Here is a 102,497-nt window from a genome sequence, read left to right on the forward strand (position 1 = left end):
AAAGAAAATAAAACTAAAGATGATTAACTAGGTGATTTAGTTTATAAGTAAATGGGTAATGCATGTTTTTGATAAACACTAGAAAATGTAAGAAGCAGAAAAGATCTGGAAATTGAAAACAAACTGCATAGATGCAAGAAAAAATGCAATTTAAAGAAAACTCTATATCTAAAGCTGTTTATATACCAATGTTATTTAGTGATTTCTTTGCAGCAGAGCACATATAAAAAAATGCAATTAAAAAAGGTAAACTTAATTACTTTGAATTTGTTACTTTGAGTTAAGTAATCCTAATTTTTTCAAAATAAACAAGTTAATTTGAAAACATTATATAGAGCCAATTTAAATTTATGCTGCCTAGATACCTATAATTTACAAATTCGCGATTGACATTGTCCAGATAAAATAAAAGATCACATTGCAAGAAAAACGCAACAAATAATGAGCAATGCTAAAACACCAAATGTGAAAAGTGAAAAATTGAAAACTTAAGTGAATATATTTTATAGCCCCTAAAACATACTATTTTAGTATTCGAAGAATTATTAAGACCGCATATACTGCTTTTGAAGATGAGTATTGATCAAAAGTTTGCCTCACCCAAGAACCCATAACGCACGACCAACGTACCGCACTCCTGAAAATTATTCGATCACGCAAGAAGGATTTTTTGGAAAGCCTTCAAACCGAGCAACGCCACGTAATAGAAATGGCTTCGGAATAAGGAGCCTCGAACTGGCTCACAGCTCTACCACATAAATCTCACAGTTTTACACTAACAAAGTCCGAATTTAGAGATGGGCTCCCCATTATATATAACATTGGGGCCAAAAAACGCCCATTAATTGTGCATGTGGTGAAAAGTTTACCCTATCCCATGCTCTCCACTGTGCGAAAGGGGGGGGGGTTATACACATATGAGACATAACGAGATCCGAGACACCTCTGCTAAAATCATGCATGACGTTTGCTATGATAACGAAGTCGAGCCGTCTCTTCAGTTGCTTCAAGGCGAACCCATTACACACAACACTACCAGCACTGATGATAACGCCGACTAGACTTTGAAGCGAAATGCCCTTTTTTTAGGTTCAGCCGTTATTTTTTCGACGTGAAGATCTTTAACCCACTTACCAAGACATGCCCGAAAAACTTCGTAGAAGCGTACAAGTATTATGAATCGTTGAAGTGCCTGAAGTATGAGCAACGAACACTTGAAGTCAAAAACAGTCAATTCGTTCCACTCGTTTTTTCCTGCGTGGGGGCAAGACAGTTTGCAACGCGCACTATAGAACAACTAGCTAGCCAAATTGCTGAAAAGAAAGACTAATCATACTCGGAAGCAATAACGTACATACGCACGTGTATAAATTTTACTCTTCTGCGCTGCGCTATCATATGTCTCAGAGTGTGCAGTGGTTCCAAACGGCCGACCGATATTGATAGTTCTTGTAGTGCCATAGTGCGGGAGGGGAGACTGGACTCATAACAAATTAGAATATATAGAAATTCAATTCTTTTGACGCAGCTCTAAAAGAGTTATAGTGCCTTGTCTTTAAATTTATATACGATACAGTGATGTTCATGTTTATATTTCTCATTACGCAGCTCTAAAAGAGCTTTAGTGCCTTGTTCCTAACATTATATGCAATGCAATGATGTCTCATAGTGGGGGATCACTACTGATCCATTGGATTCTCCTAGTCGGCTTAAGAGCAAAACCCCTTTTTTGTTTTTCAGTTTTAGTATTACTAAATGCGGCGAGTTCGAATTAAAACTAGTATATAAAGCGTCTTGAGATCATCACATAGTAAATACCTTTTTAATGCCTTATTTCTCCGCTAAAAAGTACATTGAACGGTTTTTATTGGGATAAGTCAAACATGAAAAAAATATTTCACGAAAACAGAGTTGCACTCTGAATTTTGATGATTAAATGATTGATGATGATATAAAAACCAGACCATACGGGACTAAATAGATACAACTTACTTTGCAGAAAATTGAAAATAAAACAAAAGATTGAATATTGAACACTAGACAATGAAGAAACCAGTGCAATCCGTAAACTATTGACACCAATGGAGTTAATCAATCTAGAAAACAAAAACAGATGCAAACCACGAGATAAATTAAAACACGCACACGACGCGATCATGGTGAATCAGAAAAATTAAATGAGCCATTGAAAAAACTTTGAATGATCAATCAATTTACTGAACTAGTATATAGAAAAGCATCACAATCTTAATAAGATAACGCTAATGTTCTAAAAATATAGCTTTTCACTGACCTTCAACAATAACGATTGATCCAGGAAATGACATCTTCGATTAAGATGAGATGTTTAAAATTAAAAATGAGATGGATAGTACCACTATTTATAGAAAATTCGTACTACTGATAATAGAAACAAGACAAGATATGATGATCAGATAACAAGACAACTAAGACACCAAAGGAACTATAATACATGCAAATGATTACTCAAGAACAAGTGAGAACCATTATTTTCAATTATAGCAAAACTATATCAGAGTTAGTAATTTGATAAACTAACAACAGACACTGCGCAGGGAAGTGTTTAGTCCACAAAAAATTAGTTTTCAAAGAAAAAAAGACACCATTCTAAAAATATGAAACATGGTCTGCAGCTTTCAATAAGAAATGCTGTTTAGGTAAATACAAAAAAGTCTATAGAAATATATTAAAATTCATAGATATAGTTACGAAATATGCTTGGTCGATAACTTCAATGAATTAATCTGATTTGTCTATACCTAATTATAATAGCCGTTACCTTTATGCTGATACGGTTTTAGTTGTGTGTCTCTAAGCACTTTACTTCTCGGTGTAAGCTAACTAAAAGTTCAAAGTCATAGATGTTCCTTAAAATATGAGTTTAAAAAAATGAACAAATGTTAAGGAATTAATTTAGGTTGTGGAGAATAAGTTTTTATAAGAGTTGTTACATAGGTGAAAGTGAAGAAACTTTAATGCTTGAGAAAGGCAGCTGAATTAATGATATGAAGTTTTTTTTATGGATGCTGGTTGTGATCATATCAATGGTTAATTTATCTAGGATTATTCTTACGCTTTTCTCTAATCGGTTTGGGATTTTTTCAATCGTTATTTTTTCGCGCATGAGTGTCTGTTATTTAAACTAACAGATAACAAGTTTACGTGCTTGACAAATCCCATCAGGAACGGACTTTCCTTGACGAATCCCGTCAAGGTCAAAATCTGGGATGATTAGCATCATAATTTTAGATTCTTTTGATTTCTCTGTTATAATCCGGTTTACTCTTGATTACAATCTGTTTTTGTTGCCTAATATTAATTGTGAAAACTTCGAATTGAATCTGCATTCTGTAATTTACAAGCATGTCATGTTTTCTGTTCTTAGAATTTGCTACACTGCCTTCCTCTAAAAAAATGGGTGTTCCACTCACTCAGAAGCTTTTTTATGGCTCCCTGTTTCATTTCAGATACTCTTCTACTTTTTCTATTCCGTATTTATCAAAATTACTCCGGGCTTTTTCGTCCTCCAAAAAAATCCGCGCCTGCAAAATAATCTTGAAGAGGTCTTCTCGACCACCCTTGTCCGGATGACACAGCAAAGATAACGTTTTGTAGTGTTTCAAAATTGTGGCGGTTTTTGCCCCCTGAGGCAGGAACAGCAACTCATATTGATTGGCTGGTCGACTGAAAGGGCTTCGTGCATTTATAGCTTCTAGCCTCCTCTGGATCACCTTTCATGGGGTATACTCCGTTTTCAACCTCCTTCGGAGCTTTCTGATATCGTCCTTGGTATTTGACAGCTCCTGACCTAACAACTCCTGCTCATTTACTAGAGCGACAAATTACCTTGTCTTGCTTTCTGCTTAGCTTTTAGCGTCCTCCAATCCTCTATTCAACATTTTAAACTGCCTCCTGCAGGACTCCCGCTGATTCCCATTGTTTACAAGTCATCGTTTTGTCTCCAGAAATTGCACGTGTAACATTTGACCTTAAAGTTTTAAATGACGAAGCTCCTCTTTGAGCCGAGCCACAGCAGTTCCGAGCATTTCACTGTTGTTTATCTTTTTCTGCTGCTCTTCAATTTGTTCTCGCAGCTCATTCAGTTTCATCACACTGATTGGAGCTCTGTCCACGACATTATGTGGCTGATGCTGCATCAACGATACTGCATATATTTTAGGCAACGTCACTCCAACAATCCGATAAACCTTGTGCCTTAAGATTGACTTCACTTCGTAATATTCGGGTAGATATTAGCAGTAATAACCAAATTTCGGTTTTGCCATTCCAAGGTATTACAAAATACTATTAATCCTTTGTATCGATTTCAATTTTGGCTATTTCGGGAATAGACTTAGCCGTTTTTGCCTTTACAACTACATGGTTTGTGTCACCGTCACACATCAAATGTGGTTCTTATTTCTTGTTAAATTATATTCCCCAGAACGCTGTTTGAGATGGTAAAAATAACTAAATTCCACCATTTGATTAATGGTTTGCAGTTCAAATAAAGAATTGGTGCCATTGCGTAGCACGTCGATTGACAGGAACACACGCATGACACAAATTATGATTTTTAGGCCAATAAAGATAGTCATCAATTTTATGATGACTTCCCAGTCCAGATTTGTTTCACTTCATTACCAGGGTAAATTAAAATTAAGAGTTCGTGCCACTGCTGCCCGTTTCTGAAGTCCATGTTGAACTACTTTAAGACCTCATGTCCATATAAGCCCCTTTGTCCCATCCCAGGATAATCTCTCTTCCTGTTATTGTTTTTCTCGAGTATCGTAACGTTTGGGTTGTCTTGCTAAGTTCAAGGTCATCATCAATGACCAACACTTCTACTGGTGCATTTTTTGACCAATTGACGTTAACTCAGTGATTGGGCATTTCATCGGGCAACCGTCGTCGCCCCAACGTCCCCGAGAACTACTCCGTACCCTCGAATGATTCTGACTGTTTTCACGCTGTTTTTCATGCACTGTAAATTGGTACACCAGCTTGGTGACGGCCTCCAATAGATCTCGTTTCATACCGTTCAATAAATTCAACTTTTGGTGTTTGGTTTTCCTCTTCTATTCTGGTACCAGCTTCCTGATGCAACGCTCGTTCCAAAACTGTTTCAATTTTCATATCCTTGTCGCCGATTTTCTTACTGAGATCTCACTTCACCTGACTATGGTTATTTTCTCCTAGGAATCTTCTCAAAACCAGATGATCTCTGATATCTTGCAACTTCGTTCGATAGGCCTTCAAAGCCAAGTGCTTTAAATCAGTTTTTCTCCTGGCTGCTGTACGCGGTGAGCTAGTCGTCCAAGAAAATGACCGCTTTCTTGCTATAGTGTTCTCAAAAAATTTTAACGCTCTCATCATAGTTTCTCTTGTAGCCTGCGGTAAAGTGCAATAGAACTCTATGGCAGATTTTTGTAGCCAAAGTGCAAAGTAATGAGGCCGTTAATAAATTTGGGTGGCTGGATCTCCTTGTTTCTTTCCAACTTTGTAACTCCCCTAGCAGCTCAAAAGCGTCATGTAGCTCTCCAATTCATTCGAAGCGGTGAATACTTCCTGTAATAGCAATCTTGAAGTCGAGCCCGTTGCCATTTTAACATTCTCCTACTTGAATTTTACACTTTTTAAGATTTTTTTGTTGTTTAAAAGATTAGTTTCTCCAAGATATATAGAAAGTTGATCGTCACTAAAATCTGTACGTAGTCTCCTTTTCTTTTTTAAAAATGTTTATTAATCGATTCAATTCGCTGTTTTTTAAAATTTTTATATAATAAGTTTTCTCAATTTTTATAGGTTTTTAATACACAGTCTTGTTATTGATGACTGTCCCACCTAACCTTTAATAAATTTTGAACTACTTTTATTTAAACTCCAATTTCTTTCTTTTACTTTTTTACTAATTTTTTGCTATAATTACTTTTTAAAAAAACACTAGGTGTATTATTTTCTATTGCTATTCTGTTTTGTGATGTCTGATCGACTTAAACAAATTCAATTTTCTAACAAAACTTTATAAAATTTCAATATCATCACAATTACAGCTAGGATAACAATGAAATTTTAAGAAATTTACCAGCCAAAACTAACAAAACGAGAAGCGGTGTTGCGCACTATAACTTATCAACAATAAAACGGCGTAAATGTGTTATTTCTTCTAACTTGATATGATGTAATTTTTTCCCCCCCACTGTAGTTCTCTTTTCCACAAACGAGTAATATATAGCTCCCACAAGAGTAAAATCTCACTAGGGTTCCAATGGGAATTTGAAAATCGTAGAAATATGGTACAAGTTACGTATGCGAGAACAATGAAGAGCTGAATTGAATTCTGATTTGTTATCCCAAATGATTTTGTTTTTACAATTCTATGTCGATTCCCGATTATTTTTTTGATTTAAAGTGTTTTTCTTGTTTGTCTTTCCAACGAAATATTGGTAAAGTTGTTGAAATTTTTAGTTGATTTTAAATCTCTGTAAAATACCCGGCGGGGTAAAAACAGAACTGTGGCAGAGAAGTGCTTAGTCCACAAAAAACAATTTTGAAAATGAACAAGACACTATTATAAAAAGATGAAACATGGTCTGCAGCTTTCACTAACGAATGCTCAATAGGTAGATACTGTAAAAACTGCAAAAACATACTAAAATTTATATATATAGTTAGGAAAAATGCCTAGTTGATAATTTCATTGAATTATTCTGATAAGTCTACGCCTAATTGTAATAGCCGCGCACATTATGCTGATACGGTTTTGGTTGGCAGTTTCTAACTCACTAACTTCTTGGTGTAAACTCGGTATATGTATAAAGTCAAAGACTTTATTTAAATTAAGAATTAGAAATAAAGAACAAATGTTACAGAAAGAAATTAGGTTTAGAAGGATAAATTTGTAAGAGAACTGTTACACAGGTGAAGGAGAAGAAATTTTATTGCCGAGATTGCCAAGTCTATTGAGAAAGGCAGCTGAGATTATGAGTTGAGGTTTTTATTATGGTAGTTGGTTGTGGCCATATCAATGGTTAATTTATCTTGATTTATTTTTTATCGTTTTCTGTAATTGGTTCGGTACTTTCTCACGGTTATTCTTACCCACATGGGTCCGTGTTAGTTAAACTAACAGATAACAGGTTTAGCTGCTTGAAAAATTCCTTCAGGAACGGACATTCCTTTACCTATCCCGTCAAAGTCGAAATACGTGATGATTCCCATCATAATTTATTATTGCTTTTCCTGTTAAAATCCGGTTTACTCTTGATTACAATCTATTTCTGTTGCTTAATATTCATTGTGAAATTTTCAATGTTGTCTGCATTTTGTATTTCACAATAATTTCATGCTTTAGTAATTGAGAAATCCTATTGATCGATTTGCCATAGAAGAATATGACAAACGTATTCAAAGTATTATTGAGATGACAGCTGTTGATGCCTCTAACAATCCAAAGTCTTAAATGTTCTCTTACTTTAAAGGTTTCTAAGCCCAATCTAAAAATTTGTGAATTGGTTTGAAATGCTAACAATAGGGAAATTTTTTGTTAGGGATATAATTCCAATTGGAATAGAGAGTTGATAATAATTGGTGCGATAATTAAAATACAACCTCTAAAAAATAGAATAGAAGATTTTAAAGGAGAATTAATAGGAGCTAAAATGTGAAGATTTGCTACCAATGTCTGAATATAATTTTTAATCCAACAATAAAGTTTTAGAATCAATTGATATCAAGTTCTTGCTACGTAACGGAGCTATTTCAAAATAAACATAAACACAGATGCAAAGAGATGGATTGAAACAACAGGTTCTGGTACCCGTTGGTACAAAACACAAAGCGTTGAAAGAACAAACAGCCTACTATTATGAAAAGCACATCAACGTTTTCTGGATAATAGTAAAGCATTGATATGAATAATAGAAGCATAGTTGTAGGGTACCTTTTACTAATAATAAATCAGATGCCGTTAGTAAAGAATATTGTGATAACAGCTTTTGTCATCGAAAAAAAGCTTGAAGTGTTAGGTAAGTGAACTACGAAAATTTGAACGGGATATAACTATTTTAATACTTTCCGCTAAAACAAAAATCAGTGATAAAAACTTTAATCAATTTAATAAAACGTCAATTGGTGTTACAGATACAGCTGATTGTTGTAATAAAGTTGCTAGTGACACTACCAATAAATTTAAAACAGTAAGACAAGTGTTTCAAAGAATATCCTAATCCAAATAACATTCAATTAGCTGATGATCGTATTGATAGATGGAGATGATTAGCACAAGGACATATAGCACTAGAAATAATTACAGTTCAAAACATAGTTGTAATTTTACTTAAAGGCAAAGTATTAGACATCAAAGAAAAACCATGACTAGAGATACTGTAAGGCTTTCATCAGCAATAAATAATTAAAAAATTAGAAACTGATTTTAATGAGTTGAAAATGAGTGATGAAAATGAGTGAACCTAGTGCATCTAATATTATATATCGAAATCTGTCAAATGTATCTGAAAATCTAATCATTTATAAAGTTATTACTAGTACTATATTTGATATTACCCTGATATTATAAAAAAAGTTAAAACTACTTTGAAGCGGAAGCAATGAATTATCAGAAGAAGTTTAAGACATATATGACAGAATAGTAATGTTGAAATTCCAAAAAAGGTACCTAAAGCGACTAATTTTTAATTTGTTCTAGGAGTTTAATTAGGATAGGGAAAACCTCAATATGTAATTGTTGCTTTTTTGATTAATTTTGTTTATGAGCAAGAAAATGAGGCAAGGACAGTCAAGATTATGAATTTAAATGAATATTGTGGCAAAACTAGATAGTATTTTTATCCTGAAGATAGAATGACACCTAATTATTATGCTAAAACTTATAACGAAGCATTTGAAGAGATTTTAAAAATCCCAATAAAGATTACCAAAATAAATTAAATACCACACATAATATATTCGAAAACATTATATATTGTTTATGAGACACTAGATATCAATACGATCAAATTAGATAAATGCGCAAATCTGTGCGTTAAAAAAAATTTTCCCACAGAAACTTTAGTAATAATTCTGGTAAACTCTTAGGATCTTGTGGTGATTTAAAAACAAAAGGACTGCACTTTAGAGACCATTAAACTCTCCACTTAACACTCATATATATATATATATATATATATATATATATATATATATATATATATATATTGTTACGTAGTAAATGAACGAAATTCATCCAATCAGAATCGAGTATTTCTATACTTTAAAATAAGATTTAAATACATTCTAATATACGTAGAAAGTTCCGAAAAAGTTCATTTAACCTAATTTTAAGTAAATATAACCACTATATGTATCGATTAAGCTGGTTTTCGGCTTAATATTTTTAGGTTATCTAGACAATTGTCGATTGAATACGAACTGATTTTGACGTCAATGACATCAGACGAAAAAACCTGTTAAATGAGCATCAAAAAATCTTGCCGTCTAAGTTCCACTTGTGGCTTTGTACGTGATAATGCTTATACGTTGCTTTATTCTAATAACACGTTGTTATATAACGAAGAAAGAGTTGAATTGAATCTTCCGAACTTCTGTTATTTTCCGACAGAGTTAACATTGGTGCCGCTCCTTACAGAACCACCTTTTATTTGAAAACAAAAAATAAATTCGCTTTTAGCCTAAATGTTGTGATAAACTGAATTAATAGATCATGAGTTGCCCATTTATTCAGTTCGCACGAAAAACTTTATGCAATACCCAATGTTTCAATCACAGGGTTACAACGTTTAGAGGTTTACTCTTTTACACGGATCATAGAATGAAGCGAGATCACAAACGTAGACAGATTGTCGCCACTCATGCAGAGGAAAAAAGAGTTTTGATGTCAATAGTAATCGAAGATGGAATATTACCCGAACAATTCAGGAAAGAATTTGAGACCAAATTGAATGACCTACCAAGGTGGTCAGAACGCAAGAGAGTCATTAATGGATGCAGGTTAACTGGAAGAAGATTTGGACCAGAGAAAACGTGTCCAAAACCGTGGTACTTCAGCAGGTACATGCAAATGGTGCCAAACTGGAAGACAAAACAAGGTTGTTAACTTTTTTTTGTTTTGCGGTAAATTGATGTTTTGAACTTAGACGGCAAGCAACCCAACTCGTTAACTATTTTATTTCAATATCACATGGGGTAGTAAAATTAAACTATTCTTTGTAGAAAAAAAGGTAGGGGCCCCCACATAATTTTTGAGACTAAAAAACATCGATTTTGAAAATTTTTGGTAGAGTTACCAAAAATTCGAAAAAATGATACAGTTGGTTCGTATATCAAAAATAATCTCTGAAATAGAAAAAATTGAGAGAATATAATGCTAAAATGACCAATTTTGAAAATTTTTGATCAATTTTGATGCAACTCGAAAAAACATAGAATATCAATATCGAATATTGATAAACCGTATTTCTGAGTTTAAAACCGTCCAGTTTACTGGATTATTGTTCCGTAAACAAGAATTTGCAAAAAATTGACCAAAAAATTGCAAAAATCGGACAAATGCATAAAATTTTGACAAATTTGTCAAAATATGATTTTCTCATTAAGAAGGTTCGTTAACTGAGTGAAACCCAATAAACACAAAAAGTTGTGAAAATTTTCACAACCTCCGGCCTACCAAAAAAAAATGATGGAATCACTATAATTGTGCCTCTTCGCTCGTTTATGTAACGTTTCGTCCGCGTCCTTTTCGTCCCTTAACATTTCATTTCTCCGTGTTCCGTTTTTTCAATAACGTCGCTCTCCCAACACTCCGCTTTTCGTTTTCTTCCGCTTTTTTTCCGGATTTCGATGTAGTATATCATATGTGATGAAGTATGTTGTTATTTTTTGCTGTAGTATGTTGAGTATGCTAGTATGCTGGTTTGTTGTTTAGGTCTTATAGTTTTCTAGGGTGTGACTTAAGTTTATTCTCGAGTTACGGCTAGATTTTCCTTTGACTTTTCAACTTTATTAATTTACTAGCCTTCCTGTTGTAGTATATTGATTTTGCTGCTGTATGTTTGTGTGTAACTGTATGATTGCTAATTTGTTTGGTCTTGTTGCCTTCTAGGGTGTGACTTAAGTTTATTCTCGAGTTACGGCTGGAGTGTTTCTTGACTTTTCCAACTATCTTAGTCTACAAACACACTATTGTAGTTTATTCAATTTTGCTGTAGTTTGTTAATACCGTTAGTATGTTGATCGGTTGTTTTGGTTTGGGTATTGCTGGGATGTGACTTAAGTTTATTCTGGAGTTACGGTTAGTAAATTTCTTGACCTTTACATCCTTTTACTGTACTACTGCAATGCCGTAAATTAGTTTCTCGTTAAATTTGTCGTTATAAACCCATTATGAACTATGTTAGATTATCTTGCAGTAGCTTCTCTCCTTCTTCCTAGGGTGTGACTTAAGTTTGTTCTGGAGTTACGGCTAGGTTGTTTGCTTGAGTTTTTGCTGTGGTCTGCTAACATAGTTCTTTCGGAACTCATTTCCCGCCCGTTCTTTCCCACTGTCCCGTTTCGTTTGTTTTCCCGCACGTCCCGTTTCCGTTCTGTCGCGCATTGCTCGCTCAACTTCTCGTCTGTCCCATTTCCGTCGCGTCGCGCGTTGCTCGCTTGACTTTCCGTCCGTAACGTCTCCGTTTCGTCGCGCGTTGCTCGCTCGACTTCCCGTGTGTCCTTTGCCTCCCTCCGCGTTGAGCGCATAGCGTTCAGCGCTCCACTTCTGTTTTTGTCGGGCACAGTGTGCTCGACGACCTTCTTTGCTCTTTGGGTGGTTTGTTTTACAGACTGTCTACAGTGTGCTGTGTTTGGTGTCTTTTGCGTTGAGTTTGTTTTGCGTGTATTCGATTTATTTGGAGTGTGCATATAATAGATAACCGTGTGCAGTGGTAGGATTGCTGGTCTTTGGAAATAATAACATCATGATGTCTAATAGTCTTGATCAAAAAGTCAAAAAATTGTACGCTGCCAGGTCAAAGCGTGAGGCTGAATTGCATGCTATACATGAAGATATCCTTCATTGTATAAATAGTCAAAGTAGGCGAGTGAAAGTTTAACGCCTAGTAACAAAGTGCAACGAAGCATTTATGACCGTTGTAGACAAAAATGAGGACCTGATTGCACTTGCTGGAAAAACGGAGGATCCAAGTGCACTTGTTCTTTCACTAGAGTCTTACTTAGAGGCAATGACAACCAAGAACGACAAGATCCTCAATTCAGCACGGAACTACATCAACTCTGCTGATGATAAAGTGAGTGAGTTTCAGGAACCGAGGGCTTCCATTCGTTCTAGACTTCCCTCATTGATGACCTCGTCAAAAACATCTAGTCAGCGTAAACATGATTACGTCATTGCTAAAATGAAACGCGAAGAAATTGAAAAACAGAATGAGGCAGCCATTCGCCTTGCTAAACAGAAAAAACAAATGGAATTGGATGAACTGGAGGAAAACAACAGGAAACGGTTGGCTGAGGCAACTCTGCAAGAATTTGAATTGTTGGACGCCGTTTCTAAAGGTAGCCAATCTGAAACCACCGCAAGTGCTAAGAGCTCAATGAGAAGTGAAAAGGCTGTCCAGGATTGGATCAACACCTCACTTGCCTTAAGTTTTAACAACGAGAAATTTAGTGAACCAGAGGTTACGAAAGACCCTCTAGAATGCCCTAGCCACAATAACGGCGAAGCAGTGGAAGATCACAACACTGACATTTTAAGGCATTCCATTCCAAAAAATTGTCGAGGCGATTACTTTTTAAGCATTGAGACCTTGCAGCAACTCGACCCCTACTATACTCCACATGAAAATTTTTTGGCTGCTGCTAACACACCATTTAAGAGCGCATTTAAGAGCGCAAATAGATCAAACCGGCCAGCAAGGCAGGGCGCTTCCAAGCATAACTAACCAAGGAACCGCGGATAGTCAGCCGCCTTCTGTACACGCCCCAGGGGCTTCTTCACCCCCTACTCAACAGACCGTTCCACCACAGCCGCTTGCACCGCAATTAAATCAAAATAATGCATCCGAGTTATTTCCGAACGCAAAACTTCAAATTTCACAATCCAGGGGACCTGAAACATCAAGTCTACCCAAGAATAATTCGGCCCAGCGAATATGCTCCCGACAACAATATAATTTTGTCCCCCGAGCACCAAACGCCACTATTCCTACTTTTCCGACAACAAATCATCCAGCCCCCGTAATAAACGTTCCCTTGCACCCCAGCGCCCCACCAAGTCCAAACACTCAACAGCACAACACCGAACCCGCTCATCCTAATGACCTTCCCATTCCGAACCCAGTCTTCGCACCTAACCTCACTGCTCCCATCCCACACGCCCCTTTGATTAACCAGCCTCTCGTCAACAACAATTTTCAGAATAATAATAACCGAGTACACAAAGTCGTACGTTCCGTTGCTCCTCCTTTCCCAAATATGCCTAATATCCCTCTTGGCCAAAATTTTGTCCCAAATATGAGTCATTGGCGGTTTCCACAGCACAGACCATCAATAGTCAACCAAAACGTTAATACCGTAAACAAAGTTGCTCCAAATGTACAGGCACACATCGCACCATCAGTTACGAATTTTCCACAACAAATATATTCCAATTCGCCCATTTTGATTGATATGCAATCACCATCCGGCGCACAACAGGAAAACCCGATCGCAACTACAAATAACATTGTACCTGGTCTAGCCACTCCGGTTTTCCAGCCAACAAATCCTTATGTTGGGCCCACACCGTTGAGTTGGAACGGTCCACAGGTGTCTGCGCCCACCTCTTCAATAGCAGACAATGTGTCATTGATCAGGGTGTTGGCTGATGCAATAACCAACAAGAAAAATGACCCCTTGCCAGAATGGAAACTTGCTCAGTATAATGGCGATCCATTACAATGACACGAGTTGTATGGTCAATTCAAAAGCGCGATTGACTCGCAGTCGCTCACTGATGACGTTAAATTGACGTACCTTAAAGCACTCGTCACCGGTAAAGCAAAGATTGCAATCGCCGAATTTGCTTACTGTGGTTTAATGTACAAGGATGCACTAAGGACTTTAGAACGTAAATTTGGCCAGCCACAGGCAGTCCTAAGTGCACACTTGGATAAACTAAGCAACTTTCCGCCTCTTAAAATGCACAATAGTGATAACATCATTAACTATTCTGCTGCCATATCCAGCCTCGTTGGGGTTTTCAAGTCACTATCATATGATGCTGACTTGAAGAGCGCTTCCCTACTTAACCAAGCGGTACAGAAGTTACCACCAAACATGAAAGAGTCATGGTCACTCTTTGCGGTTAAGAAGCACTGGGTTAAGCCTACCCTCCTTGACTTTAACGATTGGCTTAAAGAAAAGGCTGAGGCCCATGATCTTATGAAACAAAGCGCAACCAAGGCAAGGCCTGAAGATAACAGCACTTCAGTAACAAAGACCAAAACAGCCTCAAAAGTGTTTGCATCAAACTCACAACAAAGGGACACAAAGAAGCAAATTCCATCTTCTTCCACAAACACTTACTCTCGGTGCATTGTATGCAAAGGTAACCACCGGCTATGGGAGTGTCGAGTTTTCAAGGAAAAGACTCCAACACAGAGAGCTAAGTTGGTGGCGGATAACAAACTTTGCTTTTCGTGCTTACGAGACAAACACACGTTCCGCCAGTGCCCTCAACCAAGAAAGTGCCGAGCAGAGGGGTGCAATAGTTTGCATAACTCACTATTGCATGGAGCAGATAGGGTTTTCCCAACAAAACAGTCAACAAATCCCATTACTATCCAGTCTTCTGGCAACACAGGTCAAAGTAAAGAAACTACTAGTCAACAGCCGTCTAATAAGACCACCACAATGTCATCTGTTACCGATGTTAAGGGGCTCCTTCAGGTGACGGAATTGCAGTTGGTCAATTCGTCCGGTTTGGATACCAAGGCTTTAGTTTTATGTGATACCGCCTGCAGTAACTCTTGGGTGGCCGGTAGTCTCGCAGATAGACTCGGTTTGCACGGTAAAGCACTAAAGCTAACTGTCAAGGGTATTAATACCGAAGAGGTAGTTGACACTAGGATTGTTGAAGTTACTGTGAAACCAAGAGAACATCAGGATCTCGAACCATTTACCATCAACCCTTTCGTTAAAGAGAGTCTGAACGTCGGCTCAGATATAATTAATGTACAGGCCCTGCAAGAGACTTACCCACACTTACCAGTCCTTGATCCCGTGACATATTCCTATAAAGACATTGAGATGATACTCGGACAAGATGTCTACCATGCCATCCGCCCGTTAGAATACTTCTCTGCCGATGAGAAGCGTTCACCCGTTGCCGTACGCTTACCCATAGGTTGGGTCTTAAGCGGTCCGTTACCATCAAGTTCTTGTTTAACCTCAACGTGCTTTAAAGTGAATATCGAACATGACAATGAGTTAGCAAGTCAAGTAAAGTCATGGTACGACATTGAATCATTCGGGGCAAACAAGCAGGTCGACTCCAGATCTGCAGCAGACGCAAGGGCTCACGAGATCCTTGAGAGTACCACCATACACAATGGCCTGAAATACGATATCGGAATGCTGTGGGCAGCAGATAACACCAAGCTCCCAAATATTTACTTCTCCTCCCTTGTGCAACTAAAATCTCTCGAAAAACGATTGGCCAAGGATGAAGACTTTAGAGAAAAGTATACTAGCACCATTAAGTAAGACCTAAATAAGGGGTATGTAATTGAGGTTCCGGACGCTCACAAGGTGGAGAAGCGGTCTGATAAAGAGTGGTACCTACCCCACCATCCGGTTTTAAACCCGAACAAACCGGGTAAGGTGCGTAGGGTGCTCAATGGAGCAGCAAAATTTCATGGCGCCTCACTGAATAAATCGTTGCTCACTGGCCCTGATCTGCTCCAAAACCTTATTTATGTACTTCTTCGCTTCCGACAACATCGATATGCCGTCTCTGCCGACATCGAGGGAATGTTTCTACAGGTTGGTGTATTACCATCAGATCAACCATCTCTTCGCTTTCTGTGGCGGGAGGACCCCACAACTAACGTTGTAGTGTATCAATATACGCGCCATATATTCGGGGCTAAAGACTCGCCCACATGCGCCAACTATGCATTACAACGCACTGCGAGAGACAATGCCAAGTTTTACCCCGAAGCTGCAAAAGCCGTCCTTGAAAACTTCTACATGGACGATTACCTTGACTCAGTGGAGTCTCCCGAGAAAGCCATTAATAGATCGAAGGAATTGGTACATCTTCTCCATCTCGGTGGGTTCAAGCTTACAAAATTCGTAAGCAATGTACCAAATCTGGCTGACCGAATTGATGGTTACCCTCAATCTACTGAGCCCAAGGTTATTGTTTCATGTCAGGAGGATTCATCGCATGTGCTAGGGTTAAAGAGGGATCACACTAATGACACTTTAGTTGTGAGTCGGGGTACAAGCTGCGCTATCACCAAGTCCCTCACGCAACGCTTGGTCTTAAGTCTTGTCTCGAAAGTCTTTGACCCCATTGGTCTTGTCGCACCGTTTACCCTCGGTGCGCGACTGCTCTTAAAAGACATCTGGCGTGTCACAGGACAACAATGGGATGACGAGCTCCCACAAGACATCGTTCAAAGATTTTTGGTCTGGAGTGCGGACTTACCAAAGCTTGAAAACATCAAAATTCCTCGAAGTTACTTTAGTGGACCTTTTGATAATACAGAGTTTTATATGTTCGGTGACAGTTCGCAGGATATTTTCAGTGCGGTCGCATTCTTGCGAGCCCGAGTAAAAACATCTACGGGCCAAGAGAAAACAGAGTTTGCGTTTGTTTTGGGGAAAGCGCGCGTGGCGCCAATGAAATAATGACTGTCCCAAAACTCGAATTACAAGCAGCTCTACTTGCCGCTCGACTGAAAAGAGAAATTTTACAAGCACTAACCGTAACTGTTAACCAAGTATTCATGTGGACAGATAGCACGACCGTCCTCCAATGGATTAACTCTAATGAGAAGCAACCAATCTTTGTTGCAAACCGCGTTTGTGAAATTTTGGAGTATACCAGCGTTGACCAATGGAACCACGTCGCAACTAAGGATAATCCAGCTGACGCTGGCACGCGTGGGATGTCCGCTGAGGTTTTACAACTAAGCAGTTGGGTCAATGGTCCACATTTCTCAACTAACTCAAGTTTCCCTTTCGTGCCGAACAAAGACGTCATTAATAACATCAAACTTGGCGTCAACCAAGCAGTCATTATAAAAGATACAGTTTCTCTCGCCACATCTGTTAAAAAACAGACAACTCCCGTTCTGTCGTTATTCCCATTTGATAAGTTTAGTTCTTATCAAAAGTACTTGCGCATTGCGGCATACGTTCTCCGGCTTCTGCCGAAACATGCCGGCTACCGTAACCCCGATGGTAGCATTACTGACCCTACTGAGCTTGACGAAGCCGAGCGTCATCTACATTACTTGGTGCAAGGAGAGTCTTTTGAAGCCGAAAGAAAAGATCTTCTTGACAATAAATTCGTTAAACGGAGTAGCCGAATTGCTCCACGTTCACCGTTTATTAGTCCAAATGGGCTAATACGTTCCTCGGGCCGCATCAAGCGCTTAATTGAAGTTGGGTTGAATGTAAAGTACCCAATCATCCTAGATGCACGTTATCCGTTTCTAAAATTGTTCCTTGAACACACGCACATAAAGCATTATCATCAGGGCGTTGAACACCTAAGATCAATTGTGCAGGAACACTACACAGTACTGAAACTAAGATCATCCTTGCGTTCCATCAAAGCACACTGCCTGAGATGCCGAGAATTCCAAGCTGTAACCATGCAACCAATCATGTCTGACTTACCTAAGGAGAGACTTGCTTACCAGTCTCCTACCTTCACGAACACTGGCGTTGACTACTTTGGGCCATTCTATGTTACTGTCCGCCATACTACTGAGAAAAGGTGGGGCTTCCTCTTCACCTGTCTCACTACTCGCGCTGTCCATGTCGAGATAGTTACATCCATGGACACCAGTTCTTGTGTTATGGGAGTTGAGCGGTTTGTGTCACGTAGGGGTACGCGTCGCCTCATGGATGAGGTACTGCATACTACCTTCTGTCTCGTGGAGAATGCTCTCAATTCGCGTCCTTTAACACCCGTAAGCGCCGATCTGTGCGATTTGAACGCTTTAACGCCCAACCACTTTCCTTTAGGTATTCCGTCTGTCTTCGGCAACAATGAGCTCGACCATCGTAAACGTTACGCCCGTGCGCAGTCGTACGCTAATGCGATCTGGTCCCGTTGGAACAAAGAGTACGTACCGACGCTGAACCGACGCTCTAAGTGGCAGACGCCTGCCGAGCAACACCTTAAGACCGGTGACTTGGTTTGGATAGTTGAGGAAACCAACCCTAGGGGTTACTACCCAACCGCTCGGATTGTGGAACTCCGTTACGGCTCCGATAGCGTCGCGCGCTCCGCCGTTTTACGTACGTCGACCGGTTCACTCGTCCGCCCGCTTGTAAAACTTGTACCAATTTTCCCAACATCTTCTTCCGGGCCGGAGGATGTTACGTACTAAATGAACGAATTTCATCCAATCAGAATCGAGTATTTCTAAACTTTAAAATAAGATTTAAATACGTTCTAATATACGTAGAAAGTTCCGAAAAATTTCATTTAACCTAATTTTAAGTAAATATAACCACTATATGTATCGATTAAGCTGGTTTTCGGCTTAATATTTTTAGGTTATCTAGACAATTGTCGATTGAATACGAACTGATTTTGACGTCAATGACATCAGACGAAAAAACCTGTTAAATGAGCATCAAAAAATCTTGCCGTCTAAGTTCCACTTGTGGCTTTGTACGTGATAATGCTTATACGTTGCTTTATTCTAATAACACGTTGTTATATGACGAAAAAAGAGTTGAATTGAATCTTCCGAACTTCTGTTATTTTCCGACAGAGTTAATATATATATATATATATATATATATATATATATATATATATATATATATATATATATATATAAATTAGTCTATTACACAAGTTTAAAACTAATTCATATTTTGATGGTGTTAGACATTATTCTGTTGAAACTAAAATACTTGGTGTAATAAATCAAAACAAAATGTTAACGGGTGGTTTTACAAGGTGTAGAAGAAACAATTCAATGATTGTATCTCACGAAACATATGAAATTGAAGGACTAAAAATTACTTTTAGATTGTAGGAGAGGCAGCAGTTAATATTGTAAAACATAGCTCAAAATTCAGCTATTAAATAACAACTGATATTAGTACATCAATTAGTACAGCAATTAAAAATTTCGGACAGGTAGTACCTTCAACGCCTAAATTAAACGTCTAACGGGTTGTTCAAAATCATAATTTGTGCAGTCATATTCGTAATGAAAAAAGAAGAGCAATAAAAATCATTTCAAGACAAATATTTGTTTTTCTTCCTGTGTCAAATTCAGAATCATTTAATTTTTGATTTTGCTTCCTTTTCTCAACTGTTGAATTGGAGTATCCAATGTTGAAAATGACTTGATGCGCATGACGGATATGCTTAATTTACATTACAGACACCCCACCAGTGCTTAGTTTTTGAGTGAATTCTCTTTTTTGGATTCAGTTTCCAAATTTCCTTCTTAATACATCTTAAAAGCGGATCGCACTCAATTATATACAGGTCGAAGTGCAACTGGGTAAGATTTCGAGGTAAGCCTGAAAATACCAAGTTGGTTCATCCACTAACACTGACAATTGTTCTAATGTGTTTTTGCAGAAAATCCAAAATTATCATCTCTATATATGTTTTTATAACTCCTCGTCGAAAAAGATTATTTACTCACAAAATATGATGTCAACTTCAGCGGCACAAAAAATACTTTCTCCTTAATATAGATTTTACTTCTCATTAACTCAAATTGTTCGACTTTTTCCCATAAAATTGTCTCTTCAGGGGCTAATTAATACTTCTTTTTGGGGGCACTAACTGTTTTTCGCGGCTGGACCTCTTGGTTCCGGTCATATATTCAGACTTTGGCCACAACGTCTCTGGAAATGGAGTATTAGGTTCAGATTCTCCATACCTTGCCTCTAGACTGTCCAGATTCTAGACTGCTATGATGGACCGCGTTCATACATTGGCGTGGGACCTGATCAGACTTTCCATACTGCATGTAGTGCCCTGAGCAGAGTGAACAGAGTCTGGGTCCTGATCAGACTTAGAAGACTTGCCGTCAGAATATGTCACTGGGTTGCGTTTTACCCCTCTCAGCGTAACCCAAGACAGGTTGACGAGAACTGACTTGGCTCGAGCACTTCAGCCTGTGTACTTAACCATTCATCTATTCTGTCAGTCTATGCCACTTTATTTTTAATTATGTGCCTTTAAATTTTTACCCACCAGACACTCGTAATTTAGTTTTCAACTTCAATGATACAATCTGAGCCCAGGCCGAGATTTAAGTATGTCTGTGGGTTTGTTATGTTTAAACTAAACACCCGAGATTGTAGGGTTTTGGGTTATCGATCCGCTGTTAAAAAAAATAAAAGCACCATTGGCTGAATCTTTTGGGTTCCTTAATCAAAGAAGATGGTTAACCTTTTGAATAGATATACATACTATCCAAGATCGATTGAGGTTTTTGATAATTTGTCCAATTTTCTTTAAAATAATCCTTGAATATCAGATAGGAATGATTCTGATAACGGAAGATCCTAAACTGTGCAAACTGTGCAAAAAATTTTTGCAAACAGTGGTTTTCTGGTAACAACATCCCCATTTGAAAACAATTTCGGGAGTTATCAAATTAGTCTGGGCTGCTACAGATCACACAATACGGGATCTCTTTATGTATGCCAGTCTAACTTGACAAAAGATATAACAAATCGAAGGCAAAGATATATGCCTAAGACCTGTCTGTGCTATAAGTCTCAATTTAAAATTGTTGGGGGCTGAAAGTATTTAATTTATGAAAGACTAATTATAAAATTACAGGTTACTAATTACCAGTTGCGTTGTTGTGATATCGAGATGAGCTGCGTAGCGGTCGTTCAGTTCTTCCTGTTAGTCGGATAGTTGTTCAGTTTAGACGGAAAAAAACTTATAAGATTTAATATAGGAATTGTTGGTTAAGTTGTTTAAACCGCGTAGTTTGAGTATTTTTTAGTTGAAAAATATAAGCAATTTCTGTTTTGAACTTAGATCAATATATCAAAAAAGGAAAGCAGTTTTCTGCTGCTGATTTCTGATTCTTGTTTCTGTCTCTCTAATTTTTATCCGTCCCACCTCGCTGGGAGAAACAATAAATTCCTCTCAGCTCAGTTTGGGCCGATAGGGAGCGAATCACAAACTCAAGTTCATAGTGAGGTGCTTCTTAATTTTCCTATTGACCGAGAAGGCAAGAGAATTAACTCTTTTTTTTATCTCACGGAAAAATTATTGAAACTCCAAAAAATAATAAAAATCTAAAAAGCTGAGAGCATCAATTATTGATCACGTAGGCGCCTGTTTTCTGCTTTTCCCATCTTCTAAAACCGCGGCAATTATGGTTTTCTTGGGGGCTGTGTATGAGCATCTCTTGTCTTTTCCCCTGAAATAATCTGCTTCCTCTTTATTGAACTTGGGGGAAGAGATCTGCATTGCAACTGTCAAAAGCAGAAGTAATTTAAATCAAAAGAAAGTGTGGTTATACAGGCCGCCTACGCTTAACAACGTACATTTTCTATCCTGGATATAAGCGAGGGGATCCAGGCCTAAAATTGTCTTAATTTAAATAAGTCGAACTAAGTAGTTTAAATACTTGTGTACTGGTAGTCTTAACAAGCGTTAATTTGTTTAGTGCGCAGCAAAAGAATGGTTAATTAACGCCTAAAAACGTTTGCTCTAATGCGGGATTAATTATCCGTTCATTTGTAGCGACTCTCGTAATACTACAGAATATCTTTTTTACCAGATAGACAAAACAGCTCTTCTGTTAGATTCTCACCTTCTATTTTTTTTTCTGGAACATATTAACAAAAAACCGCTTGGTTAAAACTAAATGCTGTCGAATTCAAAACTAAATCAGTCAAAAATTATCGTGGCTCACTGTATAAAAAGTCATACCGTTCGAAACGCAAAATGGCTCTTGGCCGTTTTGTCCTAAAAAAATAACGGTAAAATACTTACTTCTTACACTTTTTTGACAAAATTTTGAGTGGGGCTGTCATACTTTTGCAAATGTCGCTAATCTGCTAAAAGAGGCGAGAGTATGATGGCTGGGGCTGCTAGGAGTGCTACAGGAATCCAGCGCGATAACAGTCCTAAGTATATGATAAAAAAATTATTTGATTGAGAAAAATGTTAATTAAAATTGGATTTCAACACATCTCGACTCCCGAATGCACCAAAAAAGCTCTTTAGAAAAATGCATAATCATTATAGAAATTGTAAAACGTCTTGCTAAAGTTTTGTCAGATCACCGTCCCAATTCGACCAGTAGACTTCTTCACAATTGTTTTTTTTTCAAAAAGTATCACTTGGTGCTCTGCTTTTCTTCTATAGGGGTTTATTTAAATTGTGAACAGATATCCTCAAAATAAAACCTAATTTTTAAAGATTCTTGATATAGGATATATCTTTTGGTGTCAGCACAAAATACCCATTGCCAAAATGCCCAATAGGCCAAAGTAACCGCTTAACTTTGATAAAACCCGCTAGTAAGCCGAATTGCTTTGTTACCCACCAGACACTAGTAAGCCGAATTACCCATCAGACACTCGTAATTTAGTTTTCAACTTCAATGAAACAATCTGAGCCCAGGCCGAGATTTAAGTATGTCTGTGGGTTTGTTATGTTTAAACTAAACGCCCGAGATTGTAGGGTTTTCTCACGGAAAAATTATTGAAACTCCAAAAAATAATAAAAATCTAAAAAGCTGAGAGCATCAATTATTGATTACGTAGGCGCCTGTTTTCTGCTTTTCCCATCTTCTAAAACCGCGGCAATTATGGTTTTCTTGGGGGCTGTGTATGAGCATCTCTTGTCTTTTCCCGTGAAATAATCTGCTTCCTCTTTATTGAACTTGGGGGAAGAGATCTGCATTGCAACTGTCAAAAGCAGAAGTAATTTAAATCAAAAGAAAGTGTGGTTATACAGGCCGCCTACGCTTAACAACGTACATTTTCTATCCTGGTTTTAAGCGAGGGGATCCAGGCCTAAAGTTGTCTTAATTTAAATAAGTCGAACTAAGTAGTTTAAATACTTGTGTACTGGTAGTCTTAACAAGCGTTAATTTGTTTAGTGCGCAGCGAAAGAATGGTTAATTAACGCCTAAAAACGTTTGCTCTAATGCGGGATTAATTATCCGTTCATTTGTAGCGACTCTCGTAATACTACAGAATATCTTTTTTTACCAGATAGACAAAACAGCTCTTCTGTTAGATTCTCACCTTCTATTTTTTTTCTGGAACACATTAACAAAAAACCGCTTGGTTAAAACTGAATGCTGTCGAATTCAAAACTAAATCAGTCAAAAATTATCGTGGCTCACTGTATAAAAAGTCATACCGTTCGAAACGCAAAATGGCTCTTGGCCGTTTTGTCCTAAAAAAATAACGGTAAAATACTTACTTCTTACACTTTTTTGACAAAATTTTGAGTGGGGCTGTCATACTTTTGCAAATGTAGCTAATCTGCTAAAAGAGGCGAGAGTATGATGGCTGGGGCTGCTAGGAGTGCTACAAGAATCCAGCGCGATAACAGTCCTAAGTATATGAGAAAAAAATTATTTGATTGAGAAAAATGTTAATTAAAATTGGATTTCAACACATCTCGACTCCCGAATGCACCAAAAAAGCTCTTTAGAAAAATGCATAATCATTATAGAAATTGTAAAACGTCTTGCTAAAGTTTTGTCAGATCACCGTCCCAATTCGACCAGTAGACTTCTTCACAATTGTTTTTTTTCAAAAAGTATCACTTGGTGCTCTGCTTTTCTTCTATAGGGGTTTATTTAAATTGTGAACAGATATCCTCAAAATAAAACCTAATTTTTAAAGATTCTTGATATAGGATATATCTTTTGGTGTCAGCACAAAATACCCATTGCCAAAATGCCCAATAGGCCAAAGTAACCGCTTAACTTTGATAAAACCCGCTAGTAAGCCGAATTGCTTTGTTACCCACCAGACACTAGTAAGCCGAATTACCCACCAGACACTCGTAATTTAGTTTTCAACTTCAATGATACAATCTGAGCCCAGGCCGAGATTTAAGTATGTCTGTGGGTTTGTTATGTTCAACGTTTACTCAATCTGATTTAAATTCACGAGAAATGCCAAGGTAGAAAGTGACAGTTGGGGCAGTGGAGTAAGCAGCTGAAGGCATGCACGAGGTCAGAGGATCGAACCCGTGTGGGAACGATTCTTTTTTGTAAGAATACTCAGAACGCGGTGAAAAAAAATAATTCACCGCGATTCACCGCATTCACCGCAAAAAGATGTAAGAAATACGCGGTGAAAATTATTTTTTTTTCACCGCATTTCACCGCATTTCTTACAAAAATTCACCACCAAACCTCGACCCGGGTTTGTAATTTGAATATTTAAGGTAAAGATCAAAATGGGAGTTAGGTGTGTATTATGAAATTAATTATCTTGGCACCTACCATTGGGTATTTTGGCGTTGGGTAAAGGCCATGTGAACAAATGATTCCTCATTTAAATAGGAGCTAGTATTATCTGGGAAAACTTTGGCTAAAAGATCAATCAAAACGCGGCGTGAACGGGTAGTGGAAAAAGAGTTATTCATTATTAGATCTCCTAAAACAGTCTCTCCCGTTTTGTAAACAAATTAAGAAGGGTGTGAAATGTGAAGAGTAAACAGAGAAAATAAAGAAGAGAAGCAGACTATATTTTTCTTTGGCAAGAAGTAGCGGTTATTGTGAGTTGAAGCCTGGGGCTAATTCGTCGCAGTTTGAAGAGAAGTAAATCTTGATTGTTTTGAGCACACCTTTAAGTGGCATTTGTTATTATAACAACGAACATGCCGCACCCAAGTTATTAAACTAACAAACAACTTATATCTAAGGTAGTTAGTTCAGTTATAATTAACTCTGAACAGTCGATAACTTCACTTCAAAGTGTTTAAAGACGTCGCAAAGATTGATTTCCGATCTTTGTCCTGGCATTTGTCTTTTGACAACCGAATTGCCTTCTTCAAAAAGACCATTAAAGGCGCAGTCATATACATATCCAAATAAACATTCGTTTTGTAAACAATCAAAACAAAGATTCTTATTTGTTCACGCACCCGCGCGCCACAACTAACCAATTACCTTTCACTGTCATTAACGTTCATTAGCGCGTACCTTCAAAAATGTTAAGTGGATTCAAAGAAGACAGAAAAATGTCGTCATTGAAATTCGTCAAAAATGTCGTCATTTGTAGCAAAATCATTAACTTCTATCAATTCTGAGAAAAAAGATTTTGTTAATTCGTATTCCTACCTCATTAAAAGTTGTGATTTGTAAAAATGAAATATCAAGCTGAAAAATAATTTGCATGACATTAAACGACGTTTATTTACGTCGCATTTCCTAATTAGAGAGGGCGAATTTTGAAGTATTAGAGTAATACTTTTAATCTTCTTTGAATTATCAGTATTTGTTTTATGTTTCGAACAGAGGATGACTTTATCACTCAAGGAAACTTGTGTCTGTTTTTCTTCCTTATTTCTTGTAAGTACAAAAATATCTTTTTCAAATTCAGTTAATAAAGGAAAACAAGGGCAACAGTGTAATAGGTTAAAAATTCATCATTAAGATTTATAAACTCCGCTGTTTATAAAAATCTAGATTGACTGCGAACCCAAGGTTTCCGTCAGACCTCGTTTAAGACCTTAAGGAACGAATGATTCTTCAATAATTATCAAAAAAGATTAACAATATATGAAAACAATATAATATTCAAATGTTGAAGTTTTCTTCAACACATTGAGTAAATGTTTTTTTTAATATTGTCCTGGATGCGTTATGATTGTTTTTTTTTGTGACAGCTTTTGTATATTTTTCATTCCCATACTGATGACTGATTTCAATAATTTAGACTGCTCAATATCCAAAAATAAAAACACGCGTACTCAGTCAAAGAGAGGTTCTCGTTTCTGATGAGAAGACTATCTATTACATGGGGGGGGGGGGGTCATCACGAAGTGGGCTTTTGTCAACGGTCAAAGTGTGCCAAGCGGCTGATCGTGAATGGTTTTGGTTCTGATCACGGTTGTTTTTTGTTTGGATTCCCCCAGTTTCTAACGTGGCTTTGCCTAATTCTTATCTAAGTTTTGGCAAACGGAGTTGAAATTAAAATCGAAATGAAATCTGATCTTAATTCATTGAGAGGTGTTGTCAAAAGTACAACTCGAAGCCAGGACTCAAAGTAAAAAGCCTAAAGTTTATGAAAACTTGAAGAAGTTACATTATGATAGAGAGCATCCACATTTTTTAATTGTCTTCTTGCTAATGACTCCAGTTAACTTGCGAGTGGCCTTTTTAACACTGAAGGGCGTTTCTATTGTACTGGCTATGCAGATTACTTGCCTGCTATAATTAGTCCTTATTGACTAACTCTTTGATAAATTTTTTTGTCCATCCCCTTAGACTTGGTCCTCTTATAATTATCATTTGCAACACTTTATTACCGGATCTAGTTTTAGGTTGGGATACATTTCTTAAATACGAAAAACTATTTTAAATACTGCAGATCATTTGGATAATGACGACCACCATCCAATGTTCTCCAGTGTTCAAAACAGTTTTTCAAAATGAAAAAAATCTACAACATAGTCAAGTCAAATTAAATTGAGTTCCAACCAACTGATTGCGAGTGGCGTAGATATGTGCTTTAAGCATTTTCTGACAAGTCTACACTTTTTAGGCCAGACACATTCTGCTTCTTTAAACAATTAAATTGTGTATATTTTATTTTAAAAGCTAATAGCACAAAACACGATGGACAATGAACAGGTATTCGTTTACCACAATTTAACAAATTTGCAAGCAATTGTAATTCAGAGAGTTTTTTGTTTCTTTAACCTTCTGGATTCCTTTCATCCTAACGACTCATATTCGGTAGAACACAACTCAACATCTTTCAATCAAATTTCTGTTAAAATACATATTCCTACGAATTTTAAAATCTATTGAAAGCTCTGATTTTAATTTCCGAAATGAAAATGATAACCATGAAACCTATGAAAATTAAGATTGAACAAATTTTCAGTGGTCAAGAATTGGGACAACATTTATAAAAGGTACTATTTTTTCCCTTTATTTTAGTCAACGATGCCAAAAGCAAAAATGCAATTGTTCAAGCGTTACAAGTGATACTTTTACTAGGTAATAATGAACTGATAATATCAAGGTTATTGTGACCTTCGAAGAAACCTTTGCTGAAACTCCATTTGATTTTGAGGCTTAAGGAAGAAAACCCGCAAAAACTAGATTGGTAAGAGATAGCAGACGAGTTTCTAATTGGTAGTTTTTCCTGAAAACAGAAATATAACCAACTAGCGTCGGTCAAGATGTTATCATACATTGGAGGTTAAGAACCGGCCTTCACATTATTCAATTGTCTCCACAAAGAAGTTGAAGTGAATCGCATACTTAGAGATTAGTAAAAAAGCAGAGCCATCAGAGATTTGGTCAGCCGCTTAATGCCCTTCGGGCTTCACCAGTTTATTCCGTTTCTGAGTACGAAAATTTAAAAGGGTCAGAGAAAAACTTGGTCACGCGAAAAACCACATACAAAAGACCAAATGACTAATAAATTTGATACAAATTTTGCTTGAGAGCAATTAATGACCTGTCAAAAAGAAGCTATAGCTCAATTCAAATGGCAACCGTCAGGCAGATTTTTTCCCTTCTAAATATAAGCTCAAAAAATTTTTATTTCAGATTGATATTGGACCTAATAATATCAGAGTTGTCATCAACAATTACTGATAAAAAGTGTGCTTTGTATCTGTCGACAACTTCTTGTCACGTTGTTTATGAGTTTGTTACCTTTTTTCTGTAAATTCTGAATTCAATTTTGTAACAATAAAGTTCTAAGAATATTTGCCAGATATTTTGTGATAATTTGTGAATCTTTTTCTGCACGAATTTTTTGAGATGGTCTTGTAAATCAAACACCAAAAATAATTTACTTTAGTTCCTCAGCCTTCAACTTTGTTCTTCAAATGAATACCTTCGGAGAAATGTTATAACGCAACTGACATCTTTAACATTATTTTCTGCATCATAGCTGTCTTTCTAAAAAATTCAAGCATTCAAAGAACTATCTAAAATTTCAGTTTGGCATATATCAGTCATCCAAGGTGTTTCAAATTAACAGATGATCAACTTATTTACGTACATTAGAGATATTTTACTTCTCATAGAAAGATATTTTACTTCGTTTTTGCGACATTGGGAAGAAACCTTGTTGAGCAAAGACTTGATAAAAATCGGGAATACTGTAAAAGAGATGTTAAGACTTCTGTTTCAAGCTAAAGACGATTTCAGTTCTTGCCAGCAAGTAGCATCTTTACGGCAAACTTCTCTTGAAGCCTCTCTTTTATGCTTTCAAACTAAGCTTTACTAAGTTAAACTAAGTTTTACAAAATTTAAACAGAGATTTACTAAATACATCAGTGCTGACCTTTTACTTTATGATTATAAAAATGCAGGTTCCCTCCCCCCATTCTGGGCAGTAAACATTAACAGATAACGTTTCGGTGCCAAAACTTTATATTTTCTGGTCACATTTGCTAAAAGCCCAACAACACAATATGGTTTTTCTTCTTAGAAAACGTCCATAACGTAAATCCGTAAATTGTAATTCTATGTGAAAGTCTTTCCTGTGACGTCGGCAACAAAATAGATTGACAGAGATTACAAAATGTAGAAATGTAGAGAAAAAAGAGTTTCATGGTTGTCATCATATAGTCTTGTAGTTTTGATTTTGATGTAATTAAAATAACTAACTCCTTTTTCTCCTTGAAAGCAGCTCAGATAAAGCAAAAATTTTTCTTTTATTGAACCAACACTGTTTAAACGATTTTGGTTAATTTTTTGCAAAATTTTTCGAAAACTTTGTTGAGAACAGTTTTGTGAGAAGCTTTTTTCTTGATGAAAAGCAAAAATTTCATGAAACATACTACTATACTTCTTACAAGAAAAAGTAACTGATGTCCTAGAAATCAGTGAAATGAGAAAAAAAGTTGAGCGGATGAGCTGACAAAGTTGAATATTGATCAAGTAAACAAATTAATTTCCACACATAATTCAGGTTTCGAAAATCTTTGATGAGTAAAATGTACAATTGTTTTTCTTTCCATTTAATTCTCATATTTTTTGAGATCGGTCTCTCATACTGAACTTTTCAAACCAGATGTGCAAAAACTTGTGGCGTCCTATTATAAAAATGTGGCTTCCTGAACAATGGAGTAAACTGTAAGTGAACTTCAAAACAGCAGAAGTTTCATAAAAATTTTTTTCCCGAAAAGCCATAAAGACTTTTGGTCATTCCACAAAAAAGAATTTGAGTTGAATTTTGTCAGAATAAAAGGGAAGAAAGTTGTGCTCAATTTCAGTGCTCATTATTTAGTTTTTTAAACAGCTAAGTGAGCACCGAACAGTCGATTCATTCCCAGTTCTTTCATGCACGCTACAGATAAAAAACACGCTAAAGATTGCGTCATATCCGTTGAAGCTCTAAAAAACATTGCAAAATCAGAAAACAAACAGTGCTGGATTGTTTAGTATTCCGAGGAAGTGAGCTTCAATGAAGGACAATTTATATCCATCCTACTGTAAATCCTGCTGATGTTTTAAATAAAAACCGTTGGACACATTGAATGCATAATTTTAATGAATTGAAGTTTGAGTAAATTAGTTTTTTCTCGAGCACTTACCTTTTGATTTACAATTTAAGAGCATATATCATTTATTGAGGACGAAAAGCAACAGCATGGATGATGAAGCGATAATCTTCCCGCGAATTTTTGAGTACTGCTGCAGGTTTGAGTGGTAATACTGTTTTGACTAAAAAGTTGATGAAGTATCGGAAGTATTATCTGGAATAGTTGACACGAACGAAAAAAAAGAACCAGAAAACTCTTGAATCTTACAAAAATAGGTTGAAAAAACAAGACATGGTGAGAGCTAATGATTGATTCTGAAGCAAGGACTGTGCTACGGATGCTAAGCTGACAGAAATCAAGAGCCCACTAGATAACCATAATATATACATCAAGTAACGACTGAACTTTCAGCAGAAATCAACAACAGAAAAAAAGAATGATCACTTCAAAAAAAGTGCAGTGTCAGTAATTGTTAAGAATCTGCAAAACCAAACACTATTTAGAGCATTCAACCACGTCAACCACCTTAAAACATCAGAAATTCTGTACACGGGACAGCGATCTTGATCGAGAAGTTGAAATAATACATAACTCCTGGTGTTATTTTGTACGCTGTAGGAACTGACACTTTTTGTTCTGATTACTATATAATATTTCGCAGTAAAGTTCAAATTAACCGCACTTAGTTGCGGAACCAAAAACAAACGACTCTCACTTTCTTTGAAGGTTCCATTAGTTTCTTTTGTTGGCAATATTTGCTGCAAGAAAGGTTGCAAGAAAACGTAGGCATATATTTTCTCTAATTTTTTTTAATTTTTAGAAAAGTTTTATTGTCCAATTTTGCTCCCGATTTTTGCAGCAAAGTAGGAACACGAGAAAAATAAATAACATATGTTAATATTTTTTCTTTACCTACAAAGTATAATAGAAATTTTTGGTTGCAATAGGAATAGAAAGAGGAAAAGTATTGAGTTATAAAGATTCTAAATAAAAAAAATAACAATGGCATCAATTGAGTCGCGATATCTGCAGATGGTGCTGAATAGATGATTGTATTGTTTTACTATGTGAGTCAAGGAGTCAAGGATTTTCAATAAATGCCCTTGAAATTATGCTGAAAACGAAAAATGGGTTTTGCATGCAAGAATAAAATTTCCAAAGAAGTACAAAAATCCATCAAGCAAAACCTCAGATCGATTTGCAAAAAATGAAGTGATTTTGATGTGCTGATGAAACTTGTCGTCAATCATTGCCTATGTGTTCGATAACTCAAAGAGCATTCTCCCTGATGGCTACCAAATAGTAGCTTTACCGATATTCAGCTTTTAAGTTTGAAAAACAACACCATAATGGGCAATTATGTTTTCTAACAGTGGTCTTTATCAGACCAAATACAAATAAGAGTGAAACACTAGAAATTTTTTCAAAATTTCGTTGACGAACTAATTCCGGAACACAACCAATTGTACTACGTTTCCGGCGGTTATTATTGACCATAGTAACAACAACATCCAGCTAACGAAATCCAAAAAAGAGATCTGCAGCTCTTACAACTCAACCAATCTGTCAATTGTTGGTTATACAATAGAAACAGCAGAGTCGAAAATTTTTATTAGCGTAGTTGCTGCCAGAATTTAGTACAAACAGAAATAATCAATTCGACAGTAAGTTATCACTATACTGTCCTAACTAAGACCTCTGATTACGTCGAAGAAACAAAGCCTCTGAATAACAAATTTATAAGAGAGATTGCTCCGTTCTTGAAATCCACTTAGTTTAGAAAAAAATTGATTTTCAAAACAAAAAAAATAGGGCAATATTATGTCATAATTTTACGCCATAAACTGTGGTCCTTTATTCAAAAAATTGAAAAATATCAATCATTGGATCATTTAACAAGTTTTATTCCAATGAAAAAGATCGAAGCAGTCAAACTCGGTTGAACACATTATAAAGAATTTAGAAGCGAAAAACAGTGGTTGCATTACATTTATTTTAGAAGAAAAATTTCTACAAAAATAGGAATAAGCTGCAAAACAAAATCAGAGTAAACAAAACAAAACGAAACAATATATTGCACAAAAACGCGAAAAACATTTCTAGCAGCTTTTTCGGTACAAAAGATTTCTGCGGAAATATAGGAAAAAAAGCTTTAAAATTTATCAAAAAAACAGACTGAAAGCGAAAGCAGCTTCTTCACAACTATCGGAAAGGTTTTTTTCACAACTAACAAATACAAAAATTGACCTTTGATAAAAATGAACACATAAAATCTAAAAATGCTGGTTTTTTTCTCAAGCAAAGGAACCACAAAAAAGTCACTAGTCATTAAAATTTTGAACAATATTTATTGCACTTATATTGACGGACTGAATAACATATTTCTTAACCAAATAGTGTATGTTAAAATTGCTAAAACTGCTAAAAATTTTGGGTTTGTTTCATAAATTGAGATTAATTCTAGCAACTTCATAGTTTCTTTTAGGCTATAGATTTTATGTATAAACAAAAGTTTTGGTTTTTTAGTCTATTGAGGCAATAGCAAGCCAACACTTCACCCACCGGAAGCAAACATAAAAAATTGCTCTAATCATCTTTGACAAAAGAAAAACGGAGTCAACAATGCAAAAAGAAATTTATACAGTCCATTCGATGATTTTTGAATTTTATTTAAATTAACAGAGATACTTAGATCGGAATTCAAAATAAGTAATCTAAAACATCTGGTTTGAGAAAACAAATTTGAGCCAATTAGGTCAAAAGGAGATTAAACCGGCAGTTAGAAAGCACAAACATGGTTAATGGATGTATCCCTAAACAACTAGGAGTAAGAATAAGAAACATATTGGACTTTATCTTGAAATTAAGGGCTATTTGTTCAGAATTGCAAATTTCTAGTTAAAACGAATTGAAACGTTGTCAGTATAGTTTTAGAGACAATACAATAGCAGTAACGGACAAATAACTTCATCAATGTATTAAGCTGACCATTGTTTTAGTCACTTACACGTTGAGCCAATCTGTTTTTTTTTTAAAAGATTCTTAGTACTGCTACCGGAATCAAGTGAATAGGACCATCAAACCTTTTGATGATCTATTAAGTAAATGGCGGTTCTGTGCTGTCTGGTTTGTACAGCAGTGCTAACTTACTTTAAAACAATTTATTATTATTATTATTAACAAGTCTTCTCTTCAGTGCATTATACTGTTATTTCCACCATAATAAACATTTGATCCTACATTTGATGAATTTAAAGCTTTATAATAAATTTATGATTAAAAAACTTGTTCGTCGGGTTTGCCTGTGGGTAGTCTTGGCTGAAGGTTACCAGATAAGCTAGATGTGTAGCATGTGTATATTGAGCTCGAGTAGGTTTTTAAAAGTCTAAATCATACTCGGGCTCAGGTTTAGACCTCTACTTACACGGTTCGAACAGGTGTCTTTAATCCACCTCTTATTGAGAAAGTAATAGGGGATGAAAAATTTCGACTGTGTAATCAAGTTTAAAAATACGATTTTGCTCTTATCTTTTCATTCATAAAATGAAAGCATTTCCACAGCTAATAAGCTGAGAACTGAGGATGTAAAAAAATTTTTTATTATTTTTTACTCCATTTTGGGGTTTGTATGTCCTACCACTCGGCTAGATAATTGCATCTTCATAGTCACCTTAAAACTTTAGAAACTGGTCCAAATTTTAGAGCTTTTTCAGGCGTGCTTCGGAATGTTCCCCCAGCAAGACTACGACCCAGAGAGAGAAGTGATTGAACAGGACTACTTTGACCCTCTAAACTGGACTGTCATCGGATACCACGACCCAAGTAGGAACATGATTTATACTTTCCCAGGTCTTGCTCCCAATGTAGCACCCCCAATACTTTGACTACTTAGAAATACCTCCTCACCAGATTACTAGGACTGGAGCCAAGAGCCCCCACCCCACATTTTCATTAGTAGCTATTGAGGGAAATAGACATCCTGTAGGCTGATTCCGATCAGATGAACTATGATAAAATTGTCCAATTGAATTCGGATTACGTTTTTGGATAATTTGTCACGCGGTAAGAAAGCGTCATTGGCTTTCATCTATTTTATTTGAATTCATTTGAAGACATTTTGAAGTTCAAATTATCTATAGGTTCTACGGTAAATTCAAAACGTTTCCGCTTAAGAACCTCAAAGCTGAAAAAGTCACATTTTTTGCATTATGAACTTCTTTTCTTTTTTCGCGCTTAAATTCATCTTATTATTTACCAAAAACTGTCTTTAAGTTCATTTTGGAGATGTCTTTTTCAATTTTTGGGGAACAAATATATTGCGATGATTCAAATTTGCAGAAATAAAATGACTTTATCAAATAAGAAACGACATTTTCTTCCAATACAAAATCATTTTTAAAACTTTGATTACATAAAAATAGGTTATTTTAAGCATTTTTTGGTGTTATTAACACAAAATTATACCAAAGTTTTGGAAGGGTTGTTTTAATTTGACAGTTTTCTTAAAAATTTTTCTTGATGAAGTCTTTTTTTCAATGTAAAAATGAAAAGTTTCAAATTCTGTCTAGCCAATGATTTTTACATTTTTTGCATCAATTTAATTTCTAATATCATCATCAGTTTATTTGAAATAAAAATTATTGCATTCTCACTTGAAACAAAAAACAAGATTTTTATTCTGAGGACATTATTGTTGCAGTGTTGCAGGTTTGACTCATAAATTGTTATCTGTGTTTATAGGAGTGTCTGATATTTGGGTTATTAAATTATAGTTTGATCAGGTGATGATTTACTTGCTGACTCAAAGGTTTTCAAAGTTTCCTAAATATTTAAAAGTCCAGATTTTTGCACTGATTTGGGGGAATACTTTTCACTTGGGTACTTGTTGAAACATTGCGGTTTGCGTATGTGTTAGAAAAAAGTATGTATTAAACAAACAGTGTTGTCACATTTTCGATACTAAACATTTTTAATCTTTATTTGAGCTAATTATTCCGCGCCTCCAACTGTTTAGGGGAACTTTTTACGTAAATGTATAATTTTGTTCTACCTTGTGTTGCTGCTAGTCTTCCGAGAACTTTGCAGAAAATGTTCAATTTTTTTGAAGAAATCTGACGCAAAATTTGTAATAAGAATAATTCCGTGCCACCCAGCAATTTTGTTAAAAGAGTTGATTGTAACACTTTTCTGGGTGTTTTGTCGCCAAAGATAGTAAGCTTTTTATATTGGACTGTTAATTGCAGATTCTTAAGAGAAGTAATGGAAGACAGCGTTGGTAACCTAGCTGCTAGACGATTTTGAGTTTTAATTGATCAATTTCTGTTGCGTGTTTTGAGGAGCGTTTTTTGGGTGCGGTCTCGAAAAGTCATAAACAAAGAACTATGTTAGCTTGCAGGGTTGTTGATTGTTTTTTTTTTATTGAAGAGGACTGGCTTCAGATTTGAAGAAATTGTCGTGAAAATTTTAAAATATAGAGTAAAATATAGATATTGATTAAGTCGTCGTTCTTTCAACAATGTTAGCTCTCGTTATTTAGTTCAGTGATGGAAGTGTTTCTGAAACCGGTAAATCTACATAATTGGACCTTTCCACCAAAAAACTTTTTCTTTGACCACTGAAAACGAAACGAAAGTTCCTATTTTTTTGCCGAATAGTTTTATTGTTAATGTCTACTACCCGATCAAAATACGAGCAAACGCTACAGTAAAACTTATCTCAGTTAGTTTTGCCTTGCCTGACTTAACCCTAAGTCATTTAACGCACGCTAAATACACCTAAAATTCAATAATTTTTACTTGAAATTTACCTGAAAAAATAAGGGGGCACCAACCGATCTTTCACCTGAACAAAAATTAACTTACCTTAAAAACACCATATAAAATCATCTTCATTTTTATAGAAAACTTACCTAAACAATTATTATTTACATAAGTGTTCAGGGCAAAATTAAGGTATTTTAAGTTGATTTTCAACTATCGTTTCAGGTTTTTTTTAGGTAAATTTGCAACTTTTTCAGGTAATTTTAGGTAATTTTACCGTAACTGTTCAGTTGTGTTTTGCAGGTATTTTTTAGGTATGTTTAATAAAAGTTCAGATTGTGTCTCCTTAATTATTCGGGTATTATTCCGGTAAAGTTGAAGTAAATTAAGGCAAGTTTAGGTAAGGCAAAAACTACCTGAACGTTTGAGTGAAGTTAAGGTGTTTTTTTCAGTTAAAATTATCTGAAATTTATTTAGTATGAAATGATCAATCGTGGTTTTACATAATCTTTCAATTGGTTTCCATTGAAGAGATGTGCAAACACATTTTTAGTTTGGTTGTTTTCAAAGTTCAAGTGAAGATGAGTTAAGTTTTTTTTTGTTTCCTTACCATTTGATCGTAGACATTTGTTTGGTCATTTGTCCTCTGAACAAGAATGCAATTGATTATTGACAAAAATAATAGTTTTTTTTAAAAAAAAATACCTATGTGAAACTAAGCTCCTAATTAAAAAGCAATTACCGTAGAGCTCAATTTAAATATAAACATTTCAACGGGTTAAGTAAAAAACGAGACTTCAATTTCTCGAAATATTTTTTTCTCCCTAGAAGCCAAAAAAGGTTTGCTTGACGCAAAAGCTGTTCTGGCAACTCTATTTATAGGTTGCCAATTTTTATAGCAGTTTTTGAGCAGATTAATCGCAGAGTAATCCGGCTAATAATAAACATTATCTCATGACAAGCAAGCACTTTGGGACCGCCTTTTTAACTTTATCTTTTGATCGGAGCTCTGATTGAAGTCCCCTTTGAGAATTACGTAATTAGCTCTCATACAAGGCAATAAAGCGATCCAATCTATTCGAAAGCCGGCGGACACATAAAAATGTGAGATAAAAAACGATAAGCGAGCTAAGTTTCTCCTCCAATGACAAAAACCAAAATGACGTCAACGTTTTAACCTGTCAGATTGTTATCTGATGCGTGGTTTTATTCACCAAATTCCTTCCCCTGGTTTTTACAAAGCAGAGCTCTTTATCTTTCTTTTTGGAGACCGACAGAAAATTAGGGCGCCGATAACGTACAATTAAATGATTTGATACAAAGCCGCCCGCCCGGCATCTTTACCTGTGTGTATATATTACGTTGGAGGAACAACATTGAGGGCTGTAAGGCCAAAGACAAGAGGATTATTTAGCCGGGCACAGCCGTCCTAAAATAGATTATCCCATTGATTTAACAGTATATATACACACAGTCCCCCTTTTAAACATCCAAACATTAAATCTCCAAAACTCCCCGCGGCTTTGATCGCTAAATCTTTTCCATAGTATTTTCAAATCGCGACCAGGAAATTTCGAGACATCCATTAATATAAAAACATTTGCACCAAAAAATCAAGTCACAACAAATCATTAATCGGGTTGAAGACTAATTGGATAATTCAATTTGTTCCTGTCAAGAAGCATAATTTCAAGCTCAATTCACGTTCTCCACAATTTGAAAAATCTAAACATATTTTACAGATTTCTGCATTATTTCCTTATTTGGATCCGTTCAATATTCGCGTCAATTAGGCTATCCTTCAAAACAAAAACAAAACTGTATTTATTGTAAGACAAACTACAATAATCAATTTAACGAACAAATTATCAAATTTTTGCGCAATTTAATCGAACATTGTAAATTGCTTAAACATCTTAATTTATTAAGAGGTTGCTATCATAGTGGTCTAAGTTATATTTTACACCTACGCGGACGGATTTACGCCCAAGATTCGGTTCCTGAGGAGAGAATTCGAACTTCCTTTAACGCCACAGGGATTCCTTAGACTTGATAATGATACTTCATTTAAAACCCTGGTATTGTGTCATTTTAAACGGATCTCTTCATACTGTTTTCACACCTTGTTTGACCTCTGTTCTCTTACTGAAGTTTCTCTGACGTCATTTGACATTTATTGCTAATTCGTTCAGTGACATTTCAAATTATTACTGAGAGTTAATTAGAGACAAGCTAGTTGGTATTTTTCAAAAGCAGGTTGTACGAAATCGGCATTTAGAATATTAGCATTATTTTTGAGTTGCATTTTTTCCAAATTCACATTTCGTTAGCAAAATCTAAATGGACAAACTTTGTTTATTATTCTTTCGCCTTAGGTCTGCCATGGGCATCTAACAAAATTGTTCATAGAAAAAATTTTTGAATAGTTTTTCTCTAATTTAGTTTTATAAATGAGCAAAACTAAAAGCAACATACATAACATTATTAGAAAAAATTTTGAATTCTTTAAGATCCATTTTCTTGAAATTTTATAGAAGGCCTTGTTTTAGAATTTTTAAATTTATTTCATTTCAATTGACATAAATTTCTCAAATTTCTCCCTAGAAGCTATCTGGTTTTTAACATGACTCATAAATCAGATATTAGGGTGTAAGAGATGCATTTAAACGAGTAAATTTATTCATTGATATCAGTATTTTTTACGACTCATGATTTAGGATATAAATTACAAGCGTGTATGTGGTTTACCGTGAAAGTAAAAAAAAGTTTCGTTCCGAAATTGCAGACACTCGTCATTATTATTATCCATGCCTAGTTTTGTACAATTGACAAATTTACTGACAACAGTCCATCACTTTCATCCACGCTCGCTTTCGCTGTTGGCCACTTTAATTATGTTTTGGTAGTGAAGGTATCTAGTTTTTAATATTGGTTAACAATGAGTAAATTGCACAGAAACTAAAGAAAACTTAATTGATGATTAATTGTATAAAAGTACCTGGCAACACTATTTAAGCATTAGGAAGACCACCTCCAACCCAGATCATGGCCTTTAAAAAATCAAATCTCTGATTCGATTTACAAGTACATACTAGATCAAATTGATCACTAACGTTTTAAACTATTTGAAAAATATATTGAAGAATCATATTGAAGAAAAATATATTGAAAAATATATTGAAAAATTAATGACTTATCGTGAAAGTAAATGAAAAATTTCTTGCCTTTCTCATCACCATTGTCCCCGGTTAACTTATCAATTCTTCACGGTCCTAAGTACTGACGTAATATAAGAAAATATGACAAGGTATTGTCACTTTTGTCCGCAAAAGCGCTCACAAAAGCCGGAAATGAGAAAAATTTATGCTTTTTGGAAGAATACGTTCAGGCGGTTATGCTGCAGACATCATAACAGTATCTAAACATTTGTTTGTAGTTTTGCCACCAATATAATTGTTCCGACCCCACTTGTGAGGGGGGGGGGAGGAACTATATACTCAAATGGGTTTTTTTTGTTCCGTGAATTTTGGCCGACCGATATATTCATCGTAGAGAAATGTGCGTGGTATCATTAAAAAGGTCGTCCAGCGTAGAATTCGAAATTAAAAAGATTTTTTTGAATTTCGTTTTTTTTTTCGAGGAGTTATCGAGGTTTAAAGTTTCATGTGAACACTGGATATTTGGTTCACTTTTGTTCACTTTTACCGTAATTTTCGTTCGAATTAACGTTTTTTCTACGAAAAATTTAATTCAAAACTAGATTTCACGCCAAAAAGTAAATCAACTTTAGGTTTTTAATAGACGAAAGGAGATATTAAACACTAGTTCTAGTCTTAGAGAGAAGTTTAATATATATAAAAAATTCGAATTAGGTTTGGGAGCTCTTTTTTTAAAAAAAAATTTTGCAATTTTTTTGTTTTTTCAAGTCACCTAGAGACTACTAGACACTTTTAATATCAAAGTTCCGTTAATTACAAACCTCTTTTACGATCAAATGAAGCCCAATGAACAAAAAATTTGTTTCGAAGGGATTGCTCATGTTTTTGATTTATTCTTTGATTCATTTTTTGAGGTTTTACTATAGTTTTATAATCCTATGGCATAAACTTGCTGACTAAAGGTTCAATTGATTTGCTAATGAGCATTAAGTGAACCTATCTAGTGCTGTGAGTGGACAGCTAATGGCTGTTAAGACTTTGAAAATAAATTTTCGAAAGTTTTTTAAAATTACTAAATCACAAACTTATTTTTGTGAACCGTAAGTTCGTCTCAGTAAAACAGGATTGAACTCCTTCATACCACTGCAACATAAGTTAATCTCATTGGCGGCTTTATCAAATAACTATTGGTTATACGTCTTCAAAGCCACAAGATTTCAAATTTTTTTAAAAATTTTTTTGGACATTTTGTTTTATTGGTTCATTTTGAAATCTTATCACGTCATCCTAATATTGATGGCTACATCTTCCTTTAGTGAAGACGTCTAAAGGGTCATAGATAAAACTTTCTGACAAAAATATGGTTTAAATGGCTTCAACACTTTCTTCTCCCATTTTTCTAAAGAAATTTTGGTTTTTGCCTGTATTGGTTGTTTTTTTTTCATAGTCATAAGACATATTGTGATGTCTTATTGATTACCTAGGCATCATTAATATCCCTGTATCCACATCGTGGCGTAGCTGAGCGTATTCATTGAATTCCTATGAAAGCTTTTGAGTTTATGGCTGTTTAAGCTTTTAGAGTTTGGCTGTTAAGACTTTAAAAATATTTTTTTATTTTTTTTGAACATAAATCAATCTTAAGCTTATTTTCCTGGATTGTAAGTCAATCTCGGTAATGACAGAACCGCTTTTTTCTACATCAGCAACAATTTATCTATTTAGCGGTTTTGTCTTCTAACTATTGGTTTTTTTGACTTCGGTGCACGAGTTTTCATGATTTTTAAAATTTTTGGATTTTTTTTAGTAATTTTGGTTCCTTTGAAATCGTATTACATTATCCTAATATTGTTAGCTCCCATTGGCTTAGTGAAGACGTTCAATGGATCGTTGAAAAAGTTTTCGGAGAAAAAAGCTTATGGTTTAAATAGCTTCGACACTTTTTTCTCTCAATTTTCTACCGAACTTTTGGATTTTGCTTGTTTTTGTTGATGTTTTCATAGTCAATGACTTGTTGTAATGTCTTATTGATAAATTTTGAATGACAAGCATCCTAATTGTCACATCATCTGGGCATAATTTAGCGTATTAAATGCCTTCCGTTGAAAGCTGTAGAATTTTTTGACTTTGATACTATGGGTTTTCTCAAAAATTTCGCGGTTTTGATGTATTTTTCTTTGCCATAAGACTTATTGTGATGAGTTATTGATGTCACATGAATGAAACCTATGATTGCTATTTCATCGAGGCAGAATTTAGTTTGTTTAATTAAGTTAAAATGTAGCATTTTTTTTTAAATTCAAACATCTATTTTTGTTATCTCTTCATTTGGTTGACAATTAAGTCAAAAATGTAGATGAGCTCGGGTCGGAACATCATGTGCGAACGCACATTAACGAGCCGCCTTGTTCAGTTTTATCATTTTTTTTCACTCATTGTAATTTAAATTTTTATTTTAAAAAGTCTATCTTAAATGCAAAGAAGGAGACGCTAAATACTTATGACTAATTCAATTTTGACACACGTTGCAGAATCGATTCATCAGTTTCTTCAAAACTTTAATTTTTTAAGAACTTTTGTAGACAGGTCTTTTTTGGAACTGTTGAAAACTAAAATTAAGCGCTTAAGATGACTTGTTACAAAACTTTTCTTAAATTTTCTTCCCTTTCACAGAAAATTTTGACTTAAAACATTTGTCATACCATACTCTAAAACTTTAAGTCACAAAGTTTAAATCAGCAAATTTTAAATCGGAAAATTGATTACAATATTGTCCTCAATGATTTTTAGTTAAACATATAAAAGTTTTTACAATTGTTCAGAAAACTAGGTGCCAATTTGCTTCAACGGGCTACTACTGAAATGTTTGTCTGAGAAGATTTTTAAATACTCTGACATCTAAGACATTTAATGCGTTTTGCTTAAAACAATTAATTTTATTTTTTAAATCGTATTTCTTTATGGAGCATAGAGTTGTGTGTGGTGCCAGAGTCTTAACATGATATTGGAATTTGTACTACATTGCAGTTCTCCAGTTTCAATCGGTTAAGCAAATGCATCAAGTTATTCAATATTTGGAAAAAGTCATAATAATAGCTCTGATTGTGTACTTTTTCAACTTAATTTCTGGAAATTTAGAAGCGTTAAGTCGATCAAAGACTATCAGCGTTGAAGATAAGAGACAGCTTAAAGAAAGCTCAGGTTTCGGCAAATCAAAGCTTAATTCATGCGACATGTACCTTTACGTCATTCATTTTTAAAAACATAAAATGTAATTTATCTATAAAATATAAATCAATCTCAGTGTTGAAACTTTCTTATACTGTACTTCAAATGTATCCTCAATAGTTCTGGAGAGTAAATATGTGCGCATTGAATACATGCTATGATCTATTTTTAGATATAAAAACATATTTTTTATTTCCTGATAAGGTAACAAATACTAAATACTCGGACATCCTGCTAGTTTTCAGTTGATTGCGGTAATTGAATTAACCATACCAGACGGATAATGTGATAAAAAACACCGTCAACAACAACAAACAAGGACAACAGCAAATAACAACCAACTAACAAAGAATATCTCAGATAGCTGGAAGTCACAACAAGCAGACATAAACAAATTGTTTATTGTTGTTTGTTTACTTTGCTTATTTGGGAGCAATAATGCTCCGTACCTTGTGGGCTTACCATCAACAACATCATGTTCTTTTCTTTACCAAATTGTTGTTGGGCTGGAAGTGGTTATGGTGGTGGCTCTTCTTCATTTGTTCACGCGAGGGGATGTTTGTTCACGCCAGTTTCTTCCCCGCAGCCCCAATCCCCTACTGGCCCAGACAGTTCTTCCAAAGCACACGATTCCGTAAATTTTTACATCGAAATAAAGATTTGTGTGAATCGAAGTACCGCGGTTATCTTTGTGAAATACTGGGTTTGTGATTCGAAGAACCGGATTATAATTTGGTTCTTGAATAAAAAAATCAGGACAAAATTTTTACGCGAGATCGTCTACTTAACGACCAGGAATAGCACCCCTCCCACTTATCCCACCGACGATGTTTTGTGGAATCATATTTCAACGACCTCATCCAGGGTCTTGACGTTGACTTAGTTCTTATGTCGATCCCAAATTATATAGAGCAAGATCTATTGGTGATCAATTCTTAAAACTTGATTTCAGACATTGTTAAGTATTTTTCCAATTTTCTCAGCAATAATATTATTGAATCCAAATTCAAGCAATCGATCACCATACTAAAATAAGTCATTTGTGACAAGGTCAACTGTTAGTTTGCAATAAGTAGTACGAAAAAAGACTGGAAGGATTCTTAGAATCCAACTGCTTTTTCGGAAAAAAGTAAAGTTTCGCACAATTTTGATTTTTGTGACTTAACAAGTTAAATTATTAACGAAAACAAGGAGGCTCGTTAATGTGTGTTTGCACATTGTGTTCCGACCCGAGCTCATCTGCATTTTTGATTTAATTGGCAACCAAATGAAGAGATAATTAAAAATAGAAGAGAAGTTTGAGTTATGAAAAATATTTACAGTTACTAATTGATTTAAATAATGCTATGTCTCATTACAGCGCTCTCAAGATCTGCCATTTAAATGACTGCGAGAAAAAAAATAAACAACAAGATCAGCAAAAACTAAAATTTCACAGCAAAAACTCAATATCTAAATATAAAAGCACCTAGTAACAACGTCAAAATGCAATCAGATAAAACCTTAGCTACACAAATATACTTTTAGTTAATCACACTGCAGATGGGAATTTTCCTTACAGGGACTAGGTAAAAAGTCGAAAAACAGATATAAGGATGCAAAAAGAAAAAAAATTCAATCAATATTATTAAAAACGTTTCAAAACTTCAAATGTCTTAAAAAGTCTTAGCCTTCAACGAAAGATTTGTTGATAAATTTACTAAAAAGTCATTACGAAAAGACCATATTCTCTCACACTAAGCCAAAGAAACAAAGTAAAGTTGTAGAAAAACTTAAAAACTCAAAAAAAAACCACAAATGAATTGCAAAAACACAAATTATTAGCTTTTATCTGAGTTTTTTTCTCTTGTTTCAATTGTAATTGTTACTAAAACAGCTAAAATGTACTGAACGAATATATCAGTTCACTCTGTACTTATCTTAAAATCTTAAGGATCTGTTATTACGCGAATATGCTGAAAAACAGAACAGAAATATTGGACACTCAAAGTTTTTATGAAAACGGATATCGGAAAGCAAACAAAACGTCAGTTACGATAGAAAAAAATTGAAAGACATGTTAATTTTCGCACTACATGGAATTGAATGGGACCTCTCAGTGATGAGAATATGTTACAGTTTGACTAGAACAACAAAACCCGAAAAATTTGAAAAATTCCTAAAAACGAATAATAACAAAAACTTAGGACTATTCGCTATATACAGAATGCATTGGGAAACATCATTCATTCAATTCTCAATTCAAAGTTCATGAGGCCTCCAAGCATTTTATGTTTACAAACAAATAAATAAAAACAGCCAGAAACAGCAAAGTAAAAAAACAGAGAGAAAAGTGTCGGAGCCATTAAAAAGTGAATTTTTCAGCATAAGTTTTCTCTTTTTGATTTTTTTTAACAGCAAGCTGATACTGTTTTTTTCCAAAAATTAAAAAAAATGTATGAAAACTCGTGGCATCGAAGCCATAAACCAATATTTAGAAGTCAAAATTGCTATCGAAACAAAATTTGGTTGCAGTAGAAAAGTCGGATGCCCTGTGAATACTAAAAAGGACGTACAGTTCAAAAAAAAAATAAGTTTGAGATTGGTTAGTTTTCAAAAAAACCAAAAAAAAATTGTTTTTTTTTGTTTTAACAGCCATTAGCTGTCAACTCAAAACAAAAGATAGGTTCATTAGTGCCCATTAGCAAGCTTTTTCCACTTTTAGTTATCCTGTCTATTCCATATGACTCCAAAAACTTAGTAAAGCCTCAAAAAGAGGACCAGAATTTAATTAAAAATCACAAAAAATTAGGGTAGAAGCCAAAAGAAAACAAGAACGATTCCTAGAAAACGGAACTCTTGTTCATTGGGCTTCATTTGACTGTAAGTGAGGTTCGGAATATTGATATGAAGTGACTGGTCTCTAAGTGACTTTAAGAAAACAAAAGAAAATGCAAAAAATTTTCTAAAAAACAGCTCTCAAATATTACTCGAGTTTTTTTATAGTAAACTTACCCATGAGACCAAAACTAGCATTTTTGTGGCCTTTCGGTAATTAGGAATGCAAAATTGTTTCATTTAGTAGCATGAAGTGTAATCTTGAATTAATAGTTTTACAGAAAAAATCATAAATTGAACGAAACTTATTGCAAAAGTGAACAAAATCATGCCAAATGTCTGTGTTCACACAAAGCTTTAAAACTCGATAACTTCTCGAAGAAAACGAAATTCAAAAAAATCTTTTTAATTTCGAATTCTACGCTGGACAAGCTTTTTAACGATACCATTCACATTTCTCTACAAAATATATCTATCGGCCAAAATCATCTGAAGAAAATAAAACCCATTTGAGTATATAGTTCCTCCCCCCCCCCCAATTGGGTTCGGAACAAATAATACGCTAAGTAGACAATGAATGCGTATTGACAATTCGAGAAGCTTAATTTGTTGCGATTTCGTTTGGTTTTTGAGTTCCAAAAAACTTGCACTGTTTTCAAAGTAAAGAGGAACTACCATAACAACGCACCGCAAATCTCATGCTCTCAATTTGTAAAATTTATACCTCTTAAAAAACTTCAAATTAAATTTTTTTTTTGAAATTTTAATTGCTAAATTCAACAGCTTCATTGCACAGAGTAAACACTTTTACTAAAACATATTTCATGAAAAGATATGCATAAAACTCTAAATCATTGTGATTTAATTACCATACCGCGACATAAAATCAACTTTATCAGAACAGAAAATGCTGTTATTTTTAGTTTTGATAGCATTTTTGCTTTTTTGGTTTCAGAAAGTCTATTTGAGAATTGAACATGATGGAGGTTCCCGAAGAGTGCAACTGCTGCAAAAAAAGACTAGTACTAGATTGTAACCATCATCTCTCAATTGCAAGCGTAGTGTGCTAACCAGTACACGACTGCTCTCGAGCTTGAGCATCTCGTACAAACAAGTCTTGTGTTCTTTCATGCTTCTCGAGGCTTCCTTTCCCTAGCCATGTATACGTTGAATAATTAGGGCTTCATGTCAAACTATGCCAAACTTATCTAATGCACAGTTTACGTAGAATTTAAAATTGCTCCAAATGGATATTTCCAAATAAATTTTAAAAACAGAACGTTCGAGAAAACGCCTGGAAGTTTGATGCTCTACCACTTTCCAAAGTTAGGTTACGCTTTTATTTTGTTTAAAAGTTTTTTGGGTTGCCAGTTTGGGTTGTCAGGGTGTCTTTTTGTTTATATTTAATTAATATTTTAATAAATTTCTTTTTTGTTGAAGCAGCTGCTTCATAAACTTGCTTTAAAAAAATTAAGAAACTCGAAAAATTGGTTTGCATTTAAAATTAAAGTCTACATTTTGATTTTCAAAAAATGGTCCAATGCAGTGCAAAAGTGTTGACAAACTGGGACTGACTTTAATCTCACCACTATAAATCTAAGCAATAGTAGTAGTCAATCTGTAAATAAACTGCGAACAAATTGAAATGATTTTTTTTCAAGCAGGGTTGTGAACGGATTTGAATTTGGTAAAAAATATTTATGTGACAGTCTTAAATTTAGCTAACTGAACGCACTGCAATTTTTCTCAACGCGCTTTACAGCTTTGAGACCCAAGAATAGCAGATATGTCTTCTTGGAATTCAAATTTTCCCCAGAAAATTTTTAGTACTGCTAAGAGTTAAAGATGTCTTTTGTAGAATTTTTCAGGGAACTTTTACAAAACACGTAGAGTTCTACTGATAATGTTCATTTTTGTTAAAGACAGAATTGAGAGGAAAATGAAAAGTTAACCAACCCCCAGTCGTCTTTAAGGAAAAGTCCCTTAATCGTTGAATAATTGTTCAAATGGTTCAATTTAGTCGTCTGAACAACTTTGAAAACAGAAACAAATAACTTAACATTGTTACAGTATCATGTAAAATTATTGTAAGACAAATGTTTATCTAGTAAGATTCTGTACAAAAAGTTTGTAGCACGATTTATTCTCCTGTAAGATTATGTCGGATTCTTATAAGATCTTACAAGATAACCTGTGAATGGTCACGGTTTATGAACAAAAATTTTGTTCATAAACCGTGGCCACTCAAAGGTTATCTTGTAGGATCGTGCAATAATTTTTTTTCTGATTAATGTCTGTATAGCTTAGAAGCCTTTTAATTCATTTAATACTCTGCTATTATAGAGGTTGAAAAAATAACTATAAAGGGTCATAATGAACGGGGGAGAGAAATTGAGAATCTACCACAGACTATTTTTGGGTTTTAATTTGTCTGTAGTTCCTCTGATCCAGACGCAATTTGGTCCAATCCAGGGCAGACAAGACTATGACCCGAACAACAGACTAGATTCGGAGTTCTACGGTGGAATACCTTACGCACAAGCACCCACAGGATTAGACAGGTCAGTAATCATAGTAACGTTACCAGGGTCAAGTTCGCACATATAGAGGCATCAGAATTTAGTTACCACACCCGTGTCGAGGACAACAACGAAAAAACGACAATCTTTTTGTAAGAATTCGTCGTTTTCGTCGTTTTGTCGTCGTTTTCGTCGTTGTCATTAGTTTCCGTCGTTTAAGTAGTCTTTTACGTGTAAAAAAATGATCGTGTTTTTCGTTTTTTTGTCGTTTCTTACGTCTTTCTTTTTCAAATTGAAATAGTCGTTTTTTGATCGTTTTTGCGTCGTTTTTTTGTCGTTTCTTACGTCGTTTTTTTTCGAATGAAACTGTCGTTTTTTGATCGTTTTTCGTCGTTTAATTGCTATTGCGTGATAGCGCAGTGCGCAGGTAATGTATCGGGAGGTGAATAGTTCGAATCCCAGCCAGATCCATTTTTCGTCAAAAATAACGATGAAAAAACGATCATTTCTTTCATACAAGTAACGATGAAATAACGAACAAAACAACGATTACCACGTAAGGGCTTTTTGTCTAAGGAAAAAGATTAAAAAGCGACGATTTCGTGCATGTGAAAAACAAAATTCCTCAACACGGGCAATGATGTTGAATTACCTTTGAATTATTGTTCCAACCCTAAAATTCATTTTAGGACTAGGAACTTGATGCTAAACTGGCTTTTTGTCAGGTAAATTTTGGCTGGTCAATATCTGCCAAAGTGGTACCATTCAGAAGTTCTTGAACAATCTCGAAGAACGATTGGGGCTCATAGTTTGCAAAAATTTTTCACATTTTTGATCTTTTTCACACTTCGTATGCACAGTTTATTGTTCCGACCCCTCTTGAGGGGGGAGGAACTATATACTCAACTGGGTTTTTTTTGTTCAGTCAATTTTGGCCGATCGATATATTCATCGTAGAGAGTTGAGACTGGTATCATTAGAAAGCTTGTCCAGCGTAGAATATGGAATTAAAAAGATTTTTTTTCGATTTTCGTTTTGGACAGGGAGATATCGAGGTTTAAACTTTCGAGAAAATAGAGTGAATTCCGTTGATTTCATTCACTTTTTTCGGAATTTTTGACTAAAATTTCGCCAATTTTGATAGAATTTAATAACAGTTTTCATGAAAATGTTGTTGATTTTACGTTTAAAGACAGAATACATTGTCGGCTTTTTTCACTGAATTTTTGTGTCACAAATTCCGGCTAAAAATTTTACAAAATTCAGACTTTTTCATCAAAAATAACACGAAATAAGTTTCTTTAGTCCACTCTGATTAAATTTGCAGGAAGTGCACACCCAAACACCACTAACACAATCTTTGTAGACTGAAAAGGGGGCTAATTTCACTTCAATTTCCGTTGAGAGTGCTCTGTAAACAAAAGTTTGCCGTTTTTTGCTAACTTTATTCTTTGATTATCAAAAACGCAGCATTTACTTTTGATTTTTTAACAAACAAGATATCTACATCAATGACATTCCAAATTCAAAAATTAAATATTCCTAATGGACAATCATCACTATCAGGACCAGTTCTGTACCAATCTTGGACCGTTACAATCCAAAAAAATTCGGATTGTCATCAGTCGGTTTTTTATTTAAAAAAATTCGATTTATATTTTTTATATTAAATAAATAACAGAACATTTCAAATCAAAGCTCACTAGTGATTGGTCCTATTAGCTTCCTAATTAGCTTAAAATTAATTTATCTAGTTGATTGCTTGAAAACTTATGGTCGTTTTGACATTTAAAATATTTGATTTTTAACTAAAAAAATGGCTTATTGAACTTTTCCTCCAATTTTCTCTTACTTTGGTCAGTTTGTGGCTTAGTGTCAGCAATCAAAGAGTGCTCCTTCTTTCTGCTGAATTCAAATTTAGTCTTTATTGCGGTTTTACGCCTTAATTATGGTGTTCTGGCTTCGATATTACTAGGTTTCACAACCTTTTTTTAAATTTTTAGGTATTTGCCCATTTTTCATGTTTTCTAATTTTGTCAAATTATCACGTTATTATCAGTTCATATATCACATTTTTCGCGTTCAAAAAACCGCACAATTGATAATATTTAAATCCTTAAAGATATAGATTGTGGTTGTTTACTGCTTCGTCAATTCTTTCTCGAAGATTTTAATTGACATTTTTAATTTTGTCTTTAAGTGTAGTTTTTACTTTGTCTTTTTAGTCGTATTTAATTTCCTGACAATGACCCGGTTTGATTTGCTTTTCCTGGAGGAGTAGATGAGCCGACGTTCTGATATTAGAAGATAGATAATGGCTTTCATGACTTTGAGAACAATTGTTTTCCGAAATGAAAAAACAAAAACTTATCAACTTCGCAGTTTTGTTCCTTTTATTGTCTGTTTGTTACCAGGTCTCGTTAATTAAAGGTTTAAGATGACATTTTTTGTCAGGGGACGGTGTCAAAAAGGATTGGTGTCACAAAATCTAATGTTTTCAAAGAATTCGTTAGGAATTTGTTGGCTTCGATACTGGTTTTTGACCAAAAAAAGTAAATTAATTTTTGATTTTTGTCATATTTGACGTTCTTTTTGTAGACGTAAGACATATTCTGGATAACTACAGGTCTGGAGGGCTTCCTTTTGAAGGATAAACGAACCTATTCAATTTTTTCATTTTGTAATTCATGGCTTTTATGTCTTTGGAAATAAATTTTTTTTCGAAAGAAAACAAGTATTAAATAATTTTTGCATTTTTGTTGTCTAATTGTTGCTTATTTTCATTAACAAGGGGCCTGAGAATACAGTATAGGTGTTTGCAGAAATTCCAATCGAACATACTTTGGGGGCCAAAAAATGGCTTTACGGCTTCCAAAGCATTTTCTGGCAAGTTTTTATTGATTTTTAGCTTGTTGTCTATTTGTTGTTCTTTTTGTAACTGCATAAAAAATTGAATACCAAGAGTTCTTAATTCCTTTCTATAGAAGCATCGGTAATTGTAAACCTGTGGGATATTTTAGTTGATTCCTAATGGTTTTCATTACTTTGAAATAAATTGTTTTTTTTAAATTCAGCGAATTTTCTAACTTTAAAGTTTCTGTCCTCTTTTGCCTAACTGTTACCAAGTTTTATTATGAACTGGTGAATAAACATTTTTTTTTGTGAAATACAAGTTATTTTGTTTATGTTCAGTTTTATCTGACGCTATTTTGACTTTGTTATTAGGTTCTGTTTTTTAAAAGGGACATAATTTTTTTCATGTAATTAATGTTTTTTGTTGTTGTTTCTTTTTGCCGTTTGTCTTCGCTCGCTTTCTTAGTATCGGCATATCTCATCAATCTAATGCATCATTTTTTATTCCACTGAGTTATTTGCTTTGGAGGCTATCTTTTCGTTCATACACCAGTTTTTTTTGAAAAATACTTGAATTTTTTGTGTTTTTCTATCTTTTCCTCATTTGGTAGACAATTATGCCAAAATTGAGGATGAGCGGGGTCGGAAACTTATGTGCAATCGCACATTACCGAGCAGCCTTGTTTGATATATTACTCAATGTCATGAAGGCAAGTGTAATGCAGCGCCACTCAGAAAACTTTTGATTTCTGGAGGAAAAAATGGGGATAAAATTTTCAGAGTCTCACATTTTGGTTCTTCACTTTTCGTTGTGTTTGTTTAAGCAAACTTTAGATAAAAGATGTTAATACTTAAAGGATTTCATGGCGCTGTTGATGGAACTCAATTGATATTTAGACAGGTTAAAAAAATATCAACATTAACAAGCAAAAACATAACAAACTTCAAGTTTTAAAAAAATTAAAATAAATAGGTGTAAAATAAACAGGAAAACCTTTTATCATCACCATTTCTCAGTACATTTCAAATTGCAAGAATTGGACAAAATGGATTAACGGTTTGCACTTTTCTTGGGGGAAGTTGGGAGCAATTTTTTTTTTAATAAAACCTTCTCAGTTATTCTAGTTATTTTCGCTTTCCCTTTTTTCAAATATCAATAGGAGAAAAATTTGATTCGCTTTATTTACTTTTGACGCTTTTTCAACATTGTCGAGACATTTTTCTGACTTCTCTAGGCTAGTAGTATGCTTTAACAGACCATTCAATTGTTTTTTATAAAGAATAAACAACCAACAAAGTATCATGGAAACAATGAACTCAGCATCAATCAAATGAAATGGGATATAAACATTGAGCACATTTAAAAATGCCGGTTACTTAAACTTCGTTTTCGTTAAGGTTTTCGTTACCAATTAAGGTCAAGAGATTCAATCAAATCTTTTTCCAGTCAATTTGTGGGTGCGATTTGTCTCACGAATGAAGCAATTTGTGCTCAATGACAACAAGGGTCGTTGTGAGCATATACGTACCCTACTCCGTGCTAGACAAATCTAAATAAAAATCTTGTATATTTTCTCAGTATTAGTAAAGTCTCAATACAATTCCTACAAGTCTGGCATGACTCTGGCAAAGACTTGATTAACGATTGCAAGTTGAATCCGGAGTCATAACTAAAGTTTCATAAAAACTTTGATTGAAAATTTCAATTCTCGAAAAATTTTGTAACGTTCCACGTCTTCGGTGTTAATTTTTAGCCAGTTTCCCCGGGATGCTTGTGAGACACCCGTCAGTCAATCAAAAAGATCCACAAAAGTTTAGGATAGAAGTGTAGACAAAGCTTACGGCGTCGGTTGTGGCAATTCCTGTTGGATCTTTTGGACGGTTTCCCTGCTATTTTAGGCGTTTTTTGGCTACTTTGACGCTTTCCTGCCATTTACCTGCTATTTTTGATATTTTTTCAGCTATTTCGACGTTTTAGAGGACTTTTTTTAAAACCAAGACTTGAATTAAGACTTGCCAAGTCTTGGCCAAGACCTGGATTTAGACTTGTCAAGTCTTGGCCAAGAATTGGATTAATACATGCCAAGACTTAGGTTAAGACTTGCCAAGTTATAGCCAAGACTTGTATTAAGCTTTGCCAAGTATAGGCCAAGACTTGGATTTAGACTTGTCAAGTCTTGGCCAAGAATTGGATTAATACATGCCAAGGCTTGGATTAAGACTTGACAAGTTATGGCCAAGACTTGCACAAGACTGACAGGTGTGAAATGCGTTATGATTATAGCTCTGAATCAGTACTGATACCTAGACTGTTCATTGGACTTACCCAAAACTGATATTGACTTGGCGTTAAGTACGGGTAGTAGGGTACAATTTTTTTTCAAATCTACCCTCTGCTTTATCAATATAATACTAATTGTTCCTGTCTCTTCTCCTCTCGTACGTTTCGCCACATACCTCTTTAATAAAAATAGTTATTTGATAGGCTGGAACACTTCCAGTGCGAAGCACAGTTGATGCCAATCTCCCTTGATACTGTTCTATTTTCTGTTAAGGTGCAAATATTTTCCATTTGTGCTCGCAACCCTCATCTTTTGGGTGCATATTAATTAAAGATAAACTATGTAACGGTACTTAGACAATAACGGAAGAAGAGACCCAAAAATTCAGTGAAATTCGTTAGTTGAGTGTTCAGATTTCTTAAACCAAAGAAATGGACCCACAAATACAAAGGAGTTCTAGATGCAACCAACTTCAAGCCACCCTGTCCACAGTTGCCATACTACCCGATCACTCCCTCCTTCGAGGGCAGAGACCAGTACAACCAGAGCAGAATCCCAACATCATCAGACTGTCTCTATCTCAACATATGGAGACCAGCCTTCCCAGCCAGAGGAACCAACCAGAACATTCACTATTACAGCACACTGGTGAGCACATACAGTTTTTGAACGCGTGGTTAACAAATGTTGTTTGATTAAAAGCAAAGTTCATTTTAAACTTCAATTGAAACAGAATTCCTCGTTTGGTGTTTTCAACTTGGTTACATTTTTATCTTGACCAGGTGTCTCACTCTTTTTGTGTCACGTTCTATTTTAAAGCCATCAAGGAGGCAAGAATGCATTCTTTTCGATAGCATCCTCTGATCTACCTTCTTAATGAGCAAGTTAATAGACTTCGTCATTTTATTACACAGTCCACTCTCATTTGGGCGACAAACGATCATTTGTTCAACAGAACAGAATCTGTAATGTTCGAATGAAGTTGTGACCCCAATCAGCGCTATTCTTGGTTTAACTGTGTACCAGATAAAGCAGAGATATGAAAGCTTCAGAGTAAGGTGTGAGGATGAGCTCTTACTTAACCATAGCTTCAGGTTGACCATAGCCTGACTAATCTTGGCTGCAATAATGGTACCACGTGAAAGTCTCAGACGCAAAAAACTGGCCATAGTCACTAAAAAAGACCAATGCTGCTCATTAAAAGAACAGTCTGAAATGTGGGGAACAATAAGAAAAGGGCAGCTGAGAACAGGCTACTGTGGCCTAATGCTGTTCCGCTGTGATTACGTAGGAACCAAAATTAAAAATAGTGGTAATATAAAAAATAAAAAAATAATATTTTATAATATAAAAAATGATGCGTTCGCAAATAAAGACAGATGTGTAAGCAACTGAAGTTAATACCACTGAATTTATTTTTTTGTTTCACTAGAATGGACGAAAATTGAGCAGAGCAAAATATTTTGTTACAAGAGTGAAATCAGAGCTTATACAAAATCTCATAGTTTCTGATCAATTAAATATCCAACTTTTCCCAGCGACAAGAAAAGATATTCTGCTTTCAATTTTTTCTATGTTACAAACAGAAACATCTAACACTAATGTCCCTAAAGTAACATAGCCTTAAAATTATCTAGCTTGAGTGAATTCTTCTTAATTTCGATTAGATTTTGTATTGTGTTCTGAATTTGCATTTAATAAATGAGTGAAACGCCAATTTAAATTAAGTAGGTCATTTAGGCTCAAAAATATCAAAAGATTGACCTAAAATGCTCATACAGAATGAAATAACGGACAACCTCCAGCACATAAATCCAGCTGTTGAGCGTAGGAAATCAGCAAAAAGGTACTCTATGACCTAGCGCGTGATCAGATAGATGGTCGTCTGACAAATTGAGCGATGAAAAACGGAACTTCATGAACATTTCGAGACACCATCCAAAACATTAATGGATTTATGATTTGGTTTTAAGACGGTAGAAACAACTTTTGATAGGCATCAAAGCAAATGACTCTACATAACAAAAAAGTCTGACATGAAGAAAACTCCATTTTTCGTTGAAAACCAGAGGCGTTAAAATTATCAAACATAACCGACTAACGTCGGGCGAATTGCTCTCAAACGACCGGCGAGCGGTTGGCTTCGTCAACAGCTAGCCACGGTTTAGTGACCTCAGGGAGCTACCTCTTTATCCCGTTTCTGAATACGAAAGTCAAATGAGTCAGACGAAAAATCGGCCAAGCGAAAAATTGCGTAAAACACAAACAGGATTAATATATTTGCTACAAATTGCTTTTGAGAGCATATAACAACGGTTTCCTAAAAGTGCCTGTTAGATCATTTATGATGAAAAACATTTCAACTATAACTCATTGATAATTAGGATCAGAAATGGTGACATTACGCCACATAACAGCAGCTGGAGTGCGGAATCAACAAAAAGAGAGAGTTAAGAACCATTTCCTTGTCTCAAGAGGCTATCCAGTATCCCTCTTTTAACCCTGAAATTTTTTCACTGGCTCAAAGATCCATACGCTTGGAACATAAAAATTTTCCAAAAAATTGAAAAGTTTAATTTTTATCCAGATATTAATAAAATATGGTGATCACAATCCCATTAACTCTCGAAACATTTCAGCAGCTTATTATCAAATCTTGGAGGAGACCCCAGGGCCTCTTTTGCCGGAAAAAAATCAAAAACACGAAAAACTGCAAATATTTTTAAAAATTGTTTAAAGTCGTGATATTAAAATCTTGAAAAACAGCCCATTACATCTATAAACTAAGCAGTAACATATTATCAAACCATAGAGGAGATTATGCGGTTCTTGAGGCTAGAGAAACCTAAAAAATGACAAAAAATTTCAAAAACTTAAAAAAAAAATTGCAAGTTTTATAAAAAAAAATTGCTAAAACTTGTGATATTAAAAAGTTGAAAAATATTCCATGACCAACAGAAATTTTCCAGTAACTTACTAGCAAACCCCAACGATGCTTTTTTGACTCTTGAGGCTCAAAAAATCTGAATAATGACTAAATGTTACAAGATTTGAAAAAAATGGCAAAGAAATATCAAAAATATGCTAAAATTTGTGATGTTAAAGTCTTGCAAGACATTCCGTTTAATCTAGAAACCATTCAGTAACCTATCTTCAAACCCTAAAGGAGGTTTCTTGGCTCGTAAGGCTGAAAAAATCTAAAAACTGACAAAAAATTTCAAAAAAACTTAAAAAAAGCACGTTTTATCAAAAATTTGCTAAAATTCATGATGTTAAAATGTTGAAACTATTCCATTACCACTAGAAACAATTCAGTAACCTATTATCAAACCCTAGAGGAGGTTCCTTGGCACCCGGGGTTGATAAAAAGCAAAAAAATGTCAAAAATTTTCAAAAAGCTTGAAAAAATTGCAAAATAGTATAAATTTGCGTTTTTAGCAAGCGGTTGTTCGTCAGTAGCTAGCCGTGGGAGGGAAGGGGGGGTCACTGGGGGCTGATTGGGGGGCAACACTGGAGAGGGGGGCAACAGCGCGGTGGGTGGGGTTGGGGGCAATAGGGGGGTCAACAGTGGGGGTGTCTTCAACCTCTAAGAACCGCCCTTCACACCATAAGTATAAGTATAAGTCTCCAAAACAGTTTGAGCTGAAACAGAGCTGAAGAGCTCTAAGAGCACTTAATGCCCGCTGGGCGCTACAAGTTTTGAGGACGAAAAGTGAAAAGCCTCAGAGGAAAAATCGGTCACGCAAAAAATCGCATAAAAAAAGACCGACATAACTAATAGAATTACTACAAAATTCGTTTGAGAGCAATTAAAAACAACTATAACGTCTTTAATAAAAACATAATAGGCGTCCTTAGAATGCATACTCTCTTTCGTTATTTTCACCTTATGAGCGTGACTAAAATCACTACTTTATTTTGTTTTTTTTTAAATAGACAGTGCTGAAATGCAATCTAAGTCCATTTGAATTGCGCGAAATCATAATTGGAGTGACTATGTTTTTCGCTAACTTTTTACGGCAAAAACAGGTATTTTTTAAATTATAAACAAATAATAGTACAAATGGATAAAACTTGAACCATGTAAACTTCGCCTAATATGACGCTTAAATTGACCAAAAATACGGTAAAACTTCAATTGCTTAAAAAAGTTTTAAACCTCGATACATCCACGAACAGAAAAACGAAACTGGAAAAGCTCTCTTTTTAAGATTTTCTACGCTTGATGAGATTTTTGATGATACCGCTCAAAACTCTCTACAATGAATTGACCGAACAAAAAACAGTTGAGCATGTAGTCCCCCACTAAGTGGGGTTGGAACAACGAAGCACATAAATGATGCGTTGAAATCTTTTTAGTTTAAACTATTTTCAACAAAAGTTTTTCTAATCTGATTCCGCTCTATCCTCCGTTCTTCAACTCTTCAATTTATATTATCGTCTGTTGAGTTTAGGTGATCCTGTATGAGGATGACTTCTACATGAACAGGCCTGAAGACCCTCTAATGAGTGGGAGTGGACAGTCGTGGAGCAATGACCTCTTGGTGATCACCATCGCATTCAGATCTGGAGTTCTCGGATACTTCAACGGAAGTTAGTTAAACTTAATCGTTTCCTCGTTCATAAACACGTCGACCCAAAATGCCCATAGAAAGACTTTTGCTCTATCCATGAAAAGATCTTGTCCCGACTTTTAGTGGGAAGTTCAAGGTCTAGTTTCTATGAAAATGTACAATGAACATGAAAATATACATTAACATAAAGAAATTTCTCAAGAATAGGTAATGTATTTTTATTTTTGAGACGGATTGGCTTGGAAGCTTGGGGATTTTTCATATCAGATAAGAATAATTCGACCGGCTTTGTACGTTTAATGGAAACATTAATTTGCCATAAATGTGTTTTTGCGGTATCAGTTAGTGAAATAATATGTTACCTTTCATGAAAAAGTATTGGTCCGGCAATTTTCACCTTTATTCCTCAGGTAACGTGGCTCTGTACGACATCAAGATGGGTCTGGAGTGGGTATACGACAACATTCACTCGTGGAGGGGTAACAATTCCAAGATAACAGTCCTCGGGTCCAACTCAGCTGCCACACTAGTCACTCTTCTCGCTATGAACCAGAAACACTGGACAGACAAGGTTAGATGACGTTGACAGATAGATCAGCAGACCTCGGTTTCAGTAGACCTCGGTCCCGAAATTGAGTATTCCGCTCAAATTCATCTCACATATATGTTTTCTTTCAAACAGCTCCTGGATTCCGTTTACGACCCTCCTGTGGCAGCTAGGCATAGATTCTGTGAATTGAGCGTCTGTATTTATTATCAGATAACAATCTTTTCAAATCTAATTTGAAAATTGGGACATTTTCCGTTTTTGCCCCCCCCAGCTTAGTGGGTACATATTATTTGCATCCCACAAACGCAGGTGCCATATATTTACATAGTCGCTTACTGTGTAACGACACGTGCTCTGTAACTGGGGGGTTGCATAACGTACTGGGGGGGGGGGGGCACAAACGGAAAAGATCCGAAAATTGTAGCAGCAGAATTTTGTTTCTCACCAGTACACAGCGAACTACCAGAGTAAACCAAGAGAAGAAAAAGATACCAAAAATAATCTTCCATATTGCATCATGACCTGATTAGTTTAGCTGTGAAACAGTAAATCTGCTATCTATCAACAATGAAAAGCATGAAAGCAAGGAAGCAATAAGAGAATAATTAATAATTTACAACCAATAAATTGCAATCAGAATTGAAATATAATCAAGAAAGTTAAGACTTCATGAAAACTGATCTTCTTCTGTCCAGGCTTTTTCGTGGAGTGGGCTAGTAATTTTGATTATTATTAGCTGGTTGAATTCAGATTTTGGTGACCTGTGGTTAAATCAACAAAATTTCACCAAAAAATTTGATTGATTAGGATAACCAAATTTTTAACGACCGAAAGTTTTACTACTGTATTACAAGAGTACAGTTAAAAGAGAAATTATAGTCAAAAATTGCCCAACGTTTGGCAGAAATAATTAAAACTGAACGCAGATCGTGATAATGTGCACTGCACAATATGTTGCGATCATACTCCCTTTTCGATCGCCCTCCACATCGCATCGCCGTGAAGCAGGCGGCATTATCAACGTGTGTGTGTGTGTGTGTGTGTGTGTGTGTGTGTGTGTGTGTGTGTGTTTCAGTATGTGTGTGAGGGTAGGGGAAGGGGCGGTGTCTCGCGGATATGTGGATTTTTATTAACACCATCTTTTCAACAAAATCACTTCTCTTGTCTTCAAAAGAACAAGCTGAAACGACAATCTTTAGCTCTACATTTTTTTTTGATTTGGCTAGAAAGCCCTGTGCTGCAAAACAACTCTTGCCGAAATTACAATTTTCAAAAATGGTAATTTGAACCAACGCTCAATTTGGCAAACCCAAGCGGAGATTTTACTCCCATTATAAAAATTACCATCAGAATGAGGTCAAAGCTATCATTGAAAGCACCAAGTTACTATCTTCTCTATTCCCCCAGCATCGTGAGCAAGTAACTTTTACCTCGTCTTTCGTATTGTAATTGTTAGTTATGAAAAACTCTCTGCGGGCAAAACAGAACAGACCCCGTAATTCTTTTCTCCACCTCCAAAAAAATTTGATTAACCCGATCTTGATCATATTTTAATTAGTGATCAATAAAGTGCTTGACCCCATAACAGGCTAACAAAATATTTTGTATAATAAACATTGGCAGCCGTCAAAAACTAAAATTTGAGTCTCTTTGAGTCTTGTTCCAGCCGGAAAAAAACAAAAAAGTTTTGGGTTCTATTCTGTTTCCGCTCCCCCCAGACTAGTGGGCGTAAAGTTTTTTTACGAATATTTTTTAGATAGTAAGTTGCCATATGTCAACACATAAAAAATTGTAATGGTGGGCATTGAAAACACGGGGAGGGAGAGCGAAACAAAATAGATCTATTTTTTAACCTATTTGGTTTCTCTCCGCCGTAGAGGCCACTCAAATATTGTAACCCAAGGGCACGTGGAATTTTTGAATGTAACAAGTTATCTAACAACCCAAAAACAAAAATGGGGAGATCAACAATGCATTGGTATGTGCGAATCAGGACAGACCCAAAAAACTTCGTGAACAAATATTCTCGAAAAACGGACAAACTTGACTCGAAATTGCTAGACTCAAAAATGCTCAGCTAATAAAAGCTCCACTAAAAATGGCGAATCAAAAACGCTCGACTCAAAAATGCTGGATTCAAAACAGTTCAAGTGAAAAACAACCGACTCAAAATAACTGCACTCAAAACTGATCGGTTTATACTCAACTCCAGAACGCGCGACTCAAAAAGTATAGATACGCAGACTCTCAACTCAACAAAAAATGGAACTTTTCTATTATAACCCCCACCTTAGGGATCAAATAACCTAAAGCCCCCTCAAATTTGGTAGTTATACCGTAAAGGGGGCTATCATTTCGTGGGATGGCTATAGTCGATACGACGCAAAAGAAATTCATAAGACTTTAATAGGATATTGTAGGACAAAAACAATGCGATCAACATCTATTTGCAATGAAAGATGCTGCATAAAAGCTATCAGGGAAGTTTTACATTTGACAATTGAGCTCTATATTGTTTGCTTTTTTAGAAAAACTTTTATCAAGAACTCCACTCCATTGATTTTTTTTCCACATCGATTTTCTGAAAAAATGATCTATAGCGTTATATGTTGTTCTGATGTTCAATAGTCTTTGTCTGCTTTAATTTTTCCATCCGATTATGTTCTGGTACTTAAAGTAAATAAGGTTCACAGGTACCTATCTTAAATTCAATTCCGTAACACTTTTTGTTATCCTGAAAAAATGTTCCATTTGATAATATTACGTTTCGTTGTTTTTTTTTATTACATCAACCTGCTTTTTTTTCATGCCGATACTTCACCAAGTACATTGGCTCTTTATAGGAAAACACAAGATCTCACTGATATAATTGAAGGCGATTGACTAAATGCGCCATTTTGTGGTATGTTTGCTCGACAAAACACAAAGTTTGTATTGCTTTATTTTAGCAAAAGGAAACAAAAACCAAAATTTGCCCCTTTATTTGGGTAATCTTGACAAACTTTAATGATGTCAATGAATGCACATGATTAGTTGCGCCAGATGTGTTTCTTAGCAAAAAACAACATAAAGTAAACAGCTCTATGCTAGCCCAAAAAGGAAAACAAAAACAACAATTTTTACATTGGTTGGTTAAATTTCAGTTCGCAATGACAGGAGACGTTTGCAAATACATAAAACCTACTCACCCTGTAATAAAAGGAGAGCTGAAATATGAAAAGCCTCAAATTAATGAAAAGTTTTGGAGTTTTGGGGTTTCATAAGACAATGGAAGCACAATTGGGTCTCTTTCTTCCTTAACACATTGCATCCCCTTTTTCAAATGTGAGACTAACCTCCTAAAAAGCTCACATTCAAATGAGAGACTAACCTCCTAAAAGCGTTACAAACGTTTTTCAAGGAAAAGACCCGTAAAAAGATGTAACGGAAATTTTTCGAGTACTAGAAAAAAGTATTACAAATTATTTTTGCTGAAGGCCCTCTGAATAAATTCCCGGACATCGGATTCTTATCGTCTGTCTGCATATCATGCTTTTGACCTCAGAGCACTTCCATCACATCAATGTAGACCCTCTGTCTCGTTTTCCTCGAAATAGTAGAGGAAGTCTTCTGCGACTTCCCTTGAGAGGTGTACAAGTTTGTTTCGCTTTGAAACTCTTTGGATTCAATTTGAAGTGAAAATGAAACTAAAGGTAAACATTTTGAGTTCAATGCTTTCTGTAATCATGTGTAGTGCTATTTTGTTTATATCACCCAAGGGCACGTGGAATTTTTTAATGTAACAAGTTATCTAACAACCCAAAAACAAAAATGGGGAGATCAACAATGCATTGGTATGTGCGAATCAGGACAGACCCAAAAAACTTCGTGAACAAATATTCTCGAAAAACGGACAAACTTGACTCGAAATTGTTAGACTCAAAAATGCTCAGCTAATAAAACTCCACTAAAAATGGCGAATCAAAAACAGTGGACTCAAAAATGCTGGATTCACACCAGTTCAACAGTTCAAGTGAAAAACAACCGACTCAAAATAACTGCACTCAAAACTGATCGGTTTATACTCAACTCCAGAACGCGCGACTCAAAAAGTATAGATACGCACACTCTCAACTCAACAAAAAATGGAACTTTTCTATTATAACCCCCACCTTAGGGATCAAATAACCTAAAGCCCCTCAAATTTGGTAGTTATACCGTAAAGGGGGCTATCATTTCGTGGGATGGCTATAGTCGATACGACGCAAAAGAAATTCATAAGACTTTAATAGGATATTGTAGGACAAAAACAATGCGATCAACATCTATTTGCAATGAAGGATGCTGCATAAAAGCTATCAGGGAAGTTTTACATTTGACAATTGAGCTCTATATTGTTTGCTTTTTTAGAAAAACTTTTATCAAGAACTCCACTCCATTGATTTTTTTTCCACATCGATTTTCTGAAAAAATGATCTATAGCGTTATATGTTGTTCTGATGTTTAATAGTCTTTGTCTGCTTTAATTTTTCCATCCGATTATGTTCTGGTACTTATAGTAAATAAGGTTCACAGGTACCTATCTTAAATTCAATTCCGTAACACTTTTTGTTATCCTGAAAAAATGTTCCATTTGATAATATTACGTTTCGTTGTTTTTTTTATTACATCAACCTGCTTTTTTTTTCATGCCGATACTTCACCAAGTACATTGGCTCTTTATAGGAAAACACAAGATCTCACTGATATAATTGATGGCGATTGACTAAATGCGCCATTTTGTGGTATGTTTGCTCGACAAAAAACAAAGTTTGTATTGCTTTATTTTAGCAAAAGGAAACAAAAACCAAAATTTGCCCCTTTATTTGGGTAATCTTGACAAACTTTAATGATGTCAATGAATGCACATGATTAGTTGCGCCAGATGTGTTTCTTAGCATGAAACAACATAAAGTAAACAGCTCTATGCTAGCCCAAAAAGGAAAACAAAAACAACAATTTTTATATTGGTTGGTTTAATTTTAGTTGGCAATGACAGGAGACGTTTGCAAATACATAAAACCTACTGACCCTGAAATAAAAGGAGAGCTGAAATATTAAAAGCCTCAAATTGATGAAAAGTTTTGGAGTTTTGGGGTTTCATAAGACAATGGAAGCACAATTGGGTCTCTTTCTTCCTTAACACATTGCATCCTCTTTTTCAAATGTGAGACTAACCTCCTAAAAAGCTCACATTCAAAAGAGAGACTGACCTCCTAAAAGCGTTACAAACGTTTTTCAAGGAAAAGACCCGTAAAAAGAAGTAACGGAAAATTTTCGAGTACTAGAAAAAAGTATTACAATTTATTTTTTGCCGAGGGCCCTCGCTGAATAAATTCCCGGACATCGGATTCCTATCGTTTGTCTGCATGTCATGGTTTTGATCTCAGAGCACTTCCATCACATCAATGTAGACCCTCTGTCTCTTTTTCCTCGAAACAGTAGAAAAAGTCTTCTGCGACTTCCCTTGAGAGGTGTCCAAGGTTTGTTTCGCTTTAAAACTCTTTGGATTTAATTTGAATTGAAAGTGAAACAAGGCGGCTCGTTAATATGTGGTCGCACATGATGTCCCGATCCGACCTCATCTACATTTTTGACTTAATTGTCAACCGAATGAAGAAATAACAAAAATAGATGTTTGAGTTTGAAACATTAATTACACAACCCATCTACTAATTGATTTACATAATGCCATGCCTTATTACAACGGCGATGAGATCTGACCTTAAAGAGACCACGAGACAAAATAACAACCAAACAAACAAAGCAAAAACAAGAATTTTACGGCAAAAACTGAATATCTAACTTTAAAAGCACATAGAAACAACGTCAAAATGCAGTCATATAAAAACTTAACTACTCAAGCTTAATTTCTCCTATTTATACAGCCGATTGAAAATTTATTAATGGGACTAAGTTACAAGAGAACGAGGAGAACGATCAATAAGGCGAAATTCAAAAATTAATCAACATTTTTTAAACAAAGAAATTTCAAAAGTCTTAAAAATCATTAGTTTTTAACTTAAAAATCCATGATAAATTAATAAGAAGTTACTACGAAACCAAATGGCCTTGTCTTTGGGTAATTAGAGACTTAGAAACGAACCAAAGAAAAACTTACAAAATTAGAAACGATTTGCGAAAACACAAAATTTTGCTACCATTAAAATCATTAGCTATTATCTGAATATTATGTATTTTTAGTTCACTTCTTATTTCTACAAATTCAGCTGCAGGAATTATATTGAGAGATTAAATAAATATATTTGGGCCACATTTATAAACCATTGGGATCTGTTACTACGCGATTGTTCTGAAAGAAGAGAAAAAGAAGCGCAAAAAATGAACACTCAAAAAACGTTTATAAAAACGCATATTGTCCAAAAAACAAAGCATCGCTGACAAATAATATAAGTAGATATGTTATTTTTGTGGAATACAAGAAATTGGATGTGACCTCTCTAAGGTATAAACTGACTAACTGATTTGGTTAACCTCATTTAATCAATCCTCAATTACAAGCTTAAGAGACTTGTTAGTAATTTACAGCTACCTAAAGAACAAAAACAGGCAATAACAGCAAATTCAAGAAAACAATTGAGCGAGAAAATTGTAGAAGGCTTTAGAAAATGAACTTTTCTTTAAAAATTTTTACATGTTTACTTAATTTTTTAACAGCAATGGCATTCCTCTTTTTTATCAGTACAGATTCAAAAAATCAAATATGAACAAATACATTAGAACAATGAAATTTTTTAGAATAATTGTAATATCAACACCATTAATTCACAAGCTTTCAACAGAATCCATTAATTACGCTAAATTATGCCTCAATGGTACAACAAGTTTGTTTGCCAATCATATTTGGTCAATAGGATCGTTCATCAAGTTATTGAAGATGAATACAACAACAAAGACAGCAACAACCAAAACTTCAATAGAAAAGTGCCAGAAGAAAGTGTCGAAACAATTTAAATCATAAGTTCTTCTCTGAAACCTTTATATCTGATCCATTGAAAGTCTTCCTTAAACCAATGAGAACCATCAGTATTAGGATGATGTGAAAAGATTTCAAAAGGATCCAAAAATAAAAAAATGTAACGGAAAGTTTAAAAAAATATGAAAAACAGTGGCATTGAAGTTTTAAAACTAATAGGCAGAAGATGAAAACGCTAACCAGATAAAATTTGGCTGCACTAGAAACAAAAACGTACCGTGCAAGTACTAAGACTGACTAACAGTCCACGAAAAAAAGTTTAGGATCGGTTAATGTTAAAAAAATATTCGAAAAACTTCTTTTCCAAACTTAGCAGCCATTAAACACAAAAGCTTTTAACGGAGGCCAATAACTAGGCTCAGAAATAAACGATGGTAGAAAAAAGATGTTTGTCATGCATAGGTAATCAATGCGCCATTTTGTGGTATGTTTGCTCGACAAAAAACAAAGTTTGTATTGCTTTATTTTAGCAAAAGGAAACAAAAACCAAAATTTGCCCCTTTATTTGGGTAATCTTGACAAACTTTAATGATGTCAATGAATGCACATGATTAGTTGTGCCAGATGTGTTTCTTAGCATGAAACAACATAAAGTAAACAGCTCTATGCTAGCCCAAAAAGGAAAACAAAAACAACAATTTTTACATTGGTTGGTTAAATTTTAGTTGGCAATGACAGGAGAGGTTTGCAAATGCATAAAACCTACTCACCCTGAAATAAAAGGAGAGCTGAAATATTAAAAGCCTCAAATTGATGAAAAGTTTTGGAGTTTTGGGGTTTCATAAGACAATGGAAGCACAATTGGGTCTCTTTCTTCCTTAACACATTGCAACCCCTTTTTTTCAAATGTGAGACTAACCTCCTAAAAAGCTCACATTCAAAAGAGAGATTAACCTCCTAAAAGCGTTACAAACGTTTTTCAAGGAAAAGACCCGTAAAAAGAAGTAACGGAAAATTTTCGAGTACTAGAAAAAAGTATTACAATTTATTTTTTGCCGATGGCCCTCGCTGAATAAATTCCCGGACATCGGATTCTTATCGTTTGTCTGCATATCATGGTTTTGACCTCAGAGCACTTCCATCACATCATTGTAGACCCTCTGTCTCTTTTTCCTCGAAACAGTAGAAAAAGTCTTCTGCGACTTCCCTTGAGAGGTGTCCAAGGTTTGTTTCGCTTTAAAACTCTTTGGACTTAATTTGAATTGAAAATGAAACAAGGCGGCTCGTTAATGTGTGGTCGCACATGATGTCCCAACCCGACCTCATCTACATTTTTGACTTAATTGTCAACCGAATGAAGAAATAACAAAAATAGATGTTTGAGTTTGAAACATTAATTACACAACCCATCTACTAATTGATTTACATAATGCCATGCCTTATTACAACGGCGATGAGATCTGACCTTAAAGAGACTACGAGACAAAATAACAACCAAACAAACAAAGCAAAAAACAAGAATTTCACGGCAAAAACTGAATATCTAACTTTAAAAGCACATAGTAACAACGTCAAAATGCAGTCATATAAAAACTTAACTACTCAAGCTTAATTTCTCCTATTTATACAGCCGATGGAAAATTTATTAATGGGACTAAGTTACAAGAGAACGAGGAGAACGATCAATAAGGCGAAATTCAAAAATTAATCAACATTTTTTAAACAAAGAAATTTCAAAAGTCTTAAAAATCATTAGTTTTTAACTTAAAAATCCATGATAAATTAATAAGAAGTTACTACGAAACCAAATGGCCTTGTCTTTGGGTAATTAGAGACTTAGAAACGAACCAAAGAAAAACTTACAAAATTAGAAACGATTTGCGAAAACACAAAATATTGCTACCATTAAAATCATTAGCTATTATCTGAATATTATGTATTTTTAGTTCACTTCTTATTTCTACAAATTCAGCTGCAGGAATTATATTGAGAGATTAAATAAATATATTTGGGCCACATTTATAAACCATTGGGATCTGTTACTACGCGATCGTTCTGAAAGAAGAGAAAAAGAAGCGCAAAAAATGAACACTCAAAAAACGTTTATAAAAACGCATATTGTCCAAAGCAAAGCATCGCTGACAAATAATATAAGTAGATATGTTATTTTTGTGGAATACAAGAAATTGGATGTGACCTCTCTAAGGTATAAACTGACTAACTGATTTGGGTAACCTCATTTAATCAATCCTCAATTACAAGCTTAAGAGACTTGTTAGTAATTTACAGCTACCTAAAGAACAAAAACAGGCAATAACAGCAAATTCAAGAAAACGATTGAGCGAGAAAAGTGTAGAAGGCTTTAGAAAATGAACTTTTCTTTAAAATTTTTTACATGTTTACTTAATTTTTTAACAGCAATGGCATTCCTCTTTTTTATCAGTACAGATTCAAAAAATCAAATATGAACAAATACATTAGAACAATGAAATTTTTTAGAATAATTGTAATATCAACACCATTAATTCACAAGCTTTCAACAGAATCCATTAATTACGCTAAACTATGCCTCAATGGTACAAAAAGTTTGTTTGCCAATCATATTTGGTCAATAGGATCGTTCATCAAGTTATTGAAGATGAATACAACAACAAAGACAGCAACAACCAAAATTTCAATAGAAAAGTGCCAGAAGAAAGTGTCGAAGCAATTTAAATCATAAGTTCTTCTCTGAAACCTTTATATATGATCCATTGAAAGTCTTCCTTAAACCAATGAGAACCATCAGTATTAGGATGATGTGAAAAGATTTCAAAAGGATCCAAAAATAAAAAAATGTAACGGAAAGTTTAAAAAAATTTGAAAAACAGTGGCATTGAAGTTTTAAAACTAATAGGCAGAAGATGAAAACGCTAACCAGATAAAATTTGGCTGCACTAGAAACAAAAACGTACCGTGCAAGTACTAAGACTGACTAACAGTCCACGAAAAAAAGTTTAGGATCGGTTAATGTTAAAAAAATATTCGAAAAACTTCTTTTCCAAACTTAGCAGCCATTAAACACAAAAGCTTTTAACGGAGGCCAAAAACTAGGCTCAGAAATAAACGATGGTAGAAAAAAGATGTTTGTCATGCATAGGTAATCAAAAAGAGATCACAATAAGTCTTAAGACTATGAAAACAACAACAAAAACAGGCGAAAACCAATATTCAGTGGAAAAGTGGGAGAAGAAAATTTCGAAGCCACTTAAACCATTAGTTTTTCTCTGAAATTTTTATCTGTGATCCTCTGAATGTCTTTTCCAAGCCAATGGAATTAGAATAAAATTTGGACAATGTGTATAATTTTTGGATAATGTGATAAGACTTCAAAGGTAACCAATAATTCGAAAATATCCAATTTTTTTTTAAATTTTGAATTCTTGTGTTATTGAAGTCATATAATCAAAAGTTAGAAGATAAAACTGCCAACAAAATTTATTTTCGTTTCAGTAGAAAGCAACTGGGTTGCGTCAATATTGAGATTGACTAAAAGTTCACAAAAATTTAGAGATTGGTTAATGTTCAAAAAAATTTTGGAAAAATTGTTTTTAAATTCTTAACTGCATTAAACTCAATAAATTTCATTGGAAGTCAACAAATACGCTCAAATATGCTTCAATAAAAATATGGGAATGTTTTCTATGCATAGGTGACGAATATGACATCACAACAAGTCTTATGACTATGAAAACATTAACAAAATCAGGCAAAAACCAAAAATTCACTAGAGAAATGCGAGAAGAAAAGGTCGAAGCCATTTGAAACCATAGGTTTTTCTCTGAAAATCTTATCAGTGATCCACTGAACGTTTTTTTAAGGCAATAGCAGCTGTCAATTTTAGGATAATGTGATAAGATCTAAAAAGTAGCCAATAATACGGAAATATTCAACAAATTTTTTAAAACTTTCGAAATCTTGTATCATTGAAGTCATATTACTAAAAGTTAGAAGATAAAACTGCCTACTAGATCAAATTTGGTTACAGTAGGACGGAGAAGGGTAATCCCATCACAGAGAATGACATACAGTTCACGATAATAAATTTATGATTGGTTAATGTTCGAAAAAATTTTCGAAAGTTTATTTTTAAATTCTTACAGTCTTAACAGCCATTAGCTGTCCACTCAAAGCACTAGATATGCTCACTTAAATCTAATTACGGAATATATTACACTGTTAGTCAATGAGTTCTTGCCATAAGACTCCAAAAAATTTGTAAAACCTCAAAAAAAAATTCAAAATTTCATTTAAAATTACGAAAACTCAGAGTCGAATTTAAAAAAAACATGAGCACTTCCTTGAAAACGATTTTTTTGTTCATTGCGCTTCATTTGACTGTAAAGGAAGTTTGTCATTAACGGAACCTCGGTATGAAAGGTGACTTGTCTCTAGGTGACTTAAAAAAACAAAAAATTAGAAAAGTTTTATAAAAAAGAGCTTTCAGATTGATTTCGAATTTTTTTTTTGATTTTGAAGCCCCTATGGGACCAGAACTATTTTTCTTTATCGCCTTTAGCCTATTAGGAACACGATATTGGTTCATTTTTTGGCAAGAAATTTAAGTTTGAAATACTATTTTTATAGAAAATATCTTATTTTGAAGAAAAATCACAATAAAAGTGATCAAATGTCCCGTGTTCACACAAAATTTCAATCCTCGATAACTCCTCGAAAAAAACTAAAATTAAAAAAATCTTTTTAATTTTGAATTCTACGCTGGACCAGCTTTTTAATGATACCACTCACATTTCTCTGCGATGAATATATCGATCGGCCAAAATTGACTGAACAAAAAAAAACCCATTTGAGTATATAGTTCCTCCCCCCCCACAAGTGGGATCGGAACAACTAAAGGTAAATATTTTGAGTTTATTGCTGCTTTCTTTAATCATGTGTAGTGCTATTTTTGTTTATATCATATCAAATTTCAGACAGTAATGAACCAGATGTTTTTACTTACAGATTAAACCAGATCAATCATGTGGTAAAATACAGTGTATTTTTTGGAGAAAAAAATGACTGTTGATTGCTTTTATAGCTTCATACTTCAGATCCAGCTGGCTCTGTTGGCATCCCCCCCCCCCCCAAAAAAAAATTCATCATCTCAGGTTTGAGCTGAATCCAAACTTAAACTAAATTGCATATACGCAAATGCTTTTCATACGGTTTTCAATAACAATTATTTCTTGAATCCTATTTTTGAGTTTTTCTCTTCTTCTAAGACCTGTCCACCAATTTTTAAAACTAAATAACTATGGTGCTCAAATTTGAAATTTTTGAACGCTTTCTTCCAAATCTTGCCGCTTGCAACCTAAACAAAAAATAATTTCTATAAGAAATAGCTCTAGCAACACAAGTTTAAAAAATAATTGCAGTTTAGCGCCAAGAGTTCGGTGTAATTCAAGAAGACATCCCCAACTCTTGTGTCTCCAAGTATCAGATATCATTTCCATTTTTTGCTGGTTGAAATTAGTTTTCTCCATATTTGTTTTCCAAGTGAAGTAAAAATTTCCTCAAAAACGAATGCAACTGTTTCATGGGAAAGAAATGGATCTTTCCTTAACAATAAGTTATTCTTTTCCGACAAAGAAAAAAAGAGAGAACCAATACAAAAACAATTTGTAATGCAATGATAACCCAGATATATTGAATTTCTATACAATTTTTGTAGATCGATGAAAAATGACATCTAATCCAAAAAACTATGACTGAGATAGTGTGCCACTCCTGTTCATCTCTCTAGTCGTTTTGATCTTAAATGGAGGCAGCTTTATGAAATAGTTTGTCGGTTCCATGTTACTCCAATTATTTCAAAACCAAATTGAGTGTTTGATGATGTGTCCGTTGTGAACAATTGATGTCGAAAAATGGCAATTGACAAAATAACAACACTGATGTATATTTGAAGCGCATTCGAAAATTGATTATATAAATTGTACTGGATAACGGCCACATAATTATACTCATTCAAGAGATTCTTTTCTTGATTAGCAATAGCTACTAGCGTCTGATGCAATTCCCCGCCAACTAAAACTTTTGATTGGAAACTTGCAATGCGGCATGTAATTTCTCGAAATGTAATGCGGCATGTAATTACTGATTAAATTTTTTGATGTTCGGTAGAATATTTTGTAAACATAATTTGGAAATATAAATGTATAATTTTAATATGAAAACCTGATGCATGAAAATGTAGCAATGTTTGGAGACTGTAATTTTTCTGTAAAGAAAACAATTTTAACAATCGACTTATGGAAGTCTTTCTAACCGTGGAAAAAAAGCTTTCCTTCTTTACTTATCAGTTTGTCACGTTTCACATCACAATAAGGTCAATTTTAAAACTCAATTTTCAAAAACAATTCCTCAAAGATATAATTTACGTTTGTGTCCGACGAATATATCAATGAGGAAACTAGACTGAACAAAAAAAACGGTTTGACTATATGATTCAGAGCAACTATTATTGTATTTGTGGGATGCGGTAACTTGAGCAGCGCCGTGGGTGGAGGTAGTGATTTCATTGTTCATTTTTGGAAAAGATTTTATGCTAAAACTAGCTTTTAAAGGTTTTATTGTGGCTTCCTTCCCACAGTCCTGACTCTTTTTTGAAGGCAAAATAAATTTGAAAAGTCAGTCAAGCATATCTTTTTCGTTATTGTTGAAAAAATTGAATTTGTAAAGTAACTAAATATAAAAAACTGATACGTTATTTTTTAATTGCAAAGAATAAGTTCAGCAGAGGCAATTGTTACATATTTTTGATGCCTTCAGAACTCAAACATTAATTAACTCAAAACAATAAATTTTATTCGGTGAAATAATGAAGAAGGAAAAATGAATGACTTAAAAAAACACCGTTTCTCAAATATATATATATATATATATATATATTATATATATATATATATATATATTATATATATATATATATATATATATATATATATATATATATATAGCAATTTTTACGGGTGTTAAGTCACTGACTGGGGACTGCACAGAAAACCCACTATTCATAAAAGGTCATTTTGGTTTAGGATGAGTTCTTTCTAGTCATAAAAGGACCTCAGAAGTTTTGTACAGCTGGTTAAACCTCGCAAATAACCATGATCGCCACATCTTATTGGCCATACAAGGATCATATATGATGTCATAAAAATCAAAAATCTGAATATTTGTTTGGGGAGAGATTGAAAAAAAAGATCATGAATATCATAAAAGAAAACCACCTCTTCTCAAATATATTTCTATATTTCGCTTATGAAGGCTTCAGTTTTGGACAACCAATCTTTACGGTTATTAACTCACTGGTCGCGGTATGCACAGAAAACCCACTATTCATACTAGGTCATATGAAATTTGTATGAAATTTTGCTAGTCATATAAAGATCTCAGAAATTTTGTAAAGCTGGTTGAACAAATAACCCGGGTCGATACTTCTTAGTAGTCACACAAGGATCATAAATGATGTCTTAAAAATCATAATTTTTTCCTAGTACGATCCTTGTGAGATTACTTGTATGAATAAATGCTCTTTTAAAAGAAACATGAAACAAAATTTTGCATGTAACCTCAAATGCATTCTGTGAATATGTTCAAATTGCAAAATTATTCTTTTAGCCCACACAAAGAAACAAATGTGAATTGAAATGCGATACAAAAGTTTAACATGTCAACGGACTACATTATACGAGAATTTGTGGCAGCTGTCAATGTTTTATGTGTCATATTTGACCTTGTATGATTTCCAAGAAATTGTTTCAACTTCGATAGAAAATGAAATCTATACAGTTTTCAGTCTTTGAAATTTTTTGTATGATCCCTGTATGATTTCTAGAAAATCATATATGATCCTTGTATCAATACCAAGAATTCATACAAATCATATATGACCTAGTATAACTACTAAGAAATTTGTATGATGAGCAACCCGTGAAGACGATAATTTGAGCTAAAGTAAGTTAGGCACCAGTTTGACGTTCAATTGTCACTCACATGATATCGTAATTTTCCTGGTATTTGTACACCGTGATCATATATTAGGATAAGATCAGTTATTTTACAATTATTCCAATACAAAAACAAAGGTTATTATAATCTAAAAAAGTGTTCACAGGTAATCAACAATATAGTTTTGATGAGTGGGAAGGGTCTGTTCTCTCCCGGCAGTTTCCAGAGTCCAAAAGAGATCGCCTTCTACTCAAATGTGACTGCAAAGGAACTGGGTTGTCTAATTCAGTCGCCAGACAAAAATCCGGAAAAATCTACAATCAATATGACTTGCATGGGCATGGTAAGAAAACCAGGCGCTAAATATGTGATCTATATCAGCGATTGTTTCAGTTGTTAATTAGCTTACCTCATTATTATGTCGTTATAGAGCAAATAAATCATCGGGATTTTTAAACCTATCATCAGAGCATAGTTTGATTTTAACGAAAACATGAAAATTTAAATCAGCCCAGTTTTAGAAAAATATACATAGACTCATTTTATCTACGTTGAATCACTTGACTTTATTGAAATCGGGAATGAAATGTCACCGGCTGAAGTCCTAGACAAAAGGGATCTCTGACTAGACCTACCTGCCTTACACGCGCTCTTGCGTTTGTCCAGACCCTGTAAGTTTTGAGCGATTGAAGTTGAAGTTTTGAGTGATTGAAGTGGTACTAGTCTGATCAGAGGTCATATCGGTCTGGGACTTCTGCGTAAGGTTAAAAGAAGCTATATCGTTTGAACAGCTCTCAGATGAAGTGATGCTGTCAAATGCGCAAGCACAGCTGCCGGTGGTATCAGAGTGGGTTCGCTACTACTCCAGGTACCCCTGGACACCAGTGATAGACAATGACATTGTGAGGCAGGAGGTCACATACCTGAGAGACTTCAACTACTACAACGAAGTCCAACTCAAAGAGATGTTTAAGCGATTCGAGTTAGAAGGTTGGTCTGGTATTTTTTTGTGCACATGGTAATTCATATTGTATTTTCTTCACTCGGAGGATTTGTCTTTATTACAAAACATCACTCTTAGAAAAACTTTGCTTTGATTTAGGCTTAATAATTGATGAAAAAAAAAAACACTTCAATTCCAGAAATTATATAAAAAAATACATCATGCAGGTAGTGTATATTACAAAAAAAACAATAAACAGAAAAGTCATTTTGGATTTAGGAACAGCATTAATTGAATAAATAGATAGGAACAGCACATATCATGAACTAACTTTAAATTCGCGCCACATTAATTGGCCGAATTGAGATTGGTCTGTGTCCTTCTTGGCATTTTCTAACAAATGAGCTTTGTATATGTCTTTGGCAGTACTAGAAGGTTATGATAATGTTTCATTCGCCGTTGAAATTTATTATGATTTCGTACACCACTATTGATCTCGTCGTGTTCAAAGAATTTAGATCTAGAAACAATAGGAGCCCTTTTTGTGACAGCACTCTTTCAAAAACCTACTTTTGGTTTCACTTTAGTTCAGTCAGTTATTTTCGATAATTATTGCTGTCACTTTTCTTCCCCTAGGTTACGCATTACCATTGCTGTGTTGCAGAGCGTTGTTCTCAAAGAAATTTTGTAAACAATTACTGCTAGAATTTAAACTTAGCTAGAATTTAATTTCTGCTTCTTGTAAACACAAACGCAGAGTGCAAAACCTGAAATACGAAAAAATTTGAGAAATTAGTTATTAAATTCTTTTAATTATTTATAAAATCAAAACTGTTTTAAAAATTATCTGGTTAAGATTTTGCGAGAATATCAAAAATGACAAAAGGTATTGAAAAAAAAACTCAAAATTTTCATTTCAAATTATAATATCAATTTTTGCTATTACCGAAAGAAATGCCTGCAAAAGTCCCACTATGTTCCACGAAAGTCCATCATGAACTAAATGAGCTTCAACAAACCTCAATTAAACAATGGACATCAAAAAAATGGTCAAAACGATTTTTTTGGTAGCGAGGTTTGTGTTTGTTTGCTTGTGCGTTTATGTGTGCGTTAGCTCGCGCTTTTGTGGAAGTACGGAATATTGAGCGCGTATGAAATTTGTGTATAAGAGGGAGGAAAAGGAGTTAGTGAGAGAGTAAGTTCCTTTAAATTTAGTCAAAATTAAGCAGAATGCGAAACTTGACGGAAACCATGAAATAATGCTTCAAAGCTCCAAAAAAATTATTTCATTTGTTAGTGTCAAAAGTGAGTTTACCGATACAATTGATTAGACAGGGCCTCACCATAATTTTACCTAAAACCTTCAGAGTTAAAAATAACAGTGACGAACCTTGAGTAAGGATCAGATTTCAAAAAGTAAATTTTAATCTTTTTTGTCTTTGTTTGCATTTTTGTAAGTGTGCGTTGTACGTATGTTTCGCTTGTGTGGTTGTATGTATGTGTAAACGGTGTGTGTATTTAAAAGGGAGAGAGAACGAGGTGGCCGGGGAGAGTTTATTTTTTTAAATGATAGGCACATGTAGAGACAGAGTGCAAAACTGTCAGCCATCATGAAAAATTAGGAAATCTGTTTTTTTTTTGCTACAGGTTGGGTATTTAAATAAATGAAAACATAAAACTGTTTGTTTTGATTTCTCTTTGATGACACAACTGAGAGATTTTTAAATGATCGTCTTATTATGCTCAAAAAATATCAAAAGTGACAAAGGTTTTCACGATTAATGTATAAACAAATTTACATTTCAAAGTCTGTTGTCAAATTTTTATATACCGATAGTTGCCTCAAAAAGTCCATGAGACAAGTGTTTTTCTTTTTAAAAATAACGAAAGAGCTAAATAAGCAGTGATGAACCTGAAGTATTGATCAATCGCAAAAGGAATATTTTGAAACGTTTTTTGGTTTGGCAGTTTTTGTGTAGTATGTGTGGTGTGTTGTGTGTTTCATTTTGTACTACCTTTCATTTTCTAGAATATGATGAAGAGTCTTTTTTGTTTGTCGGGTAAAGGGGCGTATTTTTTGGTTCAAACAGTACAAGTAGTTTTCTCCAATGGATTTAAATTGCTTTCGGATACTCCCAACAGTTTCTCTGACAAAAGTTAAAAGTTGTTTTTGCAACTTTCAGAGGTATGTTGAAACATACTGTGCTACGCAGACTCGCACTAGCCGTCTTGTTTTATATATTCGTAGTAGTTTTAAGTAAGAAACATTCCCCAATCCAATTGAACTGGCTAAAATGGCCTGGAGTCAGGACAATTTCAGCTAATTTTCGCTGGCTTCAGTGATGCGAAATGAATCAAGAAGTTTATTAGTTGTCACCGACATTAATAGAAAGCCGACATGTAGAACCAATCACATTTGATTCAATTTCTGGAGAAAATTTTGGAAGGTACCTTAGCTATGTATTATCCGATTTTTATAACCAAATTTAACCCACATTGTCGTTGATATATTCTGATAATAAATTCATCTAATTTATTTTCGCGTAATTTTGTATTGCTCACAAAGCTACGCTTCATGAGCAATAATTCACTCAAAAGGTTTCAAATGTTAGTTCGCAGCAAGTGAGTGCTTTTCTTTTAACAAGTTAATGCTATTCAATTGCAGCAGTTCCTTCTAACGAATATAAAGAAACGTGGGATCTATTCTGTTTCCCCCCCCCCAGCTTAGTGGGCTTATATTTTTTACGCCCCCAGGCGCACGTGCTATTTTCTTACATAGTAACGTGCTATATAACAACATATAATTTGTAACGGGGGGGGGGGCGTAAAACACACTGGGGGGATAGATCCGAAACGTGTTATCCATACTTATATCCATATTTTTGCACAAACGTAGTATTTGCGTAAAAGTAAGGGTAAAAAACTAAGCTGCGCAATAATTGTAGGATTTGCGCAATTTAGCGGGTGCATATTAAACCATAAGCGCACGTGATATAATAACACATAATGATCTAGAATGTAATGACACGTACGTGTTCTATAACTGGGGGCGGGTGCATAAGGTACAGGGCCGGGGGGGGGGGGGGGTTGGAGAGGGGGCAGAACCGGAAATGATCCAAATTTTGTTACAGGCATGAACGTGCTAATGGGCGTGAACAACAATGCGGGCGTGAATGGACTTGCATTCGTAGGAATTGTAGACATCGAGGATGCGAGTTACAGAACAGCATACGACTTCAAAAGACACACAGCTCTATTGAACAGTGATCTTGGCCAGTGTGGACTAAGTGCTATTCTCTTCCAGTACCACGACTGGACTGACCCCCCTCACCCGGACAGGTCACGCAGGGATAGTCTAATCAGGATGTGCACTGACAGGTGAATGTCTGATTAGGGTTCTACTCAAATTGATACAGGATCGAGACGTTTTCCGAAAATAATATAAGAAATGCGTTGACAGTCGCTGAAAAACATTTCTTAGCGGAAAAATATTACATAATTATCTATTCAATGTGCTGAGTTTTCAAAGAAATTCTTACATCAACACTTTTCCGTAAAGTTTCCGTCGAAATTTAGATTCAAACGGTGTCCGATGGTGAACTTGGCGAATTTCCTAATGAAGCAGGCTCAGTTTGGGACTCCTCCCACTGACACAGAGGGCAGAGTGTGGGTGTACCAATTCGAGCACCCTTATGGAAAAGTGTTCCCTGAGTGGATGGGGGCGATTGAGACTTCTGATTTTGTGGTGAGCAAAAAATTATTGGAGGGGGGGGGGGGACGCTTGTAATTGAGACGCTTTGGTACTTTCTCGAGTTTGATTATTGCAAAACTTTAAAAAAAATCTTTAACGATTCAAGAAGTTTGAATCTAGGAGGCTTGATAATGTGCGTCTGTCGGCCTGCCCTCTCATCATCGATCTTTTAAAGCAAAGCAGAATTTATTAGAAATCCCAAAATTTATTGCCAATCTCAAAATTTTTTATGAGAGTTTGTCCTAAGTAAAGGGCGGAGAAATTTAATAAAGATTCTGGAAATAATCAACAAACCTTAAAAAAGTCTTCATATTTTTGCAGTGATTTTCCTCAATCGAAAATATAGCGGTGTTTTTGGATAGAGATACACATAATCCCGAAAACTAAGTTTTCATGAAAAAATGAATACAAAGGGCACATAATATTTGGTCCTGTTTCTTAACAACTGTATAAAAAGGTATGACAATCTATCCAAATAAAAAAAGCTAACAAAATTTGAAATCTAAATTTTCAGTTTTGCAATAAGTTAACTGAGAAACAATTGAAAAAATAGAGAACGAGAGAAAAAAGGAGTATCGAATCAACAAGGAGGCTCGGTAATGTGCTTAGGCACATAAGGTTCCGACCCCGCTCATCCACATTCTTGACTTAATTCGCTACCAAATGATGAAGAGATAGAAAACTTTCGAAAATAACCATATCGTTCCATAAGTAGCCAGTGGAATACAATGATGCCACCATAGAGGGCCGAAGAACGTTGTTGATAATATGACTACTAGAAAGGCAATAATAAATATCAAACAACAAACATTATTTACGATCAAAACTCGATTTCTATAATAAATAAAATCATAACAAATCAAACTCGCATCAGATGAAACCTAAACAAAACAAATTAATCTATACATCAATAGAATTAATATTGAACCTGTCCTCAATGCGACTGGTTAATAAGTCGACAAAAAACAAAGAGCTGCGAAGTTCAAACATACGTCTCTATTTTTGAAAAGAACTAATATCACTGAAATCCCTAAAATGGTCTTTTATATCTCCATAGGAAGCAATTGAGACAGGTCATTATCCATTGTTTAAATGCACAAAATCTCAAAACGAATGGGACATACGATTATTTCTACAAATCATAAACAAAAATCCTATAAAACAAACGTACAAATAAAAAAAATCAAACATTTTTTATGAAATCTCGTAGTAACAGCAGTAGCAAAGCCGAGAAACCAAAATTCGAAGGTAAAACCATTATAGAAATTAAATTATAATTCACTAGTATTGCGACCTTTGTTTTTGGAGAGTGAGCCACAAATCGACCGAAAAATTAATTAAAAGTGACGGAGCTCAAAAACACAATTTTTTGTTTTTTAAAAACAAATATTTTCAAAAGTCAAACAGGTTTCAAAAAGATTTCAAAAAACAGCAATGGATTAAATTGCAATACCTCAAAAACCATTTACACCTGTTAATAATGAGACTAAGTAACGACCCTTACAAATATCATCAAGTATTCATAAAAAAGCCAAAACTTCAAACAATTTTACGAGATCACACTGTTCAAGGCACTATAATTATAGGATGTTACCTACCAAAACTCTATATCGTCTTTTTCTCCTCATTTTAACATCAAAAAGTCTTCCTTCTAAAAAGATTACGTAGACATGACACCAAAAAATATACCCAGAAATTGAACAGTATAAAAGTCTCGAAAATTTTCATGAAATTAATGGTCGAAGCAGTCAGTCACAACGTATAACCAAGCGCCAAACGTATAAAAAATGCTTGTATTGAGAAAAAAAATTGAGACTTCTAATTAGTGAAATTGAGTCTCATGGTTACGAAATTGAAAGCAAGAAGGATACAGTTGAAAAATTGAAGGTCATTAAAACAAACAGCTGTGAACTGAGTTCTTTAACTAGTTTCCGTTATACCTCCTGGGGAACCAATTGGGACCTACCGTTGTTAGTTATATGGCGTATAACGACAAAAAGAAGGAAAAACATGCGCAAAAACAAAAAATTCTTAAAATTTTGCGAGATAACTCTGTCTCAGCCCAAAAAGCATAAAGTATATAACAAAAATAATTTAATATTCAGATACGCGTTTTTCTATCGTTTTGTATGTTTCCTACTATGCTTCCCTTCAATTGCATTTGTCGATAATGCGATAATACGACAAGGAAACAAACTGAACTAATAAAGTATGCAGTTATGCTCAAAAAATTGATAAGGCGTAGTATCAAATTAAAGAGAGCTTTAGTTGAAAATAAAACCGTTACGGATATTAATTTATAGCCTACAAGAAATTGGTTTCTGCCTCTTTTTACAGAGACTGCGACCAAACATGAGAAAAATAAGATAGAATAGCGATATAAGATAATAATATGATAAAAAGACCAAAATCAAAAATTAACAGATGTTTTCTTAAAACAAATATACTCAAAGTCATAACAGACATTAGATAACAACTGAAAGAAGTGTCAAGGTTCCTTTATACCTCCTGAAAAGTAACTGGACCTTTGATTGCGGAAAATAAGTTATTGGGCTTAAAGATTGGGCAAAACGGATAACAAATGAAAGCAAAATTCAAGAAGTACATAAGTATTTTTTAACAATAACATTTGGTCAGAGCCATAGAAACCACGCGCTTAACTCTTAAACTGTAAAATAATTTCGTTTGTAAAAAGTATCTGTCATGAATTGAGACTTGATTTGAAATTCTTGTAAGTTAAAAAAAGTACACATAAAAATCTTTTACATAGCGGAATTATTTTGAAAAAAAAATTTGCGGCCTATTAAAATCTGAAACATTTTTTTATCGTAGGGATCCATGGCGAGATCAAGATCAGTCCAGATATTGCTGCTCGTCTAGCCAAATAACTTTTTGATCAAATGGTTTCAAAATAAACCCATTTAAAAAAATTCAGTCTGTCAAAAATAAAAAAGTATATTCAATGAAATTAAATTTGCAAAAAAACTGGCAAAATTACAAAATTATAACTCCAAAAGACTCTTAATGCCAATTGATATACAACTAGCTCACTTGTCAGCTTAAAAAGAATATGGCCGCAGTTTTAAGGAAATTACTTCCATCAAAATTAAAGCAAGTCGGCTGAAATAGCAAATTTCATCCCGGAAAAAAAAATCGAATTTTGAAAAATTTTGCATAAATTCTAGACAAAAAACACAAATCAAATATTTCAGCAACCCTCTTCTATCTTCTGAGATAAAATTTATGACACTGCAGTTAACAATTTGTTGAAATTTTCACCAAAATTGAGGAAAATTATGTCAAAAATACCGAAAAAGTGAATAAAAGCGGCTAAAATACGTCTAATCTTAAATTTTAAATCTCGATAACTCCTAATTAAAGAAAATCTTTTTAATTCCAAATTCTACGCTGGACGGGCTTTTTAATGATACCACTAACATTCCTCTGCGATGAATATACCGATCGGCGAATATTGTCTGAACAAAAAACCTATTTGAGTGTACAGTTCTTCACCCACTAAATTGGGTCGGAACAATAGAAACAGATGATTGTAGAATTACTGTTCTACAACTAAACGATACAGGTCACGATGCACTATAGAAGATTATTTTTGGTATCATTTTCTTCTCTTGCTTTACTCTGGTATTTGGCTATGGCGAGAAATAAAATTCTGCTGTCCCAATTTTCAAATTAAATTTGTTACGATTGTTATCGGATAAAATTATAGCTCAATTCAGAATCGATGCCTAGCTGCCACGAGGGCCATAAACGGAACTCTTGCAAAGAAAACCTATATATGCGCTTAGTTTGAGCCTAAAACTCGATTTTGGTGCCGAGATCTAATGATACAGCTGCTGATCTATCTGTCAACGTCATCTAACCCTGTCTGTCCAGTGTTTCTGGTTCATGGCGAGAATAGTGACTAATGTGGCAGTTGAGTTTGATCCGAGGACTGTTATCTTGGAATTGTTACCCCTCCACGAGTGAATGCTGTCGTACACCCACTCCAGACCCATCTTGATGTCGTACAGGGCCACGTTTCGATAACTCCTCGAAAAATACGAAATTCAAAAAAATCTTTTAGTTCAAAATTCTACGCTGGTTAAGCTTTTTAGTGATACCACTCACAACTCCTTACGGTGATTATATCGATCGGCCAAAATTGTGTGAACAAAAAACCCATTTGAGTATATAGTTCTTCCCCCACTAAAGTGGGTCGGACCAATTAATTTGAAGAACAAAGAGCAAGTGGATATTGAGTAGCTAAAAAGTGATCGCTTTCTGGAAACTTAAACAAAAAATGTGAATTTGTTAAAGAAGGTTATTAATATAAGTAGAGCTATCATTTTACCGGTTATTTGATTTGACGAAAATCAAGGAAATTTTTGTCACTTGACAGTTTATTTCGTCCAAAAATTTTTTGAAAGGTTAGTCAGGAATGCACTGCATATCTTTTTTTGAAGTAATGAAATGTTGGTGCATTCGCAATTCTTAAGATAAACTCAGCTGCTTTTTCTAATTCTGCTGATAGGTTTTTTGCAGAAAAAAAAACAAATAAAATAAGCTCAGAGTAAACAATGTTTAATCGTAAGAACTAACAAAAAACTAAAGTGTGAGCTACTCACCGAATACCTCGCAAACTACGAAGCTGCAAAAACAATGTTTGATAGATGTTTGATAGACTAAAGTTTTCAGATAAAATTGTGTCAGGCTAGATTTTAAAACTTAGAGACTTTTTTTGCCTTTGAATTTTTCTGGAATAAAAAACACAACAATGTGAGACCCGAGTTTTACATTTTTATATTATATAATTGAACTTCTATATTTTGGAACATTGAATTCTTAGATAAAAAGAGTTTTATAGGTAAAACTACTACTTTGTCATAAATGAATGTTCTGTGACTAATTTTTTATAGATGGAGGTTCTATGCGTGTAACTTTTCTACAAATGGGAATTCAATGATTACAACATTATCTTAATTATGGCACTCACAGTATTTATAAAAAGCAGTACTTTCTTAGCAGGTCTTTTTGTTCTTTTTTCTTTCTTTGACGGATATAAAAAGACTGTTTCAGAAATTGTGTTAAAAAAATTCAAAACAAACATTTTAGCCTTCTATTATGGATATATTTAACAGAATTGAAACTTTAAACAATAATATAATTATTCCAAAATCTAATGAAACATTTCAAAAAAGTTTCAAAAGAATTATCACTAGCTAAGAAACAATAAAATTAGCCTAAATGGAAAATGACAGTTTATAAAAGTGAACAAAATTAGTTTCCAAAAGTCTGTAAATCTATGGGTGGCACCAAAACACCGTTAAAGCGTAGAATATTTTAATTTGCAGATTTTTGAAAATTTCAAGTACTTTTGCAAGGGTCTATCAAGTTTTCAAGTTGCTCCAACATCCTAATTTCCACGTGTTCGGAAAACTTGAAAAATCTGAAAAATCAAATATATAATAATTCAACATTAGTTTAATAGATCAATATTCGACAGTTTTTACTGATTGCGAGTGTTGGATGTCAATTGATTATTGTTGTTTGTTGTTTGTAGTACATGATGACGCACCCTATGAACACAGTGAAGAACCCTTCGTTCACACAGGAGGAGGCGGCCCTCTCACTCTCATTCAGCTCTTACATTGGAAACTTCGTCTGGTATGGGTAAGTTCATCTAGCACTCTCTGTATCTTTACGAACAAATTAATTTTATATAACAAAGGTTTCTTGAATTCGTGAAGAAGTTTTTGTTTCATTGGATCGAGCAATAATTTTCTTTTTTGGCGGGGGGGGGGTAGCGTTTTATCGATAATAGATTTATCGATAGCGATAAATCGATAGCGATAAATCGTAGCGATTATCGATAGCGATAAATCGTAGCGTTTTATCTTTCAATTGCCGATTCATAGATTTCATAGGCATCAAGGAAAAACTCAAAAATTAAACACTATTAAACCGATCGCCGATTAATCTTTCAAATTTGTTTTCTCGAAGGATTTTTAAAAAATGGTTTCCAAGTAGTCAACTTTTTTCCCAGTTTTTTTGCCTTATTAATAATCTTGTTTCAGTCATAGTTTTACGGAAATTTTTAAGTCACATCGTATTCGAAATTTTGTTGAAGCGACGTTGATTCTACATTGAAGTGCGTATTGATAAGTAAAAAAAATATACAGAATTTATAATAAAACTTTTAGTTCCCTTTGATGGTTTTCTTGTTTGCTTTTCAGATTTATTTTCTGCATTGTTGTTGCATCTTTCCAACGCATATAAATGGTTACTACAAGTGTTAGCTTTGACATATAATTGTTCTGATCCATTTTAAGGGGGAGGATGAGGCGAACTATATGCTCATAGTAGCCTTTTTTTCAAGCAACTTTAGCCTATCTTTTCATTTACTGTCTGAAATGCTCTCTTAGCGCAATATAGTAAATAGATTTTTTTCGTGTCTGCTTTTCGACTCTTTGTTAATAACGTATTTTTTCCACATGAACAAATTTGTAATACTGTTGTTTGTGGTATTTACAACGGACAGGTACGAAGGAATTAAGTGGACAGAATCCCAAATATTTTTGATCCAAATTTGTTGATATGATATACAGAGCCCTAGTCTAGGGCTGGACTTATGAAAAGACCCAAATAGTCGAGTGGGGGGTTGGGGGTTAATATTGACCAAAATCAAACAGTCGAATTTCTTAGTTAAGTTCCAGCAAACGTCTTTTCATGGGTCGAGCAAAAGTTAGTGGTGATGTTTGTAGTGATCCGAACTACGTGGCCACACCCTACTGGGAGGGAAGAGATGAAAAGTACACGCCAGAGTGGACAGAGGCGACGAGGGAGAATGGAAAGAAGTACCTCAGTCTGAAGGTGGGAGACATCTCAGACAGGGAGAACTTGGCAGCCACCGACTGTGCATTCTGGCACAAACTGATGCCTACACTACACGAGGAGTTCCAATATGTCATAGGTTGGATACAAACCAGACGCAAAAAAGTCATTTTTCTCAACTGATTTTTTTCCATCTTGCTAGATTCAAGAAGATTCTGGTAGAATCTTTCAAGATAGTAATTTAATCTCCACTAGGGTGCTTTGATAACAAGTTCTAGCCTTTTGGCTGCAGCACAAACTCTTCCAAGATAGCCCAAGTAAATATCAGATAAAGTAATCAGAATTAGAAGAAAAAGTCCATAAGGGTTTGAGTATCGCTTTAATATTGTGGATACAAGCCTGATCACAACAAAATTTTCTGAGAGTCAACTAAACTTAGAACTGATTTCAACCATGAGTTCCACAACCAAGCATTTTGTCAAAATCAGGTTTTACAATAACTTAAAAAAATTAAATTTGAAATTGATCTTTAATATACCTTACTTAAAATTTGAACGTAATTATGACAAAACGTCGACATACTTGCAACGTTCTAACCAAAATGGATTCCATTGATTCTGTTCGGCAACGATTCAATTGTATTTCATTATCTAATCGGAGGCTTAGGTCTCAGGCTAAAATCAAGTATGCCCAGACGGTCCCAGGGGTAAAGTGCTTATGGCCAGACCTTCGTGCGTTCTCAAGACCTGCATGGGTTCATCTTCGGTATAAACATACTTGATATCGGCTGGGGACCTCAGCCTGGGTAATTTGTTCCAGCATTTAAGAAATTGACTTTATTTTCAGATGAGAGCGGAATTCTGAATCTGCCGACTAAAGGAATGTTCAATTTCGGGCGAGATCACGCAGGACCCCAGAACACGAGCTACGTCCGATGTCGCCAAGAGTTCGAGTTCCAATGACCTTTAGTGAACACAACAAAATAATTCAAGGTCACAACTAGGTCACACTTATCTTTATCAGAGGACAAAAGTGTGGATTCTGAGATATCGTTTCGACTCTTGGGTCCCAATTGAGGATTCTTAACATTCCAGCACATACCACCTCATATTTCAGATGATATAAACGAACTGCACCGCAATTACTAACAGTTAATGGTATTATAAATAATATTAATGAATAGCGAATAGCAGATGAAATAATGTCAAATGATGCTTCAGAATGATTCAATAATTTAACACCAAATATAATTTTTCAGAACGTGCATTTTGAAAGTGACTATAGATGCCACTCTTGAGACTCCAATGTAGAGCGTTAAAAAATACTTCAGTTAAGCAGACTTAAACTGACAGCTATAAAATATTCATCCATTGCTTGTCTAAAAAATATGGCATAACAGAGATGATCGTGAACTGTCACTTTCACATTAATTTATAGATGTTTTAGTAGCGACAAACAAAATTATGAACAACGTGTTCTAATATTGCTTGTACCAATTTTTCTGAAAGACAAATTTCGAAACAATTTCAGCACTTACGGTTCGATTTTGATTGATTGTGGCCAGTACTACTATTTAAAAAATTGGGGTCATTGTGGCGATTGATACTTGCTATAATCTAAGCAGAGCATAGCTTATTTCTGAATTTTTGTTCTGAATTAATTGTTGAGAAATTAATGAAAGAGTATTTCCATTGTTGATTTTAAAAGCGAATATCTAGACAAAATCAACAAAAAATAACTGAAAGAGAAATTTAGTCGTTTTCTTTTGTGTTGTCTGAATATAACTGAAACTACGTGTTACTGACAACCTATATAAGAAACCCGAGTTCCCAACTGTAAAATGTAGTGTAACTAAGCAAACTAATTATTCTATTTCGATGGTTATCGAGTATCTATCTGATATGTTATGTGATATTTTATTAGTTTCTACGGCCATCAAACTAAATTAAATCATTCACTGAAATCACTTCAACGCTTTGAGCAGAGTATTAATTCTAAAAATCATTTTAAAATACTAAGATAAATACTAAAAACGTCAGGCATCAAATTATTCTACAAAATAAGAAATGTTCAATCCACTTGAATTAAGTGTTCAATCCAGTCTCTCAAAATGGTGACTCTCGTGAACACACTGCCGCTCGTACAAATTTCACCGGGTCTATGCTTGCGATCCTCCACATGGTAGCTTGCAATTCCGTGAAGACATTTGGGAACTTTAAAAGGTAAGACCTGTTTGTCTTTTTAGCCCACATTAGTTGACGTGGGGTCTTCGGGATGATTAAATCACTTTTGCATTCGTTCGATTGATACTTTTCCAGAACCGTTATGACTGAATGGGTCTTGTCATGAAGACTTTTGAACGAACACATGAACGCACCAAAAATTTGAACTAGCGAAATTTAGGATCATAGGTGGTTTCGGCCTGCCTGGGTATTTTCTGTTAAAAAATGGTCTGAATGGGTATATTCATATTTTATTTTGACCGAGACCCCTAATTTGGGTAAACAAAAGATGGGGTAAGAAAAGTAGAACCAAACCAAACGATCTCCCTTACCCCTCCCATAGACTAACATAACAAAAGATTAACAAATGCACAATTATTCACACTGTCTTGAAAAGTTGCAATGTTATGTTTCTTATACTGAAATAGCCGACGTTTAATATTCAATCCATCAATGATAAAATTTCATTAATTCCATTGAAAAATTATTCACGATTGAGGAAGCGAAATAAAGCAGAAAAGTTGCGAAACAATTGGTTTCAGCCGAAGAAGTAAAATATTTCGAAGCAAAACATTTTGAAAAATTTTGAAGTGAAATATTTGTAGCATCCCCAGTTTTTGACGTACATTATTTTTCCCTTCGTTGGGCCATAAAAAATGATTGTCAGCGTGTGAGGACAAAAGTGATAGCAGGAAAAATTGTAATTTGATCAAAATTATTACTAACTGTCCCCATTGTCCACGATAATCAGTTTTGACTGCAGTAAAAATTAGCAACCTAATTTTTTCCACGGCTTCACCCAATATTATCATTGCTATATTGCAACCATTTAACAGCTTATTGTCACATTTATCCACAATTAGTGATTCTATTGTCCATAATGACAAAACAAATCAAATTTCTGTTATCTTTTAAAAGCACTTCCATTGAATAAAAATATAAGAAAACATAATTGAAGACCTTACTACTGAGTTATGAAAACAACAAGGCGGCTCGGTAATGTGCGGTTGCACATAAGGTTCCGACCCCACTCATCCACAATTTTGGCATAATTGTCTACCAAATGAGGAACAGATAGAAAAACAAAAAAAATTCAAGTATTTTTCAAAAAAAACCAGTGTATGAACGAAAAGATAGCCTCCAAAGCAAATAACTCAGTGGAGTAAAAACCGATGCATTAGGTTGATTAGATATGCCGATATTAAGAAAGCGAGCGAAGACGAACGGCAAAATCAAACAACAATAACAAACATTAATTACATCAAAAAAATTATGTCCGTTTTAAAAAACAAAACTTAATGACAAAGTCAAAATAGCGTAAAAAAACTGAAAATAAACAATCAACTGGTAATTCACCAGAAAAAAATGGGTATTCACCAGTTCATAATAAGGCTGGGTAACAATTAGACAAAAAAGAACAGAAACTTTAAAGAAAGAAAGTTCGCTGAATTTAAAAAAAAAACATTTAATTTCAATGTAATGAAAACCATAAGGAATCAACTAAAGAATTCCATAGGTTTACAATTATCAACACTTCTCTAAAAGGGAATCAAGAACTCTTGGTAGTCAATTTTTTATGCAGTTACAAAAAGAACAACAAGCAGACAACAAACAAAAAAACAATGAAAACTTGCCATAAAATGGTTTGGAAGCCGTAAAGCCATACTTTGACCACCAAAAAAGGTTCGCTTGCACCTACGTCGAACACCAATAATGTATTATGTGGCCTCTCATTATTGAAAATAAGCAACAATAAGACAAAAAAGAAAAAATGCAAAATTATGTAATACTTGTTTTTTTCGAGCCATTAATTTCAAAATGAAAAGGTTGAATAGGTTCGTTCATTCTTCCAAAAGAAATTCTTGAGATTTGCAATTATCCAGAATATGTCTTACGTTTACAAAAAGAACGTCAAATATGAAAAAACTCAAAAATTAATTTACTTTTTTTGTGAAAAATCCGTGAGGAAGCCAGTAAAGTCATAACGAATTCTCTTAAAACATTAGATTTTGTGACACACTTCCCTTTTGACACCTTCCCTTCAAATCTATTATATGACCTCTCATTATTGAAACTAGGTAACAATTAGACCAAAAAGATAAAAGCAAGATTATGTAAAACTTGTTTTTACGAAAAAAACTTATTTCCAAAGACATGAAAAACATTAATTACAAAATGAAAAAATTGAATAGGTTCGTTTGTTCTTTCAGAAGAAGCCCTCGAGACCTGCAATTATCTAGAACATGTCTTACGTCTACAAAAAAACGTCAAATATGACAAAAATCAAAAATTAATTTACATTTTTCGTGGAAAACCCGTCTCGAAGCCAGTAAATTCATAACGAATTCTTTAAAAACATTAGATTTTGTTATACCAATCTCTTTTGACTTCTTCTTTTGACAAAATTAATGTCACCTTTAATCTTTAATTAACGAGACCAGGTAACAAACAGACAATAAAAGGAACAAAAATTGCGAAGTTGAAATGTTTTTTTTTTTCATTTTGCAAAACAATTGTTTTCAAAGTCATGAAAGGCAATATCTATCTTCTAATATAAGAACATCGGCTCATCTACTCTTCCATGGAAAGCCAATCAAACCGGGTCATTGTACAGGAAATTAGATACGACTAAAAAGACAAAGTAAAAACGACAGGTAAAGACAAAATTAAAAAATTCAATTAAATTCTTCGAGAAAATATTCTCGAAGCGGTGAACAACCACAATCTGTATCTTTAAAGATTTAAATATTATCAATTGTGCATTATTTTGAACGCAGAAAATGTGATATATAAAATGACAATAACGTGATAATTTGACAAAACTAGAAAATATGAAAAATGGGCAAATACCTAAAAATTAAAAAAAATTGTGAAATCTCGTAGTATCAAAGCCAGAACACCATAACTTAAAACCTGAAACCACAATAAGGACTGAATTTGAATTCAGCAGAAAATAGAAGCACTCTTTGATTGCTGACACTAAGCTATCAGTTGACCAAAGTAAGAGAAAAATGGAGGCAAAGTTCAATAAGCCATTTTTTATTTAAAAATCAAATATACTAAAAGTCATGACGACCATAAGCTTTCAAGCAATCAACTAGAAGAATTAATTCCGAGCTAATAAAAAAGCCAATAGGACCTGTCACTAGTGACCTTTGATTTGAAATATTCTGTTATTTAATTAATATAAAAAAGGTCGAATATTTTTTAACAAAGCGACTGATGACAATCCCAATTATTTTTGGATTGTAACGGTCCATGATTGGTACAGAACTAGTCCCGCTAATGTTGCTCGTCCATAGGGAAAATTTAATTTTTGGATTGTCATTGATTTAGATATTTTGTTTGTTAAAAAATCAAAAGTAAATGCAGCATTTTTGATAATCAACGAATAAAGTTAGCGAAAAACGGCAAAGTTTTATTTACAGAGCACTCTCAACGGAAGTTGAAGTGGAATTAGCCATTTTTCAGTCTACAGAGATTGCGTTATTGGTGTTTGGACGGACACTACCTGCAAATTTAATCAGAGTGGTCTAAAAAACTTATTTCGTGCTGTTTTTGATGAAAAAGTCTGAATTTTGTTAAATTTTTACCCGGAATTTGTGACAAAAAGTTCAATGAAAATGGCCGACAAAGTTTTTTGTCGTTAAACACAAAATCAACAATATTTTCATGAAAAATTAAATTAATGTATATCAAAATTAGCGAAATTTTACTCAAAAATTTCCAAAAAATTTGAATGAAATCAACGGAATTCACTCTATTTTCTCGAAAAATTAAACCTCGATATCTCCCTGTCAAAAACGAAAATCAAAAAATCTTTTTAATTCCATTTTCTACGCTGGACAAGCTTTCTAATGATACCAGTCTCAACTCTCTACGATGAATATATCGATCGGCCAATATTGACTGAACAAAAAAAAACCAGTTGATTATATAAATCCTCTCCCCCTCAAGAGGGGTCGGAACAAATACTCAATTAGAACATGCCCAGAGTGTTTCTTTTTGACCGAAAATTGGGAAATCAAGTTTCAGTGTATTTGAATTATTTTGCATGCCTTTTTTGACATGAAAACATATCATCATTTATTAAGGAAAATGGCTATAAGATTCTCCAAAAACGAAAATCAAAAAAAACTTTTTAATTCCATTTTCTACGCTGAACAAGCTTTCTATTGATACCAGTTTTAACTCTCTACGATGAATATATCGATCGGCCAAAATTGATTGAACAAAAAAAAACCCAGTTGATTTTATAGTTCCTCCCCCCCTCAAGAGGGGTCGGAACAAATACTCAATTAGAACATGCCCAGAGTTTCTCTTTTTGACCGAAAATTGGGAAGTCAAGTTTCAGTGTATTTGCATTATTTTGTATGCCTTTTTTGACATGAAAACATATCATCATTTATTAAGGAAAATGTCTATAAGATTCTCCAAAGGAAGTTAAAAAATCATTCATTATCAGTCATCGGCCTAAAGTTACAAAATAGGGGGAAGTTTTGCCACAGTTGTTTACAAAAACGACCAAAAACCAAAAAAGTTTGCCTTTGGTGTACTCTAAAATAGTTTTTTCTATAGAGGACAACATTTAAACCACTGCTCACCTGCGCCTAGAAGATTTCCAATTTCATTAAATCATGAATATCATGAAAAATTAAAATAACAAAAATTTTAATGTTTACGCTTTCAAAATTGACTCCCCCTTAATTGGTAGTGTGATATGTGGCAGAGATAAAATTGCAATATTTTTAATAGAAAAATTTAACAAAATGTGCTACAAAGTTTTTTTCTATATAGCAAAATGCAAGTGGTCTAAATCAAAACTTCTCTACACGAGGTAAAAAGCAGGATTACTTCATGAATTTCAAGATATATTGAATATCGGGTGCAGGTATCATCAATACAGACAAAAAAATAGTCGCAAAACACATTCAAAAAATTGAGGGTTAACTGTTTTTGAAGTTCCTTAATTTGAAACTGTCTGATTACATTGCACACCCGAACTTACGAGTGTGCACCTGGCTCATATTTTTGGAGTTAAATAAGCCATACTAAGTTTTACTTGTAGATAGTATAGCCATTTAGTATCAAAAATTCAAAACTATTGAAAACTGGCGAAAGGTTAAAAAGAGTCGAAATTGGCGAGAATTTTTTTAAACCGTTGCTTCATTAGTTTTTACAGGCGGACCTCTGAAAAAGTTGTCCGCTTTTTCAACTCTATTTGATTTAACCGCAATCAGTTCACCCCTATTTATTCGCTCCTCTATCATTTAACCCCGACTTTAATCTCTTTTATAAAATTAGGACTTAAATTAGCAAAATAATCACTTGGCAGGGCCTCGCGTGCCATAGCCATGCCTCAGCGGCACGTGGGAATTGATATGAAACTATCAAAAGCGAACATGGGCTTAAGTTATCCGCTTAGTTATGATCAAACATGTTTTAATGTTGATTGCCAATTGGCGGGATGAAATGATACAAAGGTGAAATGATGGAGGGGTTGAATGATAGAGGGGTTGAAGGATAGAGGGGTTAAATGATGGTGGGGTTAAATGGAGTTAAGATATGCGGGTTAAATGAATCAGAAAGAAGTAAAACCCCAAAAAAAACTAGAATAAAAACCAAATAAGGGTGACTGATCTTAAAGTGGCATATGCGAGGTGTCCAATCTTCTACTCTGGTCCTTAGTATTCAACGTCAGAAGAGACCAAAACGGTGGCCAATATTGTTAAAAAAAATTGCGCCAATTAATTTAAAATGTTTCGCTGAGGTCTTGTGAACAAGCTCACTTTGGTATAAGTAATTCTAACAAGATTTTGCTTAAATCCAAAAGCGGATTTTTCATTACAAGATGAGACGTAATATTACTATTTACATAGGCTTCAAAAATAAACAGATCCCTTTTTCGTCGCATTCCATTTCATAAAGAGGGTTCCTGTAATCAGACACGCAAATATTTGAACCCTGGAAGACTGTATCTGTGCATATATTGCTAACAGGGCACATTCTGGCATCCATTTTTATTGCGTTTTCAAATACAGTTTCATAGAAAAAAGCCTCTTGCAAAATTGTCACCGTTGAGAGGGTGCGAGTTGACGTAGATCCGAGACCACAGGAGCCAACAAGAGTTCCCAACTCCAATGGGAGCTCGCAGATGGGCAAAATTTGGTTATTTTCGAATTCCCCGTCAATTTTGAGGAGGGCTAAGTTGTTCAGAGGACGCTGTTTAAGACGAAGGCTGAAAGCATACCATAAATTTCATTTTCAGCGGCATTTTGTTCTATTGATACATATATAAGTGAAGCTGCGGAATTGTTAGTTGGCTATGTATCAAACAAGGAGGAGCAATATCAAAAATTTTAGAAAAGTAAAAAATGCACAGTTAGAAGGCCGACGAATATTGTCATTGTTAAGACTTTGAGACAAGACAAACAGACAAAATCAAATAACAACAAAAAAAATTATTTACATAGAAATCTCAAAACTCAAAAAATTTAATACCATTGTCAAAATAGCGTCAAATAAAAGCTAAACCTAAACAGATTAACCTGCAGTTCACTAAAAACACAAAAGACCAGTTCTCAATCAGACTCGGTAACAAGCAGACAAAAAAGAAAAAAGATCTCAAAGTTTAAAAATACGTTTATAGTTTTTGATGACAAATATTAAGATAACGAAGAAATTAAGATATCAAATGAATTCTTTAAAAAGCTTTATATTTATTCAATCTTCCCTACGAAAGACTTTCGAATCGTCATTTATAAGAATATAACGTAGAACTACAAAAACAAACTAGAAAATAGATACAAAGAATCAAATAAACTCTGAGAGAAAAAAATCGAAGCGCTTAAAACAATAATTTATTGTGTAAAAACAGGATATAATCAATTGAGCCTGCTGTTAAAATCAAAAAAAGGGTCTGTGAACTTTAACTTGAATATTGGAATAATGTAGCAGTGGACAAAAATGAACAAAAACAGTAACGTTAAAAAGTATATTTCTCTATTCAAAATCAGCTAAAATCAATGTCATAAAAAATTTAACTGTCAACAGGAACCTTAAAAGGGCTGATTTCTTCTTCAGAGAAAACTGTCTAGATTTATCATTATTAGCATTGTTTAACAGTACTTATACGTCTACAGAAGAAAGTCAAATACGGACGGAAAGCAAATATATATTAAATTAACGTTTGTAAACAACTGGTGACAAAACCGTTAAAACGATAGGCAATGCACTAAAACTTTGGAAATGTTCAATTGTGTTTTTCTTCGTCAGCAATAATATGATATGAGACATGTAATTAATGAGACAAGGAAAGAAAATACGTCAAAATATTTTTCAAACATTTGATTTTAAAGTCATTCAAACATTGGCTATTAACTGAAGCTCCTCTGATGATCCATGGAAAGCCGCTAAAACCTGCAAGTATCCAGAATGTTTTAATAGGACTACTTAAAGAACGACGAAAAAACAAAGATAAATAATTCACTTGAATTCTGTTGGAAGACCATGACGAAGCCGTTAACACCAGAATCTAATCACCAAAGAAAGATATTTTCAATTGTAATTTCTATTAAAACGCCATTAGTTAGTTGTTTGATTGCAAATAACCTAATAGGACAAAAATCCAGAAGGATGGGAAAAAGTCCACATATTAAAACTTTTTGTGTAAAATTGTTTTATTAAAGCAAAAAAAAACATTAACTTGAAACGTAGAACTACCAAAAATATTAAAATTTAACCCTTTAGAAAAACTAAGTGATCTGTGTTTGCGGACGTTAAGCTACAAGTTGACCATAAAAATGAAAAACATTGTCCAAGCTCAATAGTCAATTTTTTTCTTTGGAAACAAATTTTTTTTTAAATTCAAAACAACCGTGATCTTTCAACTAGAAAAACTGGATAGGATAACCTGAAATTTTCTAGGAAGCATATTGGGGCTCTCGTTACTAACAATTTATTTGAATTATTTTGTTCTGCAATCAATATTAGGAAAACAACAAAACTTTTTGAAAAAGTGACAGCGATTGATTACAAATCTAACTATTTTTTGATTTTAACCATTTGACTATAATTAGCATTGTTATTGCTGTTCGTCCATTAGGAACACATAATTGTTTCAAATTTCAAACATATGATTAATTTGACAAAAAGCCAATATATCAGAAATGAAAGATGCATTGTGGTTAATTGTCGAGGTAAATTAAAACAATATAGGCAAAATTTTAATTTAAAAGTTTTTCCATGGGAACCGCATGTACAACCAGACATGTTTGGAGTTAACGAATATCGTGTCAAATTTTTTTAATCCTGTTAATCCGGCAATTTAAAACAAAGTTCTACAACGTTGAGAATAGCGCCAATGGCAACAGAGCTGGTTTTATAGATCACAAAGCGAGGCTCAGAAAGAACATCATTCGAATTGCTCAATTTTTGACCACAACTTTGAAAATCAAAAGCAAATACAACAAGACACAAGCTGCAGCCAAAATGATCAAAAACAAGCAACAATCAGGCAGTTAACCGAGTGTAAACCCTCCTAAACCAATCAGTACTCATCGAAACTACAACTGCCTTAACTAATAAAAGCCATCTTGGATTAAAACAGTGACTACTCTACAACAAGAATCATAGCATTAAGGCATACGCCCTTCTGAATACTGGAATTGACAACACACAAATCATCCAAAGAAAAGCTAATGTACTGCTCAAAGAGAACCCGTATAACTCTACCACTTGCTCATCCTTATGGCCAAAAAACAGTGAGGAAAGCAGACTTCAAAATCGACAAAAGATGTTTAACTGGAAAAGATAACTCTGAATTGCCGGAAAAGTACTTTCCAACAGAATTAAAAGAAATGGAATCACAATTGGCGCTGACGCATTCACTGCAACAGTTTCGAGAAAGATCACTACAGGTCCAATTGGGACTCCCTGTAGGGTGTTGACACTACTTGGATGGAAACTGGCAGGTCGAATAGCAGCGACGTAAGTGCATAAAACAGACCTTATATATAATACAAACAGAAAATTTGCTCTCTTCAAACACATCAAACGAGATGCACTGGATCAGGGTGAGCAACTATTGAAACTCTTTCGGACATTTGAAGGTATTAGTTTCAGTCAATGTACCTCCAGAGTTTCCGAGTCCTCAGGACCGAGAAATGATTCAATCCAAAAAGACACATAGGTGAACACAGGTGGAAAAAATATGTGTGGCCTGCAGTGGTGGAAAGACATCATTTACTTCATGGCGAAAATTTAATGGAATGCCTTGCAAAAGAGGATGCTAGCGGACAACTCATTGAGACAAGCAACGGTGAAATATTGAAATCCATACTTTAGAAGAACTAAATTGCTGTAACAGATCTTCACACAACAAATACCACGTTGTACATTCTTAAAAAGCCAGTATACAACAAGGAGCCAGATGAAATCAAAAGGGTTACAAAAAAAGCTCTGAAGTAAAGGTCTCTCACTACTCAAAGATACCTTGTGTTGGGTTATGGGTTTTCGCAAGCGGAATAAAAAGCGTTTCTAACTAAGTAGAAAAAATTAATTTCTCAAAATGAGAGAATAACAAGAATGATATTTTACAGTAGAATTTAGAGATTTACACGAGAGATCTGATTATTAGATCAAGATGGTGATTTGATTTAAGGGATTAAAAAGGACTTAAAAATCAGCTGTATATCTACCCACTATCAGTGAGAAAAAGTCAAGATACTAATCTTAGCACCATGATTTATAGTGGGGTTCGCAAGGGGACTTAAACTTAGTATTATTAGAAATATGGTTTGCTTCTGGTTTGCTCCAATATGGTTTGCTTCTGCAAATCAGTCGTAAGGGAACCATAAATGAAATGCATTTGCACTTTTCTAAGAATTCATCTACAATTCCGGAGATATCATAATCATTTAATACATGCTGGGAAGATTTTACATCAATTAATCTAATTCTAATAATAGTTGTCTAGAATCATCAGTTTGAACCGAGTATTGATTCACAGCACCATTTCTTGAAGATTCATTTATATCAGTACTGGTGACTTGAATCAATTTACCTCTGTCAGATTATTTTTGTAAGTTAAACTTTCTACTAATGCTTATTCTAAGTCTTCAACTCGAATCAAAATTATAACACCCCCACTCAGACATGAGCTGATTGCGTAGAGTCTGTTCCCATCAAAACTGCTCTGAATGTTTCCACTTTCGGAACGGGTAGGGACTTTGTGAAGATGTCCGCTGTCATTTTGTCTGTGGCAACGTAATGACTTGAAATAGTCCCATCCTCCATCTTGTCCCGAATGAAGTGAAACTTTGTCTCGATGTGCTCGCTCCTCTTGTGCATGACTGGGTTTTGGCAAAGTCTGATACAGCTATGGTTGTCCTCTCCAATTGCTATTGGACGTTTCTCTTGGATGCCAAAATCATCTAGATGTTGTTTCAGGCAGAGTGCTTCCTGAACTGCTGCTGCCATGCCCTGATATTTTGCTTCTGATGAAAAAAGAGCAACTGTGGCCTGCTTCTTGACAGCCCAGCTGAGTGCTGCGCCACGTCCGTTCAGCTTGAAGTAATAGCCAGTTGTTGATTTTCTGTCGTTCACATCTCCAGACTTGTCTGCATCACTTTCCCCCGGTAAGTCATAACTAGCCTCTTTTGGGCAAGTAAGTTTTAAACCTTTTGAACCTTAAAGATATCGCAGAAGTTGTTTTCCGCATAGCCAGTGTTGATTGGTAGGTGCGTTCATGTGCCTGAACAGAGTGTTGACTGTGAACATGATCTCTGGCCTCGTCTGTTTGGCCAGATAAAGAAATTATCCAACCAAGCTTCCCTAGATCCTCTGGTCTAATTATTCGTCTCCGTTAAGTGCCGTCTGAAGTTTCAAATTCAAATCACTTGTAGTTCTTGAGGGTTCGCATTGATCCATTTGAAAGCAATCAAGCATTTTTTCTATGTAGGGTTCTTGGTCGACTGTGAATTTGCCCTCTTCTTGTTTGATTCTAAGGCCCAGAAAACAGTGTAGACTCCCTCTGCCTTCCATGTGAAATGTTGCCTCTGGTGCCTTCTTGACATCGGAGATCACTGTCATACTTCTTGATGCTACTATGATGTCGTCCAACCAGACCAAGATGAAGGTGTGTTCCTCTGCCTTGATCTTGCGAACAAGCAGTGATCGTTGCTGCTTCTGGTGAACCCCTGTCTCAATAGGAAATTTGCCAGCTCTTTGTACCAGTTGTTAGCTGCCTGTTTCAAACCATAAATTGATTTATTTAGTCGACATACTAACTTCTCCTCATCTGATCCGCTTTTTACAAACTCCTGTGGCTGTTCCAGATACACTTCTTCCTCGATTGGTGAGTGCAGGAAAGCAGTCTTGACATCAAATTGGTGCATCACATGGCCCTGCTTCGCTGATAGCTGAAGTAGAATCCTGAATGTCTCTGGCTTACAGGTAGGTGCAAAAGTCTCAAAGTTGTCCACTCCTTCCACCTTTTTGAAGCCTTTCGCCACATAGCGGGCTTTGTATTTGTTGAATTTACCACTGGGTCCCAATTTCACTTTGTAGACCCATTTGCCCGGTATGACGTCCCTGTCTGTGGGTGGTCTCACTAGGTCCCAAGTCTCGTTGTCTTGGAGTGCCTTGACCTCGTCATTCATTTCCCGGTACCAATGGTCCCATTCGTCAGCTTGCTTGACTTCGTAGACTGTTTTTGGTTCCTCATAGTTACCCTCAGTCACAGCTAAATGGGTCCTGATTTCTTCAAAAAATTGCGGAACTTTTCTTGCTCGTGTCCCTCGTCTGGGCTGTGCCCTGTCCGCTTGCTCCAGTGCCTCTTCAAAGAAGCCAACTGTCTGTGAGAAGTCCTCCGTTTCAATGTCTTCCAGTGACTCAGAGTCCCTGAAAATCCCTCTTGTTGCAGTAGATTCTTTATCCAGTGCTACTTCCTCAACATCAGAGGCATCTCGTCTCAGTGTCGTTTCTTGAGTGTTCACGCTCTCTGCGTCATGCCACTCTTCCTTTATTGCAGTAGATTTGCCCTGCTTTTCTTTGCTGCCATCGTCTTGATGACAGTCTTCTGGGTACCAGATCCCCAGTTGCTGTGATCCCTCATCTAGTAGGTCGGGCGTCTCTGTGTTGTCAGGGATTGAGCCCACTTCGGACTCCTTGATGATTACATCTCAAACTGCCACAACCTTGCGTGTGTTGGGTGCGTACCCCAGGTAGCCGTTGTCTCCTTCAGTGTAACCCACAAACTTCCCTTCCAGTGCCTTGGTTTCAAGTTTGCTGACATCTCTGTCCCGCTTCCTCATGAAGACTCTGCAACCAAAAACAGATAGTTTACTAATTGAAAGCTTAGGTTTTATACCTCGCTTCAACTCTGCTGGGCATTTTTTCTCCTCGTCTCACAACCATGTTCCTGATCCTTGTTGCGTGATGAATTGCTGCTCCCCACATCATCTTGAGAAGTCCTGAGTCAATGAGCAAACATCTTGCCATCTCGAGCAGTGTCCTGTTGTATCTCTCAGCTAACCCATTCTGTCGTGGCGTCTCTGGTATGGTCTTCTCCTGTAGAATGCCTGCATCTAAGCAGTATGTCTTCAACTGATCTGAGAGAAACTCTTTCGCATTGTTTTGCCTCAGCTTCTTGGGCGTCCCCACACTGAGAACAAATTTCTTCAGGCTGACCAGTGCTTCACTCTTTGCCTTAAGCAAGTCCGCAAACACAAACGTTGTGTACTGGTCTGCAAACACAATGCAGACCCGGAACCCTGACAGTGACTCTACTCTGAAAGGTCCCATCACGTCTGTGATCACCCTCTCCAGCTTCTCTTCTGCTTGGGTCTCTGCCACTCTTGGTACTGGAGTCTTTGTTATCTTGGCCAATGCACACACATTGCGTACATCATTGAGTTCCCTCACTGTCTCTGGTGCATTCTTGACCACATCCACTTGATTCAAATGACCCAATCGTCTGTGCCACTTCCTTGCACTGTCAATTTTCACGGTGTTGGAACTCATCTTGAATTCTAGAACGCTGCAGGGTAAGTAAAACAAATTATTTTCTTGTGTTAGTTTTACCCGCGTTCCTCTCTGGAGTTTCATGCAGCTGTTTCCTTTCTCGAAAGTGAAGCTATGTCCCCACTCCGTGCATCTTGAGACTGATAGGAGGTTTGAAGAATAGTCCGGCACACACAAAGCAATTTTGAGTTCGCATTGGATTTCCCCTTTGTTTGAGGGTATGCTGACCCTCACACAGCCTCTGCCCACCACTCTGGAAGCCTCTCCAGTGGGATTTCTGACCACTGATTGAATAGGCACAAAGTCCAGGAATGCATCGATGTTCGTCACTATGAGATCTGTATAAACACTGTCCACTAGCATGCCTGCTGTCTTCCACTGGGTAAGAGCTGCCGAGTATTCCTCGTCTGATGAAGCCAACGTTAGACCCATTGCCACTGACACCTGTTTGCTTCCATCTCTTTGTCTCTTGCATGCCCTGTCTAGGTGAGCTTTCTCACCACACTTGCTGCATTGTACTGTCTCCTTCCTCCTGCAGTTCTTGGCAAAGTGTCAAAGGTTCCCACACACAAGGCAGTTTCTTTTCTTGGGTCCCTTCTTGAAGTCACGCTTCACTGCCAGTGCCACTGAACCACTTTGTCCCTTGTGCCTCTGTGCTGTGCTCTCATGGAAGTTCTGCAGCCTTTTCCTCAACTCTGTGTGTGTTCCTTGCCATGTTAAAGCTTTCCTTTATAACAAAACTTTCATACCTCATTGGCAAACCATTGAGGACCATGAGGACCAAGGCGTTGAAGAGGGTCTCTGAGACTGCTTGCCCTGCTTCTTGTAGCCTTGTGAGCAACTCCTGTCCTCTTATGAAGAAGTTATCCAAATCCTCAGCAACCTCGAGCTGCAGTCCAGCAAGCTGTGCCACCAATGTCACCACTGTCGGCGTCTCCAAACTCTGAAATCTTTCTCGCAAAATCTTCCAAGCCTTTGTTCCATTTCCGATGCCGTCATCTCCCACACAGTGATGTATCTTCAGCATAAGGGTTGTTGCATCTAGAGTCAGTGCCAGGTGGCACCCCACATTGTTCCGTTTCTCCTTGATGTCTGCAACTTCCTTCTCATATGCATCCTTCAGCACCCTGTGATTCTTCTTTTCATCATTTTTCGCCCCCCTGGCTAGTTGTGCAGGCTCGTTGGGTTGCTCCTCTGTACTAAGTAGTGATTTGTAGAGTCCCTTCGTCTACATCATTGCCACAAATCTTGTGCTCCAGATTGGAAAGTTCTGCGCCTTTCCTGTGTAGGTCAGCAGCTTCACTGTCTGTTGATCCATCGTAGTTTGAGCAAGCAAAACAGTTGTGAAAAAAAAGGTACTAAGCAAAGAGGATTAAGACTGTCAACAACAAATTAAGTTTGTTTTGGAAACTAGTTCTAAGACTTAGAAAATTGCTGGGCTCATAACCTGTTGGGTTATGGGTTTTCGGAAGTGAAATAAAAAGCGTTTTTAACTAAGTAGAAAAAATTAATTTCTCAAAATGAGAGAATAACAAGAATGATATTTTACAGTAGAATTTAGAGGTTTACAGGAGAGATCTGATTATTAGATCAAGATGGCGATTTGATTTTGGGGATGAAAAAGGACTCAAAATTCAGCGGTATGTATACCGATTATCAGTGTGAAAAAATCAGGATACAAAACTAATCTTAGCACCATGATTTATTGTGGGGGTCGCAAGGGGACTTAAACTTAGTATTATTAGAAATATGGTTTGCTTCTGGTTTGCTCCAATATAGTTTGCTTCTGCAAATCAGTCGCAAAGAGAACCATAAATGGAATGCATTTGCACTTTTCTAAGAATTCATTCACAATTCTGGAGATATCATAATCATTTAATACATGCTGGGAAGATTTTACATCAATTAATCTAATTCTAATAATAGTTATCTAGAATCATAAGTTTGAACCGAGTATTGATTCACAGCACCATTTCATGAAGATTCATTCATATCAGCATTGGTGACTTGAATCAATTTACCTCTGTCAGATTAATTTGGTAAGTTAAACTTTCTAATAATGCTAAGTTTAAGTCTTCAACTCGAATCAAAATTCTAACACCGTGCTAACTTGTCCTGATTCGATCTGCAAACAAAAAGACTGGTCTTCTTCGTCTTCTTCCTCTTCTTCCCTAAAAGTTGTCTGTAACAGTCATTGCAGACGTTGAGGAAATTTCACGGAGTTAAGAGTTAAGAAAGATGGCTGATTGAATTTTCTTTTGAAAAACAATAAAAAATAGAGAATTACTCGGTTTGTTTTTGAGTAATTTACTTGTGCAACCCACGTTCTCCAGAAGTGGGTGTGAAGGAGACAACAAACAGGATCACTCAAAACCTGCACATCCAACACGCAGTTGTTGCATGTGGAAGAATTCCAAGAGAGCGTATACCTTTGACCAAGAAGCTTTTACAAGTCTGCAGAATAAATCAAAATTTTTCTGTTCTGCCGATAGGAAAAAATCAAATTAACAATTTTTTTTTAGTAAAAATTTTACAGACTCATTAGCTTCTAAAACAAAACACCAGACAAAAATGGCGTCAATGAGAATACTTCGTCAAATGGGACCCATCTCTCAATTCATAATTGTTGGCAACCACCCAGATGTCAGTTCAAGAAGTAACTGACTAATCAAAACATACTATTATTGGCAGCCTCTTAGTCTGACCAAATTGCACCAGTCTCACCCTGTGCAATAAAAATCGGATGTATTAAACCGAAAATCTCCCATAAATTTGAGCACTCGACACAAGCAGTGGGTGAAGTGTACAATGAAGAAACAAAATACTGGATTCAGGAAAGTAAAGCATTCCAAATTTCGAAATGTTTGAACACAAACACAGATGGGATACAACAAATCACACCTTCAGTGGGACATCAAGGACCGCAAATGCTGCAATAGTGTACATCAGCTCATCCTAGCCAGATGGGATAATCACTTCACGCTTCCTCATCAGGAAAACAAAAGTTGCCACCACCAAATATATCAGCATCCCAAGTTTTGTACTGGAGAACGCGACACTTGGTGCAGAGCAATC

At 35.0% G+C, this 102,497-nt stretch overlaps 1 protein-coding gene across 7 annotated transcripts; it reads left to right on the top strand.

The window, feature by feature from the left end:
- The first annotated feature begins 25,222 nt into the window (after positions 1 to 25,222).
- Positions 25,223 to 85,441, top strand: LOC142341788 (acetylcholinesterase-like). 7 transcript variants are annotated; one of them, XM_075393020.1, is made up of 13 exons: positions 25,223 to 25,802; positions 33,679 to 33,787; positions 47,365 to 47,488; positions 52,995 to 53,229; positions 57,036 to 57,174; positions 57,566 to 57,726; positions 72,819 to 72,995; positions 73,444 to 73,642; positions 76,727 to 76,973; positions 77,172 to 77,340; positions 82,907 to 83,016; positions 84,108 to 84,316; positions 85,024 to 85,441. In XM_075393020.1, exons 1-13 carry the CDS (start codon positions 25,752 to 25,754, stop codon positions 85,137 to 85,139), a joined length of 2,046 nt encoding a protein of 681 aa, XP_075249135.1. In that variant the 5' UTR covers positions 25,223 to 25,751; the 3' UTR covers positions 85,140 to 85,441. The 7 variants fall into 7 exon arrangements, with proteins under 7 accessions (XP_075249135.1, XP_075249133.1, XP_075249131.1 ...); XM_075393018.1 differs by lacking the exons at positions 25,223 to 25,802; positions 33,679 to 33,787 and adding exons at positions 36,826 to 37,983; positions 42,349 to 42,744; XM_075393016.1 differs by lacking the exons at positions 25,223 to 25,802; positions 33,679 to 33,787 and adding exons at positions 36,826 to 37,980; positions 42,349 to 42,744.
- The last annotated feature ends 17,056 nt before the right edge of the window (positions 85,442 to 102,497 follow it).

This window comes from Convolutriloba macropyga, chromosome 6 (assembly GCF_964194025.1).
Source record: "Convolutriloba macropyga chromosome 6, txConMacr16.3, whole genome shotgun sequence".
NCBI lineage: Eukaryota > Metazoa > Xenacoelomorpha > Acoela > Convolutidae > Convolutriloba > Convolutriloba macropyga.

What these genes read in the sequence shown, in the direction of transcription:
- LOC142341788 (XM_075393018.1), top strand. Translation starts at nt 42,549, where the DNA reads ATGCTCCGTACCTTGTGGGCTTACCATCAACAACATCATGTTCTTTTC. An exon ending in TAAGCGATTCGAGTTAGAAG is followed by an intron (nt 73,643 to 76,726) that starts GTTGGTCTGGTA and finishes ATTTTGTTACAG; the next exon opens with GCATGAACGTGCTAATGGGC. An exon ending in GGAAACTTCGTCTGGTATGG is followed by an intron (nt 83,017 to 84,107) that starts GTAAGTTCATCT and finishes TGATGTTTGTAG; the next exon opens with TGATCCGAACTACGTGGCCA.